At 45.8% G+C, this 109,914-nt stretch overlaps 5 protein-coding genes and 1 long non-coding RNA gene across 8 annotated transcripts; 2 read left to right on the forward strand and 4 right to left on the reverse strand.

The window, feature by feature from the left end:
• The first annotated feature begins 51,012 nt into the window (after positions 1–51,012).
• Positions 51,013–51,535, forward strand: LOC103128371 (small ribosomal subunit protein uS19-like). Its single transcript, XM_060205073.1, is given in 1 exon segment — positions 51,013–51,535. A coding segment is annotated over 1 exon segment (339 nt). The 5' UTR covers positions 51,013–51,027; the 3' UTR covers positions 51,367–51,535.
• A 935-nt stretch (positions 51,536–52,470) lies between these two features.
• LOC103113715 (eukaryotic translation initiation factor 3 subunit I) lies at positions 52,471–60,703 on the reverse strand. Its single transcript, XM_060204945.1, has 9 exons — positions 60,629–60,703; positions 60,227–60,425; positions 58,723–58,788; positions 57,287–57,436; positions 57,077–57,204; positions 55,308–55,418; positions 55,104–55,193; positions 54,749–54,822; positions 52,471–52,590 (listed from the first exon to the last, which is right to left on the reverse strand). The coding sequence occupies exons 1-9, from the start codon at positions 60,701–60,703 to the stop codon at positions 52,494–52,496; spliced, it is 990 nt and encodes a 329-aa protein (XP_060060928.1). The 3' UTR covers positions 52,471–52,493.
• Positions 60,704–61,249: 546 nt separating this feature from the next.
• Positions 61,250–66,398, forward strand: LOC132542791 (uncharacterized). Its single transcript, XR_009553763.1, has 3 exons — positions 61,250–61,981; positions 62,247–63,580; positions 65,758–66,398. It is a non-coding gene; the product is annotated as an uncharacterized LOC132542791 (long non-coding RNA).
• LOC132542790 (doublecortin domain-containing protein 2B-like) lies at positions 63,578–70,989 on the reverse strand. Its single transcript, XM_060205763.1, has 9 exons — positions 70,721–70,989; positions 69,173–69,224; positions 67,970–68,046; positions 67,454–67,585; positions 66,647–66,793; positions 66,509–66,548; positions 65,565–65,796; positions 64,235–64,338; positions 63,578–63,936 (listed from the first exon to the last, which is right to left on the reverse strand). Exons 1-9 carry the CDS (start codon positions 70,984–70,986, stop codon positions 63,847–63,849), a joined length of 1,140 nt encoding a protein of 379 aa, XP_060061746.1. The 5' UTR covers positions 70,987–70,989; the 3' UTR covers positions 63,578–63,846.
• Positions 70,990–73,335: 2,346 nt separating this feature from the next.
• LOC103127615 (IQ domain-containing protein C) lies at positions 73,336–80,150 on the reverse strand. The gene is given in 6 exon segments (XM_016194966.2): positions 73,336–74,292; positions 74,295–74,427; positions 74,559–74,677; positions 77,812–78,067; positions 79,147–79,290; positions 79,948–80,150. Coding segments are annotated over 6 exon segments (1,092 nt in total). The 5' UTR covers positions 79,993–80,150; the 3' UTR covers positions 73,336–73,897.
• Positions 80,151–80,281: 131 nt separating this feature from the next.
• Positions 80,282–89,811, reverse strand: LOC103127612 (coiled-coil domain-containing protein 28B). Of its 3 annotated transcripts, none has more exons than XM_060205762.1 (6): positions 89,679–89,801; positions 89,414–89,551; positions 82,596–82,762; positions 82,282–82,475; positions 82,034–82,056; positions 80,282–80,477 (listed from the first exon to the last, which is right to left on the reverse strand). In XM_060205762.1, the coding sequence occupies exons 2-6, from the start codon at positions 89,521–89,523 to the stop codon at positions 80,423–80,425; spliced, it is 549 nt and encodes a 182-aa protein (XP_060061745.1). In that variant the 5' UTR covers positions 89,524–89,551; positions 89,679–89,801; the 3' UTR covers positions 80,282–80,422. The 3 variants fall into 3 exon arrangements, with proteins under 3 accessions (XP_060061745.1, XP_007538561.1, XP_060061744.1); XM_007538499.3 differs by adding an exon at positions 85,575–85,762 and having other exon boundaries at positions 89,414–89,795; XM_060205761.1 differs by having other exon boundaries at positions 89,414–89,811.
• Between the last annotated feature and the right edge of the window lie 20,103 nt (positions 89,812–109,914).

Consider the following 109,914-nt stretch of genomic DNA (forward strand, 5'->3'; position numbering starts at 1 on the left):
TGAGCACGGGCGTTGACAGGCCCATACCCCCAGTTTGTTGTTTGTTTTAATTTTCTCCAGGGTTATAGCTAGGGCCTGGTACTGGTAACATGAATCCACCAATCCTGGCAGCCATTTTTTTCCTTTTTTTTTCTTTCCCTTTCTGTTTTATTTTTACTTGACAGGACAGAGAAATTGAATGGAAAGGAGAGATAAAGAAGGAGAGAGAAAGGCAGACATGCAGACCTGCTTCACCACTCTCAAAGAATACTCCCTACAGGTGAGAAATAGGGGCTTGAACCTTGATCCTTGTGTATGGTGATATGTGTGCTTAATTGAGTGTGCCACAATCTGGCCTCCATTCTTTTTTTTTTTTTAATTCCCTTTTGTTGCCCTTGTTGTTTTATTGTTGTAGTTATTGTCATCATTGTTGGATAGGACAGAGAGAAATGGAGAGAGACACCTGCAGACCTGCTTCACCGCTTGTGAAGCGACTCCCCTGCAGGTGGGGAGCCAGGGCTTGAACCGGGATCCTTACACCACGTGCGTTTAACCTGCTGCGCTACTGCCTCCATTGTTTTTGTTACATTTGTTTTGTCTCTTACCATGCCTCAGCTCATACTCTGTTCTAGCCAGACTAGATCTCTTTGGATCCTCAAATTGTATTTTTACTTTCGCTTTCGGGCTTTGCATATGATGTCTGACTAGTGTGTGTGTGTTTTTTTGTTGTTGTTGTTCATTTGTTCTAGTTTTTTCCCCAACTTTTCCTGATTCCTTCCAATTCATTCTTTAGTATTTTGTTTCTTCCAGGAGCATTTTTCTGACCCCTCAGTACAGGTTCATTGTCCCTTTTCCATGCTCCCACTATGCCATATTATTGCGATCATTCATTTTCTAGTGTATTTGCTTAGTTACTTGCCTATCTTTTGTCAGTCATTTAGCTATCTCTTTTCTCCTGGCTTACAAAATAAATACCACAACTTACAAAATAAATAAAAAGGGGAAAATAAATAATTAATCTTTTTAAAAAACAAAGAAGAAAAAGAAAGGGTAAAACACAGAGGGAAAGGGAAAGGGAAAGAAACCACAGCACCGAAGCTTCCTTCAATGTGGTGGGGGCTGGACTTGAACCTGGGTTGTGCACATGACAAAGTAGTGCACTACCCAGGTGAGCTATTTTGCCCCCTCCTTTTAAAAATTATTCCAGGAGATAGAACATTCAGAGTAGCACTCTGAAATATGGACTACCATAGAGTGGGCATGACACCTCATGCTCTTAAGTCCAAAGCTCTCCGTATGTACTGGAAAGTATGAAATTCTTTTATTTTTTAACTTATATTCACTTATGTGCTTATTCATGAGAGGAGAGAGAGAACCAGAGCACCACTCTGGCATCTGCTATACTGGGGACCAAATTTGGGTTATCATGCTTGAGAGGCCAATGCTTTGTCCACTGCAGCACTTCCTGGGCCACAGCATAGATACTCCTATGTCCAGCTTCATTCTGCATATTGCCTATGACACTCGTCTATGTTGCTACATGTAGCACAGTGGCTTTATAAATTTGTATTTAAATTTTTAAAAGATTTTATTTATTAATGAGAAACATAGGAGGAGAGAAAAAGTACGAGGCATCATCATGGTACATCTGCTGCCAGGGATTGAACTCAGGATCTCATGCTTGAGAGTCTTTATCCACTGCACCACCTCCCGGACCACAATTTTTTTTCTTTCATTTTTTTTTTTATTGGGAAATTAATGTTTTATATTCAACAGTAAGTACAATAGTTTGTACATGCATAACATCCCCCAGTTTCCCATATAATAATACAGCCCTCACTAGGTCCTCGATCTTGCTAATTCTGTCTTCAGCCTCATTGATTCTAGTCTCTCTGCCCTCTACTGTTTTCTGGAGTTCATCTATTTTGTTTCCCTGTTCTGATACTGTTTTAGCTTGTTCATCTAGTTGCATTCTTAGTGATTTCAGCTTTCAGCTCTCTAATAACCATGAGACAATTAGTATTTTCTTTCATAGTCTCATTTGTTGTTCCTGTATTTATGATTAGAATTTTTTCAAATTCTTTATTCACTCCTGTGATTATTTCCTTAGCTAGTGTTTGGATGTTGAACTCATTATTTTGTGCTTCACCCTTTGAGAGGCTTTTAGCTGGACTGTTGTCCTGGTTCATTTCTCCAATATTTCTTCTTGTTGGTTTACCCATTTTATATATTATTTTATGAGTTCACTCTCTAAGTACTTTTCAAATTACTGATCACTATTTCCTGGATTGACTTGTGTGTAAGTATGTTAATTAAAGGGTTCACAGTGGTGGAAGTTAACAGTTGTTTGAATAGGATTTTAATCCCTGAGTTGGAGCTCAGTGGTTGAAAAGCCTCTTTTTTTTTCATCAAAATTAATAAATTGAAAAAGACACAAAGAATTGGTAAGATATTCCATGTTCATGGGTTGGAAGAATTCACATCATCAAAATGAATATACTACCCAGAGCCATCTACAAATTTAATGCTATCCCCATCAACATCCCAAGCATATTTTTTAGGAGAATAGAACAAATGCTACAAATGTTTATCTGAAACCAGAAAAGACCTAGAATTGCCAAGACAATCTTGAGAAAAAAGAACAGAACCAGAGGCATCACACTCCCAGATCTCAAACTGTATTATAGGGCCATTGTCATCAAAACTGCTTGGTACTGGAACATGAATAGACACACTGACCAGTGGAATAGAATTGAGAGCGCAGAAGTGAGGCCCCAAACCTATGGACATCTAATCTTTGACAAAGGGGCCCAGATTATTAAATGGGGAAAGCAGAGTCTCTTCAACAAATGGTGTTGGAAACAGTGGGTTGAAACATGCAGTGGAATGAAACTGAATCACTGTATTTCACCAAATACAAAAGTAAATTCCAAGTGGATCAAGGACTTGGATGTTAGACCAGAAACTATCAGATACTTTGAGGAAAATATTGGCAGAACTCTTTTCTGCATAAAGACATCTTCAATGAAACGAATCCAATTACAAAGAAGACTAAGGCAAGTATAAACCTATGGGACTACATCAAATTAAAAAGCTTCTGCACAGCAAAAGAAACCACTACCCAAACCAAGAGACCCCCTCACAGAATGGGAGAAGATCTTTACATGCCACACATCAGACAAGAGTTTAATAACCAACATATAGAAAGAGCTTGCCAAACTCAACAAGACAACAAGTAACCCCATCCAAAAATGGGTGGAGGACTTGGACAGAATATTCACCACAGAAGAGATCCAAAAGGCCGAGAAACACATGAAAAAATGCTCCAAGTCTCCGATTGTCAGAGAAATGCAAATCAAGACAACAATGAGATACCACTTCACTCCTGTGAGAATGTCATACATCAGAAAAAGGTAACAGCAGCAAATGCTGGAGAGGGTGTGGGGTCAAAGGAACCCTGCTACACTGCTGGTGGGAATGTCAGTTGGTCCAACCTTCTGGAGAACTCTCAGAAAGCTAGAAATGACCTTGCAATGACCTACCCTATGACCTTGCAATTCCTTTCCTGGGGATATCTCCTAAGGAACCCAACACATCTATCCAAAAAGATCTGTGTACACATATGTTCTTGGCAGCACAATTTGTAATAGCCAAAACCTGGAAGCAACCCAGGTGTCCAACAACAGATGAGTGGCTGAGCAAGTTGTGGTATGAGCAAGCTCTGACTTCACCGTTTTCAGCCAATCTTGGATGAACCTTGAAAAATCCATGTTAAATGAAATAAGTCAGAAACAGAAGGATGAATATGGGATGATCTCACTCTCAGGCAGAAGTTGAAAAACAAGATCAGAAAAGAAAACACAAGTAAAACCTGAAATGGAATTGGCGTATCGCACTGGGATGGGTGGGTGGGGAGAATACGGGTCCAGGAAGGATGATAGAGGACCTAGTGGGGATTGTATTGTTATATGGGAAACTGGGGAATGTTATGTATATACAAACTATTGTATTTACTGTTGAATGTAAAACATTAATTCCCCAATAAATAAAAAAGAAAGAAAAATTCATGTTAAGTGAAATAAGTCAGAAACACAAAGATGAATATGGGATGATCTCACTCTCAGGCAGAAGTTGAAAAACAAGATGAGAAAAGAAAACACAAGTAGAACCTGAAATGGAATTGGCATATCGCACTGGGGTGGGTGGGTGGGGAGAATACAGATCCATGAAGGATGATAGAGGACCTAGTGGGGGTTGTATTGTTATATAGGAAACTGGGGAATGTTATGCATGTGCAAACTATTTTATTTACTGTTGAATTTAAAACATTAATTCCCCAATAAAGAAAAAAAATGAAAAAAGAAAAGAAAACTGAAAAATGTAACACATGTACAAAAAAAAGTCCACACTTTATACACAGTGAAAATTTATATTTATAAAAGGATAATTGAGAAAGAAAACAATATCTAGTCAGATGATTAAATGAAACTGATCAATTATCACAAATTCAATGAATCTCAAAACAAAAAAAAAAAAGACAGCTTCATGCCTAAGACTCTGAAGTGTCAGGATTGTTCCCCAGAACCACCATAAACCAGAGCTGGACAGTTCTCTCTGTATCTCTCATTCAAAAAAAACAAAAAAGACCACACACCCAGACTTCTTTCAGTGGGTGGAGGCTGGACTTAACCCTGGGTTGCACACATGGTATAAAAGAACATGCTCTCCGAGGGAGCTATTTTGCCAGTCCTCTTTGATACTTCTTCCTTTTCTTTTGATACTTATTAGATACACACTGAGTATGCCATGCCTAAGTATACTTCCACTGACTCTTCCACTCTTCCTTGAATGTCCCCTTTGCCCAGATATCTGTGTGACTGACTCATTTCCTTCAAATGTTTACTCAAGTCACCTCAAATAAGCCTACTCTGACTCCCAATAAGCCTATACTCTGACTCAGTATAACTGAGATGTGGCACCACCCCATTTCCTGTTTTCCTCCTCTGCAATCATATCCCTCTAACAGACTATAGAATTTACTAAGTTTCAAAGTACTTATCTTAAGGAGACACAGAAAGATGATAGATATACAGACAGCTCTGGCTATAGTGGTGGTGGACCTCAGAGCCTCAGGTATGAAAGTTTTCTGCATAACTATCATGCTGTCTCCCTTGCCGGCCCTTTAACTTTAAAAAATATTTTTCAGTGAGTCAGGCAGTAGCGTAGCAGGTTAACCACACATGGTACAAAGCGCAAGGACTTGCATAAGGATCCCTGTTCGAGCCCCTGACTCCCTAACTGCAGGGGAGTCACTTCACAAGCGGTGAAGCAGGTCATCAGGTGTCTATCTTTCTCTCCCCCCCTCTGTCTTTCCCTCCAAGCTCCATTTCTCTCTGTCTTATTCAACAACAACATCAATAACAATAATTACAACAATGAAACAAGGGCAACAAAAAGGAATAAATAAATTTTTTTTTCTGGGGGTCGGGCAGTGGCGCACCTGATTAGTGCACTCATTACAGTAAATAAGGATCCAGATTCAAATCCCTGTTCCCCACCTGCAGGGGGAAAGCTTCATAAATGGTGAAGCAGGGCTTCAAGGTGTGTCTCTCCCTCTATATCTCCCCTGCCTCACAATTTCTCTCTGTCTCTAATAATAAATAATAAATAATATTAAAAAATTTTTAAAAAAGAAAACTTACTTTGAAAAAAACTTTTTTTTTTACCTCCAGGATTATTGCTGGGGATCCATTCCTGCTCTACAAGTCCACTGCTCCTGGAGGCTGTTTTTTCTCATTTGTGTGATAGGATAGAGAGTAATCAAGAGAGGAGGGGAAGACAGAGAGGGGAAGAGAAAGACACCTGCAGACCTGCTTCACTGCCTATGAAGTGACTCCCCTGTAGGTAGGGACCAGGGACTCGAATCAGGATCCTTATGCTATTCCTTGTGCTTTGCACCATGTGCGTTTACCCTCTCTGGTATTCACAGGCCCCCAAAACATTTTCTTTTAAAATTTATTTGTACTGCAACCAGGGTTATCACTGGTGTTTGTTGCCTACACAATGATTTCCTAGCTCCTGGTAACTGATTTTCTTTCCTTCTCTCAACTTTTTTTTTAATATTTATTTATTTATTCCCTTTTGTTGCCCTTGTCTTTTATTGTAGTTATTGATGTCATCATTGTTGGATAGAACAGAGAGAAATGAAGCTTGGAGGGGAAGACAGGGGGAGAGAAAGATAGATACCTGCAGACCTGTTTCACCGCTTGTGAAGCAACACCCCTGCAGGTGGGGAGCTGGAAGCTCGAACCGGGATGCTTATAACGGGTCCTTGCGCTTTGCGCTACCTGTGAAGTGACTCCCCTGCTGGTGGGGAGCGGGGGGCTCGAACCAGGATCCTTGTGCTGTTTCTTGCGCTTTGTGCCATGTGCGCTTAGCCCACTGCGCTACGGACAGACTCCCTACTAGACTCTTAAGATATGATTCTCCAGGTACCAAATGGGGGCTTTAAGATCAGTGAGCCCCAGAAACGGTCCAGAGGGTGGTTACTTGAACAAAAGCAATAGAACATAGTCAGTCCAAAGGCCTGGACTTACCTTCAACTGTGAGATGGACCTAATAATTCCTTCCTTTCTGAAGAGTATTGGAAAGCCAGAAGGCAGTTAGAACTAGGAAAAGGCTTTGTCAGATGAGGAGGGCTCCATCTTTACCATGAGGCACTTTTCTGACACTGTGCTATAATCCTGTGCCTCAGAAGCCTTTTCTGTTAGGTGTTCTCAGGTCAATTCCTGATGTTGTTCCTTCCGCACCCCCAGGAGCAGTTCTGGTACTGGCCTCTCAAGCACCCCACTGGCTACCCAGACATTGATCCCCCTATAGCACTGCAGGATCCCCAAGCTGCCAGTTCAGGCCAGCATTCTGTTTGAGTTGCAGCTTGTGTGTGTCTGAGTTGCAGCTTGTGTGTGTCTGTGTGTGTGTGTGTGTGAGAGAGAGAGAGAGAGAGATTCTTTGATTTCAGTTTAATATAGCTTACTAAGTGACTATATACTTGGCCCTGAACTGGGAAGTATAGAAGGAATATGAAAACTATGATTCCTGAGTGCTCAGTACTCATGTGTTCAGTACCACACTAGACATCATAAAGGTAGCAGAGCTGACTTTGACAAAGATTTTACCTAAACTTTTTTTAATTTAAATTTTTTATATTCATTTATCTATTTTCCCTTTTGTTGCCCTTATTTTGTTGTTGTTTAGTTATTGTTGTTATTGATGTGGTCTTCGTTAGATAGGACAGGAAGAAATGGAGAGTGGAGGGGAAGACAGAGGGGAGAGAAAGATAGACACCTGCAGACCTGCTTCACCACTTGTGAAGTGACTCCCCTGCAGGTGGGGTAAATTTTGTTAATTTATTTAATTTCCCTTTTGTTGCCCTTGTTTATTTATTGTTGTAGTTATCGTTGTTATTGATGTCATCGTCATTGTTAGATAGGACAGAGAGAAAAGGAGAGAGGAGGGGAAGACAGAGGACGAGAGAAAGATAGACACCTGCAGACCTGCTTTACCGCTTGTGAAGCAATTCCCCTGGAGGTGGGGAGCCTAGGGCTTGAACCAGGATCCTTTTGCTGGTCCTTGCACTTTGTGCCACCTGCGCTTAACCCGCTGCACTACCACCTGACTCCCTTTACTTAAACTTTTTACTTAAGTTATTTGTAGAGCCACAGGTAGGTAAGTGCTTCAAGGAGTGGAAAGAGTTCCACATGGAAGCAAAGGGGCATGGGTGATCACAAGAAGAGGATTTGGGGCCTGGGAGAAAACACCAGGGGTAGTACAACAGATGTTCATGTCTGAGGCACCAGAAGTCTCAAGCTCTTTGGGGCTCATGGGGGTCCTCCTCGCTCTCTGCTGGGGTGACCTTCCCCGTCTTCAGCCACCTCATCCCTTTTTCCTTCAGAATGTGCATTTAGGGCCACAGAGGGGAGAAGGTGCATGGTTAACATGCAACAAGTTTGATCAACAGGAGAGAAAATCTACAAAATCCTCATTTGGGGGCCTCCTGGGAGTTGAGTTGGGATCTGGGAAACTGGGGAATGTTGCACATATACAAATGATGGTTATTTTATTTATATTATTTTCTTTTTAATGTATTTATTGGGTTAATGTTTTACAGTCAACAGTAAATGCAATAGTTTATACATGCATGACATTCCCCAGTTTTCCACATCACATAACAATACAAACCATTGTATTTTACTGTCAACAATAAACCATTAATCCCCCAATCAAGGAATTTAAAAATATCCTGAAGTTCAACTCAAATAAAAAATTTAATTTTTCTCTCCTCTTCCTCTCTCCCTTCTCCTCCCTCTCTCCTCCTCTTCCTCAGTCCTCCCCCCACTTCCCTCCCTTCCTCCCTCCCTCCATCTTCCCCCTCAGTCCTTGCCAGTCCCTGTCCCGGTGCCATTTGCCATGCTGGGCTAGCTTCACGAACAGTAGAGAGATGACCAGGGATGTTGTTGTGCAGGCCGCGGAGAAGAGAGAGGAGATCCGGAGTGAAGAGGGAACACAAATCTTTATTTGCCCTGGCACCTCAGAGTTGGGTGCTAGAGAAGCAGGTTTGGCCACGTGGTGGTAGTGAAAATGGCCGCCTCACACGGTAACCTTTCCTGCATCTGAACACTGGAGTGAAGCGCTGGAAAGAGAGTGAGTTGCAGAAGAAGGTCTTTTATAGGAGCAGCTTTTGTGAGAATGGGAAGGGGGAGGAGTAACCATAGCACTCCAGGATAGGATAATAACTCTCATGAGAATGGGAAGGGGGAGGAGTAACCGAAGCACTCCAAATATCACAGGGGAAATAAACAATGCCCTGAAGGGCACAACATGGTGAAACAGGCACTCTGAGCATGTCCCAACTCTCACGGGAACTAACAGTAGCCTGAGGGGACAACATGGCAGATGTGACTGCATCTGCACAATTTCCCAGCACAGGGACTCATGGCTGAGCTGGGAACCAGCATCTCGTTTATTAATCAGATACATCGCCTTTTATGCATCTCTTCCCTGGGAAGTGACAAGGGAAAGGAAATGACTAGGAGAGGAGGCGGAGCAAAAAAAAAAAAAGAGGGTGAACAGAACATAGAAAGCTTCCATCTAACCAGTGGGGATTAAACCAATACCCTGCAGGCAGGGCGGGACCCAGGTGAAACAGTGATCATGTAAATAGACCACATCGTAAGTAATACAAGTGAACCTAATGTGATGATCAAAACAGAAGGTCTTAAAAGCAGAATTTAGAAGCAGACCAACAAGTCCTCCTTTTTCCTCCTCCCTGCTCGTCTCTCTCCTCCTCCTCCCTCATCATCCTTCCCTCCTCATCAGTCCTCCTCTCTTCTTCCTCTTTGTTTCTCCTCCATCTCTCTTCTCCCTCCTTCCTACCCTCCTCTTCCTCTCTCCCTCCTTCTTTCTCCTCTCCTCCTCTTCCTCAGTCCTCTTCTCTCTTTCCTTTTCTTCCCTCCTTCCCTTCCTCCCTCCTCCTCCTCTTCTCTTTCCTGTTCTTTCCCTCCTTTTCCTCAGTGCTCCTCCCTCCCTTTCTCCTCTTCCCTTCTGATACTTCCCCTCTTCTTCCCTAGTCTACCCCTCTCTCCCTCATCTTCCCTTTCCTTCCCTCCCTGCTTACTCAGTCCTCCTCCCTTCCTATCTGTCCTCCCCACCCTCCCTTCTCCTACCTCTCTCTCCTCATCCCTATTTCCTTCCCTCTTCGTCCTTCTAAGTCTTCCTTCCTCTTTCTCCTATCTCCTTTCTTCCCTCCTTCCTCCACTTTCCCTCCTCCTCAGTCCTCTCTCCCCCACCTTCTTTCTCTGACCTCCTTCTGTCCTCTTCTTCCTTCCCTCCTCTTCCTAAGTCCTCTTCCCACTCTCACTCCTTCTCTTCCCTCCTTCCCTTCCTCACTCCTTTTTTTGTCCTCTTCCATCTCAGTCCTCCTCCCTCTCTTCCTCTCCTCCCCTCTCTGCTCCCTCTTTCTTCCTCCTCCCTCCTTCTCTTCCTCCCTCTCCCTCAGTTTTTTTTATATTTTGTATTTATTTACTGGGTAAGACAGCCAGAAATCAAGAGGGAAGGGGGTGATAGGGAAAGAGACAGACACCTGCAATACTGCTTCACCACTTGTAAAGCTTTCCTTCTGCAAGTGGAGTGGAAAATATTTTTTATAACATTGTAAACACTTGTTTTATATATATTTGGGTGCACATGTATTGGGAATGTATATATTGATGATGTCTTGTTGAATTAATAACTCTTGACTAATATACAATGTCCTTCTCTGTCTCTTACTACCTTCTTTATCTGAAAGTCTCTTTTATAATTTAATTTTTTTTTTTGCCTCCATGGTTCTCACTGGGGCTCAGTGCCTACACCAAGAATCCACTGCTCCTGGAGGCTATTTTTTTCCCTTTTGTTGCCCTATTTTTTTTATACAATAGTTTGTACATGCATAACATTCCTCAGATTCCCATTTAACAATAAAACCCCCACTATGTCATTCATCATCTTTCATGGACCTGTATTCTCCCCACCAACCCACCCACCCCAGAGTCTTTTACTTTGGTGTAATACTCCAATTCCATTTCAGGTTCGACTTGTGTTTTCTTTTCTAATCTTGTTTTTCAACTTCGGCCTGAGAGTGAGATCATCCCATATTCATCCTTCTGTTTCTAACTTATTTCACTCAACATGATTTTTTCAAGGTCCATCCAAGATCGGCTGTAAACGGTGAAGTCACCATATTTTACAGCTGAGTAGTATTCCATTGTGTATATATACCACAACTTGCTCAGCCACTCATCTGTTGTTGGACACCTGGGTTGCTTCCAGGTTTTGGCTATTACAAATTGTGCAGCCAAGAACATATATGTACACAGATCTTTGTGGATGGATGTGTTGGGTTCCTTAGGATATATCCCCAGGAGGGGAATTGCAGGGTCATAGGGTAGGTCCATTTCTAGCCTTCTGAGAGTTCTCCAGACTATTCTCCACAGAGGTTGGACCAATTGACATTCCCACCAGCAGTGCAGGAGGGTTCCTTTGACCCCACACCCTCTCCAGCATTTGCTGCTGTTACCTTTTCTGTTGTATGACATTCTCACAGGAGTGAAGTGGTATATCATTGTTGTCTTGATTTGCATTTCTCTGACAATTGGAGACTTGGGTCTTCTCACTTTTTTGTTTTGTGAGTCTGGCTAAAGGTTTGTCGATTTTGTTTACTCTTTCGAAGAACCAACATTTACTTTCATTGATCTTTTGTATGGTTTTCCTATTCTCATTGTTATTTATTTCTGCCCTAACTTTAGTGATTTCTGTCCTTCTGGTTGCTTTAGGATTCCTTTGTTGTTCTTCTTCTAGGTCTTTAAGATGTGCAATCAGGCTGTTTATTTGTGCCTTTTCTTGTTTCCTAATGTGTGCTTGTATAGCTATGAACTTCCCTCTTAGGACTGCTTTAGCTGTGTCCCAAATATTTTGATAGCTTGTGTCTTCATTTTCATTGAACTCTCGAAACATTTTGATTTCTTCCTTGATTTCCTCTTTGACCCAGAAGTTGTTAAGTAGTGTACTGTTGAGCTTCCACATTTTGGGACTGTTACTAATCTCTTATTGATTGTTAAGTGTTAGTTTAATTCCACTGTGGTCTGAGAAGATGCTTGGGATGATTTCAGTGCTCTTGAATTGGCTGATGCTGTCTTTGTGGCCTAACATATGGTCTATCCTTGAGAATGATCCATGTGGATTTGAGTAAAATGTGTATTCCAGTTTCTTGGGATGAATGACTCTGAAAATGTCCAATAGTTCTAGTTTATCTATCTCTTCATTTAGCTCCCTTATGTCTTTACTGATTTTCTTCCTGGATCATCTGTCAAGTTGAGATAGTGGGGTGTTGAAGTCCCCTACTATGATTGTGTTACTGTTAATATATTGCTGTAGCTCTTTCAGTAGAAGTTTGATGTATTTAGATGGCTTCTCATTGGGTGCATAGATATTAATAATTGTTAAGTCCTCTTGATTGACTGATCCTCTGAGCATTAAGTAGTGTCCATTCCTATCTTTTTTAATCTTATCTATTTTAAAGTCTATCATGTCAGATATGAGAATAGCTGTTCCTGCCCTTTTTTGTGGGCCATTGGCTTGAATGATAGTTTTCCATCCTTTCACTTTAAGTCTGTGTTTGTCTTGTTGCGTTAGGTGAGTTTCCTGTAGACAGCATATTGTTGGGTTGTGTTTTCTGATCCATCTTCCTACTCTGCTTTTAATAGGTGAATTCAGGCCATTGACATTTATTGATATCAAAGATTGAAGATATTTTAATGCCATTCTTATAGAGTTTTAGAGTGTTTTGATATATGTCCTATTTGTGATGGTCTGGTTGTTTATAGGAGACCTTTCAGAACTTCTTTCAGGGCAGGCTTGGTGATGGTTGCTTCCTTCAACTGTTGCTTGTCTGAGAAGGTTTTGATGCCTCCATCTAGTCTGAATGACAGTCTAGCAGGATATAGTATTCTTGGCTGAAAGCCTTTCTCATTGAGCACTCGATAGATATCTTGCCATTCTCTTCTGGCCTGTAGTGTTTGTATGGAGAAGTCTGCTGCTAATCTTATGGGTTTTCCTTTGTAGGTGACTCTTTGTTTTTCTCTTGCAGCCTTGAAGATCCTTTCTTTATCCTTATTCCTTTCCATTCTAAGTATGACATGTCTTGCTGTCTTTAGGTCTGGGTTAATTCTGTTTGGGACCCTCTGGGCTTCTTGAATCTTTATGTCTTTGGTGTTGTCTAGACTCGAGAAATTTTCAGCTATTATGGCCTGGAGAATGCTTTCTTCCTCTCCTTCTCTTTCTTCCTCTGATAAGCCAATAATGCATATATTGTTTCTTTTGAAGTCATCCCATAGGACTCTGTTGTTGTTTTCTGCATCTCTTAAATCTCTTTTTGAGATCTCTTACTTCTTTTTTAGTTGTCTCTAATTCATCCTCAATCTTGCTAATTCTGTCTTCAGCCTCATATATTCTATTCTCTCTGCCCTCTACTGCTTTCTGGAGTTCATCTATTTTGTTGCCCTACTCCGATACTGTTTTAGCTTGTTCAGCTAGTTGCCTTCTAAGCTCAGTGATTTCAGCTTTCAGCTCTCTAATAATCGTGAGATTATTAGAATTTTCTTCCATATTCTCATTTGTTGTTCCTGCATTTCTGATTACAATTTTTTCAAATTCTTTACTCCTGTGATTATTTCCTTAGCTAATGTTTGGGTGTTGAACTCGTTGTTTTGTGCTTCACCCTCTGGAGGACTTTTAGCTGGACTCTTGTCCTGGTTCAAGTCTCCAATATTTTTTCTTGTTGTTTTAACCATTTTATATATTATGTTATGAGTTCCCTTTATCAGTACTTTTCAAATTATTGATCACTATTGCCTGGATTGACTTGTGTCTAAGTAATTTAATTAAAGGTTTTACTGTGGTGGAAGTTAACAGTTTTTTCAATCCCTGAGTTGGATCTTAGTGATGTAAAAGCCTCTTTTTTTTTTCTTCCCTGTATGCTATGGGAGCCTGAGGGCTTTTAAACTGTCAATAGGCTTCTTAGCTTAATCACTGACTCCTGACCAAGAGATAAATTAGGGTCTGGCAGAGATAATGCAGTGGTTATGGAAAGAGACTTTCACAGCCCCTCAGCTATACCACTGAGGTATAGGTCTTCTCCTGAGTTTCCCGGTTAGATCTCTGTCCACTGGTGTCCGTCCCTGTTGGTGCTCCAGATTCTGAGGGTAGTAGCAATGGAGACTCAGAGTTGCACTTGGTGAGTCTCTGGGGAGTCCTTTCCTCCCTTCAGCTGTCCCCTTGTTGGTGGAGCAGACTGGAGGTGGTGTCTCCACTGATAAACTGTTGAACTGTTAGCAGTCACTTAATCTCTCCTTAGGCCCCTCTCTCCTCTCTGTCACCAGCCACGCGTGTTTGTACTCACGGGTGATTTACTGGGTTCCTGTGGTCATTCTAGTCCTGTCTTGTTTTGGTCCGGGTGGTCTCCTTTGGTATTCCTAGTTGATCCAGGAGAGGAGAGGAGAGGAGAGGAGAGGAGAGGAGAGGAGAGGAGAGGAGAGGAGAGGAGAGGAGGAGAGGAGAGAAAGCGATCTGCTGCTCGTAGCTCCGCCTCCGGAAGTCGAATCCAGTCCCTCAGTTTTATATGCTGTTTTTGGGCTCACTGAGGAGTCTTTGCGGGGAGTGGAGACAATCTTTCTGCTCCTTAGTGACTTCACCCAGTTGGTCTTCAGATACAGAGCGATAGACTTGGCAAAGTATTCAAGCTGGCCTTGAATAGCACACAGATTCACACACACGTGCCCACCTGTGAATCCACACGTTGTGGAGCCGCAGTTTTAGGGGCTGTTTCTGCGCACCCTGAGGAGTCTTTCGGGGGAGCGGGGAAGATCTTGCAGCTCCGGACTGACCTCAGCCAGTGGGTCTTCATAACAAATGTGCATTCAGGGTCACAGAAGGATGAGAAGATAAGTAGTTAACATGCAACACGTTTGATCTAACAAGAGAGAAAAGCTCTACAAATCCACATGTTAGGGCCTACTGGGAGTTCAGTTGGTATCTGGGAAACTGGGAAATATTGCGCATATACAATTGATTGTTATTTTATTTGTATTATTTTGTGTGTAGAGCTCACCTTTTTCTCCTTAGCAGCCACTTGTTTCTCTAGAGACGGGCACCTCTCATCAGCTATGCACAGCCATTCTCTGAAACAAAGGGGCTGAGTTTGTGTGTGTTACCTCACAGGGTCCTGACCAGGTCCTACGGCTGCGCTGATGGCAACACACACGAGTGTCTCCTGTGCTTCCTTGATATTTCTATGCAGAAAAATCCCTGTGGATAGCTTTAAAATGAAGTTCAGGATAAACAAACGTCTGAATGAATCAGATGACCCAGTTCTCCCCTGTCCTTTGTGTCGAGCTGTGCCACAGAGAAGAGAGAGAGGAGATTCGGAGCGAAAAGGGTACACTAATCTTTATTTGCGCTGGCACCTCAGAGTTGGGTGAGAGAGAAGCAGGTTGGGCCATGTGGAGGTAGCAAAAATGGCCGCCTCATGCAGCGATCTTTCCTGCATCTAAACACTGAAGTGAAGGGCCGGCAAGAGAGAGAGATGCCGAAGAAAAAGGGCTTTTATGGGAGTATCTCTCACGAGAATGGGAAGGGGGAGGAGTCACCATAGCACTCCAGGGTAGGATAATAACTCTCATGAGAATGGGAAGGGGGAGGGGTAGGCAGAGCACTGCAACTATTGTGGGGAATAGACAATGCCCTGAGGGAACAACATGGCTGAACAGGCGCTCCGAGAATGTCCCAACTCTCGTGGGAACTAGCAATAGCCTGAGGGGAAAACATGGCAGATGTGAGTGCATCTGCACAATTTCCCAGCATCTCCCCCTTTCCTGATATCTAATGGCCACAGTATAGGAAATTTAGAGTGGAGCAGGCTTAAATGTTTTTAAGGAATGCTGTGCTCAGGTAGGAATATGTAGAACGTTTTTGTGGGGGTGGGAAGACTTACATGGCTGCCAACCTTGTGAAATTATGTGTCCCCCCTGTGCTCAACCCCTCTGTAGAGAGAGAGACTTACCTGGAGGGACTCATCTCATAGGTTAAGCTCTGCCAGGCCCCACCATCTCCTCACAATTTTTCTACATCTTTCCCTATCTTTCTATCTAGTCATCACATTAAGATGGGTCAATGTCTGTAAAAGACTCCATCTGTAACCGAGGAATAGTGGTGTAGGGGTGAGCAGAAAACTTTTGGGCATAAACCTGAATGATATAATAAAACAGGAAGGGACAAGTAGGAGAGTAGTAAAAGCCAGTGTGATGTCAAGGGAAGGACTGGTGCGCAAAGGAACGTTCCCTGTCTCGGGGGGGGGGACAAGGGTTCGTAATGAGGGGGCGTTTCTTGCCTCAAAGTGCAGGACTTGTAGGCGGGAGGGCATGGCCTGCCAAGCAGAGGGGCTATTTGGCATTATATAGTCCTCAAGGCAACAGTCTGTAAAGTCTATGAACTACTCAGGGTCGGTCTATGAAAAACCAGCAGTTTGAAGGGAAGGAAGCTGCTGTAAAATTGTGTAAAGTGTCCAAAGGATAAACCAGCAAGTCCAATATAAGTGTCAGTCCAAAGTAGGCGACTAGGGGAGAAATGGCAGGGGGTGAAACGCTGCCTGAGGAAGGTCAGCTGCTGGGATTCTGCTTCTCTGTAGACAGTGAGCTGGAACCGCCAAAACGTGACAGGCAAAGCAGAAGTAGAAAGGGCAGAGAGGCAATAAAAAAATTCTGTCCTTGGAGTCTGTGAATCAGGTTTTTCAGATCGCGTCAGGTGACATCTAGGGTTTCCGGGGAGTGTGTCACTGTAGTCGTGCCATCTAGTTGGTGATGTAAGGGTGTGCAGGGGTCCAGATGGTTTTTCCTGGGACTCCTATGAAAGAAACACAAACAATCTGCTTCTCATGGTTAGCAGGGCATTTGATTTGAATCTTTTATAGAAAAAGTTTTGGTGCCTTAGCCAACTGAGTATTGGGGGATGTATCTTTCCTATTTATTTATTATTTTTATTTGTCATGGTAATCAGCCGTTATCTGGAAGGTCCTGGGTGATTCATGGGGAAAAAGAACTTATCTTTTAACAAAGACTCTAAGGTGTAGGGAAGCAGGAACTTATCTTTTAACAAAGACTCTATGGTCATGCCAATACCAACCTTGAGGGCACATGTGGCTCCCCATATGTCCTCCTTCCATATATATACATATGCATGTTTTGATGTTTGGTGGACTTTATTTTGTGGCATGGTGGACTGTGCCTGTCTTAGGTTGGGGATCAGCCTTCCATCTTACCCGTCTTACCCAAAGAGCATTGGTTTTTAAGCCTCAGGGGTTAACCCCAAGAGTTTGAATAGCAGGTGTTTTTATGAGACTTGCACAGGAAGAACATGTAGCAAGGATATGTTTCAACTGTGGTAAAGGAACATCAGGAAATCGAGCTTGAAGGCCTTTAAGATTAACATGGGTTAGGGAATGAAAGTCAGCAGTATCAGAGACAGAGACTAGGAGAGTTCCTGTGGAGGCGAGGCAGTCAGCTGCAGCATTCCCTTCGGACAGGGAACCAGGAAGAGGGCTGTGGGAACAAAGGTGTTGAATATACAGTGGTTGGGTTCGAGAACAGAGCACAGAGGAGATTTGAATCAAGAGAGGGGAAAGTGGGTTGTCATCAATTTTCACATAAGAATGAGCAAGCCATGGAAGTAAGTTAACAGTATACACACTGTCAGAAAAAAGGTTGAAGGATTCTGGTACAGCTTTTAATGCAAGGAAAACAGCATAAAGTTCTTTGTACTGAGGGGAGTTATCAGGAAGCTCAGTAAAGAGAGGTTTAGGGGGTTGTCTGTCTGGGTAATATATAAGAGCAGCAGCTCCCTTTATTCCACTATCAGTGAGGACTGTAGGAGCAGAGGGGATGGGATTCCAAGAGAAAAATTTAGGTACTAGTAGAGGCAAAAGAGGTAAAGAAGCTATCAATTTATTAGAAGGAAAATAGTTATCTATTTGTCCTAGAAACCCCACAAAGCTTATGGCTAAATGGGAATGATGGCATATGAGCCACTCTGTGAGAGAAAAGGGAAGAATAATTAAATCCGCTTCTTTCCCTAAACCTGCACAGACCTATTTCTTCCTTGGCGAACCATGAATGCTAATGTGTCTATGTCAGTGAGGAGTCTTGGAGCTCCACCTACTGGCATGTGAAGCCACTTGAGAACCCCATGGTTCTGCCACAATGCCCCCACTACTGTGGGGGTGGAGCTAAAGATTAGAAGGTTTACCGAAGAGGAGGGGGAGAATCAAACAAGGTGCATGTCCTGGAGGGCCTGGTTAACCCTTTCCAGTGCCAAGGAGGCCTCGGGAGTTAACCTACATTTTGAGCAAGGCTGTTTGTTTCCTTTTAACAGGTCAAACAGTGGTTGGAGGTAGCTAGTAGGCAGATAAAGATACTGCCTAAGCCAATTGAAATTTCCAAGAAAACTTTGTAATGAAGCAAGAGTGAGGTTAGAAGGAAAAGTAACACTAGGTTTTAAGGGACGAATTTGCATTAGAGAAATCTCTGAACCTAAGAAAGATATTGGAGGAATTAGCTGTATCTTCTCAGGAGCTACATTAAGGCCACTTTTCTTTAAGGCAGGAATGAGAAAATCACATAGGGCACAGAGATCTGTATCTAATTATCCCCATATATAGACGTCATCCATGTAGTGAAAAACATTAAGGCCCATATGAATATATGGGAAAGGGCAGATTTAACAGTGTCTTGACAAATTGTAGCACTATTGGCCATGCCCTGGGGCAGCACCACCCATTCAAATCTATCAGCAGGGCTAGCATTATTAATAGAAGGAACAGAGAAGGCAAAACATTTACAATCTTGCGCATGCAGGGGAATAGAGAAAAAACAATCTTGTATATCAATGGCTATGATTGGAGTTCCCGTGGGAATTGCAGAAGCAAGAGGCAAACCCCTTTGGGGGGAGCCCCAGACCTGCATGGTTTTATTTACCGCATGGAGATCTTGGAGGAGGTGCCATTTTCCTGAGTGCTTTTTAATCACAAAGACAGGAGTATTCCATGGGCTTCTGGAATAACGAATGTGTCCCAAGGACAACTGCTCTTGGACGAGCTCTTTTAAAATTTCTAGCTTATCCCTAGGCAAAGGCCACTGTTCCACCCAGACAGGCTCATTAGAAAGCCAGTCTAAGCAGAGAGTTTGGTTACGAACACTGGCAGTTAGTATTGGGGGTGCTGATTAGATCTAGTCTCGCAGGAGTGGGTGTTACGCTCTGCAGAGGCATCTGTGGATATCCTAACATCAAGACATTCCAGAAGATCCCTGCCCAGTAGGTTGGTGCTAATATCAGCTACCAAAGGGTGGAAGTGTCTGGTAGTCCCTTCAGGGTCTTCCCACATGAGCAAATCTCTTGTGAGAAAGGCCTGGGTCAACCCTCCAACTCTGTGTAAACGGGGTCCTGGGAGGAGTTCCCAATTTTGAGGAAGCTCTGCTTGCCTTAAAATAGTCTTTTCTGCCCCCGTGTCAATCAAAAATTGAAAAGGAATATTGCCAATCCTTACTGTCATAGTAGGGTGACCTCATTCTAAAACAGGAGTGGTCCACAAAATCTCAGGCCCCGAATTTGTACCATTCAGGGGCATGCCATCTTTATGAAATTTGGACCAACAATCTCTCTTCCAGTGAAAACCTTTCTGACATCTAGGACAAGGTGTTCTTGGCCTCTGGCTCCCTGACTGAAGGTGGGGTTGCCCTTCCTGGAGGCGTGGTTGCCCTAAATGGAGGCGTGATTGCCCTGACTAGAGGCGTGGTTGCCCTGGCTGGAGGCATGGTTGCCCTGACTAGAGGTGTGGTCGCAGCTTATCTGGACATTGGTTACGCCAGTGCCCTTGACAACCACACTGAAAGCAGGCCCCGTTTTGATTACGTGGGGTAACTGCATAAGCCTGTTTCATAATGGGTGCTTATGCATGAGCCTCATTCATCTTCTTTTATCATGGCTTTTATATTGTCGGCCAGAGTGTAGACACTGGTGGGCTGTGCCTTCCTCCTCCTAAGTGTATTTCTCAAGGAATTCTCATGCTCGGAAACCAGGTACTCCAATTGCTCCCAGAGGGTCTGGAAGAAAAGTAAATAGAGACACTCAGTGGTTGGGAAGGTGGATTGGCAGGTGGAGTGCAGTCCTTGAGTGTGTGGAGTTCTGGGTTTAATACCCAGCACCACACATGCTGTCTGGCAGTCTCTCTCTCATAGAAGGAACTAATCATCTTGTTAATGCACTTTCCAAACTACAGGATTAAATTTAGAGTAAATGACTGCATTCGGAGGCCTAGGTAGGGGCTCAGCTGGTTAAGTGCCCACATCACAGTGCTCAAGGACCCAGGTTCAAACCCCTGGTCCCCACCTGTAAGGGGAAAGCTTCACAAGTAGTGAAGCAGGACTGGAGGTGTCTTCCCCCTCTCAATCTCCCCCTCCCACCTCAATCTCTCTCTGTCTCTATCCAATAATATATCAATGAGATGTAATAAAAAAATCAGAAATTAAAAAACCCTCCATTCAGTCTCCTGTGCAGACATTTGGACCTGTGATGTCAAGTCTACAATTAAAGACCCTGAAAGGGATTAACTGAACTCCTATCACCCTCCAAGCCTGTCAAGCTAGGGCAACTGTCAGGAGTGTTTCAAACCAAGCAGAAGGGGTCATCCTGATGGCTTAAGGTGGGTATCTGGTCCTGACCGTGACCCCCACATGCAGATGCGGAGGCTGGGAGGTGCCACTACTGACCATGGTGTTCCTGAGCTCAATCTCAAGGAGCTCTATCTTCTCCTCCTGCTCCAAGTGGAGCTCCTGGGAGGCCCGCAGTTCTACCTTCAGGGCCGCATTTTCCTAAAAAACAGTTATGAATAAATAAGTTAGTAAATCAATAAATAGGGAACGGTCATTGATGGCCAGGCTCCCATGAGCCTTCCCTCCTCGGGAAGGCAGGCAGGCTTGGGAGGCAGGGCTGTGTGGTCCTGTGGAGAATTGCCCCCAACCTCCCCAGCAGCCCAGGACACAGCCCTCCCTCCACCTGAACACAGTCTGGTGCACAGAAAGCAGCAGTGAGAGAGAGAGAGACCTTTCCCTTCCAGAGACACAGAGACACTGTCCTTGACTAGGGACTCTGCGTCTCTGTTTCTGTCTCTCTGTGAGCAGCAAAACAACAGTAAGAAAATACTCAGAGCGGGAAAGATGACAGCACCAAAGCTTCCTCCTGGGTCTGGAGCTGGGCTTGAACCCGGGTCACCAGGTGGCGAAGCAGGAACACTGTACACAGCAGCTGTGTGACTGGCCTGTGCCCAATTCTGAATAGGAGATCAATAGAACACGCTAGGTAGTTATGCCAACTAGTACTTTTTTAATATATATATATATTTAATTTTATTTATTTTTTTGGATAGGACAAGGAAATTGAGAGGGGAAGGGAAGATAGAGTGAGACAGAGAAACCTGCAGCCCTGCTTCAACACTACTGAAGCCTCCCCCCTGCATGTGGGGATTGTGGGCTCACACCCGGGTCCATGTGCATGGCAATGTGCGTACTCAACCAGGTGTGCCACTGCCCAGCCCCCTCCAACAAGTCCTTTTAAACATCCCAGAACCCGAATTTCTTTAATAAATATGTATATATATTTATTATTGTTATTTATTTATTAGATAGAGACAGCCAGAAATCAAGACAGAGGTGGAGATAGAGAGGGAGATAGACACAGAGACACCTGCAGCCCCTCTTCACCACTTCCAAAGCTATTCCCTGCAGGTGGGGACCAGGGGCTTGAACCCTGGCCCATAAGCACTGTAACATGGTGCGCTCAACCAGGTGAGCCGCCACCCGGCCCCACCCCAGAACCTTTCAACAAGAGAAATGTGTTGGTGACAATTCCCAAAGCTCCTCAACAGAAGTTCCGGTTGCTCAGAGACCCAGAGCTCTGCCCAAGGGGCTGAAGATACCTTTGCTTTCAGGGTGGCATGAGCCTCATACATTTTCTTCATGGCTCTATTAACCATGGCCGGAGTGCAGAGATGTATGTTCTGTGTCCTCCTCCTTATGATGCTGTTTCTCAATGAAAGTTCGTGTTCGGACACCAGGTATTCTAGTTGCTCCCAGAGGGTCTGGAAGAAAAGTCAAATAGAAACATTCAGTGGCTAGGAAGGTGGCCTGGCAGGTGGAGTGCAGTCCTTGCGTGTGTGGAGTTCTGGGTTTAATACCCAGCACCACACATGCTGCCTGGCAGTCTCAGGAACTAATTATCTTGTTAATGCACTTTCCAAACTACAGGAATAAACTTAGAGTAAATGACTGCATTCAGAGTCCCAGGGGCATTCAGGCAGGGGCTCAGCTGGTTAAGTGCCCACATCACAGTGCTCAAGGACCCAGGTTCAAACCCCTGGTCCCCACCTGTAAGGGAAAAGCTTCACAAGTAGTGAAGCAGGACTGGAGGTGTCTCTCTGTTTCTTACTTCACTCTATCTACCCCTCTCACCTCAATCTCTCTCTATCCAATAATATATCAATGAGATGTAATAAAAAATTAGAAATAAAAATCCCCTCCATTCAGTCTCCTGTGCAGACATTTGGACCTGTGATGTCCAGTCTACAGTTAAAGACCCTGAAAGGGATTAACTGAACTCCTATCACCCTCCAAGCCTGTCAAGCTAGGGCAACTGTCAGGAGTGTTTCAAACCAAGCAGAAGGGGTCATCCTGATGGCTTAAGGTGGGTATCTGGTCCCGACCGTGACCCCCACATGCAGATGCGGAGGCTGGGAGGTGCCACTACTGACCATGGTGTTCCTGAGCTCAATCTCAAGGAGCTCTATCTTCTCCTCCTGCTCCAAGTGGAGCTCCTGGGAGGCCCGCAGTTCTACCTTCAGGGCCGCATTTTCCTAAAAAACAGTTATGAATAAATAAGTTAGTAAATCAATAAATAGGGAATGGTCATTGATGGCCAGGCTCCCATGAGCCTTCCCTCCTCGGGAAGGCAAGCAGGCTTGGGAGGCAGGGCTGTGTGGTCCTGTGGAGAATTGCCCCCAACCTCCCCAGCAGCCCAGGACACAGCCCTCCCTCCACCTGAACAGTCTGGTGCACAGAAAGCAGCAGTGAGAGAGAGAGAGACCTTTCCCTTTCCAGAGACCCAGAGACACTGTCCCTGACTAGGGATTCCGAGCCCAAATGGATGCTGAAGCAGTGAATCCCTGACTGTGAATCCCCTGGATTTCAGGGGCTCTGGAAACACTGTGTTGGTGAAACCGTCTAGGTGTCTCCTGGGGCGGGGGGGTTCCAGGGCTTCAGGACATGGAGGACTTGATTCCTCTTTGAGGTGGCAGCGGTGGTGCCAGGAGGGGATGGAGTACAGACCCCACCCTGCTGTTGGCTCTCGGGGGGAGCTCTGCCCAGCGGTACCCTGTCCAACTATCACACAGGCTCTCGGGCCCCGTGACGTGTGGTCCTAACTCGGACTCAGCAAGTCTCACCAGACCACGACCCCGGAGGCTATCCCGCAGACCTCTTCCACCCTGCTGGTCTCTCTGGGAAAGTGACCGGGCATGCACAAGGGTGGGCATCCACCTTGCCACCTGATCCGCCCCGGGCATCCCTCCCATGGGCTTCAGAGTGGAGGCTGGACACACGTCTCTCTCTCTCTCTCTCTCTAGGTCACCGCGTCTACCTGGCTCTGCCTGCTAGTGAATGACCAGCGACTGCGGGGCTGAGATTCCTGCTGTGTGCTCTTGAGATAGTTTCTTTAGTTTTCTTGGGGCAACAGCACAAGTCACTCACTAAGCACTGAAACTGTCCTATATTCTAGTCTGGTAAAGGTGTGCCAACTCTATATATAGAGTCGGGATCTTTAAAACCACATTTAGCTTAACTAAATCTTATTTAAGACATAAAATAAACTTTAATGACTTTAAAATAAACTTTAGTGGAGAGAAGCTAGGAAGTCCATTTTAGGTATGTTCCAAGGGGCCCAGGACTTTAGTAATTTTTGCCTGAGCCTGACAGCTAACATGCAGGTGGACTAGACATATTGTCTGGGGAGATGGTGTCAGTTGAGAATAGGACTAGAAAGCTGGACTAGGGAAGAGAGTAACTTCCAAACATGAGGAAAGTGTACAAATACCATTAGCCTCCAATGACCTGACCTAGAGCCTATTTCTATTCATATTTGGTATAGGAGTCTGTGTGACCTCTGAGTCCCTGTCAGTCTGCGCTCACAGTCCACGGTCACAGCTGGGAACATTCTAGGCTGCACTCATTTCAGGACCCCTCTTCCTGAGTGGCAGAATAGGCTGACCGGCCTCCACTCAGAGAGTGGGGCCATCCCTACCATTGCTGCTCTACAGTGAGGACATGGTCCTGGAGAGACCCACGGGAGGGCTCGTGATGACATTCCTGATGGAGATGACCAGTGATGCTGGAGAGAGGGGTCTGTTAGAGGTCTAGGCCCATCATCTCTGTGTGGGAACCCCAAGATCCCCTTGACGGAGGTCCCAGATGATGGGGTGGCCTGGTTGTGACCAAAAGGGCCATTGTTAAAGTGAGCCAGTCTCTTGCCCATATCCAGCTTTTGTGGTCCTTGCTTTCTCTGACGAGGTCAGACTTAGAATGACTGAGGGAAGTGAGATAGAAGTGGGCAAGGAGGGCATCTGAGACTAAGTAGTAAGAATCTGACGAGGTGCTTAATGGCGTCTGCTTAGGTCTGGATGCACTTACTGAATCTTAAGTCTAATCACAGCAGACTCTTGGGTGCCTTTGCTCTGAGGTATTTAGTTCCCCCTGACTTAGGGATACATGTGCACATGAGCTTTTCAAAGGGAAAAATTTCTTTTCACCAAGAATGTCTGTTTTCAGTCTGTGTGCTAACCTTTAATTAATTAATTCATTCATTCATTAATGTGTGTTAACCCCTAAGTCACTAAAGTTTATTTTAAGTCTTAAATAAGATTGAGTTAAGCTAAATGTGGTTTTAAAGATCCCAACTCATATAGAGTTGGCACACCTTTACCGGACTAGAATATAGGACAGTTTCATCCTTTTGATAGCTAATATCAGCATCAATTCATTACTTAAAAGATTTTCTGAGATCTCTAGGCATGGTAAGATGCCTCTTCAGTCTCTCTCACTCTTGTGAGAATTCTAAATCTTACCAGCACCCCAATACGAACTGCCACTGTTTGTAACAAATTCCACGTCTGGAGTGACTTGTTAATAACCCAGTCTAGGTAGAGCAGTGGCCTTGCCAGGAAAAAAGGGGTAAACATGGTATTCTTGGCCTGATAAAAAATTTTTATTCAGCATATGTGATTCAACAAAATTATATAGTGTAAAATGGCCATCTAAAAGAAATGTAACAGTAAAAATTTATTTTTGAACATTAAGCTATGATTTTTATCTTAGCCTTTTAAGTTACCTATCCAAATCAAAGTGAAAGATCAATTAAGTTTTGTACCCACCCTTGTTCATAGCTGCCCTAAGGGTGTGATAGCTTTGTGATAAGCAAAGATCCTAACAAACTAAGTTTAACATTTTACTTAAAATTGTTTAAGTGATTCAAAAAAATAGTAAACATTTTATCATGTTAACACATTAGGTATTGACTTTCTATGACATAGTGGTATATTTTAATAAAGAGACTTCTAAAATCATATGAAGGCACTCAAGCCAATTCTAACCATTAAATCATCAATTATAGTAAACTTCTAACTTGGTACAAGTTTTCTTCCTAAGTAAATGATTATAGGTACAGTCTGCACATGAAGAACTGACTGCTCATATGGTAAGATTTTAAAACTACAGATTTTTCTTTTTTTATTTATGGGTGTGTGATGACTCGTAAAGTCACTCATATCCTAAAATTTTCTTCTCATTTTTAAAAATTATTTATTTATTCCCTTTTGTTGCCTTTGTTGTTTTATTGTTGTAGTTATTATTGTTGTAGTTGTTGTTATTGTTATTGACATTGTCCTTGTGGATAGGACAGAGATAAATGGAAAGAGGAGGGGAAGGCAGAGAGGGGGAGAGAAAGACAGACACCCGCAGACCTGCTTCACCGCCTGTGAAGCGACTCCCCTGCAGGTGGGGAGCCGGGGTCTCGAACGAGGATCCTTACACAGGTCCTTGTGCTTTGCACCACCTGCGCTTAACCTGTTGCACTACCACCCCACTCTACACATGAAGAACCGACTGCTCATATTGTAAGATTTAAAACTAAACATGTTTCTTTTTGTTTTTTTATTTTTTATTATTTATTTATTCCCTTTTGTTGCCCTTGTTGTTTTTTTTATTGTTGTAGTCATTATTGATGTTCTTGTTGTTGGATAGGACAGAGAGAAATAGAGAGAAGAGGGGAAGACAGAGAGGGGGAGAGAAAGACAGACACTTGCAGACCTGCTTCACCACTTGTGAAATGATTCCCCTGCAGGTGGGGAGTTGCGGGCTCGAACCGGGATTCTTACACCGGTCCTTGCGCTTTGCGCCACCTGCGCTTAACCCACTGTGCTACAGCCCGACTCCCAACATTTTTCTTTTTTTATTTATGGTTGTGTGATGACTCCTAAAGTCACTCATATCCTAAATTTTTTTCTTATTTTTTTACAAGCTTCTTAAATTTTAATGCTTGACCTGTCACAGTGAGAGCACTTTACTGGCTCCTGCATTGTTTAATTAAGATCCTACTATTCAGACTTTTAAGATTAATCCCCATTGATAAAAACCAATGCTCTCTGGCAGATTGATGTAACTCACCTGCCCATGTTTGGTAAACAAAAATGTGTGTGTGTGTTATTTTTTTTCTCAATTAGTGTTTTTTCTAAATTTATGTGGGCTACAGCTCAAACAGGAAAAAGCTCAAAAACCTTATGATCCATATGCTCTCCTGTTTTGCTTCAATAGACATATCCATTCCATGTATTTTTGTTCCTTTTAGAACATTACTCTCATTACAGTATCCCCTATACTATAACACTTAAGCTCAATTAATAAAAAAAGAAGGGGAATGCACACCCCAATATTCAGTTGGCTAAAGTGTCAGTGAGATAACTATACTAAACCTTCTTAACATTTACAAGAATTCGAATTGTCCATCTATTATATCTCATTGGCAAAGCCAACTACTCTTCCAGTCATAGAGACATATGTTTCTTTTTTCTTTTTTTCAACACTGGATGTCCATGTTTGTTTTCCTTTTATTATGGTGGATGCCATTATTGCTCTTGCAAAATCCACAGAGTCCCTGTTGGCAGGTCCTTATCATAAAGGACACCATGCCAGTATATACTCCAGCTAACCTCACCAGCCTTTCCAAGTCTTCTCTTTCTGCTGACCTAACACTGCCGACTTCAATTCCTCTTTATACAGAAGCCATTGGCTCTGACTTCATCCTTACATGTTTATTGACCTCTCACTTTTCTCACAATGTTCCTTGATGTTCAAGGAACCTCACCTTGACTTCTAATGTGTATGCACCTCCTCTGTGTTTTGGTGCAACACCACCCTATATTTTCATGTCAGTTCTTCTCTATCTGGTCCTTGCCTCCTAGTTTCACTTGTTCCACAGCTGACCCTCTGTGAAGAAAAATTTCATCAGTTGGTGCTGACGACCACCAGAGGACCAGACATGCTGTGTTTCTTCCCCTGGACATCACATCCACTGACTGCATCCCTTCACTTGCTGCTGGTGCACTAGGACACTCTATATATTCCTCCCATGAATTTTCTGACAAATTACAACAGGTTATAGACTCCACCACAAACAGTCTTGAGTCACTACAGAGACAGATTACATCCCTAGCAAAAATTACCTTACAAAACAGACGAGGCCTTGACCTGCTTACTGCGGAGAAGGGGAAGACCTGCTTAGCCCTACAAAAAGAATGTTGCTTTTACATTAATGAATCAGGGGTCATAGAAGAAAATGTTAAAAACCTACAAATAGTCGAGAACTATGAAATAGATATGATCCCGCCTCTTCACACCAATGGATAAATTCCCCCTTCCTTACCTAGCTGCCCTCAATTGTGAGACCCTTGCTTGTTTTACTTCTTCTGCTCACAGTAGGTCCTATAATTCCTAACAAGCTCATGGCCTTTCTGCTGCAACAGATTGATGCCATAAAAATGCAACCTATACAAGTTCACTATCATAGGCTGGACATGGCAGAAAATGGAGTTGAGGCGGAGGATTTGCCCCCCTCCGTCAGGACGTCCACCATGTAGAGGGCTGGCTAGCCAATGACAGGTAAAGGGGAAATTAGCGCTATCCAGTCAACCTAAGACAGGGCACCTGGTACTACTGGGCAAAAAATGACCAGGTGTTCCAATGACGGGTAAGACAGAAGGCTGATCCCCAACCTAAGACAGGCACAGCCCACCCTGGACGTCCACCATGTAGAGGGCTGGCTAGCCAATGACGGGTAAAGGGGAAACTAGCACTATCCAGTCAACCTAAGACAGGGCACCTGGTACTATTGGACAAAAAACGACCAGGTGTTCCAATGACAGGAAAGACGGAAGGCTGATCCCCAACCTAAGACAGGCACAGCCCACCCTGCCACAAAATAAATTCTGCCAAACATTAAAACATGCATATATATATATATATGTGTGTGTGTGTGTATATATATATGAAATGTGGGGAGCCACATGTGCCCTCAAGGTTGCTATTGGCATGGCCACAGAGTCTTTGTTCACAGAGGACCTTGCTTAAAAGATAAGTTTCTGCTTCCCAACTCCCCACTTCCCCATGAATCACCCAGGACCTTCCAAATAATGGCTGATCATGACAACATGCCACGTCAATCAACTGCCCCCAACTGCTAACTCCCCTCCTTGCCCAGGCCTTAAAAACAGCACCTTTGGTGCTAATAAACTTTATCAGTATCCTATCTTGTCTCATTTCTCTTGCGTCTCTTGTCCTCATTCCCTCTCTTGTCCTTGTCCTCACTCCCTCTCCTAGTTATACCCACGTTGAAGGTCCCGTGGGACGGGACAGGAGAGAGAAAGACAGACACCTGCAGACCTGCAGCTTGTGAAGCCACCCCCCTGCAAATGAGAGCCAGGGACTCGAACCCAGGTTCTTGCGTGAGTCCTTATGCTTCGTACTGTGTGCCCTTAACCAGGTGTGCCACTGCCCAACTCCCAGGAGATTTATTAAAAAATTTTCATTCATTTACTTTTATCATCTCATTATTTGTATCAACTAAAGACATTACATTTTATTAAAGAAAATAATATATTGCTTATTGTTTTATTTATTTTTGAATATAACAGAGAAATTGAGAGGGGAGGGGGAAGAGAGAGAGGCAGAGAGATACCTGCAGCCCTGCCCCATTGCTTGTGAGCTTTCCCCCTGCAGTGGGGACCGGGTGCCTAAACTCAGGTCTTTGCACGTAGTAACAATGTAAGTGCTCTGACTACACCACTGCCCAATCTCTTAGATTTTATTTAGAGAAGTAAGTCAGAAGGGGAAAAAATCGTTTGTGTTGAGTGATTTCACCCATGTGTGTAACAAGAGGTAAGTCTGATGGGCATACAAGACAAAACAGAAAATCCACCAGTGCACATTGAGAAGAGAACCGGAAGGGGAAGGCAGGGCTGGGGGCGGGCATAGAGACAGAGGGAGCAGGGGGAGGGGAGAAGGAAGGAAAACAGTATGACATCCTGGAAACCAAGTGGAAAAATGAAATAAATACATTTCAACGAAGGCAAGCATCACCACAAAAGACTGGAAGAGTCCTGGGATGATTATGAGATAGTTTTCCTTCATTAAAACACAGGACACTTCTGCATATTGATTGACACAACTGTAAGATCACAGGGGTGCAGTTCCACACCGTTCCCACCACCAGAGCTCCATGTCCCCATTCCCTCCATTGCAAACTTCAGTGGTTCTCCCAAGGTCACAGATATGGGTTAACCATGATTTCTATAACCATCTGCCCATTTTTCTCAATGGTACTGCCTTCTCTTCCTTTCTAAGTCATTCCCATGTCTGCTATTACTTCCAAATGTCCTTCCTTTTTTCTTTTTTTCTTTTCTCTCTCCAGATCCTAATAGAATTGGATTTCAAGGCCTCTTATCATCTTCCCCCAACATTTCCCCCCTCTGGGAGTATGGAACAAAATTCTTTATGGGGACAGAAGGTGGGAGTTCTGGCGTATGTAATTGTTTCTCAACTGGACATGGTTGTTGGCAGGTGGATCCACACCCCCAGCTTGTTTCCGTCTTTCCCTAACAGGGCAGGGCTCTGGGGAGGGGAAGTTCCAGGACATGTTGGTGAGGTCATCTGCTCAGGGAAGTCAGGATGGAATCATAGTAGCATCTGCGACTTGGTGGTTGAAAAGTGGTAAGATATAAAGCAGGAAAAAATGTCTAATAAGTAGGAACCACAAATTAGGAATAGATCACATGAGAATGAGGAATCTTAAGAGTGGGAAGAAGTCTATTTTAGGTATGTGCCTAGGAAGCCATGACCTTGGCAACTTTTGCTTGAACTTGATAGCTAATATGCAGGTAGACTAAAAATACCGTCTGGGAAGATGGTGTCAGAGTTGAGATTCTCCTGCCCTTATCCAGCTTTCATAGGCCACTCCTGCACATGTTGCAGTCCCCATTGCTCAGTCACACAGGTAAGAAGATGCCAGTGACCCACAAGGCTGCACCCCTCGCTTGATATCTGCTGTAATATTGTATTTTTTCCCAAGTCATTTTCTTCCCTCCATTCTATTTGTTTTGCTGGGTGGCCACTGAATCAAGGTATTCCATGGAGGACTGCCTTTCAGTCTTTTTTTTTTTTTTCAGTAGCTTTCATGATTGGGGATTCACCAGTGGTTTACAGACTTGGCAGGTTCCAGGGGGTATAGTTTTCCACTCATATATGTGTGGGCATCAGTCACCCCACCCCCCCACCAAAGGTCTGTGTGCCATCACTCAGTTAACCATGCGAGTTCTTGCAAAGTCCAGGAGATGGTTTGGTTGTCATGGTTTCTGCAGGTTTCTTTGCATTAGCCGGTCGTATCCACAGGAAGGAAACCATTCTCTGCGCGGTGTCCTTTCACTCACCTCACTCAGCCGGCACCTCCAGTTCCATCTGTTCTGCCCTGAATGATTCAACCTCATCTTTTTCATAGCACACTAGTATATCACTGGATACATAACTTCTTTTTTTAAGAATGTGTAATTTTTCATATTTCCTTATTTGACAGTATAGAGATATACTGAGAAGGGGAGGGAAGATAGATAGATGATACATAGGTAGATAGATGATAGGTAGATAAGATGATAGATAGGTAGATAGATAGATAGATAGATAGACAGATGATAGATGACGATAGATGATAGGTAGATAGTAAGATGATAGGTAGATATATAGGTAGATAGGTAGGTAGATAGGGACAGAGCCCCCTGCAGGCCGGCCTCACACTAGTGAAGCTTCTCCCCTGCAGGTCAGTGCACAAGGTGATGTGTGTGCTCAGCCCTGGTGAGCCAGCACCCAGTCACCTACTTTTACTTTATGTGGTAACAGAAATGAGCCCAGGGCTCCATCCGTGTGTGACACCCTATGTCCTCTCTGGTTCAATGTTCCCCTGCTTAATATTTAAGGCTTTTATTTGTTATCGATAATGTGTTCCAAGATTGTAAGATTACAATGTAGACTTCCACCCCACACCTAGCATCAAAGTTCTGTGACCCCAACCTCCCAAAGACAACCACCAGAGTTCTCACAAGTCTTATAGTTTGTTCCGCTGCTTAGTATTTAGAGGAAGAGAGAACAAGACAGACAGAGAGAAAGTAGAAACACCACAGCACTGCTCCATCCATGCACAGCACCCAGGAAGCCCCATGGAGGGTGGAGCAGATGGAGGCATGTGGAGCAGTGTTGAGTTTTCTGTTCCCCCAGGGCATGACTAGAGATCTGCCAGCCTTAATTTGATCTTTGGATCATTAATTTTATTTTGTTGTCTCAGTCAGTGAGTTGATAACAAGGACTTGATCACTGGCGGGTGACATGAGGCTTTTAATAACACATCTTCATTTATAATAGGCCTATACAAGTGCATGCTGGGAAAAAAGTGCATGCTGGGGAAAAAAATGGAAATAGTGGGCCTTATTTTTATTGATTTACTTCGTTTCTGGTACTTCGGCTCTCTGGGTTGGAGTTGGCTAGCAGGCAGACAGACAGACCGATAGACCACAGCACTGTAGTGGTCCTCAGTGCCATGGTTCTCCCATGCGGTGATCAGACACCTGGACCTGGTTCACATTCATGCAAGCAGGGACTTTTCCAAGTGGGCTCTCTTACCAGCCCAGGAAACAACGACCTCTAAGTACACGAGTCACTCAGAAGAAGAATTCAGGTCCCTTTATTGAATCAATTCCCTCTTCCATCCATCAAAACCTTTACACACACCTAGCATCAAATCTTAAAGGACTGAATGGAGCTGCTATTATAAAGCATGTCATTCTTCCCCTCCCATCTGGACCAGTAAACTTGCCCAGAGACATCACAGGAAGGTCCATTCACATGGAGGCTGGGTGCTCAGGACAATGAGATGTCTCATCTCCATGAGGAGTCCCGTGAGCAGAGAAAGTGGGGCCAGGCAGGGGACAGGGGAGGTGGCACTTCTCCAAGGATTGGCACCTCTCCACTCGCTAGAGGTCTAGGGAAAAGAGAGGAAGCTTCCCGCCAAGAGCACACCAGAGTCCTTTGTTCTCCACTCCCTCTCCAATGTTGATGGAGAACATTCCACATAGGTGTGAAATGGAGCCTCACGGAGGTCTGAGCATTTCTCCAGTGATAAGGGGTGTGGGGCACTTATTCATACATCTCTGGGCCATCTGGAAGTCTCTAGACAACTGTCAGTTCAGATTTCTTGCTCACTTCATAATCGGCCCACTGATTTCTTGGTGATCTGTTTGATTGATTACACATTTTGGATATCACACTCTTGTCAGAGGTGGGATATGGGATCCCTTTTCTCAAATGCAGTATCTATTCTCTCATTTGCTTGGCCAACTTTGGGATGGCCTCTTTCAAGGTATTTATCTATTTATTTATTTATTTGTTTTAATCTGAGGTAGTCCCCTCTGCTTTTTCTTTCTTCAGTTTCCCAGGTCCATGGGGGTTGAGCCTTGGAATGCAAAATGGAAAACAGTTGGGAGGATACTTAAAGAAGCAAGCATGGAGATACCCTACAAGACAGCAGTGCCACTCTGAGGCGAGCACTCAGAGGACAAAGAAGCTCTCATTTGATAGGATATGGGAGCCATTATAGTGTTCCTAGCTGCACCAGTTACATGAATCAAAGTGTGAAGACAACCCAAGTACTCAGTGACAGATGATTAAGAAGTTATGAATATATATATATATATATATATATTCACAACTCATTATATATATATATTCAGAAAGAATGAGAATGTGTCATTTGGTCAGAGGTGGAAGATTTTTACAATGTCAAGATAAACTACAGTATAAATCTATTTCATCCAAAAAAACAAAATGGATGGAACTGGAGGTGACGAACCTGTGTGAAATAAGTAAAGTAGTCAAGGACAGCCACCGAATGGTTTTGCTCACAGGTGAATGTGCCCAACTAAAATAAACAAACGTGGAAGAAAATAGTAACCAGCCCTTTGGACTTGGTGGGAACTGAGATGGTTATGGAGGGCTGGGAGAGGCACCGGACTTCGGTGTGAGTATGGTGATTTACATGCACTGTGCTTGAAAAATACTCCTGGAATCTTATGATTCTGCCAAATGTTAAGTCACTAATAAAATATTTGGAAAGAAGGGAAGGAAGGAAGGAAGGAAGGAAGGAAGGAAGGAAGGAAGGAAGGGAGAAAGAAAGAAAGAAAGAGGTGAGATGGAGGGAGGGAGGGAGGAAGAAAGGAAAGAAGGAAGAAAATCAAAGAGGAAGAGAGGAAGAAAGAAAGAAAAGAAAGGAAGGAAGGAAGGAAGAAATAAAGAAGAGGAGAGGAGGAAAGGAAGGAGGAATAAGAGTCCATGGCTGCATAAGCCAGAGCACCCACTTGGGGTGCTGGGACGTTGTTCCCTCACTCTGGAGACAGGGGTCTACACCCAGTGGGTGGTACAAGCACCCTGAAAGCGCTGAGCATGCAGAAAGTGTGTGTGGGTTCCGGGAGGTGCCGCAGGCTTGCACATTCTTGTCTGAAGCCACCAGGATTGTAGACCTACCTTCAGGGAAGAAAGGGAGTTGGCCAAACCGATCAACAAGAAAGCAGCCCCTCAACAGAAAGATCACACCTGCTGCTCTGCTCTGCTTTGACTTGTTCAACTTTTCAGCCTGCCCGGGACCAGCTGATCCTCACTCCAGGGCCGGTCAGGATCCGTCAGAGGAGTCTTGTTTGACGGAGCATGGGAAGCCAGCCTTCTCACTGGAAAGCAGTTAAGGGGGTTGACTTTTTCTTTCTTGTGGCTCTCAGCCAGAGAGAGGGCATGTCACACCTTTGCTGCTGCTTAAGGGACTCTGTTATTTTATCTTCCTGTGTGTGAGATGGAGTGGATAGTCTTTCTCACTGTGAAGACAATGGAATGTCAATGAGTCTTTTTTAGATTTGGACTTGCACAGACTGTGACCTGGGAAAACCAATGTTTTTATGATTGATCACGTTGAAAATAGGAATGGTGATTAATACTGACCAGCCCTTTGTAACAGTCTGGGTTTGAACAGAGAAACTGAAGTACTGGGGGAGATATGGAGGCCTCACTTTCTGTGTGTCTGTCTATGTCTGTCTATCTGTATCTCTCTATTCATCTATCTGTTTAGTTACCTATGTCCTCATCTGTCCATATTATCCATTCATCCACCCATCTATCTATCTATCATCATATTCTATCTCTCTATTTCCATCTATTTATCTGTTCAGCTACCTATGTCCTCATCCATCTACCTATCATCTATCTATCTATCTATCTATCTATCTCCTATCCATCATCTCCCTACCTTCTACAAATAAGTGCCGCATACATTCATTCATGTACTTAGGATGTTTCAGTCACACAATTTGTTCCCCAAGTCGCTATTGGCTGGTAACTGCATAGCCTTCCTGTCCCTGGGTGACACTTGACTGAACGCTCATGTGGTGTAGCTAGGCTGCCTGTAGGTGGATACAGACAAGAGGTGGGTTTATAGACACACAGATGAACTTTGATGTGCGCGCCAAGTGACCCTTTATTGACGACTCATCATTCCTATACTCCTTTACTAGCTGGACACCCACAGCACTACTGCTGGTGTCATCTGTGATGTCACGAGAGTGGCTGCCATCTGCCTTGCAGCCCACAGACCGAGTGGTCCCCAGGATCTCTTTAGTGTTTCCAGAGAGTTCTCTAGTTCCCAGTCAGCACTTATTTGTCAGGCAATGTCAGGTGGTAGGTCTGGTCCCAACTATAGTACTTTAACAGGGAGACCCAGCTGCAGAAGGGTTGCTTCACCACAGCCTCTCTCCAAATCCCTAGCCAGAGACTTCCCTGCCAGGGACCTCTGGGACATGTAGTTCAGCCATCACCTGCCAAGCTGATGCTTCTGCAAACTGCCACACCACAAATGGCACTCTTGCCTCAGAACTTCCCGAGTTCTTTTTTTTTAATAATTTATTTCTTTATTGGGGAATTAATGTTTTACATTCAACAGTAAATACAATAGTTTGTACATGCATAACATACCCCAGATTCCCACTTAACAATACAACCCCCACTATGTCATTCATCATCTTTCATGGACCTGTATTCTCCCCACCCCAGTCTTTTACATTGGTGTAATACTCCAATTCCATTTCAGGTTCGACTTGTGTTTTCTTTACTAATCTTGTTTTTCAACTTCGGCCTGAGAGTGAGATCATCCCATATTCATCCTTCTGTTTCTGACTTATTTCACTCAACATGATTTTTTCAAGGTCCATCCAAGATCGGCTGAAAACGGTGAAGTCACCATTTTTTACAGCTGAGTAGTATTCCATTGTGTATATAGACCACAACTTGCTCAGCCACTCATCTGTTGTTGGACACCTGGGTTGCTTCCAGGTTTTGACTATTACAAATTGTGCTGCCAAGAACATATGTGTACACAGATCTTTTTGGATGGATGTGTTGGGTTCCTTAGGGTATATCCCCAGGAGGGGAATTGCAGGGTCATAGGGTAGGTCCATTTCTAGCCTTCTGAGAGTTCTCCAGACTGTTCTCCACAGAGGTTGGACCAATTGACATTCCCACCAGCAGTGCAGGAGGGTTCCTTTGACCCCACACCCTCTCCAGCATTTGCTGCTGTTACCTTTTCTGATGTATGACATTCTCACAGGAGTGAAGTGATATCTCATTGTTGTCTTGATTTGCATTTCTCTGACAATCAGAGACTTGGAGCATTTTTTCATGTGTTTCTCAGCCTTTTGGATCTCTTCTGTGGTAAATATTCTGTCCAAGTCCACCCCCCATTTTTGGATGGGGTTATTTGTTGTTTTTTTGTTGAGTCTGGAAAGCTCTTTATATATGTTGGTTTATTAAACTCTTATCTGATGTATGGCATGAAAAGATCTTCTCCCATTCTGTGAGGGGTCTCTTGGTTTGGGTAGTGGTTTCTTTTGCTGTGAATAAGCTTTTTAATTTGATGTAGTCCCATAAGTTTATACTTGCCTTAGTCTTCCTTGTAATTGGATTCTTTTCATTGAAAATATCTTTAAAATTTATGCGGAAAGAAGTTCTGCCAATATTTTCCTCTAAGTATCTGATAGTTTCTGGTCTAACATCCAAGTCCTTGATCCACTTGGAATTTACTTTTGTATTTGGTGAAATACAGTGATTCAGTTTCATTCTTCTGCATGTTTCAACCCATTGTTTCCAACACCATTTGTTGAAGAGACTCTGCTTTCCCCATTGAATAGTCTGGGCCCCGTTGTCAAAGATTAGATGTCCATACGTGTGGGGCCTCATTTCTGAGCTCTCAATTCTATTCCACTGGTCAGTGTGTCTGTTCATGTTCCAGTACCAAGCAGTTTTGATGACAATAACCCTATAATACAGTCTGAGATCTGGGAGTGTGATGCCTCCGGTTCTGTTCTTTTTTCTCAAGATTGTTTTGGCAATTCTAGGTCTTTTCTGGTTCCAGATAAACATTTGTAGCATTTGTTCTATTCTTCTAAAAAATGTGCTTGGGATCTTGATGGGGATGGCATTAAATTTGTAGATGGCTCTGGGTAATATATTCATTTTGATTATGTTAATTCTTCCAACCCATGAACATGGAATATCTTTCCACTTCTTTGTGTCTTTTTCAATTTCTTTGAGTAGTGACATAATTTTCAGTATACAAGTCTTTCACTTCTTTGGTTAGGTTTACTCCTAGATATTTTATTGTTTTTGTTGCTATAGAAAAAGGAACTGATTTCTGGATTTCAATTTCTTCTAACTTAGTGTTTGCATAGAGGAATGCCACTGACTTTTGAATGTTAATTTTATAGCCTGACACCTTACTGTATTGCCTGATGATTTCCAAAAGCTTCTTGCTGGATTCCTTAGGTTTTTCCATGTATACTATCATGTCATCTGCAAATAAGGAGAGTTTGACTTCTTCTCTTCCAATCTGTATGCCTTTAATTCCTTGCTCCTGCCTGATTGCTATGGCAAGAACTTCCAACACTATGTTGAATAGTAATGGTGATAGTGGGCAGCCCTGTCTGGTACCTGATCTGAGGGGAAATGCTTCCAGTTTTTCACCATTGAGTATGATGCTGGCTGTAGGTTTGCTATATATAGACTCCACTATCCTCAGGAATTTTCCATCTATTCCCATTTTTTGTAGTGTTTTGATCATAAAGGGATGTTGTATTTTGTCAAAGGCTTTCTCTGCATCTATTGATATGACCATGTGGTTTTTGGTCTTGCTTTTGTTGATGTGGTGGATCACATTGATTGATTTACGTATATTAAACCAACCTTGCATGTCTGGGATAAACCCCACTTGGTCATGATGAACAATCTTTTTGATATACTGCTGTATCCAGTTGGCTAGAATTTTGTTCAATATTTTCGCATCTATGTTCATCAGAGATATTGGTCTGTAGTTTTCTTTTTTGGTTGTGTCCCTGTCTGCTTTTGGTATCAGGGTGATGTTGGCTTCATAGAAGCTGGCAGGGAGTATTCCAGTGTCTTCAATCTTCTGGAAGACTTTTAAAAGTAGAGGTATTAGTTCTTCTTTGAAAGTTTTGTAGAATTCATTTGTAAAACCATCTGGTCCAGGACTTTTATTTTTGGGAAGATTTTTGATAACTGTTTCAATTTCATTAGCTGTGATGGGCCTGTTCATGTTGTCCACTTCCTCTTGACTTAGTTTTGGAAGTTGGTAGGTGTTGGTATGCATGAGACCCCTTCTGCTTCATTTGGTTTAAATCCCCCCTGCTTAACACTATTCTATTTACATAACCACTTCATTCTATTTACATAACCGCTGTTAACAAGCACCTCCCTCCAGGGCATTGGTTCAATCCCCACTGTTTCATGATATGTTTTTGCTCCACCCCCCCTCCTTGTCACACCCTGATCCCTTCTTTATCACACCCTGATTTTCACCAGTCACTTTTCTCTCCACCCTCTCTATGTCACATCCTGTTTCCACCCTACTTGGGAAGTATATATAAAGACAGCATTGTGAGTTTTAGAGTACTGTACTTTGAGTTTAACTTAGCTCGTCTTAGATTGTGTTGCGTCCTGCATGAATAAAGAGATACTGCCTACAGCTCAACCATGAGTCCCTGGTTGTCTCTTACCCGCCTGTGCCCGTGAAGCCAGCCCGGCGAAAACAACATAACCCGTCGAAAACAACAGGTAGGTATCTAGGAAATCATTCATTTCTTCCAGGTTCTCTAGCTTGGTGGCACATAGTTGTACATAGAAGCCTTGCATGATATGTTGAATTTCTGTAGTGTCTGTTGTGATATCTCCTCTTTCATTTACTATCCGATTTATTTGGGTCTTCTCCCTTTTTTGTTTTGTGAGTCTGGCTAAAGGTTTATCGATTTTGTTTACTCTTTCGAAGAACCAACATTTACTTTCATTGATCTTTTGTATGGTTTTCCTATTCTCAATGTTATTTATTTCTGCCCTAACTTTAGTGATTTCTGTCCTTCTGGTTGCTTTAGGATTCCTTTGTTGTTCTTCTTCTAGGTCTTTAAGATGTGCAATCAGGCTGTTTATTTGTGCCTTTTCTTGTTTCCTAATGTGTGCTTGTATAGCTATGAACTTCCCTCTTAGGACTGCTTTAGCTGTGTCCCAAATATTTTGATAGCTTGTGTCTTCATTTTCATTGAACTCTCGAAACATTTTGATTTCTTCCTTGATTTCCTCTTTGACCCAGAAGTGGTTAAGAAGTGTACTGTTGAGCTTCCACATTTTGGGACTGTTACTAATCTTTTGTTGATTGTTAAGTGTTAGTTTAATTCCACTGTGGTCTGAGAAGATGCTTGGGATGATTTCAGTGCTCTTGAATTGGCTGATGCTGTCTTTGTGGCCTAACATATGGTCTATCCTTGAGAATGATCCATGTGGATTTGAGTAAAATGTGTATTCCAGTTTCTTGGGATGAATGACTCTGAAAATGTCCAATAGTTCTAGTTTATCTATCTCTTCATTTAGCTCCCTTATGTCTTTACTGATTTTCTTCCTGGATCATCTGTCAAGTTGAGATAGTGGGGTGTTGAAGTCCCCTACTGTGGTTGTGTTACTGTTAATATATTGCTGTAGCTCTTTCAGTAGAAGTTTGATGTATTTAGATGGCTTCTCATTGGGTGCATAGATATTAATAATCGTTAAGTCCTCTTGATTGACTGATCCTCTGAGCATTAAGTAGTGTCCATTCCTATCTTTTTTAATCTTATCTATTTTAAAGTCTTTCATGTCAGATAGGAGAATAGCTGTTCCTGCCCTTTTTTGTGGGCCATTGGCTTATATGATAGTTTTCCATCCTTTCACTTTATGTCTGTGTTTGTCTTGTTGAGTTAGGTGAGTTTCCTGTAGACAGCATATTGTTGGGTTGTGTTTTCTGATCCATCTTCCTACTCTGTGTCTTTTAATAGGTGAATTCAGGCCATTGACATTTATTGATATCAAAGATTGAAGATATTTTAGCACCATTATTGTAGAGTTTTAGAGTGTTTTGATATATGTCCTAATTGTGGTGGTCTGGTTGTTTATAGGAGGCCTTTCAGAACTTCTTTCAGGGCAGGCTTGGTGATGGTTGATTCCTTCAACTGTTGCTTGTCTGAGAAGGTTTTGATGCTTCCATCTAGTCTGAATGACAGTCTAGCAGGATATAGTATTCTTGGCTGAAAGTCTTTCTCATGAGCACTCGATAGATATCTTTCCATTCTCTTCTGGCCTGTAGTGTTTGTATGGAGAAGTCTGCTGCTAATCTTATGGGTTTTCTTTTGTAGGTGACTCTTTGTTTTTCTTTGCAGCCTCAAGGATCCTTTCTTTATCCTTATTCCTTTCCATTCTAAGTATGACATGTCTTGGTGTCTTTAGGTCTCGGTTAATTCTGTTTGGGACCCTCTGGGCTTCTTGAATCTTTATGTCTTTGGTGTTGTCTAGACTAGAGAAATTTTCAGCTATTATAGCCTGGAGAATGCTTTCTTCCTCTCCTTCTCTTTCTTCCTCTGGTAAGCCAATAATGCGTATATTGTTTCTTTTGAAGTCATCCCATAGGACTCTGTTGTTGTTTTCAGCATCTCTTAATCTCTTTTTGAGATCTTTTACTTCTTTTTTAGTTGTCTCTAATTCATCCTCAATCTTGCTAATTCTGTCTTCAGCCTCATAGATTCTATTCTCTCTGCCCTCTGCTGCTTTCTGGAATTCATCTATTTTGTTGCCCTGCTCTGATGCCGTTTTGGCTTGTTCAGCTAGTTGCCTTCTTAGCTCAGCGATTTCAGCTTTCAGCTCTCTAATAACCATGAGATTATTAGAATTTTCTTCCATATTCTCATTTGTTGTTCCTGCATTTCTGATTACAATTTTTTTCAAATTCTTTACTCACTCCTGTTATTATTTCCTTAGCTAATGTTTGGATGTTGAACTCGTTGTTTTGTGCTTCACCCTCTGGAGGACTTTTAGCTGGACTCTTGTCCTGGTTTGAGTCTCCAATATTTTTTCTTGTTGTTTTAACCATTTTATATATTATGTTATGAGTTCCCTTTATCAGTACTTTTCAAATTATTGATCACTATTGCCTGGATTGACTTGTGTCTAAGTAATTTAATTAAAGGTTTTACCGTGGTGGAAGTTAACAGTTTTTTCAATCCCTGAGTTGGAGCTCAGTGGTGTAAAAGCCTCTTTTTTTTTCCTTCCCTGTAGGCTATGGGAGCCTGAGGGCTTTTAAACTATCAATAGGCTTCTTAGCTTAATCATTGACTCCTGACCAAGAGATAAATCAGGGTGTGGCAGAGATAATCCAGTGGTTATGCAAAGAGACTTTCACAGCCCCTCAGCTATGCCACCAAGGTATAGGTCTTCTCCTGAGTTTCCCGGTTAGATCTCTGTCTCCTGGTGTCCGTCCCTGTTGCTGCTCCAGATTCTGAGGGTAGTAGCAATGGAGACTCAGAGTTGCACTTGGTGAGTCTCTGGGGAGTCCTTTCCTCCCTTCAGCTGTCCCCTTGTTGGTGGAGCAGACTGGAGGTGGTGTCACCACTGATAAACTGTTGAACTGTTAGCAGTCACTTAATCTCTCCTTAGGCCCCTCTCTCCTCTCTGTCACCAGCCACACATGTTTGTACTCACGGGTGATTTACTGGGTTCCTGTGGTCATTCTAGTCCTGTCTTGTTTCGGTCCCGGTGGTCTCCTTTGGTATTCCTAGTTGATCCGGGAGAGGAGAGGAGAGAAGAGGAGAGGAGAGGAGAGGAGAGGAGAGGAGAGGAGAGGAGAGGAGAGGAGAGGAGAGGAGAGGAGAGGAGAGGAGAGGAGAGGAAAGGAGAGAAAGTGATCTGCTGCTCGTAGCTCCGCCTCCGGAAGTCGAATGAATCAGAACTCCCCGAGTTCTTATAAACAAATCCAAGAGTTCTCAAATACCACCCCCCCAATTTGTTTTAATAACAGATCTGCTTGTGTCTAGTATACCTTGCTACTGCAAAGCATAAGCTGTGGTCATGTTTTAGTCTTTACATTTCATCCCATTTTCAGGCCCACCTTTTCTGCAGGTGTTGTGGTCTCTTCTTTGGTGTCGAGTCTCATTTGGTGAAGAGTTCTCTCCTCATCCCATAACTCACATAATATTGCTTGAAGGCAACTGGCTTGTATTAACTTGCCAGAGGTGGAGCTGATGAACTGGCCCAGCATCAAGTTGGTTTTCTTTACTCATAAGGACAGGAGCCATGAACTTGGACTCTGAGTTTTCCCAAAGGAAAGATCTCACACCATCACCCCAGCAACTGGAAACAGGACCAGCTTCACAGAATGTTGGCAAAAAAAGGACAGTCAACCACACTACAAACAGACCCTGTAATTAACATCACGGTGCCTATTGCTTTACTCTTCTTTGAGACATCACTTCCTGTAATTAACATCACTTTGCCTATTGCTTTACTTGATTGAGACATCACTTCCTGTAATTAACATCATGGTGCCTATTGCTTTACTCTTCTTTGAGACATCACTTAGAAGTAACCTATCTGCAAAAGGAGAGCAACTTGTGATGGAAGTCAGAGGGACAGAAGCACGAGTTCAGACTCTTCCGGTGAGTGTGAGCACCATCCCTCAGAGCAGAGTGTGGAGGTTCCTTTGCTCCATCAAAAGAAAAATGTCCCAGTGGTAGAGAAGCAACCTGCCTGCCTGAAACCTCAGGGCCCCAAGTTCAATACCTGGCACCACTCACTGACAGAGCCAAGCATTGTTCCAACCTTTCTCCCTGTCCCTCCTCTTTTGTTCTCTCTTTCTGAAAGAAGTAAATAAGTTCACCAATTAATCAGTCCGAAAGAAAAAACAGAATGACAACAGGCAGTGTACATGTGGATCGCATGCGCCAAGGCCAGAGCAGCACCTCTGATTGCCCACCCCAACTTCTTCACACACTCACCACCGCATGAAAGAGAGAGGCACACACTTGACCTTCCTCTCTTCTCCACTCAACCCACACACACTGAAACCTGAACAAGAACAATAACTGTCCAGAGGAGAGAGAATTAGAAGCCAGAGCACAAACTCTGTGAGGCTCTGCCCCAGGTTAAAAATGTAACTTTAAGGCTATATTCTTAGCAGACAGAGTTAAATGAAAAAAGTTTTCAACATAGTTCTCATAGAGGTAAAATTAACTTACATTCAAAGTCTGAGGTAAAAATTAGTTAAAAATCAATATATTTTAACTAAGTAAAAAAAAAAAAAACTGCGCACATCTAGGTTGTGTCTCCATCTTTAATGAGTGTAACAAAAGATTAAATAGACTTGTTGATATGTAAAACTCTCAATACCTTCTCAATTAAAAACGTTAGATTGCGCTATGGTTATGCTAATGATTGTAATAGAGTTATCAATTGTGATAAACTTCTAACCTGATACAAGTTTTGTTTCATAGTAAGTAAATTGCAGCTGTCAAGTTCTCTACAGAAAAGCAGAATTCCGATGGCTGACATTCCCAATCGAGACAGATGTACAACAATTCACCCCCTGGCAATTCTTCGGTGGACATCTGCTTTGGACTGACATTTCTATATCAGACTCAACTGATACACCTCTTGGACACTTTGCAGCTTCCCTTTATGCTGCTGGGTTTCTCAAAGACTGACTGCAGCCAGCTGCCTTGGGACTCTAGGCCGTTCCCCACCCCCATGCTAAAAATGCCTGTCAAGGCAAGTAATGCTCCCCAGAGGCAAAAGAAGCCCCCAGAGGCAGGAAATGTTTTTATTTTAGCTGATAAAGTTTTGCCCACAGAGGCAAAAACGCCCCCCTCAGGCCTTCCCTTGGCAGCACACTGTTTCTTTTTGCTCGCTTACATGTTCCTCCATGTTTGTGCCAGTTTCTTTTTTGAAAATGCCTGTACGATATAAGAAGTTCACCCCACACCCCTGATACTATGATCATTTAGTTAAAAAGAAAAGGAGGAATTGTTGTATGCTTCACATTGGTTTGGTCTCGCTCTCCCCCCACCAGGAGAATTGGTTTGGCCCTTTCTAGTTTCACTCCTCTTTTTCTCCCCGCCCCCTATGCTAGGTAGTTGGGGAGTTCTTGGTGCAGCGGTGAGAGAAGGATGCAGGACAGATCTGTGTGGTGATTAGTTTGGGTTAGTTTATGAATCGTTGTTCATGAATAAAGAAATATAGCTTCCCGGCCCAGCCATGTGTCCACGAGTCTCTGTTCACCGCCGTGAAGCTAGCCCGGCCTGCTGGAGCCCCGAATTTTAATGACACTCATGAATAAATAAAATCTTAAAAAAAAAAAGAGAAAGAATAGCTACAACAGCCCCTCTTTGGGGACGAGATGGCAAAAGTGAAGTTACACATCCTAGAATGATGCTTCAGTCACAGACCAGAGAAAGAAGGTAAACTTCTGGAAAGTGCCTTTATACCCACAGGGCAAGGGGACTGCTGATGGTGCAGGAGTCTCTGGACTCCTCCTGGCCACAGTGGTTAACACTGAACTCCTGAAAACTGGTCCCGAAATGAGAGCAGCCTAGAATATTCCAAGCTGTGACCATGCACTGTGAGCTCAGACTGACAGATACTCAGGTCACACAGGCTCCTGTGCTAAATTTATATATATTTAACGGTATTTATACACTTTTCCTCATGTTTGAGAGCCATCTGCCCTAATCCACCTTTCTAGGCTTATTCTCAACTCAGATGCTTTCTTCCCAGACAACACTTTTAGCCCACCTGCATGTTAGCTGTCAGGCTCAGGAAAAATTACTGAAGATATGGGCCCCTTGGAACATACCTAAAATAGACTTCTTAGTTTCTTACACATGAAGACCCTGATTTCATCTACTCTATTCCTAGCTTTGTGTTCCAGTGTATTAAACAAATTGTTCTGCTTTATATTTTACTGACTTTCAGCCACCAAGTTGAAGATGCTACTGTTGTTGAGCCAGATGTTGTTGTGCGCGGGCCGCGGAGAAGAGAGAGGGAGTCCAGAGCAAAGAGGAAACACAAATATTTATTTGCGCTGGCACCTCAGAGTTGGGTGCTAGAGAAGCAGGTTGGGCCACGTGGAGGTAGCAAAAATGGCCGCCTCATGCAGTAACCTTTCCTGCATCTGAACACCTGAGTGAAGCGCTGGCAAGAGAGCGAGGTGCGGAAAATGAAGGGTTTTTATAGGAGTAGCTTTCATGAGAATGGGAAGGGGGAGGAGTAACCATAGCACTCCAGGATAGGATAATAACTCTCGTGAGAATGGGAGGGGGGAGGAGTAACCAAAGCACTCCAAATATCGCGGGGATATAGACAATGCCCTGAGGGCACAACATGGCGGAACAGGCACTCCCAGAATGTCCCAACTCTCACGGGAACTAGTAGCCTGAGGGGAAAACATGGTAGATGTGAATGCATCTGCACAATTTCCCAGCATCTCCCCCTTTCCTTTTATCTAATGCCCAGGGCAACAGTGTGTAAAGTCTGTGAACTACTCAGGGTCAGTCTATGAAAAACCAGCAACGTGAAGGGAAGAAAGCTGCTGTAAAATTGTCTAAAGTGTCCAAAGGGTATACCAGCAAGTCTGATAAAAGTCTCAGTCCAAAGTAGGCGACTAGGGGGAGAAATGGCAGGGGATGAAATGCTGCATGAGGAAGGTCAGCCTCTGGAATTCTGCTTTTCTGTAGAAAGTGAGCTGGAACCACCAAAACGTGACAGGTCAAAGCAAAAGCAGGAAAGGCAGACAGGCAGTAAAAAGGTTCTGTCCTTGGAGTCTGTGAATCAGGTTCTTCAGATCGCGTCAGGTGACATCTAGGGTTTCGGGGGTTTGACACTGTAGTTGTGCCATCTAGGATATGTTTTAATTGTGGTAACGGAACATCAGGAAATCAAGCTCAAAGGCCTTTAAGATTAACATGGGTTAGAGAATGGAAATCAGCAGGATCAGAGACAGAGACTAGGAGAGCTCATGTGGAGGCAAGGCGGTCAGCTACAGCATTCCCTTCAGACAGGGAACCAGGAAGAGGGCTGTGGGAACAAAGGTGCTGAATATATAGTGGTTGGGTTCGAGAAGAGAGCATAGAGGCAATTTGAATGAAGAGAGGGGAAAGTGGGTTGTCATCAATTTTCACATAGGAATGAGCAAGCCATGGAAGTAAGTTAACAGTATACACACTGTCAGAAAAAAGGTTGAAGGATTCTGGTACAGCTTTTAATGCAAGGAAAACAGCATAAAGTTCTTTGTACTGAGGGGAATTCTCAGGAAGCTCAGTAAAGAGAGGTTTAGGGGGTTGTTTGTCCGGGTAATATATAAGGGCAGCAGCTCCCTTTTTTCCACCATCAGTGAAGACTGTAGGAGCAGAAGGAATGGGATCTCGAGAGAAAAGTTTAGGTGCTAGTAGAGGCAAAAGAGGTAAAGAAGCTATCAATTTGTTATAAGGAAAATGGTTATCTATTTGTCCTGGAAACCCCATGAAGCTTATGGCAAAGCGGGAATGATGGCGTATGAGCCACTCTGTATCTGTGAGAGAAAAGGGCAGAATAATTAAATCCGGTTCTTTCCCTAAGACCTGCACAGACCTATTTCTCCCTTGGCAAACCATGAATGCTAACGCATCTATCTCAGTGAGGAGTCTTGGAGTTCCTCCTACTGGCATGTGAAGCCACTCAAGAACCCCATGGTCTTGCCACAATGCCCCTACTACTGTGGGGGTGGAGTTGAAGATTAGAAGGTTTACCGGAGAGGAGGGAGAGAATCAAACAAGGTGCATGTCCTGGAGGGCCTGGTTAACACTGTCCAGTGCCGAGGAGGCCTCAGGAGTTAACTTACGTTTTGAGGAGGGCTGTTTGTTTCCTTTTAACAGGTCAAACAGTGGTTGGAGGCAGCTTGTAGGCAGATAGAGATACTGCCTAAGCCAATTTAAATTTCCTAGAAAACTTTGTAAAGAAGCAAGAGTAAGGTTAGAAGGAAAGGTGACATCAGGTTTTAAGGGACTAATTTGCATTAAAGAAATCTCTGAACCTAAGAAAGATATTGGAGGAATTAGCTGTATCTTCTCAGGAGCTACATTAAAGCCACTTTTCCTTAATGCAGGAATGAGAAAATCATGTAAGGCATAGAGATCTGTATCTGATTTTCCCCATATTAAAATATCATCTGTATAATGAAAAACATTAAGGCCCTTATTAATATATGGGACAAGGGCAGATTAACAGCCTCCTGACAAATTGTAGGACTATTGGCCATACCCTGGTGTTGTTAAAATTCAGAGGCTCCAGCTGGCCGGGCTAGCTTCACAGGCGGGTAACAGAGACAACCAGAGACATACGGCTGGGTAGGGAAGCTGTATTTCTTTATTCAGGAACAACGATTCATAAACTAAACCAAACTAATCACCAAACAGAACTCTGCTGCCTCTTTCCCCCGCGGCAGCGCCAAGCACTCTCTCTAACTCTGCAACTCTCCAACTCTCGAACTCTGGAACTCTGGAACTCTGGCCCTCTCTCAGGGTCCCCAGGGGCGGGGCCAAGTGGGCCCGCGAAACTAACTGGACTGATCCAATTTTCTTGGCGGGGGAGAACTAGAACAACCCAATGTAAAGCATACAACACCCTGGGGCAGCACCACCCATTCAAATCTGTCAGCAGGGCTGGCGTTATTAATAGAAGGAACAGAGAAGGCAAAACATTTACAGTCTTGCAGATGCAAGGGAATAGAGAAAAAACAATCTTGTATATCAATAGCTATGATTGGAATTCCTGTGGGAATTGCAGAAGCAAGAGGCAAACCCCTTTGGGGGGAGCCCCCGACCTGCATGGTTTTATTAACTGCATGGAGATCTTGGAGGAGGCACCATTTTCCCGAGCGTTTTTTAATCACAAAGACAGGAGTATTCCATAGGCTTCGAGAATGGCGAATGTGTCCCAAGGACAACTGCTCTCAGATGAGCTCTTTTAAAATTTCTAGTTTATCCCTAGGTAAAGGCCACTGTTCCACCCAGACAGGCTCATTAGAAAGCCAGCTTAAGCAGGGTGTTTGGCTACGAACAGTGGCATTTATTATTGGGGGTGCTGATTAGACCTGGTCTCGCGGGAACGAGTGTTACACTCTGCAGAGGCATCTGCGGATATCCTAACATCAATACATTCTAGAAGATCCCTGCCAATAGGTTGGTGCTAATATTAGCTACCAAAGGGAGGAAGTGCCTGGTAGAACCTTCTGGGTCTTCCCACATGAGCGAGTCTCGTGTGTGAAATGATTGGGTCACTCCTCCTACTCCATGTATACTGGGTCCAGGGATAAGTTCCCAATCTTGGGGAACCTCTTCTTGCCTTAAAATCGTCTTTGCTGCCCCCATGTCAATGAAAAATTTAAAAGGAATATTGCCAATCTTTACTGTCATAGAAGGGTGACCCCGTTCTAAAACAGGAGTGGTCCACAAAATCTCAGGCTCCAAATTTCTACCATTCAGGGGCAAACCATCTTTATGAAATTGGGACCAACAATCTCTCTTCCAATGAAACCCCTTATGACATCTTGGACAAACAGTACGTGGTCTCTGGCTCCCTGACTGAAAGCAGGGTTGCTCTGACTGGAGGCGTGGTCGCTCTAACTGGAGACGGGGTTTCCCTGACTGGAGGTGTAGTCGCAGCTTATCAGGACATTGGTTATGCCAATGTCCTTGGCGACCGCACTGAAAGCAGGCCCCGTTGTGATTACGTGGGGTAACTGCATAAACCTGTGTTGTAGTGGGTGCCCCATAATTGCCTGATGTAAGTTCCTGTGTCGCTAAAATCCAGTTATCTGGGTGTAGGTGTTTAAGATTAAGGCATGCCTAATGGAATTGTGGTATCATGCCTTCCCAGACAATAGCGCAGGAGTAGTGAGCGGACGTCAGGATTATAAACCTTTCTCTCTAAGCTTGTCTTCACCCTTGAGATGAAGCTCGCTAATGATTCATCAGTGCCTTGGCGAAGAGAGTTAATGGGAACTGACGAATCTACATTGGGTGGGGTCACCCTTTCCCATGCTTGTGTTGCGCAGATGTGTACCTGTTCAAAATAACCAGTTGGAAACCTGGCTTCTGCCTGCTGAGCTCCAGATTCATAAGCTCCTTCTCCAAACAAAGCATCAGAATCCCATTCTACCTGTTTGTTGCTATTTTCCTGCGACTGTCTAGAGCACTCATCGTGGAAGCATGCCTTCCACTGTAGGTAGAGGGGGTCTGGGAGTGCAGCACGAGCCAGGTCCTTCCAATCCTGGGGCATGTTAAGATGGTGGTAAAAACTCCTTAAAACGGACTTGGTCCATGGAGCATGCAAACCGTCCTCCCTGACCGCTTGTCTGAGTTGTCCAAGCTCTATAGAGGTGTATGGCTGCCACGGCTGAGGGTTTTGTTTAGAAGGGGCCATGTTTACCGGGAAGGTATGGATTTGGTTCGATGACACTGGGGAGAGATCTACGGAAGTGAAAGGTGCCATGGAAACTGCTGTAGTGGCAGGGGAAACTGAACACGTATCTACGGGGATGTAGCTCTTGGGGTGGACTGCAAATGGTTTAAGGTCCTTAAATACTGAAAAAATATCCTTTAACTCTTGTATCTCAGCCACAAGGTCTCTTAATGACGAGGTGTCAGCAGGGGGAGGAGTCGAAGGAGAGGAAGCCACAGGGTCTCTTAATGATGAGGTATTAGCAGGGGGAGGAGTCAAAGAAGTGGAAGCCACAGCAAGAGAAACTGAATCCGTGTCTGTGGGGACAGCTGGGAGAGGGATCAAAGGAGCGGCCGAACACGTGTCTGTGGGGACAGCTGGGGGAGGGGTCAATGGAGCAGCCGAACACGTGTCTGCGGGGGCAGTGGGGGGAGGGGTCGTGGAAGCAGAAGCTGCCACAGGAGAAACTGAACACGTGTCTCCGGAGGCAGCGGTTTTGGGGCTGATTGCAGATTGCTTAGGGTGTTTAAGTCTTAAGCAAATATCCTTTAACTCCCGTATCTCAGCCTCAAGGTCACTTAACCTTTTGGCAGGAGGCCTTGTACATATCCTGAAAATAGCAAATATAGCCATGAGAACCCACGGTGTAGCGAAAATTAAAGCATCTCTGAGATCGAAAGCCTGTCCCAGGAGAGAAGGATAGAATGTCTGGGACACCTCCTCATAAAATGGAAAAAATCCCATGATGGAGGGAAACGCAGGGCCACAGAGGCGGGCAGATGCCACTTACCTGTGTCTGGGCGGCTTTTCTGGACCTCAGGCTGGGCGTGAGTGCGGGACACGTTGAGCGCCAGATGTTGTTGAGCCAGATGTTGTTGTGCGCCGGCCGCGGAGAAGAGAGAGGGACTCTAGAGCGAAGAGGAAACACAAATATTTATTTGCGCTGGCACCTCAGAGTTGGGTGCTAGAGAAGCAGGTTGGGCCATGTGGAGGTAGCGAAAATGGCCGCCTCATGCAGTAACCTTTCCTGCATCTGAACACCTGAGTGAAGCGCTGGCAAGAGAGCGAGGTGCGGAAAATGAAGGGTTTTTATAGGAGTAGCTTTCATGAGAATGGGAAGGGGGAGGAGTAACCATAGCACTCCAGGATAGGATAATAACTCTCGTGAGAATGGGAGGGGGGAGGAGTAACCAAAGCACTCCAAATATCGCGGGGATATAGACAATGCCCTGAGGGCACAACATGGCGGAACAGGCACTCCCAGAATGTCCCAACTCTCACGGGAACTAGTAGCCTGAGGGGAAAACATGGCAGATGTGAATGCATCTGCACAATTTCCCAGCATGCTACCATGAGGCCAACCTGACTTCCCTGGGCAGACGACCTCACTACTAATATGTCCTAGAACCTCCCCTCCTTAGAGCCCTGCCCCACTAGGGAAAGACAGAAACAGGCTGAGAGTGTGGATCCACCTGTCAACACCCATGTCAAGCAGAGAAGCAATTACAGAAGCCAGAATTCCCACCTTCTACACCCCATAAAAAATTTTGGTCCATACTCCCAGAGGAATAAGAATAGAGAAATTTCCTGGAGACACAGAGCTCTGGTTGTGGGAACTGTGTGGAATTGTACCCCTGTTATGTTACAATCTTGTTAATCATTATTAAACCACTATATTAAGATTTTTTTTTAATATCACACTCACCAGCTTCATGCTCGGATCAGAAATCACAACACTGTTTCCAGAGCGCCAGGGGACAAGATAGCGGAAGTGGAGCAGAAGAAGAAGCGCACATTCTGCAAGTTCACCTACCCCACCGTGGACCTCGACCAGCTGTTAGACATGTCTTAAGAGCAGCTGATGTAGCTGCACAGTGCAAGGCAGAACCAGGGGCTGCAGAAGCAGCACTCGCTGCTCAAGAGCCTGCACAAGGCCAAGGAGGCGCCGCCCATGGAGAAGCCCAAGGTGGTGAAGACGCACCTCTGCAACATGATCATCCTGCCGGAGATGGTGGGCAGCATGGTGGGCGTGTACAACAGCAAGAGCTTCAACCAGGTGGAGATCAAGCCCGAGATGATCAGCCACTACCTGGGCGAGTTCTCCATCACCTACAAGCCTGTCAACGGCGCCACGCACTCATTGCGCTCATCCCGCTCAAGAAGCCACAGCAGTAAAGCCTGAGACTCCGCCAAAAAAAAAAGAAAAAGAAAAAGAAAGAAATCACAACACTGCACACCCCCAAGGGACACACAGACTTTCCATTGAATGAATGAAGGTTCCATCCCACAGGGTGTCACCCATTCACAAAAAGCACTTGATCTGTCACGAACTTCCACCCTTCGTTCCTGCCCCACCCTGGGAATAAGAACTCTTCAAAATGACTTAGAGTCCTTGCACCCCAGTGCAGAATGGGAAGTTGTCGTGTTGAGGGCACAGGAGGCAGGGCTGCGTGAAAGGAGTCTTTATGCCAGCTAGCCTAAGGCCAAGGGCACTGGGTTTGTAGAGGAGAGTGCAGCTTGCCTTCTGGCTCTGCCACTAGCTGATTATGGAAGCATGGGGGCAGGGGGTGGAGCCCAGTTTCTGCTTCTACAGCGCAGCCATGATCCTGTGTCCTCTCTCTCTGAGCTTCAGGAGGCTGAACAAGATGATGCCTTGGGAAATGCCAAGTGACATATTTTTCACTTTGTCATTTTATTGGGGGGGATAATGTTTTACAGTACAGCTGTTGACACACTAAGGGACCGAGTATGTGTACACACATATCCATAAGTTACGGGCAACTATATTCCCTAAATTAAAGTGCTTACCAGTCCTCTGTGATTAGACTTAGCCCTAATAAGCTCAGCAATCTGGTAGAACGGCCTAAAAAGGGACCATCAATTTTCCAGTCAAATGTCTATTACATAGGCCTAAACACCCTTCTCTTCCACACCCTGCTTCAGGTCCCTTAGTCACTGTGTCCACTCAGCTCACCACACACACACACACACACACACACACACACACACACACACACACACACAACCAGACAAGCAAAAAGCAACTGCTGAGAGTGGTGGGTCACTGCAGGTGAGAAGACACAGAAACAACACTGTATGTACCCGTATGTCTGTGTGTCTCTATGTTTAATAAAGCTTTATTTTATTTTTTTATTTTATGTCCTGCTAGAATCTCTGTTTCTTCTCCCATGTCAAGGTGAAGTTTTCTTGTCTACTTCTATTTCTTTTTTTTTTTTTCCCCACAAGCTGGGAACAGAGGGAGGGAGGGAAACAAATCAGATCCATGAACTCAGCTCCCTTCCTAGGATCTCACCTCTTGCCATCAGGATGGAAGGCAACACTGTTGATAGGCCCGAAGTGACCTTTGACTCTACCAAACTCTTCTTCAAAGGCCAAGTGGAAGAACCTGGTGAAAAGGGACAGTTAATTCATTCTCCATCTCCTTCCACAACACTCTGGAGATACCAATTCCCAAAGGCAAACTACAAAGTGGAGAAGCCGGGATGAGGAGAAATGAGTGCATAAAATAAGATGCCAGGGTGAGCCCCCACACCTATGGACATCTAATCTTTGACAAAGGGGCTCAGACTATTAAATGGGGAAAGCAGAGTCTCTTCAACAAATGGTGTTGGAAACAATGGGTTGAAACATGCAGAAGAATGAAACTGAACCATTGTATTTCACCAAATACAAAAGTAAATTCCAAGTGGATCAAGGACTTGGATGTTAGACCACAAACTATCAGATACTTAGAGGAAAATATTGGCAGAACTCTTTTCCGCATAAATTTTAAAGACATCTTCAATGAAACAAATCCAATTACAAGGAAGACTAAGGCAAGTATAAACCTATGGGACTACATCAAATTAAAAAGCTTCTTCACAGCAAAAGAAACCACTATGCAAACCAAGAGACCCCTCACAGAATGGGAGAAGATCTTTACATGCCACACATCAGACAAGAGTTTAATAACCAACATATATAAAGAGCTTGCCTGACTCAACAACAAGACAACAAATAACCCCATCCAAAAATGGGGGGAGGACATGGACAGAATATTCACCACAGAAGAGATCCAAAAGGCCGAGAAACACATGAAAAAAATGCTCCAAGTCTCTGATTGTCAAAGAAATGTAAATAAAGACAACAACGAGATACCACTTCACTCCTGTGAGAATGTCATACATCAGAAAAGGTAACAGCAGCAAATGCTGGAGAGGGTGTGGGGTCAAAGGAACCCTCCTACACTGCTGGTGGGAATGTCAATTGGTCCAACATCTGTGGAGAACAGTCTGGAGATCTCTCAGAAGGCTAGAAATGGACCTACCCTATGATCCTGCAATTCCTCTCCTGAGGATGGATATATTGGGTTCCACTTCCTAAGGAACCCAACACATCCATCCAAAAATATCTGTGTACACATATGTTCTTGGCAGCACAATTTGTAATAGTCAAAACCTGGAAGCAACCCAGGTGTTCAACAACAGATGAGTGGCTGAGCAAGTTGTGGTCTGTATACACAATGGAATACTACTCAGCTATTAAAAATGGTGACTTCACCTTTTTCAGCTGATCTTGGATGGACCTTGAAAAAATCATGTTGAGTGAAATAAGTCAGAAACAGAAGAATGAATATGGGATGATCTCACTCTCAGGCAGAAGTTGAAAAACAAGATCAGAAAACACAAAAACAGAACCTGAAATGGAATTGGTGCATCTCACCAAAGTAAAAGACTCTGGGGTGGGTGGGTGGGGAGAATATAGGTCCAAGAAGGATTCAGAGGACCTAGTGGGGGTTGTATTGTCAAATGGGAAACTGGGGAATGTTATGCATGTACAAACTATTGTACTTACTGTTGAATGTAAAACATTACTTCTCCAATAAAAAAAAGAAATAAATAAATAAATACGGTGCCAGGGGCCAGGTCACCACCTGGTGCACCTGGTTGAGTATACACATCTGCAGGGAGGATACTTAATAAGCAGTGAAGCATGTCTGCAGGTGTCTATCTTTCTCTCGCCATCTCCGTTTCTCCCCCTCCCCTCAATTTTTCTGTTCTATCTGATAAAATATAGAAGAAAAAAAAATAAAAGGCTGCTGAGAGCAATGGATTCACAGTGCCAGCACCAAGCCCCAATAACAGCCCTGGTAGTGTTGGTGGTAATAATAATAATAATAATAATAATAATTACAATAAAATATGATGAGGTCTGGGGAGATACCATAGTGGTTATGCAAACAACCATCAAGTCGGAGGCTCTGAGATCCCAGGTTTAACCCCCAGTAACACTATAAGCCAGAGGTGAACAGTGCAAAATAAACTCCTGAAAAATAAACTGCTCTATTACGCACTATATTACCAATGAAACAAGGGAAGTCTCTTCAGGTATGTTTCCCCTTTATTAGGTCTCTTCTCCCTCCCTCCCCCAACCTCTCTTTCTCTAACAAAGGCAGGCAGGGAGGGAGACCACAGCTTCCTCATTTGCACACTGCAAAGCAACACATCTAAGTGAGCTATTTCACATGCCTTCCACGATGTTTGTTTGGAAGAACTCTCATTTACCTGGCCTCAAATTTGCCAATCCTGGTAGAGGTTGTGGTTACATCCATGGCTTCCTGACCACCGCCCAGCACCACCTGAAGGAGACACGAAATTCTAGATAGGTCCAAAGAGCAGCTAAGTCCATTTTCTGTTCCTCCAACCCCAATGAGCTATTGACATCTGTCTCATCACACTGGGTAGCTATTAACAGAGGATGTTTTAGTCACCTCCTCCTTTGTCCCCCAGGGTTTCCCAAACATTCAGCTTTGTTGCTGCTCTGGTAACCTCCTCTCTACTTAATGCCCTTTCCCCCTTGGTGTGTAGTTTATCTGCTAGGCAAACACCTAGATCCTGGAAGCATCTGGATCTCCCTTACATGGTCATAGTTGGGAGAGAGGGCAGCTGAGTTGACAGGACGTTCTGTTCGGAAGGTCTTCTGGTGATCAAGGGTTGTGGAATCAAAGAGCTGGAGAGAGAAGGTAGGGGAGAGATCTGTCAAAAGAGCCCTCTTGGGCAAGGAAGTCAGGCAAGGTGAAAGTTGTGCAGGAGCAGCCCCGCCAGACCAGTTGTGCAGACTCACCTTGGCTGTGTTGTCTTTGGATGCAGTGACAAACATAGTCATATCCCTAGATAACTGGATGTCGTTGATCTGCCGGGAGTGCTCTTTAACATTCACTAATACCTCACCAGACTGGGAAGGAAGGAGAGAGAGGTTCTGACCAGGCTGAACCCATTACACCACAGTCTAGCCAGGGTTCTTCACTGCTTCTTGTCCTATTAAGGTGTCAGTCTTGGGGCCAGGTGGTGGCACACATGTTGCAATGCACAAGGGTCCGGGTTCAAGCTCCTGGCTCCCACCTTGAGGGGGAAAGCTTCACAAGTGGTGAAGCAGGTCTGCAGGTGTCTGTTCCATCCCCCGCCCAACCATACTTGGCTGTTTCTATCACTACTGTGTCTAGCCATCTCCCTGAGGTATCACAGTGTTTCTTTTAAAAAAAAAAATACCTCCCTTGACTCTGCCTTCGTTTGCAATGTCCTTTCTTCATTATTTGAAGCTCCATCTGTTCTTCCTGGCTTAATGTGGCAGAGGGCGCTCTGCACACTGGGTTAAGATTTCCATAGTGGCACAATATACAATCTGACTCCTATTTAATGTATCTTGAGTGAAGTTTTTCAGTATCTGAAGTCACTTGATTCTTAGAACTGTTTTGGTTTGTTGGACAGAGACAGAGGTAGAGATAAAGGATGGGAAAGGGGTAGGTAACATAATGGTTATGCAAACAGGCTCTCATGCCTGGGATCCAGGTCCCAGGTTCATTCAATCCCCTGCACCACCACAAACCAGAGCTGAGCAGTGTTCTGGTTAAAAAAAAATAAGAAAAGAGAGAGAGAGATAAAGAGTGAAAGAGGGAGTCAGGCAGTAGCACAGTGGGTTAAGCGCAGGTAGCACAAAGCACAAGGACCAGCGTAAGGATCCCGGTTTGAGACCCCGGCTCCCCACCTGCAGGGGAGTTGCTTCACAGGCAGTGAAGCAGGTCTGCAAGTGTCTCTGTTTCTCTCCCCCTCTCTGTCTTCCCCTCCTCTCTCCACTTCTCTCTGTCCTATCCAACTACAATGATATCAATAACAACAATAACTACAATAAAAAACAAGGGAAACGGGACCTTGGTGGTGGTGCACCTGGTTGAGCGCACATATTACAGTGCACAAGGGCCTGGGTTCGAGCCCCCGGTCCCCACCTGCAGGGGGAAGGCTTTACGAGTGGTGAAGCAGGTTTGCAGATGTCTCTCTGTCTCTTTCCTCTCTATCTCCCCTCCTCCTCTCAATTTCTGGCTGTCTCTATCCAATAAATAAAGATCCAATAAATAAAATAAAGATAAAAAAGGTCAACAAAAGGGAAATAAATATTTAAAAATGTTTTAAAAAGAGTGAAAGAGACCACAACATCAACGCTTCTTTCAGTGTTGTGTGGGCCAGGCTCAAACACGGGTCACATACATGGCAAAGCAGCACACTAACCGAGTGAGTTATTCTGCTGGCCCTGAAACATTTTGCACATAAAATAAACTTAGGGAATCAATGCACCATGCCTAAAATCACATAACTAGAAAGTGGTGGAATCTGTATTTGAATCCAGTCTTAAACATTTTATTATTTATTTTGCCAGAGCACTGCTCAGCTCTGGCTTATAGTAGTGGCAGGGGGATTGAACCTGAGACTTGGAACCTCAGATATGAAAGTCATTTACATAACCACTATGCTATCTTCCCAGCCCCCAGTCTTTGTTCTTAACCAATGCATTATTCTGCTCCTTGTGGAGAAACATTCTGGTGGGCTCAGGACCCTTACCTTAGCACTATACTGGTTGAGCTCTCCACTCTCGTGGCCTGCAATGATGCACTCTCCCAGGGGCCCCCAAACAGCACTGGTAATCTTGGAGTCATTGCAAGGGATCTTCATGTAGGGCTCATTGTTGTCTGTGTGGGACAGCAGATGTCTAGTCCTGGATTCTGAAGCTGAACCCCTCACCCCAACCCCAGACTGGCCCATTGTTCTTACCGATCTGGCTTGGATCCCGCAGGTCAAAGAAGCTCACAAAGCACTGGTAGCCCATCTGCTTGTCCGTGGAGAGCATAATGATGTTACCCCCAAAGTCAAAACCACAAGTTCGAACAGCTGAATTGGTCTTGAGTAAAGCCAGTTGCTTCCCTGGGGACAGGCAGAGTGTTGGCCACTTGCAGTCACTACAAGAAGGGGACTCTATTCCTGTCTGCCCCTGTGACTGTAGCACATTCCCTCCTCCTCCTCACTGTGTGCTCTGGTTCAAGTCTTTTTCACATCTTACCTACAGTCCTTACCTCCAGAGAACCCCTGCTTTCATATACTAGCACAGCGTATAGTAGATTGCAATGGATCTCTCTCATGCTACTCTGGCAAAGACGTGCTCTAATTTTCCTGCACGTCCCCAGTGCCCAGGTCAACCCGGTATGGAATTGGGAGCCCAGGAAGTATTTACTAAACAGAACAGCTTAACAGCCTCCCTTGTCGTCAGTCTCAGTTATTCCAAGGACCCCCACGGCAACCTGAGCTTGCTAAAACTAAACACAGACTACCCTTCTTCCCTGCTCAGAGACTTCCATAGCACGTCAAGCCCTGAAGAACAAAGTTAGGCTTACAAGTTCAGTATTCAAGGTCTGTTCTGAGCCTCATCTGCCTCATCTTCCCTATACACTGTCAATTTCATCACCCAAGAAGCAGTAAGTTCCTCCAAGTCAGATAACCTGGACATTTGTTGTGCTTTCACTCCGGCAAAGACCAAAGCGACGACCACTTTCTCACCCTTTAAGCCCCAGCTCATGTGATGTACCTCTTGGGAAACCTTGCTGGGCTGGTCCTTGCCCCACTCCCCGCAGTTGGTTGCCTTCGTCCTGGCCGTCTGCAGTACTGTATGCTTTCTCTAACAAGACTTAACATAACCCAGGAGGTGGGTGCAGTGGATAAAGTGTTGGGACTCTCAAACATGAGCTCTGGAGTTCACTCCTAGGCAGTGCATGTGCCAGAGTGAGACTTTGATTCTCCTTCTCTCTTCCTTATAAATTCATAAGAACTTTATTTTATTTTTATGGAGGGGATTAGTGGTTTATAAAACAGTTGTAGATTCATCTATAAAATTTCGCAAATTTCTGCAAAATACTCAAACACCCCCCCCCCGTCCCCCAGTGCAGGTCCTCCATCATGCACCAGGACCTGAAAGCCACCCACCTCCACCCTCAATCCTTTGCTTTGATCCAATACAATACACCAATAAAACAAAATTTAAGACTTATAGCTTACTGTTGCTTTTTCTTTCTCATTTGTTTTTCTTATTTTCTCAAGTCATTGGTTCCCAATGTAAGAACTAGGAATCATCTCCTGATTTATCTACATTCCCCCAGAATCTGTTCACTTAAGCAGTATACTGCTGGGGGAAAAAAAAAATGAATGACCCCGCTTACCTGTCTCACAGTCCCAGAGACGACAGCTGTTGTCAGCTGAGCCAGTGAGGACATGTTTGGTGTCCCCTGAAGAAAGGTGTTAAGAAACATGACCATGGTCCAGGAGGTAGCACAGTCAATAAAGAGCATTGGACTCTCAAGCATGAGGTACCGAGTTCAGTTCCCAGCAGTACATGTACCAGAGTGATGTCTAGTTCTTTCTCTCCTCCCATCTTTCTCATTAATAAACAAAGAAAATCTTTAAAAAAGAGAGAGAAATATAACAGGGCTGGGTGGTGGAGCACCTAATTGCATGCATATGATGTTACAATGTGCAAGGACCCGGGTTGGAGCTACTGGTCCCCACCTGCAGACGGAAAGCTTTGCAAGTGTCTCTACGTCACTCTCCCTCCCTATCTCCCCCTTTCCTCTTGATTTCGGGCTGTCTCTATCCAATAAATAAAGATTAAAAAAAGAGACATGACAAAGTTCTTATGAGCCCTTGCCCTTTGGGAGGTCAAGTGAATCATCGTCCTGTTTACTCTTTTTTAAAAATTTATTTATTTTAAATATTTATTTATTCCCTTTTGTTGCCCTTGTTTTATTGTTGCAGTTATTATTGTTGTTACTGATGTTGTTGTTGGGTAGGACAGTGAGAAAATGGAGATGGAAAAGTCAGAGAGGGGGAGAAAAAGATAAGACACCTGCAGACTTGCTTCACCGCTTGTGAAGCAACTCCCCTGCAGGTGGGGAGCTGGGAGCTCGAACAGGTATCCTTATGGGGGTACTCATCCTGTTTACTCTTAAAGAAACCCTTTTTTGCTAAACCTGTCAGCTTCTCGCTCTCTCTGTCCAGACCATTATGTAAGTGGTAACTCAGCTGTTTTACACACTCCCCCCCATGATTTAATATGTGAATGTTCTCAAATTCCTGAATAAAGTTTAAAATTCCTGAAAAAAAAATACTTTTTTCCCCTTTCTTTTTTAATCATCTTTATTTACTTATTGGGCAGAGACAGCCAAAAATTGAGAGGGGAGGGACGATAGAGAAGGAGAGACAGAGAGACACCTGCAGCCCTGCTTCATCACTCGCAAAGCTTTCCTCCTGCAGGGGGGGACCAGGAGCTTGAACCTGGGTCCTTGCACATTGTAACATGTGCTCTCAACCAGATGCACGACCACCCGGCCCCTCTTTCCTTCTTTCTGAGAGCATAATGAAGACCACAGCACCAAAACTTCCTCTGTTGTGGTGGTAGCCTGGCTCAAACCTGGGTGGCACACATGGCAAAGCAGTGAGCTATCCAAGTGAGCTATTTTACTGGCCCTCCAAAGAAGTTTTCGTCCTCTCTTACCTCAAAGCATTTTAGTCTTCTCATCCAAAACTGGAACTTAGCCTGACTGAACAGACTGGCAAATAGGCTCATTCTTTAGACCCACCCACATGAGCCCAAACTCCCAACCTCCAACATAGCAGATCTGCCATTGTTTGCAGGCTCGGGCTCCATGTACTCAACGATAAGGATACAGTCAGCATCTACACACCATACAGCTCCAGTATGGCCCATGTAGGTGCCCAGCCTCTCACCATTCACAGAGTACCATACATTGACAATCTGGAAGAACAAGAGGGGAGGGAGAGAGTGTAGTACGCACACCAGACAGAACACTGGCCTCCTATTCTGCCTCAGGAAGCAAATCTTGACTCTTTCCAGGCCAGAGTCTGCCTACCCACTCACTTCTTAGGAAACAGCTAATTACTTAGTAAAAAGATCAACTCCTAGTGTCTCCTCTCTGTCAGTAAGGCGCAAGAGGCTCTGCAGGCTTGCAAAAAAAAAAAAAAAAAAAAAAAAAAACCTCTCATTTGCCATGTCTCAGACCTCTCCCAGATTCCTAAATACCCAGAAAAATCAGATCTCAAATTGAGCACCAGTGTCCTTGGTGTCTTGTCCAAGAGGAAGCAATTCGTAGTAGAAAACCAGGGCTGCAGTTCCAGCCCTGACATGTTCTCACTGTCTCAAATTAGTGCTTTTCCCCTCAGATTCTCTTCCTGTCAGTAGAATAACCATGACAATGTCTTCTTCAAAGGGAAGCTGTTGTGCTCCAATGTAATGAGATGTAAGGAATTTAACCTACTGTTTTTTGGGGTTTTTTTTTTTGCCTCCAGGGTTATTGCTGGGGATCAGTGCCTGCACTGAACTGGGATCCTAGCATGGGTCCCTGTGCTTTGTATTATATGTGCTTACCCCAGTGTGCCACCACCTGGCCCCCATATGTAAGGAATTTAAAATATAAGACTACAGGGAGTCAGGTGGTAGCACAGCGGGTTAAGCGCAGGTGGTGCAAAGCGCAAGGACCGGCATAAACGATCCTGGTTGGAGCCTCCAGCTCCCGACCTTCAGGGAAGTCGCTTCACAAGAGGTGAAGCAGGTCTGGTTCTTTCTCTCTCCTCCTATCTACTCATAAATAAATAAATAAAATCTTTTTTTAAAAAAGGGCAACAAAAGGGAATAAATAAATATTGAATAAGTAGATAAAACTTTGGAGGCTTGGATGTCCCAAGTTCAACTCCCAGCACCAGCCTGAATCTGTGTTCTTGTACATTGTAACATGCACTCAACCAGGTGTGCCACCACCTGGCCATTATTTTTATTTTGGTTATCTGTCCAGATGCCCTTAATATCTTTGATGATGTCTTTGAGTACAGAGACTTTTTTTTTTGCCTCCAGGGTTATCACTGGTTGTCGTACCTGCACTACAAATCCCACTGCTCCTGTAGGCTATTTTTTCCCTTTTGTTGCCCTTCTTCTATATTGTTGTTGTTATTATTGTTGTCATTGCTGTCACTGTTGTTGGATAGGACAGAGAGAAATCAAGTAGGTAGAGGAAGACGGGGAGAGAAAAATAGACACCTGCAGACCTGCTTCATCTCCTGTGAAGCCACCCCCACATAGGTGGGGAGCCGGGGGCTGGAACCAGGATCCTTACACCAGTGCTTGTGTTTTGTGGCATGTGCGCTTAACCTGCTGCCTCCTGCCCAGCCCCCGAGACCTCATCTTTATCAGAAATCCAGGATGGTCCCAGACTTAGGGATAGTCTTGGTGAGGAATAGACTTAGGAAAGCTTTGTTTTCTTGTTGTTGTTTTGCTTTTTCACCAGTCTCAGAGATACTTTCATTCTGATCACTTAGATCTGACCCTAGCTGTGCCTATCAGTAACTCCTTGGCCATCGTCTTCACACTGATTGTTGGGAAGGCCCTTGGAGAAGATATTGGTGGAAAGTGTAAGTCAGGCCACTTTACAAGGGGAAGCAGCTACTTGGGCTTTGGTGCACCTGGTTCTTTCTCTAGGGGTGTGTGTGTGTGTGTGTGTTCTCCCCCATTGTGCCCTTCTGTATAGCAGCAGCCCTCCTACTTCCTTGTGGCTATCAGTTTCCTTCTCCTGGGATGTCTGGGGACACATACTATCTGAATCTTTCCCTCAGTCCTACACTAGTTCCAACTGGCATGACTGACTTAAAAGCCCCTCGATTTCTACCACTATTTCAGAAGCATTTGTAGGCATGGTGCTCACCGTGACAGGAATTGCACTCTGCATCACAAGCTCAGTGAGCAAGACACAGGAGCACCCATCAACTCTTTGAATGGACCAAAGCCACTCTCCAGCTCTGCTGTCTCCAGGAGCCCTGCTGGCCATAAGGTGCAGACAATGAGCCTAACACTCCCCACCACAGAGCCTCAGTTTCCTCATCCCTCATGAAGATAATAGCTACCTCATGGATCAAAATGACAAGTGAAAGGGTTTTATAATTTCCAAAAGCTGTTCAACCCTCAGCAACATTCCTGCTTCAGCAGCTGTCTCCCTGCTGTCTTGTCTGGTCCACAGCCCAGGCACCATGACTGAGGCCTGGCTGAGGCATTACTGGACTATCACAGTGGCAGGGTGGATGGACAGCAGAAGCCTCGTTGCACAGAGAGGTGAGCTATAGCCTCTGAATCAGGACTGTAAACTAGAGGCCTCCAAGCTTCAGTCAGAGAGCTGTGGCTGACCGGGCATGTGGCAGGGTATGGACAGACTAGGGGAGAAGATGCAGCAGAATCACAGATGTAAAAGAGATGCCCTGGGAGTCGGGCAGTAGCGCAGCAGGTTAAGCGCATGTGGCGCAAAGTGCAAGGACCGGCGTGAGGATCCTGGTTCAAGCCACCGGCTCCCCACCTGCAGGGGAGTCGCTTCACAGGCAGTGAAGCAGGTCTGCAGGTGTCTTTTCTTTATCTCCCCTTCTTGGTCTTCCCTTCCTCTCTCCATTTCTCTCTGTCCTATCCAAAAACGATGACATCAATATCAACAATAATAAAACGAGGGCAACAAAAAGGAAATAATAAATATTTTAATTTTTTTAAAAAATAAAATAAAGGAAGCAGGTGGTAGTGCAGCAGGTTAAGCACAGGTGGTGCAAAGCTCAAGGACCGGTGTAAGGATCCTGGTTCGAGCCCCCGGCTCCCCACCTGCAGGGGAGTCGCTTAACAGGCTGTGAAGCAGGTCTGCAGGTGTCTATCTTTCTCTCCCTTGTCTGTCTTCCCCTCCTCTCTCAATTTCTCTTGTTCTATCTGACAACGGTGACAGCAATAACAACAATAATAACTACAACAATAAAACAAGAACAAGGGCAACAAAAGGAAATAAATATTTAAAAATAAATAAATAAAATAAAATAAAAGAGATGCTCTGATAGCTTTTCCTGTCTTACCAGGTGACAGGTGGAAACCCTCAACAACCCACCCCTCACACAGATGGCAGCCCCAGTACTGCCTGACTACAGCGTATAGCACAACTCCTGGCACGTAGTAGCCTGTAATAAACTGCAATAAATAGACAGAGGTTGGTGAGTACTGTTTATTGTGACAGACTTACTCCAAGTTTGTGAGCTGCTCTCCCAAGCTCCTAATTCCCCAGGGATACCCATAAAGAAATAGCCTCCATGGCTGGGCTGTGGGTTTGGCACCTAAAGAATAGGGAAGGACTGAGGAGGCTGCTGTGTGTCCTATGAACCCAGGGGAGGTGCTGGCTCCCTGAAACTGGTGGCCAAAGGCTGAAGGTAGAAGTTGGATACAGAATGGTGGTGTCCAGTTCCTGGCTGAAGCTGCTGATTCAAGATGGTGAGGCAGGGACTGTGACTGAATGACTTGCCTTAGTCCCAGGTTGATTTTCCAGGACCTCTTCCACTATCTGTGCTACCCTCTGGAGGAGGGAAAGGCAGGCAGAATGAAGCCATTAGCAACCTGGGTACAGCCCCAGCCTGGAGTTCCCCACTCCTCTTCCGTTCACTGCTCCCCCAACCCCCAGTCTCTTTCAGAAAATGGGAAGAGACTTTAGAATCAGGACACGCCCCGCCACTTAACAAAGTAGAAAGTTAGGCTCTGAGATGTTAGGAGATCTGCTGGCAATCACAAGGGGAAAACTATCCCAGAGCCCAGAGCTGTTAGTTTGGAGCTCAGAATTCCTCCTCACATAAAATACACATCCAGATGCAGCCCACCTGATCCAGGGGTTCCTCTGTCTTGGTGTCTTCATCATCTGCTACTACCTGAGCCCCTGCTGTCTCCCTCCTTGGATGGGTAGCCCCATATACTCCCTTGATTCCTGATGAACAAGGCAACAAAGACTGATGACCTTAGCCTTCTTTCCCTCGACCTCCCCTTTCAGCTCTTGTTTTTTTGTTTTTGTTTTGTTATTAGATAGAGTGAAAGAGACCACAGCACAGAAGCTCCCATCAATTCAATGAGGGCTAAACTTGAACTTGGGTCATGTGCATGGCAAAACAGCACACTGAGTGAGCTAGTTCACCATCCAGCTCTTAGGCTTTGTGCCACATTCCTCACTACTGTGGTGGATAACAGGAAAATTTCAGAGGCAGGTCTTCGGCCCCCACTCTATCCCTTCCAAATCCTGTCCCTTAAGTTTCCTGGCTTTGAGTTTCTTTCTTCTTCTTCTTCTTCTTCTTCTTCTTCTTCTTCTTCTTCTTCTTCTCCTTCTCCTTCTCCTTCTCCTTCTCCTTCTCCTTCTCCTTCTCCTTCTCCTCCTTCTCCTTCTCCTTCTCCTTCTTCTTCTTTTTTTGCTATCTATTTATTTTTAAAGATTTATCATTTTATTTATTAACCTCCAGGGTTATCACTGGAGCTCAGTGCCTGCACTATGAATCCACTGCTCCTGGAGGCCATTTTTCCCATTTTTGTTGCCCTTGTTATTGTTGGCACTGCTGTTGTTATTGGATAGGATAGAGAGAAATCTAGAGAGGAGGGGAAGACAGAGGAGGGAGAGAAAGACAGACACCTGCAGACCTGCTTCACCACTTGTGAAGCAACCCCCTACAGGTGGGGAGCCAGGGGCTCAAACCTGGATCCTTGTGCAGCTCCTTGTGCCTCACACCACATGCACTTAACTTGCTGCGCCACCACTTGGGCCCCTATATTTATTGGATAGAAACAGCCAGAAATTGAGAAGGGAGTGAAAGAGAGATGGAGAGACACCTGCAACACTGCTTCACCATTCTCAAAGCTTTCTCCCTGCAGGTAGGGAGTGGGGACTTGAACCTGGGTCCTTGCCCATTGTAACATGTGCGCTCAACCAGGTGTGTCACCACCCACCCCCACCCCCACCCCCGGCTTTGAGTTTCCATGAGCTTCATTTCATATGCTGGGTTCCTATGAAAAGGCCTAAAACTGGATGAACACATAGAAGAGTAAGAAACAGTTGTGCTGTGGCCAAGACCAGCTGTGGACCTGCATTTGCTTTCTCCACGGACCTCCCCAGAACAACAGCAACCATCCTGTATCTCTGTTAGAAGGAAGGTCTCCGGAGCTCCTCACCTGATGGAAATGAGAGAGGAGGGAGTTTGCTCTGTGGCTGAATAACCTGCTGGGGGCTAGCGGAGAAAGCAGATTGCTCAAGTGGGCTTGGTTCCTTTGGAGAGGGCTGGGTTGCCTGTGCCTCTGGGTCATAGGCCTGGAGAAGGGACACTGGGCTTGGACTGCAGGTGCTGACTCTTGTTATCTTCTCTAGTTCCACTCCAGGCTTGTGTGCCCCTGGTGCCTGTGGGAACTTGAGAGAAGAAATTTCATCCATCTTGATAGCCTGCATCCACCCTCCCAACTCCCTCTCCCCATAAAGTTGCCCTGTTCACACTGATAACCAGGCTAAGGTACCCTCCTTTCCAGCTCCTGGGGGTGTTTGTTTGTTAGTTTGATAGATGCAAAGAATGAAAGAGACTACAGCACCAAAACTTCATTCAGTGTGGTAGGGCTAGGCTCGAACCTGGGTCATATGCATGGCAGAATAGCAACTATCCAAGTGAATAGCTAGTACCTGCCACTCAAGATGCCCAATAAAACCAGGTTCTATCCCTGTAGCTTCCCCCACCCAGAGTTCACCAAATGCTTTGGAGGGTACAGGCCTGCAGTAAGATAGGTGGCAGATAAGCTCACATGCTGCCAGACATGCCAGTTCTTTCTCCCACTAGCTGACCTGGCAAAAAGGCATTAGGTCTAGCAACTCCAGAGTCCTGAAGATCTTCACAGATGAAACCGGCCAGGCTGGCTTCCCACCCCACCCCCCCAAACTCTGAGTTGGGCTCTGGCATTCAACAGCTGTCACCCTGAACAACTGTCTTCAGTCCTGTGAACCTCGGTCTCTGTTCTGGAAAATGGGAACGGCAATGTGTTTCACAAGATGAACTGAGAAGATGCTGTGAGATAAGGGCCTAGTCCCCTCCCCCACTCCCTCCCTCCATTCCATGGCCGCACACATCACCTACCCACTGCTTACGGGACCGAGACTTCAGGCCTGAGGGGTGCCTGCAGTGAAAAAAGACTTGTAGTAGGCAAAGGAGGATACAGGCCAGGGTGACTTCCTCTGCTCCAACCTGCTACCCCTCAACCTCACACATACATACCAGCAGCCCCTGGGCATTGAGGGACTGGGCACCAGCAGTTCCAGATAGGGGAGGGCCTTGAATTCATCCGCTCCAACGGCCACGTAGTAATGGCCACTCACCAGAGCCTCCCCTGCTGATAGTGGGGTCCCCTCCAGTGTGCAGAGTCTGAGAGAAACGAGTAGCTAAGAGTCAATGGGCAATATGCCTCTTCCAGTTCAGTAAGACTGCAATGGGTGGACGTGGCTATTCCAGGGTACTCTCTGACTTGTAGCCCTCTGGGCAGCAGGGCTCAGTCACCCAAGGTCTGCTCTGAGTGCCAGGCTGGAGGGTCTCTCTGTGGTATAAGAGGAAGTGGCATTTAAGGAAGCATGACTTATGGTGGTGCTGGGGACTGGACCTGGGACCTTTGGTACCTCAGGCATGAAAGGCTTTTTGCATAACCACTCACTAGGCTATCTCCCCAGCCTGGGGAGCATGCTTTCTTTTTGTCTCTTCCTCCTCTAGTCTTTTTGATCCTGCACTATTCCTCTGCTCCTGGCAGACTCTCCCCTCCTCCACCCTTTTCAATATCACAGAGACAGAGGTAGAGAAAAAGAAACACTGCAGTACTGCTCCACCAGCCATTAGCTTCCCTTAAGCACAATGCTTCCATGTGATGTTAGGCCTCAAACCCAATTCTCAAACATGCTAAGTGTGTCCTCTACCAGGTGAACTATCTCCCAGACCCATCCTTCAGTAATCTATTCAAGTATGGTCAGAGCCAAGAGGGAGTTTGCTGGGGGGCTGGAGGAGAGCATTTTGGGCCTTCCGTCTTCCTTCACTCACTTGCACACAGCCCCGCTGCGCAGCTTGGCCTTCACTGTCAGGAGTTTCAACACCAATTCCCAGTCCTTGTTGGCAGCCTGGGACAGCTTCAGACTGAATGGAGGACTTACTAGGTCCCCATTTCTAAACACACTGGGACAAAGAACAGCCTGGTAAGGAGAGTCCCTAGGACTCCCTAATTATAAGAGGATGTGGGGTGACTAGAGGGGGGGTCCCTGACATGCTCTGACAGTCACTGCACTGGTCTATTTTCCTCCATCAAGCTTGGTGGCCTATAGCCCCACTAGCCCCCTGGGATAAAAAATGCTTCCATTTTCACTCTCTCTCTTTTTCTAAGATTTATCTATGAATGAGAGAGAGAGAACCAGGGCATCACTCTGGTACATGCAATCCTAGGGATCAAACTCAGGATCTCATGCTTGAGAGTCCAATGTTTTACCCACTACACCACCTCCAGGACTGCAAACCACCCCCGTTTCTTGGCCTAATGCCCTGCTCCTCAACACCAGCACTCACTAGATACAGCAGGGGGATCCTGTAGATACTCGCCATCCCAGGGGCCTGCCATGGGGGTGGCAAGTGACAGGAGGACCCTGAAATCCAAATTGGGGAAAAAGTGAGGTCCTTGGTTAAGAGTGGGTCATCAGGGTCAACAGTAGGTACAGTGGGTTAAGCACACATGATGCAAAGTGCAAGGACCGGCGCAGGGATCCCGATTCAAACCCCCAGCCCCTCACCTGCAGGAAGGTCACTTTCCAAGCAGTGAAGCAGACCTGCAGGTGTCTTATCTTTCTCTCCCCCTCTCTGCCTTCTCCTCCTCTCTCCATATCTCTCTGTCCTATCCAACAACGATGACATCAGTAACAACACTAATAACTACAACGATAAAACAAGGGCAACAAAAGGGAATAAATAAATATTTTTTAAAAGAGTAGGTTATCTAGGGTGAGGAGGTAAAGGAAAGGAACGTGTGTGTATAGGGTGGGGAGATGGTCACACCAGATAATGCTTCTACCTTTAAGTCACATTCTTAAAATTTAGCACCTTTTGTTGCCCTTGTTTGTTTTTTTTATTGTTGTAGTTATTGTTGTTGATGTCGTTGTTGGATAGGACAGAGAGAAATGGAGAGAGGTGGGGAAGACAGACGGGAGAGAAAGACACCTGCAGACCTGCTTCACCACTTGTGAAGCGACTCCCCTGCAGGTGGGGAGCTGGAGGCTCAAACCAGGATCCTTACCCCAGTCCTTACACTTTGCACCACGTGCGCTTAACCCGCTGCGCTACCACCCAACTCCCTTTAAGTCACATTCTAATCCAGCTCCTACCCCCCATGTGTTTTACAGCTTTCTCTCTCCTTTGAGGACTCCAACCTAGAGAGAATGTATATAAAAGGCTAGGAAAGGAGCAGGGCGTAGTGTTGTTTGTTTTTGTTTTACCATAACATTGCTCAGATATGACTTTTGGCAGTGAACCTGGGACCTTACAGTCTCAAGTATAGAAGTCTTTCTGCATAGATATTATGCTCTCTCCCCTACCCACAGCATAGTCTTGAAATCCTGCACCCCAGGAAGGAGTCGCTGGCTCCAGAGTAGGTGTGGAGAAGATCCCCATGGAACTGGCAGATTCAGCTCTTTCCAGGGTCCAGCTTCCCAGAACAAGTTGAGAGCAATCCCAGGAGGGTGCAGAGACAGAGGGATAGGGAAGGGTATTGATACTCACTAGATGTCTGTTGTTCTTTTCACCTGGCTCCTTTCTTCCAGGGGGTAAGTAGCTAAAAGGACAAATATATTTCAGCCTCAAATTCCTTGCTAACTGCCAGGTATCCCTTCCCATTGGAAAATTCTCAAATCATCTCAGTTTATAAACAGATATTGGCACTTAAATCTGACTGAAGACCTCGGCTGAATATTCTGATTGGGATCTCCAGAACATTTCACCCAGCAGAGCACAAAACCGGGGGATTGAACCCTGCCACTACATGGGAGTACCACAGCACCAGAGGAAGCTCCACAGAGGGAAGAGCAGTCTATCTACCTGAAATTTTTAAAAAGGGAGTCAGGGGGTCAGTAGCATAGCGGGTTAAGCGCATGTGGCACAAAGCACAAGGACCAGTGTAAGGATCCTGGTTCGAGCCCCGGGCTCCCCACCTGCAGGGGAGTCACTTCACAAGTGGTGAAGCAGGTTTGCAGGTGTCTGTCTTTCTCTCCCCCTCTCTGTCTTCTCCTTTCTTTATTTCTCTCTGTCCTATCCAACACCGACAACAACAATAATACCACAACAATAAAACAACAAGGGTAACAAAAGGGAATAGATAAATAAAATATAAAAAAATTTTAAAAATGAAAATAGTGGTCCAGAAGTATGGAATTGTGAGTGTATGAGGCCCAGGAACTGCAAAAGAAAGAGAAATCCTGTTTTTTAAATTATCTTTATTTTTTGGATAGACAGCCAGAAATCGAGAAGGAAGGAGATAGACACCGGCAGCCCTGCTTCACCACTCACAAAACTTTCCCCCTGCAGTGGGGGCCAGGGGCTCGAACCTGGGTCCTGCACACTGTAACATGTCGCTCAACCAGGTGTACCACCACTGGCCCTGAGAAATTCACTTTTAAAGATTTATTTATGGGTAGAGAGTAGATAGCATAATGGTTATGCAAACAGACGCATGCCTGAGGCTCCAAAGTCCCAGGTTCAATGCCCCACACCACCATAAAGCCAGAGCTGAATAATGCTCTGGTAACAAAAACAAGCAAACAAAAAGATTCATTTACAGGGCCAGGTGGGAGCATATGTGGTTAAGTTCATGTTATAGTGCACAAGGATCTGGGTTCAAGTCCATGGTCCCTACCTGCAGGGAGAAAGCTTCATGAGTGGTGAAGCAGGGCTGCAGGTGTCTGTCTTTCCCTCTCTATCTCCCCCTCCTCTCTCAATTTATCTCTGTCCTATCCAACAACAATAGCAACAGCAACAACAGTAGAAGAAAGATGGCCACCAGGAGCAGTGGATTCATAGTGCAGGAACTGTGCCCCAGCAATAACCCTGGAGACAAAAATAAAGACTCTGATGCCTGATGTCCCCAAATCTTGGTTCAATCCCCAGCACCACCTTAAACCCAAGTTGAGCAGAATTCTGGTAAAAATAAAGAATGGAGATAAGCCCACCCCATTTCAAGGGACTGCGATCGCCCAGAGATAATATATAAAAATACTGAACATTATTGCTACTCCCTCCCTCCCCAGGCTCTTTGGCCGGCCCTAGCCTACTCACTGGAGCTTGTGGAATCGTTCGAAGCCAGCAGCCACATACTGTCCTCCATTCTGTAGGTCTGCTAGGTTAGTGACAGGATGGCCATGACATGGTGTGTAGAGGGCACGCACCGCCAGTGGGGCCTGCACTACTGAAGTCACCTCACCGAGAAAAGTCTCCAGGGTGGGGAATCGGCGTTGAGTCACCACCAGTTGGTGACCTGGGGAGAAGGGGTCCCCATTCCGGTACACTACTACCTTCTTTGCCATGGGGCTGCCACCTGGCATGGTGTTTCCTCAGCTAGAGACACAGAGCTGTTGCCAGGAAACCAAAACAAGGGCTGGGAAGAGTGCCAATCAGAGGTGAAGCCCTGCCTCTCAACCAGGAAGGCAGGGAGGTCCTATACAGGAATATGTCTGCATTCGGGGTGTCTTTCAGTCTACCCTCAGTGGAGCTTCACAAGAGAAGAGTTGCAGGGGCCAGGCAGTGGCACACTTGGTTAAGTGCTCACATTACAGTGTGCAAGGACCCAGGTTCAAGCCTCTAGTCCCCACCTGCAGGAGGAAACCTTCACGAGTGGTGAAGCAGGGCTGCAGGTGTCTCTTGTCTCTCTCTCAATTTCTGTCTCTATCCAATAATAAATGAATATTTTAAAAAGGGGAGTCGGGTGGTGTCGGGAAATTCTGAGGATGTGGTAGAGCCTGGCAGGGCTTAACCTGAGGAGTGTGTCTATCCTGTCAGTCTCTCTCTCTACTGAGAGGTTGAGCAAGGAGAGACAGGAGTAACCCCAAAGGTTTGCCCCGTCTTATCAGACTCCCTGCCTCACAAAGCACCCCGCATTCCTGATACTATGGCCATTAGATAAGAAGAAAGGGGGAGATGTCGGAAAATGGTGAGGAGCCTCACAAAGCAACCTGCATTTTTCTGCCTCCAGGAGTCTGGTATTCATTAAAACATTAAGCCAGCCCCCCCGCTCCACTGTGCATTCCTGATGGCCTATCTACATAATCATTGTTTTGCCTGAAAGATCCCCACCCATCCCATTCCTTTGATCTATCTTCTTTCTACTCTCAAGATCCTCCCTGCCTGCAGGGTATTATTATTATTTTTTAATATTTTATTTATTTATTCATGAGAAAGATAGGAGGCGAGACAAAGTACCAGATATCAGTCTGGTACATGTGCTAACGGGGATTGAACTCAGGATCTCATGCTTGAGAGGCCAATGCTTTATCCACTGTGCCACCTCCCAGACCACAAAAACCAGGGTTTATTAATCCTACCAGTTAAAACCCTCGCAACAGTTGCTAAGGAAGTTCCTACCTTTCCAGTCCATTTTGCCTTTCTCCGCTGCTTTCCTAGCCATTTCTGTTTCTGAATTGCCACTTCCGGGTGGGCCCTTTAAAAGCCATGGCTCTCTGATCAACAGAGAATTGCATTGCCTCACCACCATGAGCTTGGTTCATGAGTCATCTATCTCCCTCGCATCACTGAGTGAGTAGCAGCCCAGGCTGGCTCCAGGCTCGGTTGCATTCTCTCCAACCCAGAGAGTACGTGCACGGGAAGAGGCACCCCCACGCTAGCCAGACAGGGTGGTAGCACAGCGGGTTAAGTGCACGTGGCGCAAAGTGCAAGGACCAGCATAAGAATCCCGGTTTAAGCCCATGGCTCCTCACCTGAAGGGGAGTCGCTTCACAAGTGGTGAAGCAGGTCTGCAGGTGTCTATCTTTCTCTCCCCCACTTTGTCTTCCCCTCCTCCCTCTATTTCTTTCTGTTCTATCTAACGATGACATCAATAACAATAACAATAAACAACAAGGGCAACAAAAGGGAAAATAAATATAAAAAATTTAAAAAATAAAAAAGAATCACTACAAACACTATATACAAAGGAAGACCCAGGGACTCTGTGAGAGGTGGTACCAGAGATACACAAAAACAAATGTTCTAGTAACAATCAGAAGAAGGATTCTGATCCTTCCTGCCACTCCCTAGCCCAAGAGTTGAGTTTAAAGGAGAATCAGTGGTCTGGGAGATGGCACAGTGAATAAAGCGCTGGACTCTCAAGCATGAGGTCCTGAGTTCAATCCCTGGCAGCACATGTACCAGAGTGATGTCTGGCTCTTTCTCTCCTCCTCTCTTTCTCATTAATAAGTAAATAAGGGAGTCGGGCGGTAGCACAGTGGGTTAAGCGCAGGTGGTGCAAAGCGCAAGAACCGGCGGAAGGATCCCGGTTCGAGCCCCTGGCTCCCCACCTGCAGGGGAGTCGCTTCACAGGCGGTGAAGCAGGTCTGCAGGTGTCTTCCCCTCCTCCCTCCATTTCTTTCTGTCCTATCCAACAATAATGATATCAATAACAACAGCAAGGGCAACAAAAGGGAATAAATAGATAAATATTAAAAAAATACATAAGTAAATAAAATGTTGAAAAAAAAAAAAGAATCAGTTTGGGGGACTGTTTCCCAAGGAGGATGACTAATCTTCTAGTTAGTGGCTCTTAGCAGGTGATGGGGAATATTCCTCATGTCAGGAGGTGGGCAGAAGAACCAATTCTGTCTGGATCAGGAAAGGAAAATGAGGGTCTGGCAGTGGCGCACCAGGTTAAGCCCACATAGTAGGAAAGGAAACAACTTGGCTCAGAACACAAGAGAAACCTTTATTCATCAGATGCCTCCCTTTTCTCCGCCAGACACCTAAGCTTGGATTTAGCTAGAAACAAAGGATGAATCTCCATCTTCTTCTTCTTCCTACACTGGTTCCAGTTCCTTGCCTCCATTAGTCACTACAGGGCAGGGACAGGATACAGGCTGGTTCCAGGGAGCTAGGATGATGCTGTGTCTCCCTCACTGTGTTCTCATGGCACCTGCCTTGAGAACCTCGCTCTCCCCTGCTCTCCTGCATGTAGCCTGGTGTTCCTGTTTTCCATGGCCAGCCTCTGCACTGGTTCTCTGTGTGCTGAGGTGCCGTGGAAGACTGTTTCACAGTTTCTGGGTTCACCTTGACTTCCATGGTGCAGTCCTCTGGTTTCCCCAGTCTTCCTGACTGGGTTTACTATAAGTTCTTTCCCTAGAAATTTTTTCACTGCAAGTCTGGCCCTTGGGTGGTTTAGTCCTCCGGAGATCCAGGCCACCATCCTCTGGCCCTGCCAAAGTCTCATCCCAGGAGATGCAGCCCTCTGAGAGGTCTAACCCTTGTGGTCTAGCTCTTTGGCAGGCAGGTTCTTTGTGGTCTGTCTCTCTGGAAGACTTGTCGAATATTTGGCCTTTCACAGAATACAGGTAACTGTGTTCTAATTTCTCCAGAACAGATGCCTTTGGGATTCTGGCCCTCTAAGACTTTGTCCATTGTAGGCAGATTCCTTCCAGAGTCCTTCTCACAGCTTGGCCCTTTGGTGAACCTGTTCTCTTTGGCCTGATCATCTGATAGTATGGACAGTTGTGGTCCAGTGCTCCTGTGGCCAGGGTTCCTATATTTGGTCCCAGCAGTAGTGTCATCTGTGGAGGCCAATTCTGGGGATTCATGGATTGTCACCTGAGCCTCCAGTATGGACTCATCGGTGCAATCTCTCTCTATAGTGATCCTGTCTCTGTAGGTTGGTCTTCCAGAGATGGGCTTGGTTGTGTCCTGGCCCTTTCAAAGGCCTATCCCCTGTGGTCTAGATACAAGCTGGACTTGTCTCCGGTCTGGTCCACCTCTGGGGAGTTCAGTGTCTGCTTGAGAATTAGATACTGTGGGAAGAAAAGATACACTGCATTTATGCAGGCTGGCTTGGAAATGAAAAGTGGCTTTTCCCAAACCCCCATGCTTGGCCCTAACGGTGCAGAAAGGGCTCCAAGTAGGGCTCCAAGTCAGTGCCTACCTCCTTGCGGCTATTGATAGCCTGTTGAAGCCATAATAGTTCCATGGCCAAGTTGCTGCGGTGGTGCTGGAGCTCTTGGAGCTGAGTCTGGCTGTGGTGAAGTCTTGGACCTGAGTCGTCTGTGCAGGAGGAAGGAAAGAAGAGAGCTGGACCAGGAGAGAGCTCACCTGACATGCCTTAACAGTGTGACATCTAGGATCCGAATTCTGGTAGGACATAGCAACACCATGGGAATGCTGTGGATGGTGGACCAGTGTGTTATGATGGCTCTCTTTCTCTTTTCTTTTCTTTTTTAAAAATTTATTTATTATTGGATATACACAAAAAAATTGAGAGGGGAGAGGGAGACAGAGAAGGAGAAAGGGAGACAGGCGGTAGCACACCAGGTTCAGCACACTTAGTGTGATGTGCAAGGACCTGTGCAAGAATCCTGTTTTGAGCCCCTTGGCTCCCCACCTGCGGGGGGGGGGGGGGGGCATTGCTTCACAGGTGGTGAAGCAGGTCTGCAGGTGTCTATCTTTCCTCTTCTCTGTTTTCCTCTCCGCTCTCAATTTCTCTCTGTCCTATCCAACAGCAACAACAGCAACAACAACAACAAAGGGAGAGACACACTTGCAGCTCTACTTCACCAATCATGAAGCTTTCCCCATGCAGATGGGGATCAGGGGTTTGAACCAGGGTTCTTATGTACTACTTTGTGTGTGTTTAGCCATGTATGCCAATGCGATGCAGTCTACCCATGTTTGGGCCTGGACGACCCTGCACTGGGGGAGGCTTCAGCAGTATGATCTCTCCCTCCGGAAAAAAAAAAAAAAAAGTCAGAGGGCCAGGCAGTGCAAGGACCCAGGTTCAAGTCCCTGGTCCCCCTCTGCCAGGGGAAGCTTCACAATGGACCAGTCCTGTAGGTGTCTCTCCTCTGTCTCTCTCTGATCTAGCCCCTAAAAAAAATTTTTTTTAAAGTCGACCTGGAGTGGTAATGGCTGAATGATGATCAAAAGAATGAGGAAAAGAAGGGGTGGTGGTGGTGTGAGGTGAGTAAAATAGTATAATGGTTATGCAAAGCACTTTCCAACCTGAGGGTCTGAGATCTTTGGTTCAATCTCTGGCATTACCATAAGCCAGAGCAGAAAAAGAAAGAAGGAAAGAAAACTGCGGCCTTGGAGGTAGCAGAGTGGGTAAAGAGTTGGACTTTTAAGTATGAGGTCCCACGTTTGATTTCCAGCAAAGAAATGAAAAACGGGGTCAAAAGAGTGAACTCACTGGGCAGGATACATACCTTGCCATGTGCGAGGCCCAGGTTCAAGCTCCAACGCCACACAGGAGGTGCTCTGGCACCGGTGGAAGCTCTGGTGCTCCAGAAACAAAATAAATAAGTGGGGGCCAGGTGGTGGCACACCTGGTTAAGCACACACATTACAGTGTGCAAGGACACAGGTTCAAGTCTTTGGTCCCCACCTGCAGGGGGGAAGCTTCACGAGTGGTGAAGCAGGGCTGCAGGTATCTCTGTCTCCTCTCAATTCCTCTGTCTTTATCCAATAATAAATAAATAAAAATATTTAAAGAAAAAAGAAAATAAGGGGGTCGGGCGGTAGCACAGTGGGTTAAGCACACATGGCGCAAAGTGCAAGGACCGGTGTAAGGATCCTCGTTCGAACCCTCGGCTCCCCACCTGCAGGGAAGTTGCTTCACAAGCAGTGAAGCAGGTCTGCAGGTGTCCATCTTTCTCTCCCCCTGTCTTCCCCTCCTCTTTCTATTTCTCTCTGTCCTATCCACAACGATGACATCAATAACAACAACAACAACGAAGGGCAACAAAAGGAAATAAATAAACAAAAACAAGGGCAACAAAAGGGAAAATAAAATAAATATTTAAAAAAAGAAAATAAGGTGGTCCGGGAAGTGACGCAGTGGATAAAGCATTGGACTCTCAAGCATGAGGTCCTGAGTTCAATCCCCGGCAGCACGTGTACCAGAGTGATGTCTGGTTCTTTCTCTCTCTCCTCCTAACTTTCTCATTAATAAATAAATAAAATATTTAAAAAAAAAAAAAAGAAAATAAGTAAAACTTGGCTGGGGAGGCTGCACAACAGCTTCATACATATTCAAAGCGCCAAATGAAATAAAGAGAAAGCCCATGGTCTGGGAGATGGCGCAGTGGAAAAAGCATTGGACTCTCAAGCACGAAGTCCTGAGTTCAATCTCCAGCAGTACATGTACCAGAGTGATATCTGGCTCTTTCTCTCTCTCCTCCTATCTTTCTAATCAGTAAATAATAAATAAAATATTAAAGAGAGAGAGAGAAAGCCCTATATATACATGAGGAGAGACAGAAATTGAAAGGAAGGGAGTCAGGGTGGTAGTACAGTGGGTTAAGCGCAGGTGACGCAAAGCACAAGGACCACCGTAAGGACTCCTGGTTTGAGCCCCTGGCTCCCCCACCTGCAGGGGAGTCACTTCACAAGCGGTGAAGCAGGTCTGCAGGTGTCTATCTTTCTCTCCCCATCTGTCTTCCCCTCCTCTCTCCATTTCTCTCTGTCCTATCCAACAATGAAGACATCAAGAACAAGAACAATAATAACTACAACAATAAAAGAAGGGCAACAAAAGGGAATAAATAAAATTTAAAAAAAGAAATTTTAAAAAAGAAGATACTGAGGGACCAATATCTGTAGTACTGCTTCACTACTCGTGTCTCGGAAGAATAATCAACGTAGTGTGTGCATTAAAAAAAAGAAATGGAAAAAAAAAAGTCCAATGCTAAGAAGGAATCGACAGGGGTTGGTGGTGGTAGTGGTAACTGAGGAGTGGGTTAAACCCGGTTCTTGTGCATGGTAATGTTGTGCTCAACTGGGTACACCACCACCCAGCCCCAAGAGAAACTCTTTTTTTTTTAAGAGATTTTATTTATTTATTTATTCATGAGAAAGAGAAGAGGAAAGAGAGAAAGAACCGGACATCACTCGGTACATGTGTTGCTGGGAACTGAACTCAGGACCTCGTGCTTGAGATCCAGTGCTTTATCCACTGTGCCACCTCTCAGACCACCCAAGAGAAAGTCTTAAGGTATAAAGACAAGATGCCTTAGCAACCATTAGACCTCAGCACTCTTCCCCTCACCATTATGTGTTGCCCCCAATAAGGCAACAGAATCAAGGCAAAGAATGTACCTTATAAAACAAGTCTTTCACTTTCAGGTGGGAAAACCGAGGCCCAGAGGTGGTCAGGGCTTGCCCTGATCTAGGTAGAGAGGTACCTGGGTTCTTGATCCTTGATGTATTTCTGATCTCTTTGTGGCTGGGTTTCCTGCTCTGCTCATCCTGAAGCCAGGGGCTGTCATCTCTGCAGGGAAGGCTGTCTGAGGTCACTGAGCTCTCTCCTTGCTTCTTCATCACCTTCTTTTCCCAGACAGCCTTTTTCTCAGGTTCATTACATGGGATGTGGCTGCACTGTTTTTGCTCTGGACCTGGTACCTTTTCTCCACTTTGCCTGGTCCAATGAAATTTTGCTTTCTGAAAAATAAGAAGTATGAGAGCTCTAGGACCCTCCAAGTTTGTGGGTACTGTAATTTAACAGACAAATTGGTAGTGATTAAGGATTAGAACATTAACAATCTTGTGACAGGGAGAGAGACTGTCAATGAATATATATGACATCTATTTGTTTTGAGGGGTGACTCCTATTTTAATGAATAGAGACAGAGAGAAATTGAGCAGAAAGGAGAGATAGATGGGAGTCGGGCAGTAGCGCAACGGGTTAAGCGCACGTGGCACAAAGCGCAAGAGGCACAAAGCGCAAGAACCGGCAAGCATCCTGGTTCGAGCCCCGGCTCCCTACCTGCAGGGGCTTCGCTTTACAGACGGTCAACCACATCTGCAGGTGTCTGTCTTTGTCTCCCCCTCTCTGTCTTCCCCTCCTCTCTCCCTTTCTGTCCTATCCAACAACGAGAACAATAATAACTACAACAATAAAACAACAAGAGCAACAAAAGGGAAAATAAATAAATATTTTTAAAAAGAAAGAACGCGCAGATAGAAAGGGAGGTGGGGTCGGTTAAGCGTAGGTGGCACAAAGTGCAAGGACCAGCGTAAGGATCCCGGTTCAAGCCCTGGGTCCCCCCCACCTGTAGGGAAGTCACTGCACAAGCGGTGAAGCAGGTCTGCAGGTATCTATCTTTCTCTCCCCCTCTGTCTTCCCCTCCTCTCTCCACTTCTCTCTGTCCTATCCAACAATAAACGACACCAACAACAATAATGACCACAACAAGGCTACAACAATAGGGCAACAAAAGGGAGAAAAAATGGCCTCCAGGAGCAGTGGATTCATGGTGCAGGCACTGAGCCCTGGAGGTAAAAAAAAAAAAAGAAAAAAGAAAAAAAAGAAAAAGGAGAGAGGCACCTGCACCATTTGTGAAGTTTCTCCCCTCCCCCCCATGTAGATGGAGACTGGGGGCTTGAACCCCTGTTCTTGTGCATGGAAATGTGTGCACTCAACTAGGTGCACTACTGCCAGCTCCCAGAAAGGTCGGGTTCTGCCATTCCTTTAACCCCCCTGCTCACATCCTTCCTCTTCCCCTTGGCTTGTGTAGTACCTTTGGAAGGAATAGAGGCCTGGGAACCCAGCCTTCTGTCCACCGAAGTGTTCCCAGATCACCCTCGATCTCTTGTACAACAGCCTCATATTCATCTCGCAGACTCAGGAATTGGCGACGGACCAAATAGCCCCGGATACAGGCCTGGTGGGTATGAGGGAAAAAGAAAACTTTTTTTTTTAATTTTTAATTATTATTGGATAGAGACAGAAATTGAGAGGGGAGAGAGACAGACATCTGCAGACCTGCTTCACCACTCGTGAAGCTTTTCCCCTGCAAGTGGGGACCAGAGGCTTGAACCCTGAGCTGATTTATGAAGGCTGACTCAGAACATGGGAACTTTGGCACCTCAGGCTTGAAAGTCTTTTTTGAATAACCACTACGCTATCTCCCCAGCCCTGAACCAGTCTTTTCCATATTTATTTTTATTGGACAGACAGAGAAATCGAGAGGGAAAGGGGACACAGGGAGAGAGATGCCTGAGTACTGCTTGGAGGATTTACTCCTGCAGGTGGGGACCAAAGGTTTGAACCCGGGTCCTTACACATGGTAATGTGTGTGCCTGCTGGGTGCGCCACCACCCGGCCCCTGGACTCTCAGTCCCTCCCGCCCCTTCTCGATGCCGCAGGAGCAAGTGGCAGGGGGGCAAGTGGGCCCCAACATTCGTCCGGTCGGCGGGGCTGGGTCGCTGTCTGCAGAGACGTGGGTAGGTGACTAAACATGACAGCCTCCCTTCGCTAGAAGGTCCCAACCCGAGATCCCACGGCAGGGAAGTCAGGTGCATCCCTGGCCAGGCCGTACTTGCAGTGCCGTCACCCTTCGAAGAAATTGTTCCCGCTGCTCCATTGGGCGCTAACAGCCAGCTGCCCTGGTGGGCGCCTTCCAAATACGTCACTGGCCTGCGCCTGGCGCAGGTCCTGCCCCGTCGTCTCCACGGCAACAGTCCCCGGCCCTCCGGGAGGTGACTCTGCCGCTTGCGCCGGCCCACAGCCCCGCCCCCAGAGCGCCCGGGGGACTCCAACCCCCGCGGGAGCCCGGGTCTCCTAAAGCTCAAGGGTGTTGCGCAGGGGGGCCGGGGGCCACGGCGACCCCGCGGAATAAAGGAGCGAGCAAGTTAGTGAAGACACGGACCCGCTATTTTGCTTCTGGTTTTATTCCATCCAATGCCCCCCTTCTCCCCATAGCACCTGGGGGGCAGGGGAATACCCCAATCGCGCGCATAAAAAGTCACAGTTTGAAGGGAATCGGAAATCTGGGTCAGGTGCGGCACCGACCCCTACGCGGCTGACTGTTCTTCAGGCTCCGCGTTCTCGGCCAGGTGCAGCTTCTGTCTGTGCCAGTCAAGGATTGCGGTGCTTGGACCCGTCTTGCTCCACGCGCACAGGCTCATCACATTCCCGACATTCGGGGGAGAGGCGGGGCGCCCATGCCGGTGCTGATAGCCGAAGCCTCACTATCCCCTCCTCTCTCTCCCTTCCTTTTTTTCTTTCTTTCCTCCAGGGTTATCACTGAGGCACTATGAATCCACTGCTCCTAGAGGCCATTTTTCATTTTTATTGGATTGGACAGAGAGAAATTGAGAGGGGAGAGGAAGAAAGAGAGACAGAAAGACACCTGCAAACCTGCTTCACCGCTCCTGAGGTGACCCCCTGCAGGTGGGGAGCCAGTGGCTGGAACCAGGATCCTCAAGCTTTGTACTATGTGCGCTTAACCCCGTGCGCCACCTCCAGGCGCCCTCTCTTTTCCTTGTTTAATTTTTTCCTCCTTTTCCTCCTCTCTTTTCTCCCTCTCCCTCACACCAGAGCGCTGCTCTGCTCTGGCTGAATCGTGGTGTTGGTGTTCTGTAAATTCAGAGCCTTAAGCATGAAAGGTTTTTGGCATACCCATTAGGCTATCTCCCCAACCACATCATTTCTAAGTGGGGCAGGTAGTCTAAATAGGATATATATATATATGCAAAGAAAGATAGCATAATGGTTATGCAAACAAACTGTCATGCCTGAGAGTCCCAGGTTCAATCCCCCACATCACCATTAGCCAGAGCTGACTTGCGCTCTAGTTAAAAAAAAAAAAAAAATTTAAAGGCCTAGGAGTGAGTAGGATGCTGAATTTGGAAGCATGAGGTCCTGGATTTGATCCCCAGCATCCTATGTGCTCTGGTTCTTTCTCCCTCAGTTTGTGTTTATAAATACCATCCTTTTTTTTTTTTTAATAAACTAGAAAATAACTTTTCAGTACTGAAATAATAGAAAGTTATCAAACAAGTTTTGCAACAGATTGGGGTCTGCTAAAGTGCTTACAAACATTTTGATAGGTAATATATATTCCCTACAACTTTCACCTAATATTTGAGAAATTCTTCCTGTGCTCTTGGCCCCTTCCCCCTTTTTTAAAGATGTATTTATTTACTGGGCAGAGGACACAGCTTAATTGTTATGCAAACGATTTCCATGTCTGAGTCTCTGAAGTCCCAGGTTCAGTCCCTGGCACCACCATAGACCAGAGCTGAGCAATGCTTTGATACAATTTTTTTAAAAATTACTTATCAATATGTGAGAAAGAAGGAGAGAGAGAGAGAACACCAAAGTATCACTCTGGCACACTCATTGCTAGGGACTGAACTTAGGGAGTACAGTGCCTCATCCACTGTGCCATCTCCTGGGCAGCCACCCTGCACTTCTTTAATCTTAGTTAGGCCTAGGGTTAGGGTTAGTGCCCAATTCTGACTCGGTAGGACTGAATGAGATTCGACGTTTATTATATGTAAGTAATCCTGGGGTGGAGGGGTAGGATCAATCTAATCTCATTCTCTCTCTCTCTCTCTCTCTCTCTCTCTCACACACACACACACACACACACACACACACACACACACTGGAAAGGATACATAGAATTACTTAGGTCTTCCAGCTGTTAACAGAAAAAGAGAAGTTTCTGTCAGGAGAGGCCCCAGGCTGAACCCCAGACACCAGGAGCAGGGGCACCTTCTGTTGGGAGTTGAGGGGCTCACAGGTCTTGGATCCATGCACCCCAACTTTTTACCCAAGGACCAGGAGGATGTAGAAGCATGTACCTCCCCCACTTCCCACTGTCCCCAGGAACAAAAACACCCAGTGTGGTGACATAAGCACCCACATTGCTAAGCAACTGGTCCAGGTTGCGATCAGCCATGGTCGTCTTCTGCTCCTCAGGCAGTCCTTCAGTGACTCCGTCCTCTTCCTCCTCCTCGTCTTCCTCCTCCCCACACACATCCAGGCTGAAGTGCAGCCGGGCCAGCTTTTCTTGCATCTCCCGCACATGCTCCAGCTGCTCAAAGGAGCATTCTTTTCCTGGACAGCATTTGTCTGAGTCCTAGGAGGCAGCTTGGGACCCTAGCCCCAGCCTTACCCAGAAGCCAGACCCTCCAGTCCCACCCACATGTCCTTCTAAGCCCAGGCCTCAGGACTCACCAAAGGCCTGCAGGCGGCCTGAGTGGAAATCATTGAGCAGGTTCAGCAGGCCCCCTTCCATTTCATAGACATCTGTCACCTCCGTCAGGAAGGAGTGCTGCAGTGGGGTGCCTGCAGAGCCGCCCCCACCTCCAGCCAGAATTGGGCGGCACTTCTCCTTGCCCGCCCTGTATAGGATGGGTATGACCATGGTCACAAAGCCAGGCAGCCAAGTACCTCAGATCTTTTGTACCTCCTGTGTATTTCACCTTTCTATCCACTCACCAGCATACCTGGGTGTTCTTCTGGCCCTGGGCTCTGGGACTGGTAAAGGGAATGCAGTGGGTGAGGCGGGGTAAAAAGAAATCTTTGCCAGTGGCACACAGTCAGGCCTGTGTGTGGAAGGGGGCTCCTGGCCTCTTACTCATTACTCCTGTGACCTTCCTGGTCCTTGATGAATTTGGGGATAGGAACTCTCGTAATTCCATGATAGTCTTCTTAACTCGTCTCAGAACATCATTCTGCCCTTCTTTTAGTTAAAGCTGTTTGGAGGCTGGTGAGATAGCATAGTATATTAGAGCATCAGTATGCATGACCAAGACCACACAAGCTGCAGGTTCAATTCTTGCCAGCAGCATAAGCCAGAGCTGAGAAGTGCTTGCGTCTTTCTCTCGCTGATAAAAATAAATAAAAAGAGAGTGGGTGGTAGCACAACCAGTAAAGCACAAAAGTTACTAAGTGCAAGGACCCTTGTTCAAGCCCTTGGTCCCCCCCCCCCCCCCCCGCAGGAGTGAAGCTTCACCAGAGGAACTGCAGACATCTCTCTTTCCCTTTCTATTTCTCTATTATAAATAAAAATAAGTAACTAAAATCATAAATAAAAATAAGTAAATAGGGGGGGCCTGGCGATGGCGCACCCAGTTAAGCACACTTATCAAGCACAAGGACCCAGGTTCGTGGTCCAGGAGGTGGCACAGTGATAAGGCTTTGGACTCTCAAGCATGAGGTCCCGAGTTCAAACCCGGCAGCACATGTGCCAGAGTGATGTCTGGTTCTTTCGCTCTCCTCCAATCTTTCTCATAAACAAATACAATCTTTAAAAAAAAAAAAAATTTAATGGGGAGTTGGGCGGTAGAGCAGTGGGTTAAGCACACATGGCGCAAAGTGCAAGGACCTGCATAAGGATCCCAGTTTGAGCCCCTGGCTCCCCACCTACTGAGGAGTCCCTTCACAGGCAGTGAAGCAGGTCAGCAGGTCAGCAGGTGTCTGTCTTTCTCTCCCCCTCTCTGTCTTCCTCTCCTCCATTTCTCTCTGTCCTAACCAACAATGACAACATCAATAACTACAACAACAATGAAAAACAACAAGGGCAACAAAAGGGAAAATAAATAAAATAAATATATATTTTTTAAAAAAGGGACCCAGGTTCAAGCCCTCACTCCTCACCTGCAAGGGGGATACTTCACAAACAGTGAAGCAGTTATCCAGGTGCCTTTCCCTCCCTCCTTCTATTTATCTTCCCCATCTCTCTCAATTTCTCCCTGTCCTAATAAAAATTTAGAAAGAAAAGCAGGAAAAAAAAAAAGAGGCAAAAATGGCTTCTGGGACTGGTGGATTCATAGTGCTGGCACCAAGCCCCAGTGATAATCCTGGAGGAAAAAAAAAAAAAAGCTGTAAATAGGCCAGGGAGATATTACCATTGGTAGTATAATACTCTGAGGCACAGGTGGTCTGCAGGTTTCCCAGTACCACCATAAGCCAGAGCTGACTGGTGCTCTGATAAAAATAAACACATCTTAAAAGAATAATAAAATACGGAGTCGGGCAGTAGCGCAGCGGGTTAAGTACACATGGAGCAATGTGCAAGGACTGGTGAAAGGGTCCCGGTTCAAGCCCCAGGCTCCCTACCTACAGGGGCATTACTTCACAGGCAGTGAAGCTTTGGTGGTGTCTATCCTTCTCTGCTTCTCTCTGTCTTTCCCTCATCTCTCAATTGCTCTCTGTCCAATCCAACAACAATGACAGCAGTAACAATAAAAATAATAACAACAAGGGCAACGAAAATGGAAAAAAATTGGCCTCTAGGAGCAGTGAATTTGAAGTGCAGGGACCAAGCCCCAGCGATAACCCTGGAAGCAAAATTAACTAATTAATTAATAAAATAAAATGAATACATGAAATATTTCAATAATAACATGATTAATAATAGTTTAAAATTTGCCTTCAGGATACCACTGAATGCCCTTGCCAGTCTGGTCCCCCTTGCCTCTCCAGGTACATTTGCTACTATCCCTGCCCCAGTCCGAAATGCCACTTACACCTCATTTTGGTCATCTCCAAACAGGCCTCTCAGAGATAGGACACATTGTATTTATTTATTTATTCATTCATTTATTTTTACCAGAGCACTGCTCAGCTCTGGCTTATGGTGGTATGGGGGAATGAACCTGGGACTTTGGAGCCTCAGGCATGAGAATCTCTTTGCATAACCATTATGCTATCTACCCTCTGCCCGGACACATTATATTTAGAGGGAAACAAACACTGGGCACATTATTGGAAAGGTTGCAAATGTCCCAACTGTAGAAAAAATCAAGCAGAGAACACAAAGTGGACACCTGGAGTATTCCTTAACCATTTCCTGCCCTGTGTCACTCCAGACAATAGGTATGGTTTCTACTTAGGCCAGGCAAGCCCCAGAGCACGGACAGTTTTCATTCTCCAATGCCCTTCAGCTTTCTCTCACTTCCTGGCAGTTCTGCTCTTCCTGATCTGAGTTGCATCATCATACCATGTGACCCCAGGGACCCGGGTCCCTGCCCATACATACTTGAGTGAGGGATGAGGTGTGTCTGAGGCAGCTCTGAAATCTCAGGGGACAGCTAGGGCTGTCTTCAGAGAGGCATCGATTAACCAAGGTTAAGGGCCCCCTGCTTCCCAACAAAGTTCATGTCTGAGTTGGGGACCCCTTGCTTAGCCTTGCTAGTCCTCTGCACTCACCTCCTGAACTTGGCTCGCTGTTTGGGGGATGGTAGATGAGGGAGTCCCAGGGCCAAGGAGCCACTGTGGCTGGTGGGCACAGGGACCCTGCGCAGTGTGCCGGAGCTCTGGGCTGGCTGAGTGAGGCATGGCTTGGGACTCTGCTTCTTCTTCTTCTCCTCCATTGGATGCCAACTGGGCCTCAGATCCTGGGAGGGAGACAGCCCTGTGAGACAATGAGTGGCAAAGTCTTTTTTTTTTTAAATAAATATTTATTTATTCCCTTTTGTTGCCCTTGTTGCTTTATTGTTGTAGTTATTTGATAGGATAGAGAGAAATGGAGAGAGGAGGGGAAAACTGAGAAGGGGAAAGGCAGACACCTGCAGACCTGCATTACCGCCTGTGAAGCAACTTCCCTGCAGGTGGGGAGCGGGGCTCGAACCAGGATCTTTGTTCCTGTTGTTGCGCTTCGCGCCATGTGCGTTTAACCTGCTGCGCTACCACCCCACTCCCGGCAAAGTCATTTTTAAAAAAGATTTAGTTTATTTATTTATGAAAAAAATAGGAAGAGAGAAAAAGAAGCAGACATAGCTCTGGATTGAACTCAGGACCTCATGCTTGAAAGTCTAGTGCCTTATCTACTGCACCATCTCCCAGACCACAACAATGATATATATATATATATATATATTTAAAGATATGTTTATACATTTTTTTAATATTTTATTTATGGGAGTCAGGGGATAGTGCAGCAGGTTAAGCACAGATAGCGCAAAGCACAAGGACCGGCATAAGGATCCTGGTTCAAGCCTCCGGCTCCTCACCTGTAGGGGAGTCACTTCACAAGCGGTGAAGCATGTCTGCAGGTGTCTATCTTTGTCTCCCCCTCTCTGTCTCCACCCCCCTCTATTTCTCTCTGTCCTATCCAACAACGACGACAACAAGAAGCAGGTCTACAGGTGTCTATCTTTCTCTCCCACTCTCTGTGTTCCTCTCTCTCCATTTCTCTCTGTCCTATCCAACAATGATGACATCAATAACTACACAATAAATCAACAAGGGCAACAAAAGTGAAGAAAGAAAGGAAGGAAGTCACCTGTAGACCTGCTTCACCGTTTGTGAGGCGACCACCCTACAGGTGGGGAGCTGGGGGCTCTATGTTAAGGACCTGTGTCCAAGCCCCTAGGTCCCACCTTCGGGGAGGAAGCTTCACAAGTGATGAGGAAATGCTTGCAGATGTCTCTCTCTCCCTCTTTCTCTCTTTGTATTTCTCTCTTCCCTCTCAATTTTTCTCTCTCTCTCTTTTAAAGAATTTATTTATTTATTCATTAGAAAGATAGGAGGAGAGAAAGAACCAGCCATCACTCTGGTACATGTGTTGCCAGGGATCGAACTCAGGACCTCATGCTTGAGAGTCTAGTGCCTTAGCCACTGTGCCACCTCCTGGACCACTGAATTTCTCTGCTTCACCACTCGTGAAGCTTTCCCCCTACAGGTGGGGACCAGGGGTTTGAACCTGGATCCTTGTGCACTGTAATGTGCGCGCTTAACCAAGTGTGCCACTGCCTGGCCCTTGAATTTCTCTTTTTTTAATTTAATTTAATTTAATTTTTTTTCCTCCAGGGTTATTGCTGGGCTCGGTGCCTGCACCATGAATCCATCACTCCTGGAAGCCTTTATTTTTTTCCCCCTTTTGTTGTCCTTGTTGTTGTAGCCTCGTTGTGGTTGTTATTATTGCCATTGTTGATGTTGTTCATTGTTGGATAGGACAGAGAGAAATGGAGAGAAGAGAGGAAGATAGAGAGGGGGAGAGAAAGATAGACACCTGCAGACCTGCTTCACTGCCTGTGAAGCGACTCCCCTGCAGGTGGGGAGCCGGGGGCTCGAACCAGGATCCTTGCCGGTCCTTATGCTTTGCGCCACCTGCGCTTAACCCACTGCACTATCGCCTGACTCCCTGAACTTCTCTTTTTTAAGAAAAGAATTTATAGGGGATCAGGCCGTAGCGCAGCCTGTTAAGCCCAGGTAGGGGCAAAGCGCAAGGACTGGCGTAAGGATCCAGGTTGGAGCTCCTGGCTCCCCACCTGCAGGGGAGTCACTTCACAGGTGGTGAAGCAGCTTCTGCAGGTGCCTATCTTTCTCTCCCCCTCTGTCTTCCCCTCCTCTCTCCAATTTTCTTTGTCCTATCCAACAACGAGTGGCATCATCAACAACAATAATAACCACAACATGGTTACAACAACAAGGGCAACAAAAAAAGGGGGGGGGAGAGAATTTATGATAAAAATAAAGGGAGTTGGGTAGTAGCACAGTTGCTTAAGCGCAGGTGGTGCAAAAAGCAAGGACTGGCATAAGGATCCCGGTTTGAGCCCAGGCTCCCCACCTGCAGGGGAGTCACTTCACTTCATGCTTTTATCCACTGTGCCACCTCCCAGACCACATCTCTGAACTTCTCCAATGAATACCTAAATAAAATTAAAGTCTTTTTGCATAGCCACTATGCTGTCACCTCAACACAATTTTTTTTAAATATCTTTTTTATTAGAGATAGAAAGAAATTGAGAGAGAAGGGGAAAATAGGGAGAGAGAAAGAAATACACCTGCAACACTGCTTCACCACTAGGAAACTTTCTCCCTGCAGGTGGGAATACAGGGCTGGAAGCCCATGGTAGCATGTGTACTCAATCAGGTGTGCTACCATCTAGGTCAAGCTGTGCATTTGAATGGTCTTCTGTGGCCTACCCTAGACCCCTCATGCCTCCAACCTTGGCCTGAAAACCCAGGCCTTCCCTGAAAGAAGCAGTATTACTCTCTTCCTGCTGGTGGTGCTGGGACTTCCTGTCTCTGTAGCCCAGGGGTGGGGTTGGAAAAGGAAATGGGGGGGGGGGGGTGTCAGGGTGGATGTGAGCTGACAACAGCCAAGCTGAGGATTAGCAATCTCTCAGCTGGGTCTTGTTTGGTTTATCAACAGCCTGGGCAAAGCCTGTCAGCCTGGAAGGGGAGGCGGTGATCTAAGTGTGGGTGTGGCACCTGGGGAGATGTGTATCAAGCAATAACCACCAGAGGGTGAATAACAGTGGGAGATCTGGCACCAGCACCCGTTCCAGTGTGGGTTTTCCCCTCACTTAGACATTGCCATCCCTTTCACCCAACCCCCAACTGCAAGCTTCCGAGGGACTCCCAAAGTCCTGTGACACCTTTCCAGCTGCTTCACCCTCCCCAGTCAGAAAGTCCCTGTCTGGCCTCCGCTGCACCAGCTGGCTCGCCTGAGCTCCCGCCGACAATAGCAGCGCCTGTGGGGAGCACTGCTCAGCCACCGAAGGACCCCGCCCTCTAAGCCTCCCTTCCGCTGAGCTCCTCCCTCAGAGACGTCTCCCGAGACCTTTACAAGGTTATCTCAAGCTGCAGCCACCAAGCCTGACTGCATTCAGGGATGGTGTTGGTGCTGGGGACAGAAAACTTATAGGATATGGAGATTGGGTGGTGGGAATTGTGTGGAGTTGTACCCCTCCTACCCTATGGTTTTGTTAATTAATCCTTTCTTAAATAAAATAAGAAAAAAGAAAGAAAACTTGGCATCTGGCTGGCTGGTATGTCGTTGTTAGATAGGACAGGTGGCGGCGAGCTAGGATCACGTCATCAAGCAGCTTGGCTCAATTTAGGGACTCGATAGAAGAAAGGAGCAGGAGATCCTGCTCCCAGGGAGCAGCAAGGGGCGACCTGGCAGGTTTCCCAAGCTCAGTCTCCGCAGTTGCTTTCCAAAGGAGCCACTCTGCTCCAAGGCCAGGATTCCATCTAGACCGGGAGTCCCGCCTCGCTGCCCCCACCCAACCCACCCCCACCCCAAGGAGGTCACTGACCTGGAGGTTTGGGGTCGGGGTGACGATGCTCCCTGCAGCCTCCCTCGGCCCTCAGTGCTCCTCCTGGGGAAGATCTGGTGGAAGCAGGGCTGGCAGGAGGTAATTTGCATTTAAAGGGAAAGCGCCCTTTTTTGGCGTCTGGGAGGGAGGAAACCGGGCAGAGAAGGCTGTTCTTAAATAGTTAATCTCACTGGACTTCACGGCCCCACCCGCATGAAAGTGACTATATTGTGGCTTCTGGCCACAAGCTAAAAAGCCACTTTACTTTATCATCAGTTGTGGAGAGATGGTACAACCCTTTCAAAATGGTGGCCGCTTCATCAGGAGGAGGTGGGAGATGCTAGTGGGGGCATATGAGGCAACCCTGGGCCCGGCAGCCCTCTTCACTGCTGGTGGAGCGTCCCCCAGTGGGTGGAGAGCATCCCTGCACATAGTCACACGTGTGCTCTATCAGATGCTCCACCGCCCAGCCTCCTCTGCTCCCCCACTTTAGATAGAGACACCAGAGCATCGCCATCTATGTAATATTTTATTTATTCATTTAAAAAAATATTTATTTCCCCTTTTGTTGCCCTTTTTTATTGTTGTTGTTATTGATATCGTCGTTGTTAGGACAGAGAGAAATGGAGAGAGGAGGGGAAAACAGAGGGGGAGAGAAAGATAGACACCTGCAGACCTGCTTCACTGCTTGTGAGGCAAGTCCCCTGCAGGAAGGGAGCCGGGGGCTCAAACCAGGATCCTTAGGCTGGTCCTTGTGCTTTGTGCCACATGTGCTTAACCCACTGCGCTACCACCTGACTCCTGATTTTATTTATTTATTAAATATTTACTTTATTTACTTATTAATGAGAGGGATAGGAGAGAGAGAAAGAAATAGACATCACTCTGGAACATGTGCTGCCAGGGATTGAACTCAGAACCTCATGCTTGAGAGACCAATGTTTTTTCCACTGTGCCACCTCCCGGACCACTTTATTTATTAATGAGAAAGATAGGTGGAGAGAGAAAGCACCAGATATCACTCTGGTACTTGTGCTGCCGGGGATTGAATTCATGCTTGAGAGTCCAATGCTTTATCCATTGTGCCACCTCCTGGATCATGACATGTGTGATTTCACTGCTGAAGGTTTCTTCGTTCAGAAATAGAGATAGAGACAGCACAATTTCCCTCTGCTACAAAACTGCCTTGTAGTACTAGGGCTTGAACCAGAGCAGTGTGCATAGCCAGGCACAAGCCAGCATAATGAGCTATCTCTAAGCCAGCCCCCTCCCAAGTGAAACTCTCTTATATGAAGTACTTATTTCATCTATTTTTTAAATTTATTTATTTATTTTCTCTTTTGTTGCCCTTGTTGTTTTTCATTGTTGTTATAGTTATTATTGTAGTTGTTACTGATGTTATTGTTGGATAGGGCAAGAGAGAAATGGAGAGAGGAGGGGAAGACAGAGGGGGAGAGAAAGATAGACACCTGCAGACCTGCTTCACCACCTGTGAAGCAACTCCCTTGCAAGTGGGGAGCCAGGGGCTCGAACCTGGATCCTTACACCAGTCATTGCACTTTGCGACACCTGGGCTTAACCCGTTGCACTACCGCCCGACTCCCTATTTCATCTATTTTGACCAGAGCACTGCTCATTTCTGGTTTATGGTAGTGCCCAGGATTGAACCTAGGATATTGGAGCCTCAAGCTTGAAAGCCCTTTTTTCCATAACCACTATGTTAACTTCCCTGACCCTTATGTACTTAAAATCTTTTTTATCTTTATTTATTGGTTAGAGACAGCCAGAAATGGAAAGGAAGGGAATATAGAGAGGGAGAGACACAGAAGCTGTGCTGCTGTAGCATCTTTCTCTTTTCTGTTTTCTTTTTCCTTTTTTTTAAAATTTCTTTACTCCCTTTTGTTGCCCTTGTTGTTTTATTACTGTTATTAATGATGTCATCGTTGTTGGATAGGACAGAGAGAAATGGAGAGGGGAGGGGAAGACAGAGAGGGGGAGAGAAAGATAGACACCTGCAGACCTGCTTCACCACTTGTGAAGTGACTCCCTTGCAGGTAGGGAACTGGGGGATCCAACCGGGATCCTTATGTGGGTCCTTGCGCTTTGCACCACCTGCACTTAACCCGCTGCGCTACAGCCTGACTCCCCCTTTTTTTTTCTTAAAGATTTTATTTATGAGAAAGATAGGAAGAGAGAGAGCAAGAGCCAGACATCACTCTGGTACATGTGCTGCTAGGGATCCTATGCAGGACCTCATGTTTGAGAGTCCAGTGCTTTATCCACTGCACCATCTCCCAGACCACATTTTTTCTGTTTTTCTGTCTGAAAAAGGGTGAAGTCCTGCTTCACTACTTGTGAAGCTTTCCCCCTGCAGGTGGAGACAGAGGGTTTGAACCCAGGTCCTTGCACATTGTAATATGTGCCTTCAACCAGGTGTACCACTACTTGGCACCCAGCCCTTATGTACTTTTAATACTCATAACTTCCCTGAAGGACAGTATCTTCATTGTCTCTTTTTACTGAAAATCAACATTTCTTTTTCTTTTTTTTCTTTTTTAACCAGAGAACTGCTCAGTTTGGGCATATTATGATGGTGTAGGGTATTGAACCTTGGACTTTGGTGCCTCAGACATGAGTCTTTTTGCATAACCATTATGCTATCTACCCTCGACTATTTTATTTGTTTGTTTGTTTTCTTCCTTCCTTTCTTTTTATTTATTCCCTTTTGTTGCCCATGTTGTTTTCTTGTAGTTATTATTGTTGTAGTTATTGGTATTGTCATTGTTAGATAGAACAGAAAAATGGAGAGAGGAGGGGAAGACAGAAAGGGAAGAAAAAGATAGACACTTGCAGACCTGCTTCACCACTTGTGAAGCGACTCCCCTGTAGGTGCGGAGCCAGGGCTCGAACCGGGATCCTTATGCCAGTCCTTGTGCTTTGCACCACGTGCACTTAAGTTTTAACTTAATTCGACTCCCCAGGCTAGGGCTAAGATCTTAACTCAGCTATTTCAGCTCTTGGCTCTCTAATTACCTTGAGATAGTTCATTCTTTCAGAGTTTCATCTTTGTTTCCCCTTGTCTGATAATACTTCCCTCAAAAGCTTTCCTCACTCCTGTCATGATTGCATCAATCAGTATTTGGATGTTTTCCTTATTTGCTTCTGGGCTGTTAGTTTTTGTTTGTTTGTTTGTTTATTTTTCTTCCACCTGGGGTCTAGTCCTCATTTATTGCTGCAGCTTTTCTTTTTGGCTTGACCATTCCATTTGGTGTCTTTTGAAGTTTCTGTCCTGGGAGTTTCCCTGTGTAGATCTTCACAGATATTCTCTTCAGTGTGTCTGTCTCTCTGCAGGATGGATGGAGCCCGTTTCCTCCACAGAAACAACTGAGTTTCCAGGAAAGAGTGCTAGAGGGACCCCACAGAAGTAGGCTTTGCTTTACTTGAGATGGAGGTGGGGTTCACCTGGGTCCCTCTACAGGGCTGGTCTGTCTGAACAAGCAGGTCCCATGTAACAGAACAACATACCCCAGGCCATGCAGGTGAGGCTTGCCCCTGAAGCCTGGGTCAGTTTTAGATTCTGTGTGTAGGAGCAATACTTGTGTCCTAGCTTCAGTAGTTGATGTGGTTCCCCAATAACTGTTAGATTGCTTTAAGGTGTAGATACTAGTGGCTGAAACCTCTGTAACTGGCCCTAGTAGACTTAGGGGTGGCTGTTTGAAACCCCAGAAGAGTTAGGAAAGGTCGTCTACTGGGGCTCCCTGTAGGGGCAGTGGCCTTTTGAGACTGATATTATTCAGGGATGGGGCAAGGCAGCCTCTAGTTTGTTGGTTTCAGCATCTATGAAGCCAGTTACCTTGTGATGATGAGTGATTCTTTGTTCTGGAGGGTAGCATCCCTCTATGGTAGCAGAAAGGTGGGGTGTAGGCAGCTGCCACAAAGACCAGTGAAACTCCTGTGTTCAAATAGTAGAGACATAGGCAAACTGCACAAGAGCAACAAACTTAACACACACACACACAAACACACACACACACACACATACGCATACACACCTAAAGGAAGAAAAGATGAACACAACAAAAAAGCAACTGTGTGTGGTGTACACACTTGCTCTCACTCAGTGGTGAAGAGGCAAGCACAAGCCTAGCTTTCTTATCCCTGATTAGTGGCACAGTTGGCTAGATGAGGCTTCCCCATTTTTCCAGAGAACCTTTCTCTGCAAGTCCCTCCTTCAGTGGTGAGTTGCAGGGCTCTGGACCTGGGTTCAGGGTGTGGTGACTTAGCTCTTTAAGGAGGCAGGTCAGCAGCCTGTCTAGTTGCCTCAGACTTATCTACAGTTCACAGAGAGGATGTCCACAGAGGTCAGTCACAGAGAGGATGTCCACACGTGTCCTGTTTTCAGACACATTGTGAGCAGGCTGAAGACAGGATAACCCTTTGGGAAGTTCCTGCTCCAGTTTGTAGCCCACTGTCACCAAGGCTCTTCTGGGTTATCGTTAGGTCTGGGTGGCCTTGTTTTCTCTGAAGATTCAGTCAAGGCACAACACGGACTAGAGGCAGGTAGTTTGGGCAGGAGATTGCATTATATGGGAGGCTTAATATCCTGTTTTCCAGAAGCCACAAGCAGTTCACTGGAATTCACTCCTCAGCTGTGTCCACAATTTGCTCCCCCAGATTGATGCTGGGACCAAAAGCTGCTGCATAGTCAGTTCTCACTCTAGTCAGCCAGCTAGAGCACGCTCACATGAGGGGTGTCAGCCCCCTTATGTATGTGTGTTGGTGCATTGCTGAGTCTGATATACCTGTGACTCTTCTCTAGTTCTGGGAGTCTAAGCAAGCCTGTGTCCTGCTGGAATCTGATGTCTGGCTTGTGGTTTACAAGTTCTTTCAGTAGCTGGGTAGCTTACCTCAATAATGCGACCTCAGCAGACTGAGTCCCTGTCTACAAGACTTGGGGGTGGAGTAGAGGAGAAGGGAGAAGGGGCCCATGCAGCCCTGCACTCAGTTAAGTGCTCATAGGTTAAATGCGTATAATATGAAGCATAAGAATCTGCAAAAGGATCCGGGTTTGAACTCCTACTGCCTGCCTGCAGGGGAGATGCTTCATGAGTGGTGAAGCAGGTCTGTGGGTATCTCTCTCTCTCTTTTTACGTTAAAAGTTCGTTTTTAATTATTATCTTTATTTATTGGATAGAGACAGCCAGAAATCGAGAGGGGAAGGGGGTGATAGAGAGAGAGAGAGCAAGTAGGGGGAGGACATGGAGCTTTGCTCACAAAGCTTTCTCCTGCAGGTGGGGGTTGGGGGCTTGAACCTGGGTCCTTGCTCATTGTAACATGTGCGCTCTACCAGGTGAGCCACCACCCAGCCCCAGTGTCTACCCTTCTTTCTCCCTCTCTACCTCCCCCTCCTCTTTCAACTTCTCTCTGTCCTATCCAATACAATGGAAGAAGTGGCCAGGAGTGGTGGATTCATAGAGCTGGCACCGAGCCCCAGTGGTAACCCTGGAGGCAAACAAACATCCCCTCATAGACACCCCGTGTTTTCCTTCAGTTGCTTTAGTCCTGCTGTACACAAATGCTACAGGTTTCTTCTGTGGCTTTTTTGCACCCCTGTTTCTAGAGCTCATCACATTCTCTGCAAACTTCTGGTCAGGTAGGCCAGGGTCAGAGAGGTTTTCCGAGAAGGCCCCTAGGCTTGGTTTCTGGCTGTCATCTCGGCTCAGCGCCCAGAGCTGCTCTGATGGTGATGCCACTGCCTTTGGACAATGAGGGGGAGGGTCTCTTATGTTTAGACTGGAGAGAGAGAGAGAGCATTCCTCAATATTCTGAGATCTTTTGAAATCATATTTTTGATGTCTGTGGAGGGAGCTGGGCTGTGAACAGTCGGAGGAGACCGACTATTCCAGGTCTCATGACTCTGGTTCTGTATAACTGTTCTGGTTCTGTGTAAAGACAGGGGGTGTTAGAACCCCCAGGGATACCTGCTACAGACTCCTGCTCCCTTCACTCACTTTGTATTGGGGAGGATGGCCTAGTTCGTTCCCTATATGGGGAACACATAAACTCGACAGTTGAGGAGAAAGCATGCTTTTCGGGAATTTTAAGCTGAGAAGACCTCTGTGTTGGAGTACATGTGGGCAGAGAGAGAGCATGGAAGCCATTTGCACACATGTTGAAGATTCCTGGGTTGGGGAAGGTTGGGGGAGGTTGGGGGAGGGAGAAGGGGAAGGAGAGGGAGAGGGGGAGGGGGAGAGGGAGAGCCTTCCCCAGAATAGCAGCTTTTATAACCTTCCAAGCTCCTTCCCCACCACTTTCTAAGCCACACCCACACCTGTCACCACTCCCACTTCCCCGTGCAACATTTTCCTTCCCCCAGAGTTTGGGAAGCGTGTGTCTGGGGAATGTGCGTGCTGGCGTGGTGTAGCAGTGTCTATGTCCTGGGTTCTTCCTGTTCATCCCCTGACCTGATCACAGGGTCTGTCATCCACACTGTCGCCCTCCCTGTTCGCTCTGACCCAGTCATGCAGGGGCCAGTCTCTCCAGGTCTTCCTCAACATCTGTCACTATCTGTGACACAGAGCCCTTTGTGGGTTCCATCTGATGGACTCTGTGGGCTGATGGAACTGAACGTCTTTCAGGGGGTGACTGAGCACTGTCTACTTTTGGAAAAGTTTCTGCTGGACTCCGAGGGCAATGATTAAATTGAGTTCTGCCGTTATATTACTTGCCGTGAGACTGTCCTAAATGGCTTGGATACCTGTCCTATTGTGACCGCAACAGGAGTTTGGGACAGTTGGCATGTGAGTGAGGTCAGCCTGAGGCGGAGCACACCCGCAAGGGGATATGTAGGTAGCGCTGACCTGCAGCAACTGCTGTCTTGATGGGAGCATCTTCAACATGGCCTCTCCATCTGCTGGTGGCTCTGGACTGATCCTGGTCTTGTCACGTGGTGATCTTGGCTGACGTAGTTTCGGACTTTGGATTTCACCCATTTTCCTAGCTGGACTTCTCCCCTCACACTCACAGTGATGTTCATGAGGAAACCTCTTGTTTGACCTTAAATGGAGCCGCTTACTTTGCAGCACCTCGACATTTGACTTTGAGCCCCTTGTCACCCTAATAAAGCCTTGCACTGTTGAAAACCCATCCCCCGTGCCCTGCAGTCAGTCCTTTATGGGCTGCTCCCAAATCCGAGGGCAATGATTACGCTGAGTTATGCCATCGTATTACTCGCAGTGAGACTGTCCTTTATGGCTGGATATCTGTCCCTCACCAGAAATATACTTTGAGACAGCTAGCCCCCAATCTGTAGATAGTCTGCACTTCTTCTGTTTTTTGTGTTTTTTTGACGAGAGTCCAATTTGCTCTGGATATTGGTGGTTCAGGGAACTGAATTCAGACTTACTTCTTGCATACAAGTGCTATTTACAACTGCTGTGCTGTGCTATCTTCCTGGGAGGGAGAGAGAGAGAGAGAGAGAGAGAGAGAATACAGTTGACTGTGTTCTCATGTTCCACTCACAGCTACACTGGTGAGAACCTGAGTATAAAGGGAGGTACCTTAGACTGAGAGTAAATCACCAGCCAAGGAACCCAAAGCCAGGAGCACAGGTGAAAACCCACCAGCTCACTAATATCACAGGTGTCTAAGTTACACCACAGGAAAAGGTGGGGATCCAAGTCTGTACAGAAGAACGGTGAGAGGCAAGATCAGTTATCTTTTTTTTCAAAATATTTTATTGAGAAAATTTTAATACATCTGGGAGAGTTAAACTAGTCTAGGCTACACAGCAAATGTCTGTCTTTCAGGAAAATGTGGTGCTACATTTTTCTTTTATAGCAATCATCTCTGCATCTTTTTATTATTATTATTTTTTTAATATTTACTTTATTTATTTATTTATTCCCTTTTGTTGCCCTTGTTGTTTTATTGTTGTAGTTATTATTGTTGTTGTCGTTGTTGGGTAGGACAGAGAGAAATGGAGAGAGGAGGGGAAGACAGAGAGGAGGAGAGAAAGACAGACACCTGCAGACCTGCTTCACTGCCTGTGAAGCGACTCCCCTGCAGGTGGGGAGCCGGGGTTCGAACCGGGATCCTTATGTTGATCCTTGTGCTTTGCGCCACCTGTGCTTAACCCGCTGCGCTACAGCCCAACTCCCCCCCCCCTTTTTTTTTATGGCTACAAATCTTTACTTTTACACAAGCAATCTTCCTCCTGAAACATTTTCATCTTGAAACTAGAATCCCAAAGCCTGGAACTAGATCACTTGACCCTTTCTCTTCTTCCTTTTTTTTTTTTTCTGTTGGGTAAATGGGTTATCTACTGTGTAGATAAGGCTACTGCAAAGATGGCCAATGAACTTAAAACCTCAAAAAACCTCCTGCAAGAAATGTGGAAAACATGAGTCCCACTACGTGGCCCAGTTTATTATATTGGCAAAACTCCCCGTAGGCCCAGGGAAAACAGAGATTGAGTCTAGGGGCTACAGTGGGCAAACAAAGCCCCCTCTATGCTTATCAAAATCTTTGTGGTCTCCTGGAAATTGGGCTTCGTTTGTCCACCATTAGCCCATCTGCTTGCTAAGATATCTCCGCTTTCCCAGGACAAAATGAGGAGTTTTGCCCTTCTTATAATGGGCCACTTTGTAAGACTCATGCTTTCCATGCTTCCTTACAGGAAATTTTTCAGGTTTTAGATTCGTTGACCATCTTTGCAGTAGCCTTGTCTACACTATGAAAATAGGAAACTGCGTAGCTGCACAAGGAGGCCCCACACTCTGATCTCTGCACCAAGTTCCTTTGAGACTGGTTGAACCTGAGCCTCTCTTTGCCAGCGCCTAACCAGACCAAGCCAGGTTCTACCTCTTTTAAGATACATCTTTGGGCAGCAAAGATGAAACCAAATTTTGCCATAAGGTATGGAAGATGAGTCTGGATCAGCTTCTCTTGATGGCTGACCTCTGGTTGAATTTGGGCCTCCAGGAAGATAGGTCGTAAGTGTCAAGTAGCCTAGACATTGCAATATACAGATAGGCAACTACAGGAAGTTTTGGTTTGTTCAAAGTAACCAGCGCTATAGATGCCTAAAAAAGAATACCCTCTGGCAGCACAATTTGTAATAGCCAAAACCTGGAGGCAACCCAGGTGTCCAACAACAGATGAGTGGCTGAGCAAGTTGTGCTATATATACACATTGGAATACTACTCAATTGTAAAAAATGGTGACTTCACCATTTTCAGCCGATCTTGGATGAACCTTGAAAAAATCTTGTTGAGTGAAATAAGTCAGAAACAGAAGGATGAATATGGGATGATCTCACTCTCAGGCAAAAGTTGAAAAACAAGATCAGAAAAGAAAACAGAAGTAGAACCCAAAATGGAATTGGCATATCGCACCAAAGTAAAAGACTCTGGGGTGGGTGGGTGGGGAGAATACAGGTCCATGAAGGATGATAAATGGGGGTTGATGATAGTGGGGGTTGTATTGTTAAATGGGAAACTGGGGAATGTTATGCATGTACAAACTATTGTATTTACTGTTGAAACTAAAACATTAATTCCCCAATAAAGAAATTAAAAAAAAAAAAAAGAATACCCTCCTCAGACTATTTTAAAACATTAAATTTGAATTTCAATAGAAAGCTGTGAAATAACTACCACCACCCCCAATTGAGACCTAGACTTTATGTCTGTGTGGAAATATATATAGGAAGCCATGCTGTGGCTTATCTTCTGGACAGGAACGCCCAGTTGGCATCTCCTCACAAAAAGCACCCTCGTGAGGCCACCTCAGCTCTGCCTCTGTTACCAACACCAAATCTGCCTCATCAGAACCTTTCCGTCTGCCCAGAAAGGGAATTCTCTTCATTGGAACTACTGGGGGCATCAGTCTCTGGATGATCAGGCTCCACAGTCCTGGCCACGCCTCAGCTGCTTCCTTTCTTTGATTTGCTCTCATCAGACTCGTGGTCAGAGAAAGATTTTCTGTTTGTACTGTGAATTTCCTTGCCAGCCTTTGAGAATCACGAAATATTCTGTGGAACTCCAGACAGCCTGGATTTTCTTGGGGTCCCCATGTTATGTCGGCCTCTCTGAGTGCTTTGCAGTGCAGGCCCCCTCCACTTTCCCACTCACTCACTACACGCCAGTCGGCCCAGGGCCTTTGCCAGCATGGATTCTTCAGGCTCAGCCTCTTCAACTTTTTGGCTCTTCCCAACCTGCCTCTCGACCATTTTTGGCAATGCAGTTTCACCGGAGTAACTGCAGACTTGAAGGCTGTTACTCACCGCTTTCCAGCTGCTCTGTGTCCCGGGTTTGTGGTGTCTCAGGCCCTCAGCCTCCAGCTCCAGCCACATTCGAGGCTGAGGGGCAACTCTATACACTTTAAACCTGTAATTCAATGAGTCCTAGGAAATACCTAGGGAAAAAATAGTTGAAAACCTTGGAGGTTTTCCTTGTGTGCTTTTCCTGTAGATACTTTTGGGTAATAACCCTCCTTAGAGGTAACACTGTATGTGTCCCAGGAAGTAACTGGTGGCCAGGTGGAGGGACGGGGGTTCCGGGTCCTTTGCTGGTGCTGGGGGAAAAAATGAAGTTTGTTGTTCATTGTTGGGACTCCGGCAGCGGAGATGACTACCAGGAAGGAAAAAAGAACATGGGTCATTTTCTGCAGAATGGTGACAGCAGAGAGATTCAATACTCTGCAGTATGTAACTTGTGTTCCTAAGGTCACTGTCTAGGACTTCTCCTGGATCTTGCCACCTGCGGGGAGTACCTTCTGCCATTTCTAGGAGTTTCTGCATTGCTCCAACACTTTCCCCACACGGTCATATGTTCTACATATTAAAGGGGAGTCTGTCCTCAGGGAAGGCAAGTTGAATAGGGAGCACTTTGACAATTTCAGAAGCCAGAACTCTTGATGGGATGATGACTTGCTTACAACAGAGATGGAAGGGGTCAGCAAAACAAACAAAGCAAAATCACTGCTGGGTCGGAACATTCTGTTAGGACCGAGGTGTGGAGAGAGATGGCTGTCTTGAGTGTTCTATGTTTTGTCTCCACTCAAATGACTGCCTCTGAGTCTCCTTAGGAGAAGCCACTGAAGCCAGCGACCGAGTGAAACCACCACTGTGGCGTTACCTGTACATTTCCCGCAGGGATCTGTAATAAGGAAGCCATCTCCGGAGCGCTAAAGTTTTCCAGTAGGGCAATAACAGCCCCGTGAAGGCCAGTGTTGCTTAGGTTCTGAGAAAATTGATGTAGACCGATCGAGGCCACCCAGTGGATCAGTTGATCGTTGCTCCATACGAGGACATCTGCAGATAAAGAAGAAGCCATTGCAAAGATGAGATCCCAGAGCCATATGCATCTGGAGAAGCCTGTGATACAGGGGGGAAACTCCTCTCCCAGACCTCAGCCTTCAGCTGCTGAAAAAATGGCGCCAGTACCTGAGAGGGGGTGATTAACCTACACACTGGCTTACGATGGGGAAATATCTGCGACTCCAGCAAAGGGCCCAAAGAAAAACACTCCTTTCCATCCCTCTTCTTCCATGGTGATGCCAGAGCAGTGTTGCTCATGAAGAACCCTCCTCTATGTCTTGATTTTTTGCCTCCAAGGTTGTGGCTGGGGCTCAGTGCCTGCACTACGAACCCACTGCTCCTGGATGCCAGTTTTTCCCATTTAGTTGTTGTTTTAGCTGTTGATGTTGTTGGATAGGACAGAGAGAAATGGAGAGAGGAGGGGAAGACAGAGAGGGGGAGAGAAAGACAGACACCTGAAGACCTGCTTCACCGCTTACAAAGTGATACCCCTGCAGGTGGGGAGCCAGGGACTGGAACCAGGATCCTTACTTTGGTCCCTGCACTTCTGCGCTTAACCTGCTGTACCACCACCCAGCCCCCTCTGTGTCTTTTTAAAATAAATAATCACCAGGGTTGCTGACAGGTTGGGCAGCAGAAATATATGAAGTCAATTCAGCTTAGTGGACTTGCCTTTTCTGTTGTTTTGACTCTCCTTTTTTTTTTCTTTTTCTAATTTTTCCTTATCAAAATGTAGCTTCACAGGCATTCAATGCATAGGACGCTGACTCTATTAACAAAAATATAATAAAATAAAATAATTAAAATCAAAAACCTTTTTCTGAGATGGCAGCAAACCAAAACTTTCCACCCACTTAGTAACAACTGCTTGCCCTGATTTACCAGTGAAATCCATTGCTCATCTTAAGGTGTTGCTCCAGGATATCTTCCGTCAAATGGAGCAGCATCCCTATGTCTACCAGGGCCGCAGTGAAATGGTCGCAATATTGTGGGAGGCCCAGGCTGGGGAGCCATTCCAGACAGACCCATTCATGGCTGGTGTTGGTGTTTCCAGCTCTAAGGGCCTGGTGAGAACCATCGGGTGTCATCAGTTCAGGGAGAAACAAAGGTTTCCTTCTAGGCCCCAACAACAGTTTTTATCATCATCAGACTAAATGTCAGAACTTTCCTACGTTCTCAGATATAAGCTCATGATGGCTTCACTTCTTCCTCCGTCCAAACTAATCTGTCTTCTATTTAATTATTTTTAAATGTCTTAACTTTTTCCACCACAGGGATTAAACCAAGCCACACAAAATGTGCTGCTGTGTGGGTTCTACCTCTCTATGAATTAAAGAATTATGATTATTTATTTATTTTTACTATATTTATTTATTTATTTATTGGATAGAGACAGCCAGAAATTGAAAGGAAGGAGGAGCTAAAGGAGAGAGAGCGAAAGAGAGAGAGAGACAGAGACAGAGAGAGAGAGAACGGCAGCCCTACTTCACCAGTCATGAAGCTTCCCCATGCAGGTGGGGACCAGGGGCTTGAACCTGGGTCCTTGCACCTTGCTCTCAACCAGGTGCACCACCACTCAGCTTCTTGAATTAAAATTTTTTTAAAAAAACTGACCCAAAAGTTCACTTAGCAACCCAGAATCCACTCCCTGGAACTCTAAAAAAGAAAAACAACACACACACACACACACACACACACACACACACACACACACGTTTTCAAAGATTTGCTAAGTTAGTCTGGTCTATAAGGTGAAAACTACAGGTGTTGCTACACACAATCCTTTCAGAAATCTCTGAGTGTAATCTCTTGGTCATTGTGTAAGTTTCTTCACTCTTGGGAAAGCTCTCCAAACAGAAACAGAGAGAGAGATACTGGAACACAGATGCTTCCCCCAGTGTGTGTGGGGAGGGGGTCCGGGTAGAAGTGGAATCCTGCGGATGGCCAGGCAGGCCCCCTCCCAGCTCAAGTGTGTGGCCTCAGCCTCGGTGCTTACTGAAGGAGGATTACTGTTGTAGTCCTCCTTCTCAGTCCTCCTCCCTCTTCCCCTCCCTGCCTCCTCTCCTCTCCTGCCTCTCTCTTCCTCCTCAATCCTCCTCTTCTTCTCTTCCTCCTCTTCCATTCTCTTCCTTCTCTCCTTTTCCTCATTCTTCCTCCCTCCCTTTCTCCTCTTCCCTTCAGATACTTCCCCTCTTCTTTCCTAGACCTCCTCTCTCTCCCTCATCTTCCCTTTACCTCCCTCCCTCCCTCCTCAGCCCTCCTCCCTTCCTATCATTCTCCCCACTCTCCCTCTCTCTCCTTCTCCTCCCTCTTTCCATCCCTCCTTCCCTCCTCAGCCCTCCTCCCTTCCTATCATCCTCCCCACTCTCCCTCTCTCTCCTTCTCCTCCCTCTTTCCATCCCTCCTTCCCTCCTCAGCCCTCCTCCCTTCCTATCATCCTCCCCACTCTCCCTCTCTCTCCTTCTCCTCCCTCTTTCCATCCCTCCCTCCTTCCTCAGTCCTCCTCCCTTCCTATCATCCTCCCCACCCTCCATTCTCCTACGTCTCTCTCCTTCTCCTCCCTCTTTCCCGCCCTCTTCGTCCTTCTTAAGTCCTCCTTCCTCTCTTTCTCCTCTCTCCTTCCTTCCCTCCTTCCTCCTCCTTCCATCCTCCTAAATTCTCCTCTCTCCCTCCTCGCTCTTTCACTTCCCAACCTCCTCCTCTTCCTCCCTCCTCCTCTTCTTCATCCCCCCTCCTTTCTCCTTCCACTTTCCTTCTCCTCCTTCCCTTCTCTTCCTCAGTCCTCCTCTCCATGTCCCTCCCTCCTCCCTCCTCCTCCCACCTCTTTCCCTCTTCCTCAGTCCTTCTCCCTTAATCGTCCTATTCCTCCCTTCTTCCTCCTCCCTCCCTCTCTCCTCCCATCCCCAATCCTCCTTCCTCTTCCTCCTCCTCAGTACACCCCAATCTCTCCTCTTCCTTCCCTCCTCTTTCCCTATCCTCCTCCCTATTTCTCCCTGCTCCCTTCTCCCCCTGCCCTCCTCTTCCTCACTCTTCCTCCCACTCCTCCTCTCTCCTTCCCTCCTTTTCTCATTACCTCCCTCCATCAACCTGAATCTCCCACCTTCCCTTCTCCTCCCTCCTCCTCCTCAGTCCTCCTCGCACCCTTCGTCCTCCCTACTTCTTTCCCTCCCTCCCTCCCTCCCTTCCTCCGCCATCCACCTTCCATCCTCTTCCGCTCTCCCTTCTTCTTCCCCTCTGATTCTTCTCTCTTCTTCCCTAGTCCTCCTCTCTTTCCCTCATCTTCCCTTTCCCTCCCTCCCACCTTCCTCAGTCCTCTCCCTCCTCCTTCCTGTCTTCCTCTCCCCTTCTCCTGCCCTCCCTCCCTCCTCCTCCCTACTTCCTTCCTCCCTCTCTCCCTTCTCCACCCTCCTCCTCCTCTTCTCCTCCCTCCCTCCTCCTCCTCCCTCCCTCCTTCTCTCTTCCTCCCACCTCCTAGACCCAACCAGCACGGAGGAAGCTTCACAAGTCATGAAGCAGGGCTGCAGGTGTCTCCCTGCCTCCCTCTCCCTATCTCCACCTTCCTCTCAATTTCTGACTGTCTCTTTCCAATTAATAAAGATAATAATAATAATAATAATAATAATAATAATAATAATAATAAATTTGTAAAATCCCAATGCAGACAATTAAGATTAGATCTAGGAAATCGGGAATAACGAAAGTCCATGTGGGTTCCGAGAAGTTCCCTTGTACCGGCATACTCCCCGTTTGTCCCTCTGTCCTGCGTCCATCTCTGGCGGAACTCACACATGCGCTTTGTGAAAGGAGAGGAGAGGAGAGGAGAGGAGAGGAGAGGAGAGGAGAGGAGAGGAGAGGAGAGGAGAGGAGAGGAGAGGAGAGGAGAGGAGAGGAAAGGAGAGGAGACTGGGCACCCACAGTGCTCTGTGCTCAGCCACAGTCCTTCCTGTGAGCACCAGGCTTTGCATCCCATCATATGTGCTTTTTTTGGTCTTTACAATGTACCTCTATTTATTTATTTTAAAATCTCTTTTAGTATCTTTATTTATTTGTTGGGTAGAGACAGCCAGAAATCAAGAGGGAAGGGTGAGGGAGGGAGAGAGGGAGGGAGAGAGACAGAGAGGCACCTGCAGCCCTGCTTCACCACGTGCAAAGCTTTCTCCCTGCAGGTGGGGGCCGGGGGTTTGAACCTGGGTCCTTGCACATTGTAACCAGGTGTACCACCATCTGCCCCCCCCCCGCCTTTTAAAATTTGTGATGAATCATAGGTTACCCCACCCTCCCTCCTTCCAAAGAACTGCCAGAGCTCTCACAGGTCATAGAGGCAGTTTGCTTGCTTCTGTTTCGCTTGTTGGGCTTTAAAGGCTTCTGAGCTACCCGGGGGGGCCTGTGCCTTGCTCTCCTCCTTGGCAAGTGCTTAAAACACCCAGTCAGTGTTCAGTAGAGGCAAACTGGAAAAGAAAGAGCAAGGAGTCTGGTTTGGTCAGATGCTGAGAGCGGATCCCAAGTAACTGAGATGTGCGGGACGAACCTTCTAGACCCGGAGCTCGGCCATGGGCCTTGTTTTCCAGAGCCTCAAGCAAGCCCAAGGCAAAGGTCTCTGAGCTCAGCCCCCCTCCCTCAGCTAAGGTCAGAGGAACGACACTTTGTGGAGGCCCCTACCTGTGGGTCTACAGGCTCTGCAGCAGCAGTTTTACCAGCAGCTTGGGCCACACAGGCCTCTTCGTTGTCTTCTGGGGAGACCTTCCCCCTCTCCAGCCACCTCCTTCATTTCTCCTTCAGAACATGTGTTCAGGGCCACAGAGGGGAGAAGGTGCACAGTTAACATGCAACACGTTTGCTCGACAAGAGAGAAAAGCTCTACAGAATCCTCACCTTGGGGCCTCGTGGGAGTTGAGTTAGGATCTGGGAAACTGGGAAATGTTGCGCATATACAAATGATGGTTATTTTATTTGTATTGTTTTGTTTATTTATTTTTAATGTATTTATTGGGTGAATGTTTTAACATCAACAGTAAATGCAATAGTTTCTACATGCCTAACATTCCCCAGTTTTCCACATAACAATACCAACGATTGTATTTTACTGTCAGCTATAAACCATGAATCCCCCAATCAAGAAATTTAAAAATCTCCTGATATTCAACTCAAATAAAAAAATTAATTTTTCCCTCCTCTTCCTCTCTCCCTTTTCCTCCCTCTCTCCTCCTCTTCCTCAGTCCTCCTCTCTCTTCCCTCCCTCCGTCTTCTTCCTCCTTAGTTCTCTGTCCCTCTCCTCCTCCTTTCTCCTCCCTCTCTCCTCCTCTTCCTTTCCCCCATTCCACCTTCCCTTCTCCTCCCTCTCACTCCTTCTGCTCCCTCTTTCCCTCTGTCTTCTTCCTTCCAAGTCCTCCTCCCTCTTTCTTCCTCCTCTCTCCTTCTTTCCCTCATTCCTCCCCCTGCCCTCCTCTTCAATCCTCTTCGCTCCCTCTTCCTTCATTCTCCTCCCTCTCTCCTCCTCTTCCTTCCCTTCTCTTCCTGAGTCCTCTTCCCTATGTCTCTTCCTCCACCCTCCATTTCCCTCCTCATCCCTCTCTCTTCCTCCTCCCTCCTCTTTCCCTCTTCCTCTGTCCTCCTGCCTTCCTCCTCCTCCCTTCTCCTCCTTTCTCCTCCTTCCTTCCTCTTCCTCCTCCTCAGTACTCCTCATTTCTATCCTCCTCCCTCCCTTCCTCCCCCCTCTTTCCTTTGCTCCCTCTCTTCCTCCTCCAACCACCTTTCCTCCTCTTCTTCTTTCCCTTCTCCTTTCTCCTCCCAATCACCTCCTCTTTCTTCCCTCCTCTTCCTCAGTCCCCCTCCCTCTTCCCTCCATCCCTGTTCCTCCTCCTCAGTCCTCCTCTTTCTGTTCCTCCTCCATCCTCCCTCTCTCTCTCCTCCTCCCTTGTCATCTTTCCCTCCTCCTCATCAGTCCTATTCTCTCCAGTCTCTCTCAGAGGTCACATAGGCTCCTAAGCTGAATATGGGCCCCAAATCACATCAAATCGATGAGGTTTATAGTCAACAATATTTATACACCTTTCCCATGTTTGGGAGCTACTCTCTTCCCTGATCCAGCTTTCTGGTCCTTTTTCCAGCCATGACATTATCTCCCAAGACAATAACTTGGATCCACTTGCATATCAGATTCCAGGTTCAGGGGGAAAAAAAAAAAAAAGAAAAAAAAATTAGTATAGCCACAGGCCCTTTGGAACATAACTAAAATAGGCCTACTAGCTATCTACAAAATGGAGACCCCCCCAACTCTTCATCTGCACTATTCCAGCCTTTAGGTTCATGATTGGTCAACAATTTGTTTGGCTTCCTATGTTAACTCTCTTTTTAGCCACCAGGTTCCAGATGCTAGCATGATGCCAACCAGACTTCCCTGGACAGACAACCCCTCCAATGTGTCCTGGAGCTTCAATTCCCCGGAACCCCACCCCACTAGGGAAAGAGAGAGGCAGGCTGGGAGTATGGATTGACCTGTCAACGCCCATGTTCAGCAGGGAAGCAATTACAGAAACCAGACCTTCTACCTTCTGCATCCCACAATGACCTTGGGTCCATACTTCCAGAGGGTTAAAGAATAGGAAAGCTATCAAGGGAGGGGATGGGATATGGAGTTCTGGTGGTGGGAACTGTGTGGAGTCTTATGCTATGGTTTTTTTAGTGTTTCCTTTTTATAAATAAAATTTAAAAAATAAGTAAAATTAAAAATATTTTATTTATTTATTTATTGAAATGATAGGACGAGTGAGGGCAAGAACCAGACATCACTCTGGTACATGTGCTGCTGGGGACCGAATTCAGGACCTCATGCTTAAGAGTCCAATGCCTCATGCACTGAGCTATCTTTCAGACTACTCTATTGATTCATGTTTTAAAATAAATTATTTAAAAAACTTTTTAAAAGCATCTATTTATTTTCCCTTTTGTTGCCTTTGTTTTTTTATTGTTCTTGTGGTTATTATTGTATGACCCACATAGTCAACGACTGCCACCTCTCCAGATTCAAAGGAGGTCTCGAAACTTTACATCAGGCTCAACCTGACGCTGTTGACTGGCTACAGAAGAAGGGCAAACGCTAGAAGAAGAAGATTGTTGTTGTTACAGATATCGTCTTTGTTAGATAAGACAGAGAGGAAGGGAAGACAGAGGGGGGAGAGAAAGATAGATACCTGCAGACCTCCTTCACTGCCTGTAAAGTGACCCCCCTGCAGGTGGGGAACCGGAGGCTCCAACTGGGATCCGGGATCCTTACTCTGGTCCTTGCTCTTCTTGCCACGTGTGCTTAACCTGCTGTGCTACCGCTCGACTCCTTTAAAAACTTTTTAAAAATTATCTTTATTTATTGGATAGGGACTGCCAGAAATTGAAAGAGTAGGGGAAGATAGGGAGAGGGGGCCAGGCAGTGGCACACCTGGTTAAGCGCACATAATACTAAGCACAAGGACCCACACAAGGATTCGGGTTCAAGCACCCAGATCCCCACAGGCCGTAAAGTAGGTCTGCAGGTGTCTATCTTTCTCTCTCCTTCTCTATCTTCCCTGCCCCTCTCAATTTCTCTCTGTCGTGTCCAATAAAATGGAAAAAATGGCTACCAGGAACAGTGGATTTGTAGTGTCAGCACTGAGCCCTAGTGATAACCATGGAAGCAGTAAATAAACAAAAATAAAAAATAAAATAAAAAGGGAAAGAGAAAGAGACACCTGCAGCACTGTTTTGATACTCATAAAGTTTTCCCCCAGCAGGTGGGGACCAGGATCTCAAACCCAGGTCCTTGTACATTGGAATACGTGCACTCAACCAGGTGCATCACCACCTGGTCCCTCCCTATCCATTCATTTTTTAATGAGAAGGAAGGGTCGGGTGGTGGCACAGCCAGCTGAATACACATGTTACCGTGCACAAGGATCCTAGCCCTACCTGCAGGGGAGAAACTTCCCAAGCGATGAAGGAGTGCTACCAGTGACTCTCTGTTTCTGTCCTTCTCTCTATTTTTTTTTAACCAGAGCACTGATCTGATGAGGGGGGGTTGATCCTGGGACTTCAGAGCTTCAGGCTTGAGTCTCTGCATAACCATTATGCTATCTGCTTCCACTGTCCTCTCTTTCTCTATTTCCCCCTTCCCTATCAACTTCTGTCTTATTAAAGAAAAGAGAGAGAAAAATGGCTACTTAGGAGCAGTAGATTTGTCTCATAAGCACCTAGGCCTAGTGATACCCTAGGTGGCAAAAAAAAAAAAAAAAATCAAGAGAGTGATTAAGAGAGAGAGAGAGCAAAGAAAAGAGGGGAGAACTAGAGCATCACTCTGGACATACAAAACTAGGAACCACATGCTTGAAAGTTCATCACTATACAGTTCACCACCTCCTGGGCTACTTCCTTGTTTCTTATTGTTGATAGAGATAGAGAAGGCAGAAAGAGAACATGAAAGAGACCACAGTAGGCTGAGAAGAAGGCATAATGGTTATGTCAAAGAACTTCAAGGTGGGGGGAATGGACGGTAGCACAGCAGGTTAAACACACATGGCGCAAAGCACAAGGACTGAATCAAGGATCCAGGTTTGAGCCTTCAGCTCCTCACCTGCAGGGGGGTTGCTTCGAAAGAGGTGAAGCAGGTCTGTAGGTGTCTTTCTCTCCCCCTTTCTGTCTCCCCTCCTCTCTTGATATATCTCTGTTCTATCCAGCAACAACAACAGCTATAATAACCACAACAAGGGCAACAGCAAGGGCAACAAAATGGGGAAAATAGCCTCCAGGAGCAGTGGATTCGTAGTGCAGGCACCAAGCCCCAGTGATAATCCTGGAGGCAAAAAAAAGACAGCTTCATGCCTAAGACTCTGAAGTGTCAGTTTTGTTCCCCAGAACCACCATAAACCAGAGCTGAACAGTTCTCTCTGTATCTCTCATTCAAAAAAAAAAAAAGACCACACACCCAGACTTCTTTCAGTGGGTGGAGGCTGGACTTAACCCTGGGTTGCACACATGGTATAAAAGAGCATGCTCTCCGAGGGAGCTATTTTGCCAGTCCTCTTTGATACTTCTTCCTTTTCTTTTGATACTTCTTAGATACACACTGAGTATGCCATGCCTAAGTATACTTCCACTGACTCTTCCACTCTTCCTTGAATGTCCCCTTTGCCCAGATATCTGTGTGACTGACTC

This window comes from Erinaceus europaeus, chromosome 13, assembly GCF_950295315.1.
Source record: "Erinaceus europaeus chromosome 13, mEriEur2.1, whole genome shotgun sequence".
Lineage (NCBI taxonomy): Eukaryota > Metazoa > Chordata > Mammalia > Eulipotyphla > Erinaceidae > Erinaceus > Erinaceus europaeus.

Coding starts and splice junctions, on each gene's coding strand:
- LOC103113715 (XM_060204945.1), bottom strand. CDS start 60,703: ATGTCAGGGCTGGAACTGCAGCCCTGGTTTTCTACTACGAATTGCTTC. Junction 58,789..60,226: donor ATGGTGTGTAGATGCTGACT/GTATCCTTATCG, acceptor ACCTTTCTTCAG/GGGACACCAAACATGTCCTC. Junction 55,419..57,076: donor TCAACCAGTATAGTGCTAAG/GTAAGGGTCCTG, acceptor CTTCCTTCCCAG/TCTGGTGAGGTATTAGTGAA.
- LOC132542790 (XM_060205763.1), bottom strand. CDS start 70,986: ATGCCAGGTGGCAGCCCCATGGCAAAGAAGGTAGTAGTGTACCGGAAT. Junction 66,794..67,453: donor CGCAGCGGGGCTGTGTGCAA/GTGAGTGAAGGA, acceptor CGTTTCTCTCAG/ACTCTGCACACTGGAGGGGA. Junction 64,339..65,564: donor TCCTCTCTCATTTCCATCAG/GTGAGGAGCTCC, acceptor CTTGTTCATCAG/GAATCAAGGGAGTATATGGG.
- LOC103127612 (XM_007538499.3), bottom strand. CDS start 85,738: ATGGAGGAGAAGAAGAAGAAGCAGAGTCCCAAGCCATGCCTCACTCAG. Junction 82,476..82,595: donor AGGCCGCCTGCAGGCCTTTG/GTGAGTCCTGAG, acceptor AATGCTGTCCAG/GAAAAGAATGCTCCTTTGAG. Junction 80,478..82,033: donor GAAGACCTAAGTAATTCTAT/GTATCCTTTCCA, acceptor TGACTGGCACAG/ACAGAAGCTGCACCTGGCCG.